At 37.3% G+C, this 144,179-nt stretch overlaps 1 protein-coding gene across 3 annotated transcripts; it reads right to left on the reverse strand.

Annotated features, from left to right (window-relative positions):
- Positions 1-31,701: 31,701 nt before the first annotated feature.
- Positions 31,702-77,761, reverse strand: slco4a1 (solute carrier organic anion transporter family, member 4A1). 3 transcript variants are annotated; one of them, XM_053483219.1, is made up of 13 exons: positions 77,688-77,761; positions 50,431-51,041; positions 49,962-50,337; positions 48,302-48,392; positions 47,252-47,373; positions 46,436-46,547; positions 42,750-42,904; positions 40,697-40,934; positions 36,053-36,215; positions 35,681-35,856; positions 35,505-35,569; positions 34,843-34,991; positions 31,702-34,414 (listed from the first exon to the last, which is right to left on the reverse strand). In XM_053483219.1, exons 2-13 carry the CDS (start codon positions 50,842-50,844, stop codon positions 34,235-34,237), a joined length of 2,241 nt encoding a protein of 746 aa, XP_053339194.1. In that variant the 5' UTR covers positions 50,845-51,041; positions 77,688-77,761; the 3' UTR covers positions 31,702-34,234. The 3 variants fall into 3 exon arrangements, with proteins under 3 accessions (XP_053339194.1, XP_053339195.1, XP_053339196.1); XM_053483220.1 differs by lacking the exon at positions 77,688-77,761 and adding an exon at positions 73,717-73,792; XM_053483221.1 differs by lacking the exon at positions 77,688-77,761 and adding an exon at positions 68,095-68,159.
- Positions 77,762-144,179: the final 66,418 nt, after the last annotated feature.

Consider the following 144,179-nt stretch of genomic DNA (forward strand, 5'->3'; position numbering starts at 1 on the left):
CTTAGTTCTTGCTTTGTGATCAATTTTATTTAAATCAGCTTCCAAAAGCTACCAATCACATGCTTAATTTAGGCCGTATCCAAACTGTAAAGAAGCAGCACTCATGCAGCAAATATGGTCATATTTAGGAGCTATTTTTTTTTTTTTACTTCAGGTAATACTTTTTTGCATGAAATCGTATTGCTTCCTTTGTCATCAAATTAATCTAATTTATAAAATAAAGCTGCAGCGCAACAATAAGAAGCACTGTTTTATGGACCACTGTTTCTACTGAAGGTGGCATGGAGGCTTAGTAGTTAGCAATGTTGCCTTGCACCTCCAGGGTCCAGGTTCAGTTCCCACAATGGGTTGGCACCAGCAGTGCACCCTAAGTCTCCTAGGATAGGCTCCAGGCCATCCGTGACCCTGTATACAAGATATATAAGGTAATCTATATATCTATCAGATATAAATATATCTATTAGATTCAGACCAAAATTGGTCAAAGAATTATAACCAAAAAAAAAAAAAAAAACCCAAAAATGGTTATTCTCATTTAAGCAAGGATTATGCAATCCTGACGTAGGGTTGAAGGTGCTGGATTTTGTTATTAAGTTTTTGACTACCGGATTTTGTCTCACAGACTTAATTGCTTTTATCACACCACCAGTATAATGTGCAACAGCTCTTCATTTCCATTTCCCTACAAGTTAAAACAAATCACTGTAAATCCTTATGTAATAATGACAGAAATAAGTTATACCATTTAGATCATTAATATTATATCGCCTTAAGATAAACATTAACCAAGTGTCCAAGAATTTAAGTTTTATTTATAAATAATCAAGATATTGGTTAAACAGTGATGACTTTGTATTTGATAAGGACTAAAATAAGTATTTAAAATGTGTATATTAAAAATGACCTGTAACTGGATATAGATTTGAACAAAAAAAAAAACCCTAAATAGTAAAGCATTCATTTCGCATTTTACATGATGCAAACCTTTCATATGTAACTGCAGTTAGTTTTCCCCTTATGAGAGTGTACTGTATATTTAAAACATCTTTAATGTACATTATCCATTTATATTGCCTAGTCAATTTTTTGACAGAATTTAGCTGCTGTTGTCAGGCTGTGACAGATTAGAGGTTGTTTATTAAAACAGTTATATGTAAACAAAACATGTCACCTGTGTTGTTTTGTCTTATAAATACCTTAATGTATTTCTTGGTACATATACTATGCATGTCTGCTGGATGTGATTATGATCAAGAACTGTTAGAGGTTTTGTAACTACGGTGAATGTAATATGTAATATTAAAACAGTTATTATTTAACTATATTATATGGTGTATTAGTGAATTAATTTACTCATATGCATAGGTATATTTATGACATTATGTGAAAATAACATTTTTAGACATGTTAAGAAAAGTGCATGATGTAAATTCTTTTTGGGCTGGTTTTATTCACCCTTTTAGCCGATTTTAATATACAAACATGGCATTTTTCTTCTCTAATCTCCTGTGAAATAGTTTATACATGTTTTTAAATTCAGCAAGGCTACTCTCTGAAATTTAAGTTCCGTCAACCTGAAACACAAAGAGATCAGTTTCTATTTTTCCAAAAGGATAACAGATAAAATGGAGCAATTGTGACTTCCATATTTAAGCATTAAAAGAGAAAGTGCCACTACAGCCACATGCTTATAAGACATCATTTTATCATGCGTTTCCCACTAAACAGTACCTTTCAAGGTCCCATCCCACAGTGTTTGCTTTTTCTCATTAAATGCAAATTCAAATATGACTGCTACTGTAACTATGAAGTTAAAGCATGGGAATAAGAAAGTTTAATAGTTAGTGGAAGAAATGCTATTATATGTTGAATATAGCTGAATCATTTCTGTTAGATATTGGATTTTGTATTTGCATTTTAATATGGGCAGGTTTATATGCAATACAAAATATGCAAATACACATTTTTCAGTTGAAATTGAATTATCTCCCAACTCAATCATAATGGAAACTGCAAAGTGATCTTCATACATTTTCAAATTTTACGCCTTTCAATTATGAAGACTGGAAAATGTTTTTTGCTTTAATGATATTGAGCTGACATGGACTCCACAAGTTTGCGGAATATGTGATGATCCATGTTAGAATAAATCCATTAGCATGTCATCTAAACGCATGCTTCAGTGGAAAGGGTATGACACAAGTAGGAGTTGTCAATATCACAAATTAGTTTAAATATTGACAGACACTGTTTGAAATTGGAATAATAGTGAAAATTAACATTACCCCTTTTATTGTACAGTTTTGTATGGCTAGGTTGTGAGCACTGTTGAAACACACCTCATGTGCTAGAGGTTTAAATCTCACCTCCAGTCGGTGTGCATGTGTGCATGCTCTACCCATGCTTTCTGGGTTTCCTCCTGGTACTCCGGTTTCCTCTAACAACCCAAAGACAGTCTGATTGGTGTTTCCAGATTGCCCACTGTAAATGGTCTGAGTGTGTGCTCGTGCCCCCCACCATTCTTGGTGTTTCCCTGCCTTTTGGACCTAGTTCCCTGGGATAGGTTTTAGGTTGTCCCTCCAGAGTAACATCAAGGCTTACCTACTGTAAGAATGATCTTTTAAGAGAGTGGTCAATTTAATACTATACCACTGAGAGAAAGACCATGTTTGAATGGTTTAATCTCAATCTATTCAATAGAAGTAGGGAAAAGTATGTGGGGAAAATGGAAAAGGTTATGTGGTCTGATGTGTCCAGATTTACTCTGTGCAAGATCTATGAGCATGTCAAGATGAGCAGAGAGTATCCTAAAGTGATGCACCCATCATGCATAGTGCAATATTGTACAAGCATTTGTACAAGTGTTATGATTTTGGGTTGCTTCTATTGGTCAGGGTTAGGCTTAGTGAAGTTGGAGAAAAGTCATTACTGAAATCAGGAATTCTTATATTTAAAATTATTTGAGTGCACTACAAATGAGTCTTTTGTAGTTTATTTTCTTCTTGGTCTAATTCATTCAATACAATTTCACAAAAGGACAAAAATGCCAAGCTTCGTAAGGTAGAATGTTCAGAAACCTTAAATTGAATAAGATAAAAAAAACCTTTGCAAAATGGGGAAACAGGACAGCAAAAAGTATAAATAAAGTAAAATAAAATAAACACAGTGGCAAGAAAAATTATGAAAACCTTTTGGAAAGTCCGGGTTTTCTGCAATAATTTGTTATAAAATGTGAAAAGTCGGTATTGACAAACATAATGTTCCTAAAATAATAACACAAAAAAATCTGATATTTTATGTCTTTATACAACACCAGTACAGTAAGTGAACCCTTTGAATTAATATCTGGTTAAGCCCCCCTTGGGAGCAATAACCTCAACCAGGTGCTTCCTGTAGCTGTGGAAGCACCTGGTTCACTCTTGGGACTTTAAATGTTCGTTATTGGACCTGTTACATACCGCATGTGATAAAAAAAAAAACAAGGTTTCCATTTTTTCCAAATGTATTTTTTATGAGCTTCATTCATTCAAGAGGAATTGTAGTCCATTTTCCTGGCAGAACTGCTTTAGCTTTGTCATATTTGGATGTTTCATGTGTATGACTCTGTTCAAGTTATTTGATAGCATTTCTATTAGGTTGAGGTCTGGGCTCTGCTATTTTAAAAGGTGGATTTTATTTTTCTGAAGCCAGAAAAATGAAATCCACTTGCTCTGGTGTTTTGGGTCATTGTCATGTTTTATCACCAAACTTCTACAGAGTTTCAGCTGATGTACAAACATTTGAATATAATTTTTGATATGCTTGGTAATTCATCTTCCCCTCTATGACTGCATGATGTTTCCTCCACCATACTTTATGGTTGGGATGATGTTTTCATGATGATATGCAAATGTGCATGTTCTGTGCATGATATGCATTTTCTTTCCAAATAGTTCATTCTTAGTTTTATCGGTGCACAAAACATTTAGCAAATACCGCTGTGCAGTGTCAACTCAGGATTGTTTCTTTACCTCATTGATGAGACTTCGTTGTGCTGGGCGTCCACTTTTTGCTATAGTAGCAACAGTCCCAATGTGCCTTTAGTTGTCCAACTGTAGACGTGTGAATTTATAAAGTCTTTGAAAGCAATTTGTAACCCTTTCCAGCTTTATGTAAATCAACAGTTCTTGACCATAGATCCTCTAAATGCTCTTTTTGGTGAGGCATGGCTCACAGTAGTGTGCTCTTCTTGTGAGAAGCAAACTCATACCATTTAAATGTTTGTTTTTTTATCAGTCAAAATAGCTGTAGTCCACACCTCCAAACTAATTTTCTTAACAAGACTCCAGGCATGCTAACACCTGACTCCAATTAGGAATCAATTATTTTGAGGTCATTAACTCAAGGATTCCCATACTTTTCACATAGGATTGTTTTCAATAAAGACATGAAATATCATATTTTTTAATGTAATCATCTAAGACACATTATATTTGTCAATATATATTTGTCAAATACAATTTAAATGTTAATAACAAATTAATGCAGGAAACCATGAAATTGCAAAAGGTCCACATACTTTTTCTTGTCACTGTATATGCAAGACTTAACAAACACTTCTTTGGCTGAGTTTTTTTTACACTTCTACTTTCACATTGTCAAATTGGACATAGTAAAATAATTATTTGGTTATAAGTCACTGTCGGCTGATTCAGGGTCATTGAGACCATTGAGGTTTTTTTTTATGTATTTTTTTCTTTTATGTGCTGCAAAACTACTGGATAGTTGATAAAAAACCTCATGTAATCCAAGCTCCAAATAGGATACTCATACAGTACCATCCTGGCTGCTTACAGTAACAATACAGAAATAAAAAACATGCATACTGCACCTTTGTGCCACAACAGCAAGTGGGTTCTCTCCCAATAAGGCTACCATTCAAGGACCATAACACTAAGATGTTTCCAAATGAGCCAGCATGTGACACATTCTAAGAACTGGTAAAAACTATTTGAGAGCTAAATAGACTACTCTCAGTTCTGGCTGGTTGATGTCTTCTACTATAATGTGGCATCACGGGACTGCTTTGTTTTTATGGCATACCTGCAAATGAGGTAGGCATTCATTTCTTTTGGATCTTCATTTCTAACAGAGGTCATCTAAAGGGGACTACTGTCACATAGATAAAGGCACTGCTGTCAATCCTAGGTAATCCTAGGTGTCAATCAGTTTAGGCAGGTAGTACACATACAGTACTATATATCTGCTTGTATCTGATCAGTGTGTGTATGTTATAAAGTGTAATGCATTTTGGAAAGAGAGAGAGAGAGAGAGAGATAGAGACTATAGCATTCTAAACTAACCAAGCTTTATAACCCTTAATTGTGTTACCCAACAGTTATTTGTCAGCCAGATGTTGAAGTGTGGGGAAATGTGGGAGGCATAACGAGCCCTTCGCAATTTGGAATGTACAGTGATAAGCTAAATAGTGGAAAATGGCCATATAAATCTTTTTAACTTTGCAAGCTTATTGCGATTGTCTGGAAAACCCCTCATACAAGGAGACAGACACTTTGTGAAACCAGCAAATATGAAAAATAGAGCCAAGATGTGCAGGAACAGTCCAAGCATACAATTGTAATTATATTAAAAACTTCATCATACAGACACTTTGAGGCTTATTAAAAGTCTTGGCGTGCATTTTTACTGGTTATTGAATTTGAGGGTAACAATGAGCTTTTAAAGTAGGAAAAATAACAGCCAGAAAATGTAGCAAGTACTAGTACGCTGAGTGTTACACCCTATAGGTAGTAATGTGTGTAAGGAGTTCATCAGTAACCTTGTTACCAACCATAAGTTTCGAGAAACATTCTAAGCAAGCTCTAACACTGACTAACATTATTTAAGTGCACTTAACACCCTAACAAAGGCTTCAAAGAAGCAATTGTCTTGTGCTCGGTACTGCATTTGCATTTTCATTTGCATCCTTCAAATCTCAGTGAAGTGGAGAAAAATTGTGTGGAGAAAAAAAAGAGATGAAGTTGTGTAGGAGAAGTAAGTCAGGGAAAGCATGTAGGTATGGTTTCTCATAATCAGCTCCATGTATCCACTTCAGTGTACAAGAGCCCTTCTCATGCAGTCTGCCACAGTCACTGCGACTCTATGATTTTGTATTGATTATACACAGCTGCTCTCTTCAGCTTCTCTGAGCATCTCTTTAATGATCCAACACACTGACCTACTACAAAGCTTAAATCCAATGTGAAAGGAGTAAATCTCACTTGCCTTTTCCTATTCATTAATATGCAATATTGTGTGCGATGACCAGAAGAAATAATAAATGTATTTCATTAGCATGTCTGTTTAGCATGATCTTGATATTACTAGATATTACTAGATAAAAACATATTCAAACTCATGGATGCTGAACAATATATATATGCAATCTGCAACAAAATTCTGAAAGTTATTGCTATTTTGGATTATATACTATTACTGAAAACTATTACAGAAATCACTAAATACAATAACAACCTGCAAAATATAATATGTTACAATTTATCTGGTGCGGTTTAAATAATATATTATTAATAATAATATTATTATTATTATTACTATTATTATTGTTTTATTACTCCATACAATTTATTACTGTATACAATGTATCTGCATTTTGTTTAAATGAATGAAATCTGCATTGCATCTGCTTTGCCTCATTAATGACAGTGTATGTTTTTTTTTTTTTTTTTGGTTTTGTTTAACCTAAAAAAAAAAAAAAAAAAATCACAAAGTTCATGTAATTTTAACTTGGGAAAATGGATAGAAAAATACTTTTAATGTCATGCTAAAACACAACACAAATGTATGTTATGTAAGGTTCCATTAATGAGGTCATTTAATTCTTGTCATGTTTCCACTATGTCTTATTATGCCTGCCATCTGTGACCACACATATATTTGTCTTAGTATCCTTGTGAGGTCCTTCCTGCTTCCTGCTATGCCTAAATCTTAACCCCACCCTAACTCAAACAAAAGAAGAATGTATCACAACATTAATGATATCAACACATACACAGAAAGCATTGTGCTTATTTGGCCTTATAATTTCTGAAATATCAGTAAATTCCATAATCATACAGTTGTTGTATTAGGACTGCATTTATGTGCAGCATTTAAACTAATCCATGTTCAAAGGCAATAATAAAGCGGAAGAAAGATTTCACATTTTTGCCAATTTTTAATGATCCACAATGTAAAGTGTTTAGCAGGTGCAGGCCAGAACACATACACAGGAAACATGAGGTTAAGGGAAATGTTTTTTTTTATTATTATTATTTATAAAACACAGGAAATTTGCAGCGGTTAGGGGAAGTCCCTCATTGAACAGCAAGACTGAAGGCCTCCATGAACAGCAGCAGCTGGTTTTGGGCTGTCAGCAGGGTGGGCAGGAGGTGGTAACAAGGCTGAAGTACAATCCTCTTCTTGACCAGTTGTCCCTGGTGGAAGACTTCCTTAAGCCTGAAAGGAGGGGGAGAAAAGAAGGCACCTGTATGGTGACGGAGCTTTCATTTTGTGACACAGGGATGGTAGGAGCTGTACTGTCTTAGGCCACAGTGAGTTGAGATACTTTCTGTGCATAAGGTGGAGCTGACCTTGAGCTGATTTAATTTTGCACATAGAAAAACATTTATAAAAGAAATACAATAAACCCATTCATTAACCTTCTGTATATGTCTACATTTTATATAAAAGAGGTGAGTTTTCATTTTAATCGTATCCATTTTAATGTATAATGTGTACATTCCTAGATTAATCAACATAATTTTCTTATTTAAAACTGCATTTATGATTCCCACATTTCACAACAGAAAAGAATTTCACTCTATCCTCAGAAGATTATGTGTTCAAACAGCGACAGTGGCATAGCTTTCCATAACTGGAAGTCAAGTGTGCAAAAATTGACTGCACTCTTCAGGGGAAGAGGATGGCTGTGTCTCCCTCTATGAATAAGAACATCACTAGCTAATTACAGAGCCTGTAGATAGCCATTTTACACTGCCCTGTGACACAGCATGACAAGTAGTTTAAAAAGTCCAGTGGTTTTATGGATCTTGACAGAAGCACATGTTAACCTTCATCTTTCCTGGTTGATTGTTGTGTAAGACAGCATTGCTAATCTTTTGTTTCTCACATCTGTTTTTCATTTAATTTTAATTCCTCCCATTGCACTGTTCTGCATGATCTCCTTTTCAGTAGTGGTAGAAGATAAGATGTGGGGAGGTGAGAGAGGTCTTGAAAGATGAGGACCTCAAACAAATTATTAAGAGATACAAATTATGAGGGGGATGGGCAAAGAAATGTTCAAGAGGCACAACAGTAAATGAATACAAGGCAATACTTTTCGCCTTTGATTAATACGGTGCCGTAGTAGTCATTATGGCCTTGTAAACAAGATGGATGAAAAAAGGAAAATGAATGGATGAACAGGAACACAAAGGATATAATATGGTAATGAACCAAATGAAAAGACAGACAGTATTGAAATTGTAGGCACATATATAGGCAATTTAATAACAAGAAACATATTCATGCATATGAAACCAAGCCTCAAGGGCAGGTGTAATCTATAGAGGTCAGATAGTGTGCAGAGCTTTAGTAGAAGTGGACTAATCTGGAAAATTACAGGTTAAGCTTAGTTAAGTCTGCCCATGGGTATAGTATGGATTAGAGGATCAAAGACTTCAATTATTATCAAAGATTTTGTGGCACCTTCCTATTTTTAACATATCTATCTATCTATCTATCTATCTATCTATCTATCTATCTATCTATCTATCTATCTATCTATCTATCTATCCATCCATCCATCCATCCATCCATCCATCCATCCATCCATCCATCTATCTATCTATCTATCTATCTTAATTTTAGGAAAGTCTGTCTGTCTTAGAAGGTTATTCTTTTGCTAATTTCTTCCAAAACCTGTCTGTCAGTGATATGGTCCCTATAGTGGTTTCAAGCATGACAATATGAAATGCCAAAATACAGAAACATACAGCCTACAACCTCTGGCTTATATGGTATAAGTGCAGGCACATCTGTCATAAATAAAAATGAAAAAATGTGAATTTTATTCTAAGGCATTGTGAACTTCATGCAAACTGAACAGGAGGGAAGACTAACAGAAAATAACATATGTCAGATATTAAATAAACAAAATTGACTAACAAACTAGACTGGTTTATGTCTTGGCCTCCAGCTTTTTTTCTCCACAATTTTTCCCCGCGCTATTGAGCGCATTTTATTGTTTTATTGTTTCAAGGTGTAATTGCTAGTGCACACCCAATCCTCCTCCTTTTTTATTTACAGATGCTGAAATGATTTTGTATGGGTATAGGGTTAAGTGCAACCTAGTAGCAATGGGCTTGAAACCCCATTTCCTGCCATCCACCACCTGAGCCATCACCTCTATTCTCCACTATTACCCCTTATTCAGGTGCTTTCTCTTTCTCTCTCTCTCTCTCTCTCTCTCTCTCTCTCTCTCTGAGCAGGTGAGCTTCACCATGCAGCAACAAGGGGAAAACAGCATTACTGTGCTAATAGACTGATTTAAGATGCAGTAATTAAAAGTCCAAATGCACATGTTCATCCTAATTTCATGTCATACCTAGACAGAAATTATACTTAATTATTATTATTATTATTATTATTATTATTATTATTATTATCATTATTGTTGTTGTTTTTGTTGAAGATGGAGTCACTGAAGGCATTTATTTACTCTGACCTGTGAGCTCACGCAAGACATCGTACTGTAATCTGAAAATAATTGAGAATAAAGCTGTTTCTAACTGTAGACAAATTTCCATATATGAGCCATTAAACATTAAACATTAGATACCAAACCTGTAATTTAGCAAGATGTGTGATATAGTGATAATTTTAAAGTCTGAGAGATGCTTTTTATTATTTGCCTAAATATTCTTTATATTTAGAATTATGAGTGTAATGATGGTATAAAAAGGACACACTATAAGGAATCACTAGTTCAATTTGTGGCCACAGAACAGGGTTTGACTCTCGGCAGTCAAAAGTATCTTTGCTTAATTATTCATGCAGCTTTTGAGGTATGAGGAAATATGGTGCCATTTTGAAGGTAACAGGACGAAGGGAATCAAAGAGCAGAGGTTTACTGTGCATGTGTTTGGAAGGAAGAGTTAGCTTTCAGATAGAGGCAAATAAAGCAGTAACACAGTTGAATGAGTTTATTTATAGCCTTGTATGACATAGTATTTGATTAATAATACAGTTCTCCGAGTTAATAAAGAAATATTAGGGTACTTGTTTTTAATATTAGCAGCAGCTGTGTTGCCCTGTATCTTATGGTGAAGACTTAAATCAATAAGTATACAAAATTACTAAGTAATTTGACGTCCACTGCTGTATGCAGTGAATAAATGAATCACACTAATCCAATGCTGTATAATAATAATATAACATAAAATAATAAAAATAAGAATAAGAATAATACCTTTACATTTTTACTTCATTTTTTACACTAAATTTCAATATTTTTTTTACAAATTTCCTTATTTGTTCGATAGGGAAATCTTCCGTAATCCGGAAGAGCAGGGGTTCTGAATTAAAATTTAAGAAGTTCTGATTAATAAAATGTTTTTCGAGCTGGGGTCTGGATTTTATGTTTGTGTTGTGTGGATTCAGATCTCTATATACAGTATGCAGTGATTATAAATTTATAAAAAAAAAAGAAGCAAATTTTCATAGCAGTTCAGTAATATTTGTTGACCATTTTCAGTCGCAGCATTAAATATGTAGACAATTTAAACTTTGATGGTCTTGTATATATTACCATGTATTTGTATGGAATATAAACAACAATCTTCGGTGCATCTTCTTTTACACGCTTTTGGGCTATAAATGAATATGAAAGCACTTTTCTCCATCGTATTGGGCTCTTCGTTCGGGTAATTTATATGCCCCCACCTTGAGATGCTGTGGATATGTTTGTTCAAACACCCAGTGTTTTATCCCATAGTGACACTTTACATTACTGCTTTTTATTTATTTTACAATATATGAGACAAATTGGTTTTAAACCTCCTGTAGAAAGGCTAAACATATAAAAAATACTTTAATTGGTCCATTCATCTTTGAATTTTCAGTTTTCATAGTCTACTTCCCTTTTATTTGAATAAGACATGCTGTGTTGTGCTTGTGTTTCTGTTTCTTCTGCACATTCTGTCCATACACGGTAAACTATCATGTTGTGATACACTATCATGTATCACTGTTGAGTGATGCATGTAGTATGGTTGCGTTGTCCATAAAACAAAAATAAACACTGAAGCCAAGGTCTCTCAGCTTCCTGTTAGTGACCGTGACTGGCTTTAGCTGGTTGCTTCTCTGTGCCAACATTAAAAAGGTTTGTTTGATTATAAGATCAGACAGTTGTTTTTTATTAAAGTTATTTGGGGGTTAAGCCACTCTGCCAAGGTCTAGAAAAAAAACCAACCTGTCACCTTCACAGAAGCTGAGAGGAAATTGGTTCGGATGGTCAGGGACCACACAGGAGCTATAAAGGCTCAGGATTACCATGAACTGAAAGCTGCTGGAACACCAATGTCACTGTCTACATTTAATCATTTTTTACAGTGCCCTAGATTAAAAGGCTGCTGTAGATGAAAGAAGCTTTTTGCTCTAAAATCAATATGTTCAGGCCTGACTACTTTGCAGCAAATGTCTTCTGGAGTAAGGTTTTAGCTAGCAATATGTTTGGACGTGTAAAGGTAAGGCATTCATCCCCATAAGCACTGTACCAACTGTAAAGCATTGTGGTGGTAGCATCATGCTTTGGAAAAGTTTTCCTGTAAAAGGAACAGGTACATTACACAAAGTGGATGAAATAATGAACAATGAGAACTACCTTAGAATTCTTTCGTATAATCTTAAACCATCAGCTAGATGGTTAAAAACTATTACCTGCTTGTTCCCAAACACACATCTACTGTAAACTGATTGTAAAATGAATAATTTAGAACATTAAACTTTCGGAACCTCGGCAATATCAAAGTCTGCCCTGAGCTACTGGAAAACCAATTATTTTAATTAATATCTAGCAATAACCAAGAATAGGGATCAAATATCCAATAAAAATTCTGCCATAAGCATGTTCATGATAACCAAATTCTCCTGCTAAAATTGAAAACTTGTTAGGGGACATTTAAACAAACATTAGGTGTGCTTTTTATATGTATTATCTTATGTGTTAATTTTAATTATCTTAATTATATTAGCTAAAGTACAGTATAATTATTGTTATTATTATTATGTTTAATTGACTTGACCAAATATTTGGGGTTCTTCTATTTAAGTTTTTTGTTCATAAAGCTTTTCAATACTGTTCATCAACTCATAGAAGGAAATAAGTAGAAATGAATGAGTTTTTTTATTCTATTAACACTTACACTATTATTAACCACTAAAAAGACATGTTAATTACTCAGTTTGTTTGCAGGAGTTGTTTGGGTTGAGTTACACTACAACTGAAGCTGTACAGTACTTACTGACTTTTCTCCTGCAGGATCGCTAGAAAACTCTTCATTATTACTTGCTGGTGCACCTTTTATTCCCACCTGTATATACAATGCACATGTACATAAAAGCAATATTTTCATATTGATTTATTATTTAATAGCATTTTCCTACCTCTTTAATGCACCTTAAATTGTTAACAGTGTTCTTGTTTGCTGCTTAGGTACTTGTCGTATGTGAATTGGATGCTGTAACAATCCAATAAAATACTCTCTCTCTCTCTCTATATATATATATATATATATATATATACATACATACACATGTACATGAGTAGTCACATCACTATTATTTTTTATTAACAAGCCTTAATTTTCTCCCTTCTAATGAAACCCATTCTTATAACACTGTGTCTAAAGTATAAATGTCTGTTGTGAGTTATTATAGGTCTCCTCTGAGATGCAACTATACTCATTAACATATTTTTAAAAGTGTCAGTAATAAATAGAAAATTAATTAGTTTATTTGCTTTTAAATAACAAAACAAAGATTTCACAAAGTGATTTTTTTCATATATAGCTTTTTATTATGTAATTTTATTTTCAGATCTATTAAGGCATGTTAAACATTTCTCAAGATTCATACAGTATGTTAATGAAAACTCTGTTGTAGACAGAAATATTTGTCAAGGACTAGAACACATGTGACCTTGTGTCAGCAGCTTAAGTAAGATGTTTTTTGAGGAAAAAATATTTTTATTATGGACAGTTGAAAAACGAACCTTGAACAGAATAACAAATGTCTATAAACCTTTAATAAAAATAATATTTTTTTTCTAAGTTTGTGCCTGCTTGCATCTTTATTTAGAAGAAAAAAAAATAATATTGATAAAAAGCTTCACAATCTATCAATAATTGTGTTCCTTTAAGGTCTCGGTCATGATGTTTTGTGTCTAGTGATGAAGGCATTCAGGCAGATATTTAATTGCCAAAGGCTGATTCTGACTGTGAATAAAATTTCCTTATCCTTAGATCCATTATCTGTAATCTTTTCTAACCTCATTTTCAACATACCCACATAGTCAGAGCTCATTAGTTTTCTTTTTTTTTCGCACCTCATCACCTTGCACTTGTTACATTTCCATCCATGCCTTTTTTCTTTTTTGCAAAATAAAACCTTTGACCTCCCTCAAGATGACAGTCCAAGTTGACTGTCAGACACTTCAGCACAAGCACAGACCTTTAAAATAGTTAATCAAATCTCATCACATCTTTGTCCCCAAACTGTGATTGGTTGAGAAGCTTCTAGACTCCAGAAGTGGCATGTTAAGCTGATGAACAGATAGCCACTGTGGTAAAGGCTGATAGACACAACATTATAACAGGAACGCTGATTAAACACTGATGGGAAAAAGTATGCCTTTTCATGATTGACAAGATTTACTCATTAAGGTGCATTTAAAAAAGGATGCTTTTCCTGTAATGTAGTGAATTGATACTGATTGTTTGTCTCAACTGGACAGATAAAGCTCAAATATGTGCCTAATTTCTAAAGATATCTCTGCACTGAAATTGCACTTGATAAAAATAACTGTCATATTATGTGCTCTTTATTTTTTTTCCCATTAATTTATTTTCAGTAACCGATTCAGACTGTTAACTGTCATGGCGAATCCAGGAATACTGCGTGTGTGGTGGGAGAATTTCTTTGGATGAGTAAATTATTTACACACAGGTAATTTATTATAGCCAATTGTTTTTGGAGACTAAGAGAAAACCAGACAACCCAAAGGAAACCCACACAAATAAGGAGAGAACGTTTAAAACTCTTTAGCAACAGTAACTTGAGCTTAGGATCATTACTGAGGGTAACAGTGCCATGTCATTTGGAGTTTTATATATGAACTCCTATAATTCATTTGATTTCCAGAAGTCACTGCCGCAAGGCAGAGGCAACTCTGTTTCCTTTGCCTGTTTGCCTGAAGTATATCCTCTTGCACCTTAAAGTTTGTAAGCCTTGAACCTAATATTAATCTTGAATCTCACTGAAATACTTCTACATTTGGGAATGTCAGTTTCAATTTTTTCTGTATCTGAGAATTTAGGGTTAAGAATGTAACATACATTCAATACTCTGATCTTTACCCATAATTACATACTTCAGATGTAAAACTGTTGGCATTTACCAGATTCTTTAAAATAATGTGATATATAAAAATTCAAAGGAATTAATGTTTTTTTTTCTCCCCTTGGAATTATACAGTAAGGTTCTAGCTATTATTTTTTTTAAAATTTTTTTATTCACATTTTCGTATTCAACATATTAATAAAATGTGAGGTGTTTTTAAGTGATATGCATTGGTGATTTTTTTTTTTCTATTTGTAAAATGAAAAGGCACAGGATGATTTTGCTCTATGGAGTGAAAAATTTTGAAGCTCAATAATTCCAAGGGAACAATTTGGTGCAAATTGTGAAGAGAAGTTCTCTTTTTGCATTTTTCATAAAGCTTTGTTCATCTTTTAATCCGGTAGCTGGGCTAGGTCTTAGAAAAAAGGATAAGGCAAAAGGCAAGGGGATACCACATCAGAGTTAGGTTGAATTTCAACTTATTTAAATTTGTAATCTTAGCTGTAAAAAATGCATTACCTGCATTGTTTTTGATTAATACAGTATACTTGCTTGTTATCATTGTCCAAGTTTGCCAGGAATATATGAATATACATCTGCTGTTTCTGTGGCAGTTATTTACAGGGTTGGGTTGCCAGCTAATTGTATCTGAACACTTGGGGTAAAGGACCGTGCTCAACTGTCTAACAGTGGCAACCCAGTGGTGTCAAAATATATAAAACAGAAATTCAGAAATCTAAAACTAACAGAAATAGACAAAATATAAAACAAAAATATTGAAGCACAGGTTAAAATGGTCTTAATTAAGTCCCTTTATGTAAATCACCACAACCCATCATGTCCCGCATTTTTTTCAGCAGGACGTATTTTTAGAGCTGTAAATTGCTTAAACAAATAAACAGAAATTCTTAAAGCTATTCTCAAAAGACCACTAAATTAATTTTACTGCATCTCTATAATAAACAGACATATTATGACGAGATAGGAAGCATGTAAGGACCAGTAAAACATGCGTCAGGATTTGTTTGTGTGCTATTGTTTTAATTGCGCACATCATTTACCAGCTCATGTCATCATCCATGAAAAAAATAGAACCAAATATTCACACCCAGCTGACTGGTCCAACTTAACACAGCAGTAGACATCATAATACTTTTCGCTTCAGTTGTCTTTGAGCTAGTTTGCTAATGGTAATGTGCCTTAAAGGCAGAGGCATTGATGTCTCATTGGTATGCTTCTCTTCTGCCATGCGAAACACCTGGGTTTGCATCCTAGCCAATGCCCCATACCCAACTCCTGGGATTGCAGTGCACCCTTAATGCCAGCCCGAAGCTTGAATAAAAATACTGTAGAGGCGTGTTCAAAGTGTATTAGGCATATAACCTGTTCTAAAAGCAATAGAAATATACAGATCGGATCATCTGCCGTGGCGTTTAATGAGAAAAACTAAAACAACACTGACAGCAACAAATAGGCCGCAAAGACACATGGACTGAAATTTTATTCTGTAGATCTGCATCTGCAGCATGCTCATAGGATCATAACGAAAAAGCTTTCATAGATTTTGCAAGGCCCTGTGTTTTAGCTGGTGTTTGTTTTAACTACTGTTTTACTGTGCTTAAACTTGCCAAGCTGTGATCTAGTGGAATGCAGCACCAGATTGGCAATTTAGAAGTAAAGTACCGTGGAATTGCAATAAAGTACAAAGCAGTTCATGTTAACAAGCTACCAGATAACATTTGTGACCTAGCTAAAAGACAACCTCTCGTTAAAAGGCAGAGGCTTTGCTTCTTCACCTGATATTTTGTAACTGTGAAAATTCACATTGATGTGTACGATGAAGGTTTCATCTCCTTAATAATTTTGTTTTACATGAAAGACTCTGCTTCTCCATGGAAGATCCAATTATATAGTATGGTTGGGGAAAATTAGCATCCTGTTGTGTTTAAAGTTGGGCAAATATGAGACATGAGCTCCAAATCACTGTCTTTTAAATCATTATATTAACATTTTTTTCTTCACTGTAAATCTAAATTCATGGCATAGGTAATAATAATAATAATAATAATAATAATAATAATAATAATTGTTGGTTAATATTTTTATATTTTGTTAGTATTGTATATTTTGTTATGCACACAAACTTCCGGGCTCCAAAATCATGCCAAGCCAAGAGATCTTTTTCTTGGGAGGAACTGCTACACATGACTGCCATCTCTCTGTCTGCTGCTCTCAATCCTGCTAAGTATATCACGTCATATTCTTGCACGACCAAAATTTTCCTATACTTACTTGTTGGACTGAGGACACTACTCCTAACATGCTTGTGCTGATACTTTATGTTGTTTTAAACCATTCATTTTTAGGAACTCATTTATACTTGTATTTACTGTCCTTTTGCATCTATTGTTCCATATTACTTATTTAACAATTATAAAATGTATTTAATTACTAAAAAATAAATGTTATCAATATCGTGATGCTGCCTAGGGCACTATATTGATAACATACTGTACCAAGCATTACTATATTGATTGACAGATGAAAAAATCTAAAAAGTAGATTAAATAAAGATTAAGTTTTGCAAAAAAAATTCCAGTAAAAATATTCAGTTTATCTTTTTTAATTAATATCTGTTGGTATTCGTTTACATTGAGCAAGTATCTTATTAGTAGCTTATTTTAAAGTAGATTATTAAATCTGTCACATAACATAAACGCATAACATTGCTTTTACACAAAAGTTTGTTTTCACTTATGGTGCTTGTGAAACTCAATCAAGCTACTTGATTGAAAAATCAAGCTCAATGCACTTTTTTTTCTTAATACAATTTTCTGTCCGTGGAAATATTTTTAACACTACTTATTATAAAATATTTTACTTGGTCGTTTAAATGAGAAATGGAGAAAAGTGAATATAGCCTTTTTAAATGAATAATATCCTTGTTCCACTCCCTGTCCCCTTTTCTCTGTTTATCTGTTACTCTTTGTGACACATAGACGAGATGAGATTAAGCTCTTTGTTATATGATACTGTAAACAGAAATTAATCCAAAGTAGTAAATGGATTAAAAAGAAATTATTATAAAGAACGTCTCGGGTTACTTTGCTGTAACCCTGTTTCCTGACAAAGCAGGAACGAAATGCTGCGTGGAAACGCTATGGGAACATCTTTTTGTGTTGCCGGTTGTGAAGCATGTGTGTATCAAACACGCCAAATTTTGGCTTATATAACCTCGGTCAGGTGGTGTCATCTGATGAAGTGCACCTGCAGGTAATAAACCAGAACATTCCTTAGATCAATTTTGTCTGAAAGGACGTGAACATCCAAACTATAGAATCAAACAAATGTGTGCGGAGAGGACCAACCTGCTGCATCACACTTGCTGCAAGGAGACTCTTGCCAGCGCGATAGATGAGGCAATCCCTCTGGTTGAATGAGCCCTGATTCCTAGAGGCGAGGTGTGACCATGCGCCCTGTAGGCTAGGGGGATAGAATCTCTCACCCATTGTGACAGCGTTTGTCTAGTGGTGGCCACCCCCTGGTTGCAGCCCCCGTTGCATATGAAAAGCTGCTCTGACGTACTGGACACAATAAGTGAAGTCTTTTCTACTCTGGAGCTGTAAAAGGTGGAGGACAGAATGCCTCGAGAACAACTGGGTGCATGGTCAAGAATGGAACTTTCGGAAGGTAGTTCGGGTAAGGATGCAGAATAGCTTTGACTAGCCCAGGGTCAAAATCTAGACAGGATGGGGAGACTGACAAAGCCTGCAGATCTCCAATTCTCGTCAAAGAAGTAATAGTCATAAGAAAAACCATCTTGAGAGTCAGAAGCCTGGTGTGTCAATCAGACCTTCGGGCACAATAGCTAAGTCCCAGGAAGGGATCGTCGCTCTACTGGGCGGCCTCAACCGTTTAGCTCCACGAATAAAACGGGCAACTAACGGGTGCTTTCCCACAGAAACCCCGTCGGTCAGAACATGACAAGCCGAAATAGCGGCTACTTACGTTCTGAGAGTACTAGGGCATAAGCACGAGGACAACTTTTCTTGCAGGAACTCCAGCACTGAAAAAATTTGGCAGTGGACTGGGTCTACATGTTTTGCCATGCACCAAATTTCAAATACACTAGATTCTTCTAGCAGAGGGAGCCCTAGCACTTAAAATAGTTTCGATTACGCTGGCTGGAAGACCAGCATCTCTTAGTTGGTCCCCCTCAGGGGCCAGACAGGAAGGTTCCAGAGCCCGGGCCGAGGATGAAATATTGTCCCCTGCGCCTGAGACAGAAGATCCCTCCTCACCGGGAACCACACTCTGGTCGGCCAATGGAGCTCTATCAATAAGAGACACAAACCCTGAATCGCCAGGATTCGCGGGAGCAGAGCTATCGGGGGAAACGCATAAAGGCGTAATCTGCACATATGGGCCATGGCGTCCAGACCCAGGGTTGCTGGAGGAGTCAGAGAGTAGTAAAGGGGACATTGTGCTGTCTCTTGGGAGGCAAAGAGCTCCACCTCTGCTACATAAAATCTTTCACAGATTTGACTGACTACTTTGGGGTGGAGGTTCCATTCCCCGTGTGTCACAGCTGGTCTGAACAGCAAATCTGCTCCCACATTCATATGCCCTGGAATGTAAATCGCCCTAAGGGACAGGAACTTGTCTTGTGCCCAAAGCAGAACCTGGTGCGCTAGCTTGTTCAAGCGGCACGGCTCGCGGCTTCTCTTTAAAGAAAGCACTTTAATCGGGAGGAGGTCACAGTGCTCACACTCTCCTTGAAGCCTAAGGAGAGCGTGATTTTCCCCCAAACACTCAAAACAGAAAGTGTGGAGATCGCCCTCCGAAAGAGGTTTATCACACAGAGGCACACATCTCGCTTGAAACGCCGCCATATTGGTGAGTTAAACACTTTCTTAATTTTGCTTGTTCACACACACACGCAAACACAACAAAGCAGTCCTGAAGACAAAAAGATCTAAAGGAATGTTCCGGTTCACTCCTATTTATAACCTGCAGGTGCACTGCATTAGATGACGTCACCTGACCGAGGTTATACAAGCCAAAATTTGGAGTGTTTCATACACACATGCTTCACAACTGGCAACACAAAAAGATGTTTCCATAGCATTTCCACGCAGAATCGAGTGTAGCTTTTAAAAAGGAACATTAATGTTCCTCATGATTTCCAATTATCTCAATTTAAATGTTTTTTTTTTTTTATCACAACGATTTTTTTTGTTCCAATTTGTTGCTAGTTTGACTTAATTGAATAACAACACTGCTTTTTTTGCCATTGCCACAAGCACAACTGCAGACTGACAAAAAAAAAGTGGATTATGGAAAATTATTTATTTTGGAAACTGGATTTATGGAACTGATAAAAAATAATTATGACAATATTTCAACAAGTTATTTTTTAAACTTTTGTTAACCTACGAAAAATGCACAAAAATATTCTCAATATTTAAATAATAGCAGTTGCATTTTTATTTTTATTTTATAAAAACAAAAGACCATATACAGTTTGCATTTGATTATCAGGTAAACCTGTTTTGATACCTGATATGGATCATATTTATATTCCATACAAAATAAAAAATAAAGAAACAATGTGCTTATTGTATATCTATATGGCTTCATAATTATATCTCTATAAGTTAAATATTATCTCTATTATCTCTATTAACTTCTTGTTCCAATTCATGAATTTAAATTTAGTTAATTAAAGTCTCATCTTCAATGTGTGTTTTATATCTTGATAAAATTCAGTATCTTGACAGATGTTGTGTTTGCTTTTGGAGAATGGCACTTGATATTTATATTTTGTTGATATTTAAAAAGAAAACAGGCAATTTCTGGGAAAATGGGGATGCCAGATGTTGGCTAGTGACTGGAATCAGCTGACCCCCAAGTATGCTTTGTGTGTTTGGCCCTAGGGAATTAAAGGTATTGTTAATTATCTTTAACCTTAAACACACAGAATCATGAAATCTGTCTCCTTTCAGACATGACCTTTAGAGACAGCTTTACAACTACCATAGAGGTCTAACATTGCTAACAAAGCATTGACTATGAGAAGAGCGTATGCATGTATATGCACGTACTGTACAGTATGTATTGGTGTATACTGTATGATATATTGGTGTAAATCTCTGCTTAATGATAGGATTTTCTGACAAGTTTAACCTTTCAGGGACATTTCACAAAATCACGTTTTAAACGTAAAAGAACTAAAGTGTCAATAACTGAGGTTAAAGGTAGAGTTATTTAGTGGCATACAATTATTCAACTACAGTAATAGACACATGAGTTGAAATACCCTGCAAAGAGAAAATTACAAAATTGTGTGTGTGTGTGTGTGTGTGTGTGCGTGTTCAAGTACTGTAGGTGGTACATTGTTCATCTGTATGATGAATAACAGCATGGTTTTCCATTAATCCTTTTATTGTTCTCCATATTTTTTGTAAGCCTTGTGCTTAAGGTTATATAGAATATGAAGAACAATAAGCTCATACACAATACTTTTTAGAGCTGGCATTTGTCAGGGATCTTGGTGCTATGCACCATGGAACATCTGTATTGCGGAAGACTATTCTGTCTTCCACTGTTCTGACAGTTTCCATGGTTCCCAGCATACTGTCTTTGATATGGTTATTAAGATCTCACATTTTGTTTGGTCACTTTGCCAAGCCTGGTTGATAAAGCTAACTTTATTAAGTTTATAAATATGTATGACTAATGTTAGCACCTGCCATTAATATGGTAAAGATTTGGAAAAATAGTTAAAAGTTTAAAGCTGACATGAGTTAATGTAATCAATTATATTATTATATCAGGTTGATGCCAAATACCTCCCTGTTCGGTAATTAGAGAGTGAATCACAGATGAGAAATCTAAAAGGTAGATTGAATAAAGATTCTGTTTTATCCTAAAAAGATTTTAGTATGTTAGAATTCACTTATGTGGTATCAAATTCTTCTTCTTCTTCGATACAAAAGAAATTAAGTAATTAGAATAAAAATATTAAATTTAATTAATATTTATTGATGCTGGTGTTGGGTTACATTAGGCAAGTATCTTATTAGTAGCTTATTAAACTAGATTAATAAATCTGCCATATAACTGCTTTTACTTAACACACTAGCACACACTAGCAAGTTCGGGTATTTCACATGCCCTTTACCTTGAACTGTTTTTCGGAAAATATGAGACAAATTGGTTTTCAATTTCACAGGAAGAAAAAACATACATTGACTTGTCCATTCATCTTTGAAGGTTCAGTTTTTATAGTCTACTTGTCTAGCCATGCTGTATCACATGTTGCATTCCATTTCGAAGTGTACTTTACAGGGTGCTCCCTACTCCCTGCTCCGTTTGCAGTGAATGTCGGTGAAGGGAACTTCCCTCGACAAAACTCCACCATTCGGGACACCCTGCAAAGTCACCAGCGCAGCAATTCCTTCATGCGTTACCATGGTGACATATGCATTAAACATACGGGCATTAAATATTTTATATTTATTGAAACAAAAACTGATACCATTATTAAACCTAGTATTGAAACATGTATAACTTGTAATTCAATTATTGATTAATAATAAAAATGTATTAAAGATATACAGTAATTTATTTATTTAATTTTTTACAGATTACTATATAACAAGTGATAAAGAAGCCTTGATTAAATAAAATTTTTAATAGTTGTTTCCTTTTAATGTGATATCATCCTCAATAATAATGATGATAAATATATAAATGCTTTTTTGAGATCCATTTTTTTTCACGCTCCAGTGAAATGCAATGACTTATGGGACATTTTTCATTTCCTTTTCCGGTGAAGTGAAGACCTCATGTTCACTCGTTCCCTAAACTGTTCGCAGTTCCCTTTGAACTGAACATTTTTGGGATCACATTTATTATGCAGATTGGAACACACCGTTAATTTGTGTTTTGTGAGGATGTTTTCTACTCAACATCTTGATTTAATTTAAGGGACAGATTTAACTTCAGTCAAGTAATGAAGGACTAGAAAAGTTTCATTAAATTCAGTTTCATTAAATGTCCAGCCAGTTTTGTTTGATGCTGTGACAAAATTGACTGGCAGACATACAGACAGACTGGTTTTAGGTCATGCAATGTATAAAATGTAAAGATATATTTAAAAGAGCGAGTTATGCCCAATTTGCGGACAAATTATTATTTTTTTATTTATATAGATAATAAATATGTGTACCATTTATACACATATTTTGTTTTATGACCAAATGCACGACCATCATTTTGGGTCAGTAGCAGAAGTGGGTTGTCCTCACAGACTGGGTAAAGTCAACAGGGTGACCACCCACACAGAGCTCCAGCATAAGCCCACCAGTGCAGAGCTTCAGTGACAGGCTGAAAGCACTGTTTTATTGCTAGTCACGCGTTCTGTTTATCACACTGTAGGGCTCATTCTAGTAGCTTCTACTTTATAGCCACTATTACATTTCCAACATGTTAAGCTCCAGCGCTCAGCACCGTGCAGAAGTGGACACAATGGCTTCCCACACAAAGTATAAATCAAGCCGTGTCCTGTCCATCCTGCTTTGCACTATACCAGTCAGGCTCAACTGCATCCTTTGTTGCCAATGACCTTTAGCTCGCCCTGCCCCTGGATATGAAGATGTTGTGTGGGCTCTTCCATCTAGCTTTGGGAATGCCATAGCTGCTGCACACCTCAGCTTCAGAGTTCGTGCTTGCAACACACTTTAACCTTGTTAAAAATGACACAGTCTCTCAGCATCTCAGCTTCAAAACCATTGTGCTTGCTCCACAACTCAGCTTTAAACATGTCATGATTGTTCTGTACCCTAGGTTCAATGACACCATGCTTGTTCACCTTGCTTTCTGCTTGGATGTTTTGTGTTTCATGTTAACTATTTTCTGTATTTAAGAAACTTAACCATGTAGAAATGTAATACATGTGCATATATGAATTTGAAATATATATATATATATATATACTGTATATATATACATGGTCCACATTTTTGCTCATTTATACCGATTCACGTTAAACAATTGTGAAACTTATGTTATTGCTCTGTTTGCTGACTCTACTTATTTTAGACCAAGTTTGAGAGCCATCAGAAAATTTATTGATTGCCAATCGTTCCTATTCTGAGAACATGCAGTTCAATTGTGGCATGAATGTGCTAATTTCATCTACTGTACAAAATAATTAAACATAAACATTCAACTTTGTAAGACATGAGGTTTGTGCCGTGTACTTTCTTTATATTTTAGTGGCATGGCTCATGACTAGTGGCAAAATCAGTTAAAATTGTGATTTGTTCTCACAGCACACCAACGCTACATCTCCCTTCAACTAGTTTATAAAAACTAAATTGTTCATGACGAAGCCAGAAACATACTGTAATGAGTGTAAATATTGTGTCTGGATGAATAAGTTCAAATTAAATACAGCTTCACTCTCGTCAGAATTAATTGCCTATTGTAACACAACCGGCTTATGCAGTGGGTAGAATCGCTGCCTTACAGTAGCTTGTCTACCTTGTTATAGTACTAGGTGTAGATTCTGATTATTTCATTTGTTGCACAGCCTTTCTGCTTATTTTCAATTCCTTCTCTAAAAAGTGTGTTTAGCTTTTTACCTCTTTCCCAAATCACCTATAAAAATAGTAACGAAACAAAATACTGTGTGTAAAATGATAAGATGTCTAATTCGAACCAATTTAACTCACAATAAGCCACAAACGAGAAACTTTTTTGCTTCTTCATCAGTACAAAATACAGCTTATCCTCATTCGAATTGTATAAATTGCTAAAAATACAAAAAAAAGGTCATACCACATCTTGCTGGGATAAAGAAAAAAAAAAAAACTTGTTCCATCTCTTTTGTCAAAGAAGCTAATTGTGAGAATTAGCTCACACAGACACTAAAGCTGCTCAAATAACACTTAATTAGATTTCTCAGCTGGTGCCTATTAAAGCTAATTATTGTTGAAGTATTTCCTTAAGTAGGTTAGCTAAAGTGGCAGCTGTAACAGCAGCCTCTCTTTTTATAAGGAAAGGTGTTCAAGATTTATTCACATTACAGACAATGCATAATGAGAATAAGTCTAGCACACATTTCTTTAAGCACAGTCATCTCTTATTCTACTTCAGATTTTTTTTTTTTATACCTGCTCCTATTTTGTTCCCATTAAACACATTACCTGTATTGTATGGTTCCATTACTGACGAACTGCACTACTTTGCCTGAGGTATATGGAAAGTTGAGAGCATACATAAAAATAATATAGTGATATTGCATGAAAATGTATGCACAGTAAATTTTGTAAAGTCTATACATGGCTTTTATTGTCTTGAATTGTCATTTTTCTTCCTTTAAGTAATGTGATTTCTTTATTGCCCCAGTTGCACTGCAAATTTACTGAATAGCCACTCATAAAATAAGTGCACTCTATAATTACAGCAAAAAAACATTTTAGTATATCTTCTCAAAGGCCAATACTATAGAAATGAAACTTGGATATATTTCAGAGTAATCAATATGCAGCTTGTATAACATTTGGTATAGATTTACTGTCATCTAAAAATAACACAACATACAGCCTTTATTGTCAAAATATCTGGCAACAAAAGTAAGTACAGTACACCCTTAGTGATAAAAGCTATTTACCGTTATCCCAAATCACCTATAAAAATAGTAAAGAAATAAAATACTGTGTATAAAATGATACATCTTTAACCATGTACATCTTTAACCATGTGAAGTCACATGTCCAATTCATCATGGTCATGTGTTTGTCAGAGGCCAAGTTTATCTCCAGACCTGAACCCTTATGAGCACTGAAAGTTGATGAAGCGCAATGTGTCTAACATCCAGCAGTGATCACTCCATGATATCATTATGGAGGAGTGGAAGAGGATCCCAGCAACAACACGTGCAGCTCCATGCCCAGGAGGATAAAGGCCGTGCTACTGTAGATAACAATGGTGCTCACACAAAATATTGACACTTTGGACATGTTCACTTAAGTTACTGTACATCTATATATGAATACAGTATCTGTAGCAATGCTGAAGATTTCAAAACTATGAAACACATTGATACTTTAGGGCATAAATGTCAGCTGCTCTACCATTTTTTGGGTAAATTAAGCATATGCGCAGGCTGCAATTATGCCGTTTTTTTTATCCTTCTCCGTTTTAAAACCATGGTGAACTTTGCATATATCGCAGAGCGTCAAGCATACTTCACCTTCGTCTATCTTGGCCAGTGTGTAGCGCAAGAACCTCTCTTTAAGTATACGCGAAGTTTCAGATGGTATGGCAAGTGTAAACACGTGTATTGGATACTGTATGAGTCATAGTTGAAAGAACATGTAAACAGACGGTCAAAAATAATCAGATATAGGCAACATATCAGAATTGGGCATCGAGACCTGCAGTGTAAATGTAGCCTAAGACTAGTAACCCATATTTTAATGCTGAATTGAATAATTAATTACATCAACTGTATATACTGTATATACAGTAGTACTGTATAAAATGTGATCATTTTGCAATGTCTGTAACAGGGACAAAGTTTGGGTAAAATCTTGTCCAACACCACATTCAAGGATGTCACTGTACATAAAGCTAATTAATAAATTCAATTGTTGATTTAAGTGACAGATGAGTTTAGAAGTGGAATTAGCTACTAGAATTAATTGTTTTAGGCTCACTTTTATTGCATACTAAGGTGCCTTAAGTACCAAGGTTGGAGATACAGCTACTTTACTTTACAACTACTACAGTATATTAAAGCTAGGTTTATGTAACTAATTTAATTTAATTCAATTATGTTATATCAATGGCTGATATAAATAATGTAGTCTTATATGTTTTTTTAATTTTTTTGTTTTTTTCATACAGCAATTTCAACAAGCATGTTTAACAATGTTTAATTGTAGCAAATGTTTAACATTATAGTTATAACAAAACATATGGTTATAACTTTTTGAGTGTTACGTTTTTGAACATTGTTTAACAAATGTTCTCGAACTGTAGACCTCTACTCTAGAAAAAAAAGGTTTAGTCCAGTTGTGCATGAGCATGAACTAATCAAGCACACAAAATCCAAATCTCCTTAAACAATAGTTTTCTTGTATGCTTATTGGTCATATTCACAGATGTATTATGAAATAATTCCCCCATAGTCATACTGTATGTGCCTAATTATTTAGCCAAGCCTTCTGTAAATAAAATAGTTTTCAATAAAGGTGCAGATTTGTGGGACTCATGGATATAGAGTATTATGGTGAAATGGTTCAGTATGTTTACTGCTGTCTTCTCCACTCTTGTTGTTCCCCTTAGGTTTGTCACCCAAAAGCAGGATGGGTTCCCAGTTGAGTCTGGTTCCATTTAGAATTTTCCAATTTATACATATTTCCTTAAATTTTTAAACTTAATACCATAATTTTTTATTTTGTTTTTGATTATTACTAATCAAGACAATTTTTTTTCAATACTGTCTTTGTCTTCTGGTGATTTGCAGTGATACTCGCAGATTACCTCTCCTGGCCTAGTTGTCAACAGTACTGTATGTCACATGACTAAACCATAAATCGATGTCTAATCAACACCTGGTTTTTGAACCATCAATTCTTGGTTGCTTCTAATGTGACTGAAGTGTTGCTTTGTGCTTCCACCTTTTGTGAGAAGTGCTGTCTGTAACTATGTGATAAATTATGCTTTCCTCTTCAAACCTTTGAGAAGAACATAATTGTATTAATCTACTGTAAAACATGATGGCTGTTGTAATCTCCACCATAGAAACATCATGCAACAAAAAACTGCGGAGGAAACGCGGAGTGCAAGAAAAGGCAGAAAATTTGAAATAATGCATTGAGCTGACATTCAGAGAAATGAGAGAATAAAAGAGGAGATAAGGAACACATTGATTATGTGAATTTGGAAAATTGAATTCATTAGTGTTGCTTCAATAAAAGCAGTTAATTACAAAACATTATACACTGATTACATAGTCATACTTTATCAAATGAGAATTAAATGTTTTAATGTTCCTCTTTTAAGGATGAGCACAGATTTTTATCTCAGTGAATTGCATGTTTTACTGTATGTGTCATAGGCTCATGGAGCTTGTTAATGTTAATTCAGAGTTTATGGTGATATTTCATCTTCACTTTACTCAGAATACCGTGATGTAACAGTCAAAAGGATCTCTTGATCTGGAGAGCCTCTTGAGTTTTCATGTCTTGGTGGGGATACAGTGTCTCCACAAAAAAAAAAAAAAAGATAAGACATTTGAAATGAAAAGGCCGCAGCTTTTATTCAAAAATGTTTTCTTTTGGTTTCCCAGCAGGGAGTTTTGGTTGTCAAATGTTGTAGCAATGCTGCGGGGACCTGGAGCCTATTCCAGGAGGCTTAGGGCACGAGGCGAGGTACACCCTGGACAGGGTGACAAGCCATTGCAGGGCACACACACATACACTCACACACTCAATTACACACACTATGGGCAATTTGGAAATAGCAATTAAACTAACCTACATGTCTTTGGACTGTAGGAAACTCACTAAGCACGGAGAGAACATACACACAGAGCCGGGAATCAGGTCTGTCAAGGAATCAAACCCAGACCCTGAAGGTGCAAGGCGACAGTGCTAACCACTACACCACCGTGCTGCATTAATTTTTCAACAATATGAAAATTGGTTTTATGTTGTTAAAATTTAATAAAATGATATTGGGTCAATGTTGACCACATGCCAAACATTAAACGAATTGTTTAGCACTATGCTGCAAACACCACTTTAAATGTAGATTTTTTTTTTTTTTTTACATTTTTCAATTGAAATGAACCCTTGAAATAATAGGGTTTTTGTCATCCATTAAATCTGACAGGGAGTTGAACTCAGGGCACAGGGATGAGAGCACTGAATGCTAACTACTGGTTCACCGTAGAACCTACTACTGAGGCTAGTGAATAAAATAATTCTTTGTAAAATGTTAAATAAGTCCTCCAACTCAAGCAATTCATTTGGAATCAAAGGAAAGAAAAAAAAAATCAAGGTTGTGTGCAGTGATTAACATCCAATATTCTTTTAGTGAACCTGGATGTTATGAAAATTTGCACATTGTGTAAACATCATATTTCAACACTGTACTGTACTGGTTGTTTCTGACACTGTTCTAAACTTAAGGGCGTATGGATGTATGTACAGTATATGCGGTTGGATGTTGTATGACTTCAAATTAACTCCTACAAAAGTGTCACTAAGGTCGTATTTGCAACATTTTGTTCCGGTTCATTAATCCAAAGTTTTTTTTTATATATATATTTTATTTTAACTTTCAAAACCCCTGTACTGCTGTTAATAGTAAACAATTCTGTTTTAAGCAGTTCAGTTGCAACCTAAGTATGACATCATAGATTGTTGGGGTTGCTTTACTAATGTGATACTATAATATTGTTTTAATACATCCCAGGTATTAAGGATCAGAGATATTTTTGGCTTCTCCTGTTTTAGTCTGAATGGTAAGAGCATAAATTTAACAGGGACAAGAAAGTAGCTCATAGTGACATCTGGTGGGAAAATGTTGCATGTAGAAAATGATCAATTTTTCAGAAAATCCACTTTTTCCAATTTTCCAAGAAAATAATTCATGGATTCTTTATTAAAAAATACAGTGGAACAATATAATGTCTGCCTTGTTTATAAAGACTGCTTTGTTTTAGCCAGTAAATATGTAATATAGTAAACCAGTGTAATTCCTGCAAACAGGTGAAATTGAATCATGTTTAACGTCTTTTAGCTCATTACACTCCTTCCAGAGGCTTATACAGGGGCAGTAAGTGGTTCATGTGCTTCCCTTCCTACGCTAATACACCCAGTCCTTAATTGTTTGCTAGTTGCAGGTACTTCCGAAATTGCAAGTGTTATTTGCTAGGCAGTGTAAACACACAGGCATTTAAAATTAATAATACAGTGTACTGAAAGATGTTAAACTGATCAGCCATAACATTAAAATCCACTGAAAGGTGAAGTAAACAATATTGATTATCTTGTTCCACTGAGACCTGTCAAAGGGTGGGATACTGTATGTTAGGCAGCAAGTGGATAGAAAGTATAAAAAGTGGGAAAGTGTATTTTTGACCACGTATATTAAATTAGTGTTTTCTCATATTTATTTTTGGAAGTTAAACCTAAAGTCTTTGTCATTGTATGCCGAAATGTAATAACTGACCTTGCCATTACAATATCACAGAGGCGACTATGTGTGTGTATGTATATTTATACTGTACATCTGTTCCCTGGCGAAGTCTTTCCTGTGCTGGCAGTGTGTTAGCTCAGTCATTGTGTTGCTCTATGATAAAGTACCTCCCATTTAGGCTGGATGCATTTTGTCCTGCTAATTGCGTGTGTGTATATTGTGTATAGGTCGCGCGCCGCTCCGGACACCACTCCAGGTTTTCCAACTGCCACTACACCGGCAGCTGCCTGACCTTCCACACGGTCGCTTCCGCCTCTAAATGACGTCATCAGCGGGCCATTCATAAACCAGACAGAGACGCGGGAACGAGAAGGCGTGTAGGCGAGGTGTTGGTTTTGTTTAGGGGAGTGAGAGATTGATTGATTGATTGATTGTTAATTGATTGATTTTTGTGGTTTTGCCGTTTTTGATATTGGATTGTGTATTCTCGTTTTGACCTTTTGCCACCCCATGACTTTGATTATTGCGTTGGTTGCTTGGTTCTTTGGACATATTTTGTAAATAATTTCACTGTATGTGCACTCGCCAGTAATAGGGGCGTGGCTGCCATTTATTTTTGGAAAAAAGGGAATTTGTTTGTGGTTTAGGGAGATGGGTAAGGTATCTGTATTTTTGTTTTGTGTATGGTAAACTAGCTTATAAAATACAGATACCCTTTTCTGTTCATTTTTTGGCTTTCTGATTTATACTGCTAAAGACTGCTTTGCATATTATGCTCTCAATAATTTTTTTTCTTAAAACAGTGGGCTGTGAAAACCTGAATGTTGCATTTGGTGCTTTCATCAAAGATCTTACAATACATTTCTGTCATGAGCTACTGTTGTTTTCTTTGCCCCCCAGTAGACTGCTGTCTTTGTCCATCAGGCAGAAGGCTTGCTGCACTTCCTTGTTTTTTTTATACAGACTTTTGTCTTGACTCTTCTGGAATACTGTTTACAGCGGTCACAACCCGTCATAGGTCTCAGGGATATGTGCCTTGGTGGCTTAGTGGTTACCTCGGTCACCTTGCACCTTCAAGTTCTGCCTTGGGTCTGTGTGCATGAAGTTTGCATGTTCTTCGTGTTTATGGGTACTCTGGTTTCCTTCCTCAGTCCAAAGACTTGCAGATTAGGATAATTGGCGTTCTCAAATTGCCCGTAGTGTGTGAATGAGTATGTTTGTTTTGCCATATTTGAAATCTTAAAGTATTTAAAACCATTTTCCCTTGTAAAAACAGGTGTTTGGACCATTTTATTAATTACAATTTATAAATAAACACCTAAATAAGACATTTACATAAATATTTAGGCCCATTACTTAGTACTTGCTTCAAGTCATTGTTACATTTGGCAACAATGATAGCCTCTATATATCTTTTAAATGATATTTAAAGCTTGCACACCTTTCATAACAAAGGGTTTAAATACTTATGTAAATAGGTTTTTCATTATTTTTTAAAATAAATTAATCTTTTGTAAATTGTGCATGTTGTTATCTAAAGTTCTTAGCTCTGGTTGTTCTGATGTTTTTCCTGGAGTTTAATAAAGGAAAACCTGCACTTCCATCATTGACATCCTCAATCCCTGATTACTACTAGTAGTAGAAATTGTAAAGTAAAATTTAAAATAATTATAGGTAAATTAATTCATCACAGTAAATATATATTTCAAAAGTCTTATGTTCATATTTCTTAACAGGTTTTAACTGTTAAATGATTTTGGTGACTTAATATTTTTCATATTTACTTTTGAATAAATTCTGGAACACACATACTGTATACATTCCCAGTTAAAGTGACATTAAGCATGACACAGACACAGGTTTGTGGATTTACCTGTTGATTCTTAAAAAAACATTTACTGAAATGTTTGCATCAAAAAGAGATCTTGAACATAAGTATCAAACCAGAACAGGAAAGCCCCTTCTTACCCCATCCCCCGTTTTTATTGGAATGCAATGAGATGACACTATTTATATCTACAGCTAACAGTAAGAGAATTACACTACTAATCACAAATGTTTACTGGAAATATCATAAAGGCATATGAGGAATAGTTGCTTGCAGTCATTAGGGCAAAAACAATCAAAAAAAAAAAAAACCCACATTATAAACAATACGAAGAAAAAAAGTATCACTCACAATTTCAATTCCTTTGTGCAATTCCTCAAAACGTTTCTTAAGTGCATTTTATAGGAAATAAACTTAGTGAGGGTGTTAGGGCTGCAATACATTTGTCCCTTTTAAAAAGTTTCAAATGTTTGTTTGATATATAAACAGTCTTTCAACATATGAGTACAAAAAGTATATATGCTGGTAAAAATGATCATAAAATGTATTAAAGGTGCCAATGGCTAGATGCATTTGGTAGTTTGTGAATTTATAAGGAACACATTTGTGAAACAGAGCAGCATGATAGCACTCATGCACAAGAATACATATTACCACATTGTGGTTATGTGACATTTACTGTACTGTATGAGTTAACCATTCAGCTTGGCACAAGTTTGATGTAAAAGTATAATAATTAAAAAAGGCTATTATGACATACTGAAAATATGCTGAACTCCTGTTGAAAATATATATCACCATTATAATGTTTACACTTTCAAGCAGGTACAGTAAGTTAACAAACTTACAACTAACATATATATATTTTGCCCCACCTTCATTTTTTGTAAGGTCCGACATAAACCAGATCCATAAATCCACTCTGATCTGCATAGTCTTAAAGAATGAAATTTTGGCACTAGACATCTCTTTCAAAAGCATAAAGCTGTAGGTCATATTTGTATTTTAGCTAGCCATAAAAAAGGCATAAATATGTAAGTATGTGAGCCATAGTAAGAACATTGATAATAGCTTATACATTTGTATTAAAATTGTCATCTAAATACTCATACTGTATATGCTGTTCAGTGAATCTGTGAATTAGTTTTAGAAAATTAAAGTGCAAACAGAGTTGCAGATTATAAGTAAAGGCTCAGCAGGAGCATCAATTACTCAATCATCTGAAATGTTTGTTTCCTGTAGAGTTGTCTAGCAGAACACCTATAATACTCAGATTATCCTTACTATCTGCAAAGAAGGTCCTTGAAATAAATTGTTAATTTGTCTGGAAATACTTTATACTGTATTAGTACCTACAGTTTATTTACTAAGTGCTCAAAAATAGGCCTCTACAGCAGAAGGTACTGTATACATTAGTCATCATACTGTATATTTAAATAGGGGCTCATTTGCCAAAACAGATACATGCCACACTCTGCTGTGTAAAATCTTTTATGTGTGCCACAGTCTGAATTACCATCAGATGACTTTTACTAAACTATTTTTTACTATTATTGTTTACTTAATCAGAAAAACTTAAGACCAATCTGATTGATATTTCCTGGAGTGCATAATAAAAACGTGCCATTTGTGTCAATTAATAAAAACTGGGGCATTTGTTTTTGCAAATTAATTCTTTTTTTTTACTTAATATATATTCATGATACTGTAGCATAACAGAAATCATTGTCACAAACAGCTCCAGGATAGATCCTAAGTTTGTTTTACTGTCTAAATTTCTTCATGTTGTCTGAATTCCCCCTACCTGGTTTTAGGTGAATTAGCTTCTAGTATTAATGAGCATGGGAATATGTGTGCATGGTGTCCTGTGATGGACTCATCCAGGGTGTATGCCCACTTTGCACACACTTCTATTACAACCTAAATCAGTTAATTAAGAAAAAGAACAGCTAATATTGTAACATTTTGTGTCTTTAAAATTATATAATGCATTACACTACAATTTGGTATTTTTCTGCAGGAAAAATAATAAAACTGTTGGCACATGGTCCAAACTCACATTGCATACACTGTTTAAAAAATTAAAAATAAAAAAATCATTACTTACAGTCCTCCAAACACCTAATCCAACCAATGTGCAATTTATCAATCCTTTTAAAAGTTGGACCTGCTCTATTATATGGTGGGCCTCTCCAACTGAGCTTATAATATCTAATCTATCTATGATAATGTAAAGAATTAGATGAATTTAAATAATTAAATATAATAATCAACACTTAATGGCCCATATCCCTTTTTTAATTTTTAACATTTATTAACAGTTCATTAAAAAGAGTGATCCTGCTGCAAGATGTTTGCTGTATTGGATGATCTTCATGTATCTTCATGTATAATTTTTTATGTAAAGCATGTCTGGCCCAATTTGTGTGCAACTGAAAAAAAGACCTAGGGTTTAGATAAAGCTCATAACATGTACAGAATGATATCACACACACACTCATGCACGTGTGTGTTTGTAGCTGGAGGTCACAACTTGGCATGAACATTGGCTATGATCTCAGGGGGGAGGTCTTTGACTGGCAGGTGTCTGTCCTCCACACCTTTGTCTGCTGCACTGTTGTCTGTGTTCTCACAGCTGTCCTGGGGTGATTCTGGAGGAGGCTTGTACAGCACACTTGCCAGCATGAAAAATGAAGTGCCCAAAAACTAGAAGAGAAATGGAGAGAGAGAGAAAGAGAGAGAGAGAGAGAGAGAGAGAGAGAATGTGAGTGAGAGTAAAATAATTGCTTAAATAGGAGGTCTAATTGTCCAAACAGTATTATCCATTGTACTTAACTAATACACTAATCAGTCACAACATTTTGACCATCCACCTAATATTGAGTAGGCCCTCCCTTTTGCCACCAAAAAAGTGTGCTGTGTGTGTCCTGACACCTTCCTTTCAATATGAAAATGTTAGCATTTTTCAGCAATTTGGGCTACTTCTATTGGCTCAACTATTTAGCTGTGATTTCTGCTGTTTTCTTTTCATGATGGTTGTTTAATAAAAATAAAAAATTGCGCTTGGCCTATATTAGGGTTAACTGCATTAATTTATCCAATCAAAGTTTTTAATGTCAGTGTGTATTTGATACCTTGTAGATGATGCCAGCAACAAGTGTGTATTGGCTCATGTCAGAATTCTGGTAAAGGTAACAAGACCCACGTTCGCCACACTGCTCTTGCCACAGCAAACATGAAATGTCAATCACTGATCCAAATGCTATTGGACCTGGGATGCCACCTAAACAGAGAAAGCAATGGTTACAAACCAAAACCCTTAACCAAACACACAACACTAAAAGAAGATCATAATAACCCGAGCAGTAGATTTAATTAAGATTGGATATACATTTCTTATGTTGCTGCTCTTTTTTTCTGATAATTTATGTAATTTATCAAGCTGATACTTTACTTTGAATTCAATTGAGTTTAGAGACACCTATGTAAATTCTTGCCAAATAAAAATAACCGGACAACATGACTGTAGGCTAGCACAGACAAACAAATCTACAACTTTGGGGGTTATGATAAAACCATGCTATTTTTTCCCTTAAAGTCACCTTGTAAATGGCCTTTTTGTTTCCTTATTTTTTTATATTGTACAATATTAAAATCCATTGTGCTGAATTAAAAACAAAATTGAGTTGTCCCCTAACCTTCCATTAAAGTGCAATGTGTCTCTAGGTCTTCCAGCGTCACCATAAAGAAACAGATATTGCCAATATAATACATATGTTATCCGATTTAAACTTACCCAGAGTTCGCACCACAATCCACTGAATGCCGAGTCCAAAAGACCTCTGACTATCAGGGACACACCTACAACAGGGATGAGAGAACTTAATTTAGTTATGACTGCACTTAAGTGTGCAAGACTGAGCTTTTATAAAACATAAACTTTCTTTGTGTCTTTGTGACAATGGGCTTTACCTTAGCGTAGCTGTGAGAGCAGGTATACTGCACAGAAAGGTGAAGGAAATGATGATGAAGAAGAAGGTGAGGAAGGCAGGCATGTGGTTACAGGTGGAGCTACACTTTCCTGCTATGGCCCAGCCTTCACTGTCACTTGACATATTACCCAAAATACATCTACAGTCTGTAAACAACTAAAAACATATGCACACACTTAATGCATGAAACTGTGGCAGTGATTGTGCAGAGCTAAAGGTAACTTAAAAGAATAAAAAATCATACTATATGAATAATTCCTATGTTCATTGTTAGATTATATAGTTTGACTTACACTATCAGTTGGATTAATCAATCACGATAAGAAATGATAGTGTGGATTGTATACAGTACCTGTCTTTCTGAGGGCCTGTGTGTGCTGTTGACATCACTGCAGCCAGCATGGCAGGGAGAGTAGTACATCACACCATCAGCACCACACACTGGGTTATACAGTGTCTTTGCACAGTGACATTCTGCATTGCAGCCTACGGTCAAATTCTTGCCAGCTACAAAACTGAAACAGAAAAAGGATGAGAGAGCAAAAGGAAGAGAAAACGAGGGATGGGATAGAGAAAATGGCATTAAGCTCGGCATATTTAGTGGTTGTGTGATTATTATGCAGTCTTGTTCAAAAAGAGAGTCATGATGGCCAAGCTGAGCATGTGAAACAGCATTAGTGAGTATGTCAGGCGTTTTGATTAGCAGATTAGAGTCTTTTGGAATTTACGGGTGTTGACAGGAAAAGAGTTTGTATAAATAGTTAAAATGTTAAAACTAAAAATAAGCTTTTATGTAATCGGTACTATTATTATTATTATAGGTTGAAGCCCGCATACATGTCTGCCTGTCTTTTTGTATGACTGAACTCTATGCCAAACTTATTAATACATAGAAATAAAATTTTGTAAGGCTTAAGCTGAGTATTGTTTACTAATTTGAACTTCTTTCGTCGTCCACCAAATACACTCCCTGTTCGGCAGGGCTGATCCTGCGTTCTGACCCCATTTACGCTTGGATACTTAAAGAAAGAATTTTACTGTACAATAATGTATATGTGACAAATAAGGGCTTAACCTTAAGCTGGGGCTTAAACCGCCAACCTTCTGATCAGTAACTCAGTGCCTTTGCACTCTGAGCCACCCCTAGATTAAGTTTTGTCTTAAAATGACTCCAGCGGTTTAAAATTTACTTATACTACTTTAGAGCTGTTATTTCAGTGCTCAAAATATTAAGTAATTCCAGTAAAAATATTAAGTTTGGCTTTTCCAATCAAGATCTATTGGTTCAGGTGTTTGTTTACATTGAGCAAGTATCTTAATAGTGGCTTATTTTAAGGTACATAAGTGTTTATAACGTTCCTTTTACTCAACATTTTGATTTGAGCGCATACCCTGCTAATACCTTCTCAATTTGGGTATTATACATGCCTTCACCTTGGATTGCTGCGGGTATGTATGCTCTAACGACACGTTTTATCTCAAAATGGTGCCCCACATTACTGCTTGTTATTACCACCAAGGTTTTGGAACATACTGTATGCGACAAACCGGTTTTAAACTTCCCGCAGGAAGAATTAACATACACTTAAACTTCGATTGCGAGCTTGTATATTAAAACAATTCCTATATCACAGCGAATTTCCTCATAAAAAAATAATGGAAACTCTGATGATTCGTTTCACAATCCAAAAATAATCATATAAAAATAACTAACCCACACTTTACCTTTGAATGAATCGTGGCTGTAGTAAATGAAACCAGAGAGAGTTGAGGAGGAAAGGGGCTACTGTGTAGGACGACTTTTACATACACACACACACACACACACACACACACACCAGTTTACCGAATAGAGACTCTCACTTGCACAAGAGTGTATATGCACACACACACACACAAAATAAAAAATGCTTTACTTGGACACCAAGGTCAAAAGTTGGCGTGTGAACCCCATGAGCATGTGCTCATGGGGTTCAAAAAGCATGTGCTGCCGTGGCACCCTCATCTATATCATGCACCAGCTATCGTGATGCAGCCGATGACGGGGAAAAGGCCCTAGGTTCACTAACAAGGCCCCGTGACCAGTCAGGGTAAGCCGTATGGATGTCGAAAGTCACAAGGGCTCACACAGACGCCGCACCAACGGATAGCTGGGCGGGGCCAACTGGGTGCTTCAGCAAATGGAGGAGTTAAGCCTCATTAAAGCCTCCATGGGCAAACACCAGGAGAAGCCCGTCTAAAGCCGCCTGAAAAGGACCTATCTGTACACATGAGTGGCATGTACAGTAAGAGGGGCAATACCCCATGTCCCAGGTATGGTACAAAGGTGAACTCAGAATGCTGATGATGCACCAGTTTAAGCCCGTTATGCACACTATGCTGTTGGTGCACCAGCTCATACACATGCCACTGCCCTTCTTCCTGTCTCAGACCCTTTTATCAGTGCTGCTGCCATATCTGGCTAAGCTGTCTAAAATTGCAAGAACAAAGTGCTGCCCTGTCACCTGCTTGAGGTCTGCGTCTGGGACTTGTGTGCCACGTGAGCACTGCCAACCCATCTGATAGAGGCCACGGCGTAAAGGTGTCCAGACTAAACACTCACTGCACCTGTTTAAGCTCGGGGTGCCAAGCTAGTGCTAGAGCTCACGGCTGTCATGGATAAACACCAGAGGGTGCCATGCTTCCAGACTCCTTTTTGACTTTGACTTTTGACTTTTTTGTGTTCTTTTGTGTTTCTTTGTGATTTGGACTCCATTTCCCAGAGTGCACCTCGGTCAGGTGATGGGAGCACTCACCTGAACCGAGGTAACTAATTAGTTTAGTTATAAATAACGTTTTGTTTAGTTGCTCTTGGTCTGGCACCTGTTTATTTAGGTTGTTGTGTCTTGTCTATGTTTCTGTGTCATAATGTCATGTTCAGTCAGGTTCTGTCGTGTTAAAACTCCTGGTTGATAAAGTTGTATTTAAAGTATGATTATGACGTCGGGGCAAGCTGACCTTGTGGGTAGTCGGCTTGCCATCGGGCGGAACAACTTAGAGTGATTGGAGCTACGCCCTGCAGTGCTCATCAGAGAGAGACTGGAGAGGGCGAGCGAGCAACGCAGCTGGACTGGAGAGAATCATGGCTGGCTATTCGACGCATGCCCCCAAGGACACAGAACGATGGAGCCAAGGGTAAGAAGGAACCTTCTTACTTACGAGCTTATCCAGCAGATTAACGCGTGCCGGGCAACCAGGGATGATAAGCGCATGCAAACCCTGCTGGAATTGGGTGCACTGCTCTAGGACCAGCTCGTCCAGCTTAACAAAGAAGGCCCAGAATCTCCAGTCTGCCTCAGAGAAGAAACAGAAAAGCCAGAGAGCCCAGTGGAGGGCTCAGCCCAGCCAGAAAGCCGAGTAAAGGGCACAGCCCAGCCAGAGAGCCCAGTGGAGGGCTCAGCCCAGCCAGAGAGCCCAGTGGAGGGCTCAGCTTAGCCAGAGAGCCCAGTGGAGGGCGCAGCCCAGCCAGAGAGCCCAGAGGAGTGCGCAGCCCAGCTAGAGAGCCCAGTGGAGGGCTCAGCCCAGCCAGAGAGCCCAGTGAAGGGCGCAGCCCAGCCAGAGAGCCCAGTGGAGGGCGCAGCCCAGCCAGAAAGCCGAGTAAAGGGCACAGCCCAGCCGGAGAGCCCAGTGGAGGGCTCAGCTTAGCCAGAGAGCCCAGTGGAGGGCGCAGCCCAGCCAGAGAGCCCAGTGGAGGGCCAGAGAGCCCAACCAGAGAGCCCAGTGGAGGGCGCAGCCCAGCCAGAAAGCCGAGTAAAGGGCACAGCCCAGCCAGAGAGCCCAGTGGAGGGCTCAGCCCAGCCAAAGAGCCCAGTGGAGGGCTCAGCCCAGCTAGAGAGCCCAGTGGAGGGCGCAGCCCAGCCAGAGAGCCCAGTGGAGGGCGCAGCCCAGCCAGAAAGCCCAGTGGAGGGCTCAGCCCAGCTAGAGAGCCCAGTGGAGGGCGCAGCCCAGCCAGAGAGCTCAGTGGAGGGCGCAGCCCAGCCAGAAAGCCGAGTAAAGGGCGCAGCCCAGCCAGAGAGCCCAGTGGAGGGCGCAGCCCAGCCAGAAAACCCAGTGGAGGGCTCAGCCCAGCCAAAGAGCCCCAAAAGGCATGAGCCAGCTCCTTCGCTGCCCTACTTCTTTGACAACATCGTGGTTTTGCCTCTGACCTGCTTCATCGGCCTCGACGACGTCGTGCTTCCGACTCTGCCCTGCTTCAACCACGGCGACAACGATGTCAAACTATCGCCTCTGCCCTGCTTCCTCGACGAGTGGTCCTGCTGCTTTCTCTGCTGTTAAGTACAGTAACTCTGTTACTGTACTTACGTATTTTTCGTCTATCTGTACTTTACTTATGAATACTCACTATTTTTTGCTGAAAAAACAGTACTTTTATTTCCTATGTTTTAGAGAACTTTTACTTTTACTTGAGTATCGAGCTTGTCTACTGGTGCCATCTCTGGTAAATGCCATGACCTTGCCATGATCTTGGGCTAATGTATATTTAAAAAGGCTGTTCCATATTAATCACTTATTCATTTTTCATGCCATTTAATATTAATAACCAAACATTCATTTTGTATAAAAATTTATATCGTGCTAGGATAACAACATCAAAACTATTTCTCTTTTTGATTTCAGATATGCTGATATGATTTGTTGGAAAATACAGAATATAAGTTATAACCACCTGTATAGAGATATTTTGTCAGGTATTAACCTGCTGTACTGTATATCAAACACACATACATATGTATATATGTAACTATTATAAATTATTGTAGATGTAACTAATGTAAATTTTAATTTTATTTTTTAGATATCATTTATATTCCCTGGTCAATTAAAAGATTTAAAAATACTGGGGTGGTGAAGTGTATGTTAAAAATAAAATAAAAAAAATTAAGAAAAAAAAAATTGTAGTACTGTATACAGTCTATTAGGCTGTACTATCTCACATGGCCTGTAGAGGGTAGTGTACCTGCTCTGAAGCTGTGCGTTGAAGGAAGTGATGATTTCAGAGTTGCCCCGATATGGGGTGGTCACTCCGGCCATAGGCACATTGGGGCAGTGCAGGAGAAACACGAAGACAGCTACAAGGCTCACAAGGGCACAAAGCATGCAGAAGCGAATGATGCCACGGCAACGCAGGTTCATCTTCTTTACAATGTAACCACCCAGGAAGGTGCCACCCCCTCCAGCAGGTACCACCATGTAGCCTTGAGGAAAAAAATCATTTGATTAAGTGTGTTTTGTATCTTTGTTTTGAACGTGTGTAAAAGACAATTGCAAAATGTAATTAAAATGAGCCAATGAACTGTTAAATAATGTGTCCATATTATTTATTATTCTTGATAAAATTAATATTTAACAAAACATAGTAAATATTTCACAGCAGTATCTTCCTTTTCATACATTACCAAACTTTTCTCTCAGTAAACGCTACAGCCTGCATGAAAACATTCTCAAGTGAAGCATGACTTTTTTAATTGGACCAAATATTTACTGCAAAACAGGCTACAGTCCTACAGACAAACTATTTTTTTATTGGACTTTTGCATCGATTACCACCGCGGCATCGCTATGGTGAGCTTATGCTATGTCACAACATTTATTTTTGCCTAGAGTTGCATTAATTTCTCTTCTGGGATAGGTCTTGTATTGATGATGATTGAACTGCTGCATAAAGCCTTCTCCAGCACATCCCAAAGATTCTCAATGGGGTTAGGATCTGGACCCTGGTGGCCAGTCCATGTAATGTCTCATGCCCTCTGAAGCACTCTTTCTCAATTCCTGGCATCGTCATCTAGGGATATGCCCATGCCATCAGGGAGGAAATAATCCATTGTGGAAAAACACGATCATTCAATATATTCAGGAAGTCAGCTGACATCTGGACTCACCAGACGTCATGACCTTTTTCCAACGCCCAACAGTTCTTTCTTTATGTTCCCTAGCAAACTGAAGCTGTTTTTTTCCTTTTTGTTTGTTTGTTTTTATGATTTCATTTTACTGCATGTTTAAGTGATTTCCCATCATGCTCATTTAGGATGTTTTTTTGGGAACCATTTCTTGCTTGAAAATGGTGGCTCACCACTTCCAGGATTTAATAACTGCATTTTCAGTTCTTAACCAAATTTTAGTAGTTTCAGCAATAATTTGACCCTTTTGAAACATGTTTGCCATGACCACATAATATGTCTTCTGACATGTTTGTTAAGAAAATAAGAAGCTACTCACGGCATCAGGTAAGGTTAAATAACTTTCTTTTATATTATTCACTACAGTAATTATCCAGAAAAAGGTTCCTAAATACTTGTTTAGTTAAACTTAGGTGGTTTTTTTTTTTTATTTGGCTGGGCAGTGTATTTCACAATTTAATGGACAGTGTATTCTTTGTTGCTCTTTGACTAGGCTGATCACAGACGACAGACTGTGTGGCCACTGAAAGAACGACGAGGTTAAGGCAGAGATTCACTCTCACTCAAGTGTTAAGAAATTTCAGGACAGCTACCTATTATAGCTCCCACTGAAACAATTAGGGAATACCTGACCCTATGTGTGGAAAATGGTGTGTGGAATTCCATTGAGCTACCCCTGGTCAAATCGACACCTCAAACTGATGTTATGCAAGCACAGGGTGCAGCTGACTGTTGAACTGACTCAATGGTTAAATGCTAGTCATTATTGTCTTAACAACAAAATAAATGAATAAATCACAGCGATCAATTTCTGTGGTGTGGGAACATATATCTTTGATGATCTATCCTGGTCAGCCAGACCCTTTTGTGGTCATAAAGAAGACATTACACATTCAGGAGGAACTTCTATCTCTCTCAAAAAAAGGAACTTGTCTTTCTATCTCCTCCGTTATGAATTGACATCTGATTTACAAGTGACAGGACCTCTTCAGTGTCATAAATGCCACAGAAAACTAAACTAAACTTACCTTAAATAATGTATCAGATCTGTCAATCAAGTACACATGGCTCAAATACTTAAAATCATTTATGTGAGAGGCATGACTGTCTTACCAAACCAGGTGGCTGCTTCGGAGGCACTAAGACTGAACTGAGACTCCAAGAACTTAGGCCCAAAAGTGGACATGCCAGCAATTAGAGTGGCCTCTGTAGCACCAGCCAGACATAGAAAAATAAATGTAGGGTTCTTTAGCAGAAGCAAAACTGACCTGAATTTAGAGAGAGAGAGAGAGAGAGAGAGAAAGAGAAAGAAAGAAACAGATGTAGAGAACCACTATAAAGGGATGACTATTTTGTGGTCACTAGTATATTGTTCAATGTTTAGGGTGTTATAGTTATAGTGTTATAGCTCATATTCTGTACCCAATAAATCAAGCAATGAATACAAATCAGATACAAGTCAAGCACTTGAGTTGGTGTTCAATTACAATGTCAGAATGATGGTTGGCATCAGTTGAGCTCGTTTAAGTATTTCAGAACCTGTCATCTTATGTGAGTTTAAACAGAATAACAAAAGACACTTACAGAGCAGAAGTTTTATAGGACCTTGTTGATGAGAAAGGCCAAAGAAATGTCAGACTGATGTTAGCTAACAGGAAGTCTACAGAAAATTGAATCTCTTTTACAAATGTAGCAAGTAGAAAAGCATTTCAGAAAAAGCAGAACCTTGAGACAGATGATCAACAGCAGAAGACCACAGTGCTTTATTCTTGCTAGCCAAGACCAGGCATTGAGGTAACAGTGGGCTTCTGTTATCAGCTAGGATCCTTTTTTCACATCCTGTTGTGTATACACTAGAGTAGAGTGAGTGAAATCTCAGGAGATCAGCACTGTCTCAAATACACATTCCTGCCTGTCTTGCATCAAAAACCATGTTGTGGTCAATGTCACTGTGCCCTATTTTCATGTACTGCATCAACATTACCTGAAGACTGTATTTGCATTTGTATATAATGCAGATTACTGCTGCCATATGATTGACTGATTGCATAATTACACGAATAAGCATGTGTAGGTAGTGACTATTCTAATCTAATCTAATCTAATCTAATATTATCTGGTATAATGTGTTTTTATATGTTTTCTTTTGGCTAATTAACCTATTCGGGCCAATAATGTTAAAATGAGGAATATGAGGAATAAAACATTAAACATGAAATCATCACTTTTTGTACAACTCTTTTTTCATCTACACCACTTCATCTATACCACTTTATCCTGTATACAGGGTTGATGGGGCCTGGAGCCCATCCCAGGAGATGTAGGGCATGAGGCTAGGTATACCCTGGAAGGCTGCCAATCCACTGCAAAGCACACACATACACACACTCATTCATAACCTACAGGCGATTTACACAGGAAATCCAATTAGCCTAATCTGCATGTCTTTAGACTGTGGGAAGAAACCAGGGTACCCAGAGGAAACCCACCAAGCATGGGGAGAACATGCAGACAGTCAAAAGGCAGGAATTGAACACAAACCCAGAGGCGCAAGGTAACAGTACTAACCACAATGCACAAAACATGAAATCAATGCACTTAAACAATTAAGTATAATCACATTTTAACATACTGTATATTTTTCTCTTATTTGTAACAGACTATACTTTAAGATTTGTAGCAGCATTTGTAATATTTAACTAGAGACAATTCCTAGAGAAATTATGAAGTACAGTTGCACTCAAAATTATTCAATCGCAATTGAAATTAAGTTTTTTGGCCTTACAGCTTACAGCTGTTTGTAAGAAATCAGTGAAAAAGAGTTTATAGCGCAAAACAAATAAAATAACAAGCATCAAAGTAAACACAACCTTTCAATGATTACTGCGATCTCAGAATTACCAAACCCCCTAAATAAAATCCATCGTTAGAGCACTAAGTTGTAAATCAGACGTTGTCTCAAGCACAGATTAGTATGCCTGAGGTGTACTTGATTTAGAACACATCAAATACCTGGACTTTTTAGCAATTTGTTAATAAAGATGTTTGACTTCCATGACAGAAATGGCCAAGTCCAGAGAGTTGTCCATGAAGTTAAAAGAAGAGATCATTGCCTCGCACAAACAAGGATATAAAAAATATACTGTAGTGTTTTTCCGCCGAGAAGAATGTTGGAGAGACGAGTGAGCTTAACTACTGCCCAATGCAATGGCTGGGAGTACTTTATTAGACACACAGCATGGATAGCATGAGCAGTACATTCACACAGCTACCTACATCCAATTCAGCTAAGGCAAGAACCGGAGCACATTCCACACGTCACCCCCCCCACACACACAAACAGGGCCGAAGCCACTAACCCAAACACCCTTCCCCATCATGGTGAACACACCGACATCCCCGCAAGGCATGCTGGTCGTCAGCCGCTGCCCCGCCCACGCCACAATACTAAAGGTATTAATGTTCCTAGGTAATAATGTTCCTAAATATATTAAGTAGCTGACTTTGGCAGTTCAAATTTAAAGAAACAGTGGCTACACTACTTCGATGTTACATGTTCTCCCAGTGCTTGGTGGGTTTCCTCCGGGTACTCCAGTTTCCAATAGGGGTTGAATAATTGCGAGTGCAACAGTACATGGTACATGCAATAGTGAAAATTGCTACTTTTTAGGCCATAGGGTTCCTGAGATATTTATTCACCTATTCTGTGTGTGTGTGTGTGTGTGTGTGTGTGTGTGTGTGTGAGAGAGAGAAAGGGGGGGAGAGAGAGAGTGTGTGCGAGTGCATGGCGCGTGGTTTGTCCCAGTTTCCCTAGCAACTGATGCGTGTCTAACCTGATATCTTGCATATTCTGCAGTAGAAAATGACTGTGCTGCTTCTCTCCTGGATATCTTAGGAAACATTAGTGCTAGATTGTTATTTTTTGGAGCAGATAGGAATCCTGGGAGAAGGTTTTGACATGTTTTGTGAGGAGGAGTGCAAAATTAAGGAAGAATCAGGGAGAGAGATAGAGAGGTAGTTTTATGCTGATTCACTGTATCTACAGAACCCCAATTATTTTTAATGTAAAGAATTTGGAGTGAGAATTAGAAGGGGTTTAAAAGGGGTTTACTTGTTTTTGATTAATGTGATTCCAAAGCCCTTCCACGTGATGTGTTACGTGTCACACAGCAAAAGAGTTGAGCACAGGTCGCTGATAAATACTGATAACTGATGGCGTATTTTGAGCTGAGGCTCGGGAAACCTGACGAAACGTTTTGACACAAGTTCTGATTCCTTCAAAATTTAATACCCCGCCATTCTTCACCAGTATAACCCAGATTCCATCCATCCATCTATGAACCCCCTAGTTTAACTGGGGACCAATAATAGTACTACAAATACTCCTGATTAAAATTACTGCTTTGCTTCTATATAGGCTGTGAATATAACAATAAAAACTTCTATGTGCTAATCATGCTATGATGAATCACTGTACCATGGCAAAAAAGCCCACTCCATTACAACACTTACTGTAGCCTTACTGACCAAAGCAGAAGTTCAGAGAGGAAGTGCATCCCACACAATTGGCCCAAAACTTTATTTAGTTGTGACCACATCAGTTTGTTTCTTAATCCCCTTATTGTGTTCCACCATCTGCTCACTGTGTGTGGTACCGCCTACCGCTGTCGTCTTAGTTTTAGGCTTCTAAATATTCTTGTTCCTAATTTTCTTGGATTTTCTCTCTCATTAACTTTCTTGATCACAATAATGGTACTACTGTACTGTATATGCTTTCACTGTTGAGAAGGTGCGTTTACCTAGGCATGTCTTTTACTGTCTTGCCAAACTGGGGATCAGAGGCAGTCGCTTGGCTTCCATCCTTCAGCTGATGAGCCTCAGACACACGCATGGCTATAAAGTTCTGAGATCCTGTGTGTGTTCGTAATTTTAAGAATGAGAGGGGGAGAGAAAGTACAGTAATAGTAAGGTACAGGGAGGCTTATGCAGTCATATGGATTTTATTTTCTTGTAGATTTTTTTCTATATTGCACCTTGGGCATGTTTTCATGTGACTGCAATATATACTGTATGCATATATTGCAGTGATGATTTGCGACAGTATAATATAGCAACCAACAAAATTCAAGTTAAAAAAACCTAAAATTTTAAAAAGAAAAAAAAAAAACACACTTACCTGTATAATCCCTAACCAATACTTTGTTCTTGGTAATATCATTTCAGTGCCCTACACATATTCCATGGTACATCTATTTTTTTCTAATAATATTCCAACCCTTTTTTGATGCCTTTTAACACTGATATTCCATATTCATAATACATGCTTTATAAACTATTGGTAGGCCAGGACTTTAAGGCATTAGCAGTCAGTTAAAACAAGACAATAAAAATGAAATAATCAGAAACAAATATTATATTTATTTTTCTCTTGATTTTTTGAGGGTGCTATGTCTTATTAAAAATAGAAATATATTATATATTTATTTTTGGTAATTTCTATATCACAAAAAAACAGCAACTGTAATTGAGGTACAGTATGTACACTTTTTCATCCAGTGCTTAAGACATTGATTATTGGATCTGAATGACCTGGGGCAGTTTGTGATGAATTGTACCTGGAAGTTGGCGAGGATAGCCCAAAATGGGTAGAGCGGTGATGAGGGCAGCGCCACCTCCAGCCAGGAACCCAACCCACCATGCCCCCACCCACAGTGGGCTTTCTGGTGTCAGAAGAGTTCTGTAGAAATAAAAGGAGTGCAACATGTAGTTTAACTGATCAAACAAAAAAAGAAAAAAAGAAAAAGTCTTTTCATCACACATGAACCAAAAATCCAAACCTTTTGAAACAGATCTGATCTGGTATAGATGCTGAAGCATGCTTGAATGTGCGAATGTACTGTACAAATTCTTTTAATAATGTAAGTACAGATTGAATGATTTAACTGTATCTGCCTGATTTTATACGGCAACAATATCCTGCGTAATTATGTTAACGGATCAGCCAATGATTATGCAGTTTTTAAATAGAAGCAACATACTTTTAGCATTAGAGTATGCAAGTCTGTATCACTCAAAAAAAGTCTTTGTTTTCTCTAAAAATTTCAAAGGAAAGCCCATCCAGCATATCAATCTCAAATGAGTGACAATAGCATCTGTCTTAAATATTAATTGGCATTGCCTGTAAGCCTGTCCCTTTCCACCAAACCTGGTTTTCAGTGAACACATGCGACACTCTGTCCAGGGAAAAGGAGAATGTTTTTTGGGCATTGTCAGAATATTAAAATCACAATCTTCAGATGATAGGGTGACCTTTTCTGTTCTGTTTAATTAACACAAAAGAAAATGTAGCACTGTGCAGTATGATTGACTTAGCTATATCAAATGAGTTTATAATAAACAGGTTTTCTTGTTATTTTTTAAGCACAGCACATTTTTTCAATGGTACATAAAGAGAGAAAAAAACAATATCACGCAAGCCTATATCACAGGCAAAATAAGAAAAGACTTAGTTATAGATGAGTGAAAGTTTCTCAGAGGTGTGTGGTCATCATCAAGGCACCTATTATTTCCTAAAATTCTCATACCACTTTTGTTACCCCACAATAACCTCAAAGACCTCATGACCCTATTCAACCCAAATCCCTAGGTAGGTATAAAAGACTTACATTTTGCCAATTTCTGTGTATATGTTGAGGAAAAAGCCACCCAGCAGGTATCCAGCTGCTGGGCCTATAATAGCTGCGGTGTAGAATATACCTAGGAAAAATAAGCCATGTTAGTTGAATCTAGCATATTAGTACTAGATCTTTTATGGCTCACCCCATGAGTCTTATAAAAGTCCATTGTTCCATTTCACGGAATCCATGTTGAGAGTTTTGATCTCTACTTAGACTAGACCATGTTTATAAATAAATACTTGAGTCCAGAGATGCAATTGTCTGTGAATGCCTTTGAAATGCGGATGCCGGGGACTGGGAAGTAGCACAATTGTAGGGCGCTTTATTGATGGCGAAATGGAACTTATGAATAAAGGTCAATAATTATGGTGTTGGCCACAGGGCTGTCTGATGGGGATAAAAATTGAAAAAAGCAAATGCTAATTCATGTAGATGTGAGTTTTATATGCAGCAATTTAAATTGAATTACTCAGTCTTAAAATTTTGTGGACTAAAGTAATTGAGTGGTTTGGAAGCCCATTTCGAATACACATACATACACAAAGCCCTGAATGACGACAGGAAGTCAGCATGCTCTACAGTATGTTTGCAGTTCAATAAAATCACTAGATTTGGACTTGGTTTTTTCATGGCCTTTAAAACACCATTTACAGGAAATTTACTTTTGAAGGACTGAGGTATATAAGTGCTTTTAGAGCCCAGTTTTAACACACAAATAAACACGGCCCATATTTGCTTTTCAATTAAATTATTTTTATAAACACTCTTTTCATAACCCTTGTGAGGCCTTAAATCCATTTACAAGAAATAGACTTCACATGTTACTACTGAGACCAGACATTGGACAAGGAAGCCTTTTATACAAGCTCCAACAAACAAAGACACAATTCACAAGACAGTTTACTTTTTTCTCTACATCAACCACACTTACCTTAAAAAAGCTAAAACATAACTGAGAAATTCAGAGCCTAAAACAGTATAAGCTCACTCTGATACTGATGCCTGTGGATTGTATTTCCAATTATAGATGTATGTCTAATTTTCAAGCCTGATATATATGCAAGATCTACTTAACTCTATACAGTATATACAGCACAGATTTCATTCATTAACCAGTACTGTTTTAGTAAACGGGCTGATGGATGTGATCGGCCTCGGCTGACCCTACTGGCTGTTTGCTGACCATAGTGTATTAATTGTGGTTTTACCTACAACACTACAATAGCCACAACATCTGCAGTTATGTGATTCTACATTTAGTGACCACCTGCAAAACACAGTAATACCTATTTCAAATACATTTATCTAAAAATCTTTTTGCTCTTATTTGTCCACATTTAGATTTCTTTTAGATTGCTTTTATTCAAGTCATTAATATCAAAACAAAGAGTTAAATTTTTTTATTATTAAACTTGTGTACAGTTGAAATAAATAAACAATTTAACTTGCTATCACGATCTGTATATATAAGTATATATATATTTATGTATATGTATATATATATTTTTTTACAAATGTCAAACTTCTTTAAGATAAAATTCTGTTTATCTTAGAACCACCCAGTGCAATTAAAATTATGGACAAGTTTCCTTTAGTGTAATGTTTTTACATTTTTTAATTCTTTTATTTTTTACATCTGAGCACTTACCTATGTAGACAGGTGCATAATTAGACTTGACGTTCTCATCCAGGTAAGTAACGCCTAGTGTATAGAGCGGTGTAGCACCAACCCCATGCAAAAATTGGCCCAGCATGAAGATGTAGCGATACAATGAGAGTCCACTCCCTCTGCTGCCCTCACACTCCTCCGTCTGGTTAGCCGAGCATAGCCCCCTGTGCTCCAGTATTCTCGGCTCATAAGGTGGTGTGGTGAAGTGTGGCAGCGCAAACACGAGTGAGCCAAGAGCCATTATGAAAACTCCCCAGCCCAGCCAGCGGGGCTTGTGCCCTGTGCCACCGAAATAACTCACGAATGTCAGGCACACGCAGGCAGCAATGTCATAGGAGCTAGCGATTAATCCAGCCTGTAATGACAATAATTACACAAACAGTACACATCATTTAATTCTTAGCTGAGTCACTAAAAGTTAGCTGTAATATATTTCTTTTAAACAAACCTGATAGCTCCGCAGGTCAAAGCGTCTCTCGATAGACGTGATGACTGTGTTGATGAAACCATTAATTATCATGCCCTGAAGGAATGAGGCCACACATAAGAAGAAGAGCACCCATCGTGCAGTGTTAAAGCTCTGAATAAAACGGGGGGTCAGGGCTCCCCATCCACACAAGTTTTCTGTGTCTGAGGACAGAAAATTAACCCCCACTGTAGTCCCAGAGAGATTAACAGTGTTTTTGGTCGTCTTGATTGGGGCATCTATGGATGGACGGTAAGGGGTGGATCCAGTAGGTGTGCCGACCTGTGATGCCAGTGGGCTTGGCAAATCCACACTGGGGCCCATGGGTCCATCCTGCAGGTCCAAAAGCTCTTGCCTAGAGCTGAAGGAACTGTCATTGTTGCGCAGATGGGGCATGGCCCCTTTTGGGGAAAAAAAGCTTTACTTTGACCGTAAATTCAATAAATATCAAGTCCAGCTTCTTCAGATCAGATCTTGATATTTTTTTTATTATTATTGTCTTTTCCTGATTGAGCTGCGTCCTGAAGTTCTGATACTGATGCTATACTAAAGCATGAGGAGGGACAGAAGTTCTTTGGAGGTAGAAAGATATCCTGAAATTAAATGATAGTGACTTACAAATGTGCCAAAAAACATTATAAACATAATCAATAAAACAAAAGATGTCCTATAATTATTCACAAAAAGCCCAGTAACAATAGACCCAAAAATATTTAGAAGTGATCATGAAAAATATTGTAACACTGAAGCAGCACCTGATATTTTTTCCGTAAATCTCTTAAATTGATCCACTTTGAAACTAACGTGAATAGAATTCTAGGTAAACCGAACAGCTTGCCATTATGTCTTAATGTAACAGTGTCCCCTATTCAACTCCGGACAATAATAATTTGAATACAGAGAGAGACTTACCGTATGTCACAAATATGGAGTTGAACAAAAACACAGGTGCATTGAGATATTTCAATATACTGTACACTACTCACAATAAGTTAGGGATATTGTGAGAGACTTAGTGGATGTCATACATACAGTGTTTGTTTCACTTCAGACTTTTTTGGAATAGGGAGGCAATTGTATTGGGGTGATAGACACACCTCAATTTGTGTTTTCCATGTAATGGTCTCATTGTGTACAGATGTGCCTTATATTAGGGCCAATCCCAAAAGACAACCTTTTTCATTGTAGCATTAATTTCAATACTTTGTGGGCATAAAAAGCTGGTATTGTCAGTAAGTCATTCCAAGTTCATCATTCAAACAGTCATGAACACACGACGTCACTTTATGGACAAGCAGCGCCACCTGGCCATGGTGTGCCTTCAGGTCCGTGGAAGGCAGTCAGATGTTGCTCGTGAACTTGGTGTGTCTCAAAGTGTCATTAGCAGACTTGCATCAAAACACAGAACTACTGGCAGAGTTCATGACAGATCCAGGCGTGGAGCCCCACGAGTGACAGACCACAACGATGACCAGTACCTAAAGACCTACTGTATGCATTTAGACATCGTTATGCAACTGCCACACAGCTGCAGGCCCATTTACGAGATACAAGGGGAACTAGGGTTTCCAGACAAACCATTCGCAACCGACTTCACCGCTTTGGCTTAAATGCCAGACGACCATTGCAGGTGACTCCATTGACACCAAGACACCGCTGTGAGCGTTTGCATTGGGCACAAGACCATGTGACCTGGACAATGCAGCAGTGGTCTACCGTCCTGTGCACAGAAATGATTGTCGACAGTATTGCTGGAGAAGGCGAGGTGAGCAATACGCTGAGGTCAACATGGTCCCCAGGATTTGCTTTGGTGGAGGAGGTACAACAGTCTGAGCAGGCATTACCAGTCAGCGCAAAATAGATTTGGTTATTGTACTCATGGCTAGGGCTGGGCGATATGGCTGAAAACTGTATCACGATATCAGTGTTTCATATCGGTCGATATCAATAATTATTGATATTTTTATGACCCATTTAAAATATGGACCAGGAGAAAAACATATTACATTTAAACATTTTTATTTTAAACTTAACCTTCCTCTGATCATAGTCCCCCAGTTATTAAGACAGAAATGTCAATAACCATGGAAAACTCAAATAATTAAAATATAAACTTAGGTCTAAAGACACAATGAAGACTTAACAATTATCTCTTAACATTTAGGGTGCAAAATGAAAGAAAATGTAAGAAATGCTTAATAAAGTGTAATAAAATAAGTGCATTTTCTGCTTTTGGAGGAATCCAGCAGACCAGCATGAGACAACAACATGGCGCAACCAAACGTAAAACTGTTACATGATCGACGTTAGTGTATCACTCCCTACGTTGCTAGGTTACCAGAGAGCGAGTGCCTTTGTTAATGCAACTGTCACGGGCAACCGGAAGCGGACCAGAAGACTAGCAGTTAGCCCTTGTAGCGTGGACGGTAAATCCAAACGCGGAAATAGCGCGAACAGGCAGGATAACCACGCGAGTCATTGTAAGAACATTTACATTTACATTTAGGCATTTGGCAGACGCTCTTATCCAGAGTGACTTACAATTTTATCTCATTACACATCTGAGCAGTTGAGGGTTAAGGGCCTTGCTCAAGGGCCCAACAGTGGCAACTTGGTGGTTGTGGGGTTTGAACTTGGGATCTTCCGAACCATAGTCCAATGCCTTAACCACTGAGCTACCCCTGGCCCCAAGAACTCTCTCACACAAGAGTTTACACAATTATACCCACTGTTGTGGGAGAGAGGTTGATTTTACGGCAGCTGTTTACGGGCGTGTAATCCAGTGCAGGCAATGCTTTGTGGGTAATGCAGTCCAATGTGCGTGAACGCGGAAATGTGAGATGAGCTGGAATATAGAGCCTGAACCTGTTTTCTTTTAGTAGTTTAGCCATCTTGTCTCCTTTTATACTTCCTGAATCGCAACCACCGTACTACTTGAGGGTCCTAGTGCCGGTCGCGAGTGCGCATGACAGCAACCAAACTAGCTTCGCGACCTCTTTTCTTCCGACAAAGAATAAAAATTATCGAACGTTTTATCGAACACATTTTTTATTAATATCGATCACGTGCCTATCGTGATAAATATCGTTATCGTTTTATTGCCCAGCCCTACTCATGGCTCATTTTGTTATGGCTCAGTCACTGCACGTTCTTACCTCAGAGACATCATCGAACCTATCATCATCCCCCAATTTCGCCAGCACACCCCTAACTTTCTGTACATAGATGATAATGCTCCACCACATCGTGGCAGAATTGTCACAGCTCGACTTCAGAAAGTTGGAGTGCCTCAATATGGTATGGCTATCAATGTCCCCTGACCTGAACCCCATAGAGCATGTCTGGGACCAGTTGAAGCAGAGACTGGACGATCGTACCCCACCCCCATGTGACCTAGCAGAACTGCGTGTAGCACCTGTAAAAGAGCACCTGCTAGTGAGGAGCATGAGACGTCGCTGTCAAGCTGTCATTGCAGCAAATGGTGGAAACACCCGCTACTGGCATTGTCAATTTTTGTTTTTTGGGGCTATCCCTGTTATTGTCTAAATTTTGGGGGTAATACATTTTAAACTAATGAAAATTATGTTTCTCTCATACATTAATAGTAATATCAAAGGGAACTTTCACTTATTTCATTTAAATTCAGAGCAAATAGAAAAAGCACTCATGTAAATAACAATATCCCTAACTTATTGTGAGTAGTGTATATTGGCTCATTAAAAAAAAAAAAAGTTTGTGAGATAAATACCTGTTGAAATAGGAAGCAATGTGCTGTAACAAAACTCTTGCCAATCAATTAAATAAATTAAACTAAACAAATGGATGCTTTTGGCTCAATGGACTTTGTCATTTTTGAACATTGTAATGTTTTAAAAAGTTGCATCATTACATTTTCTTGGAAATTGTATATTTAGAAAAATAAAGGGTAAATTACTTCATGAAAAGCTAACAAGTTACAATACATTTCATCACACATAACGGTAAAAGTCAGAAACAAAAAGAGTGAAAGAATCAGGGAGAGGAACTGAGACACACGGGTATATTTCAGAAAAGTGGTTACGAGATCCAGGTCTGATGAAATAGGAAGCTGTGAAAGAAATGTCCTCTTAAAAACAAACAAAAAAAAAACGATTGTACATAAAGATAAGACATGCAATGATGTACTGAACTAACTTTCAGATTAGTCAGTGGGACTAAATGATAAATGCGTAACATACTAATCATAGTTCTTATATCATGTCCATGTCTGGAACGTATGGCATACTTATGATCTTTAACCCACAAGCTTATTACATAACCTCTAGTTATGCACTCTAGTTTACAGTTTTTTACACTGGTTTAAAAACAGAAAACCTGCACATCCATTTGTATGTCTATTTCATTGTAGAAAATTTCACCAAAAATAATAGAGAGACAGTAAACTTCAGTGAAATCTGCCAAGCTCACTTCTGTAAAGGCCATGTTAATTATTAAACAGTTAATTGTTTAAAATGCATTCACCAGACAGAAAACATTTTCTAATTAGTTCTATTAGTTGCAAACATGTAAAAATTAATTTGCAAAGCAAATAGTGTTTTTCTCCAGATAACCTATTTAATCTTACATAAAATCTTTCTTAAAAAATCCATTCAGCTAAATTAGGCTAAACTTAGCAGTTTTGCACTCAATTTTATTTGATTAAGTCAGCTATAAAGAATTATTTTATAAACAAATGTAATTTTGTTAGACAAAGGATTAAACTGTCAGCTAAATTTGTTGCACAATTTTAGAGAATTTTTACATTCCTTTTCCAAATACATTTTAAAATGCTAGAAAAATATTATATATTTTAAGCACATTGTACACTGGTTAGTGGTGCCACAGAGAGTTGTTGCCTTCTGTCCCATGGCATGTGTTACCTTGATAGGTTTTTGATTAACTGTGACCCTGATCTTGAGTGCATATTTTCAGATCTTTGGTGCAATAAGCTCTAATTTGATACCAAGCTTTACTAATGTACAGCTTGGGTAGTAGGGATGAGAATCATCAGGAACCACCTAATAAAATGTTATAATGATACCTAGGTACCGATTCTATTAGTATTATGATGTTGTAAGTATCGCAATTTTATAAATATTGCAATTTAATATAAAAAACATTTGTTGCAATTCTAAACAAAGGGAGCAAATAATTCGCTCCTACCACATAGGATGCTGTGCTGTGGAAATGGTTTAGAGCAGGCTTATAGAGAGACAGAGAGATTTTTCTTTGTACTGCAAACATATATAAAAATAAAATAAATTGTAAAAAATATATATATATATGTGACGATACATGAATTGCCACATAAAAGTATCGCAATACATAATTAAATAGATTTTTTGCCCATATCTATTGGATAGTCTTTATTAAAGAGTTTAATGATTAAATGTTTATGATTAAATCTGTCTCTTTTTCTGCTCAAGTATCAGGGTAACAGGGTCTTTATTAACTGATTTTTGCTGAATTAGAAAATGTTATACATTTTACCTACTGCAGAATACTGGCAATAGTGCATACTGTAGGTTCAACCTGTGCGAGTTAATACCTGCCTTGATAGGACGGCCACATATCACTTCAGAGGTATTAAATTTGTGCAGTTTCAATACTAGGATATTAATTTTATTAAAAATTTAATTTGGCATTTTAAGCGATAATTTGCTGGTCAAAATTATGTCATTTCCATCCTTTACAGTATGTTTTTGACAGATAAAGTAGGAATGTGGACTAAATCAATAAATAAATGATTTTTGATTAATCTAAAGCTAATACTTATATGTACTGTAGCATAACTAATTTAAAGGTACGAAGTTTTACCTTGTATATTTTTAATGCTGTATATTAAAAAAGTATGTGCATTCCTTATGTATTAAGGAAATTACAGTATGGCATGTTTGCCACTGTAAATAAGTTATTATTACATATACATATATTACTTACCTGTCTGTACTTACAGGACATACCCTTGTAAACTAAGTATTAACAAATAAGTATTTGATTACGTGCTTATCAGCCAGATTTCTGACCCTCAAAGACCTGTTATTTTGCTTTTAAATAGTCCATATGCTTCTTAGGGAGCCACTTCTTGGCTTTCCTGGCTGTGTGCTTTGGGTCATTGTCATGTCGGAAGACCCAGCCACGACCCATATTTAATGCTCTGACTGAGGGAAGGAGGTTTTTGCCGAATATGTCACAATACATGGCCCAGTTCATCTTCTCCTTAATACATGCAGAAATGCTTCCAGCCCCATGCTTTACTGTGAGTATGATATTATTGGGGTGATACTCATCGTTCTTCTTCCTCCAAACTCAACGAATGTAGTTAAGACCAAAAAGTTTTACTTTGTTCCCATCTGACCACAGGATTTTCTCCCATGACTCCTTTGGATCATCCAGATGGTCCCTGGCAAACTTCAGACGGGCCTGGATATGGGCTGACTTAAGCAGGGGAACCTTCCGTGCGATGCAAGATTTTAAACCATGATGTCTTAGTGTATTACTGATGGTAGCCTTGGAAACGATGGTCCCAGCTCTCTTCACGGCATTGACCAGCTCCTCCCATGTAGTTCTGGGCTGATTCTACACCATTCTTAGCATCAGTGATGCCCCATGTATCTACTTAGACTTTGGCTGATTGTGAGGTGCACTGGTGTTTTTATGACAGCTAACGACCTCAAACAGGTGCTACTAATTTAGAATCATGAGCAAAGTGTAGCTAGACTATTTAAAGCAAAACAACAGGTCTTTGTGGGTCAGAAATCTGGCTAATAAGCAAGTGATCAAATACTTATTTGACACAGTTAATCACAAATAAATTGTATAAAAAATTATACAATGTGATTTCTGGATTTTCCGGAAAATCTTAGCAATAGTTTTTAGATTCGGTCTCTCACAGTGGAAATGCACCTATGCTGAAAATTGTAGACCCCTCCATGATTTCGAAGTAAGTGAACTTGCAAAATCACAGAGTGATTAAATACTTATTGACCTCACTGTATATATATATTATATATATATATATATATAAAACTTTTTTTTATTATTTAACTTTGACTTGATGTGCTTGTAGTAACTGCTTTAGAATGGGATTTTTGTGGTAAGGGGTAAATCAGGATTCAGAATATGAATTAGGTGGTGTGACCATTGCGTCAGAAGTGGTACTCTGAATTGCTGCTCTGTGATTGGACAAATCTCATTTGTTGCTCAGGAACTAGGGGTCACAAAATAAATAAATAAATGTTCTCCCTATTTTTAGTTGTCAACGCTCTGTATCATTTGTTTTATGTTCCACAAGCCATTCTTTTCTGCATTCAAAGTTCAAACAGAGGGAAGGCGAGCAGTAAGCGTTGTATATGGAATTGAGAATAGGTTTAGTATTTGCTTTGGAATCCTGGCTGTGTAAGTCTCTTTGAAGCATAGCAGGGTACTAACAAGCCAAGGGCATAAAAAAAAAAAACCACGGAGAGACGAAAGCCAAGCAGGCCATAGACTTTCACTGACAACATCTAGGAAGGAAGTTTAGCAGTAACAGTAGCTTTTTGCTTCAGCTTAGCAAGAGGGTGCTGGAGTGTAAGCATTTTTTGTTGCAATACCACTTTTTTTGTTGCAGCCACTTCTGAAACTGCCCTTAAAATAAACCAAGTGTGAAAAAGTACAAAAATTACAAATGGGTTCAGATGACATACAAAAACTAATGTAATATCACCCAAAATCTTAAAACCTGATAGTAATTTGGTCTTCCAGTCCAACAAAGACCCTAGGTACTGTATACATCCAAAGCTGTAACCAAATTTCTTCAAGACAACAAAGTGACAGTATTGCAGTGGCCATCACAAAAGCTTGACCTGAAACCCACCGAGAGTTTGTGAACTGAACTGAAAAGGCATGTCTTAACAATGAAGCCCATCTAACTGATCTAGTTACACAAGTTCTGTGAGAATGAGGACAAGCGTTCGTCGAGAACGGGGTTTGTTGAGTTTTAGTTTGAAATCATTAGTGTAAATTAATTCACAATACATAGTGTAACAATACATACAATTCACATACTTAACAAGAGGTAAGATAACATGCAATACTTAATTTTTTTCATTTTGAAGTTCACAAAGACAAAAAATAATCTAGTTTAATTAATTTCTTCCAATTTAATTAAGCGATGCAATGTGTTTTTTGTCACCAGGGGATTCCATTCCTTACATGTTTTGGTCTCTGACTAACATGACTAAAGAGAAAAGAGGAACTTGTTTCTTTGGCTTGGAGAATATTAGTAATAATTATATAAATGGAATGAATGCATGGTAACACTGCTCACATTGTTGGTTTTTGTTGCTTACTGAAACATTGCATTTACTGAAACAATTTGTGTGGTTAATTAATGGTGCTGTTCTTAGCACATTCAGGCACAATGCAGTTAGTTAATATCAATAAATAAAAATTTATTAAAGTCAACTAGACTTGGAACTAAAATTGGAAAAGTTCATATTACAAAATGACTGCTGTAGCCATAATTAAATCAGCTCTTGATTCAGCTCAACATTTGGATAACTCTTTGTGGCCATAATCTAAAACAACATTTACATGATATATAAAATGAAATGAGGGTCCCAGTTTGTCGCCAGCAGCACACCTAATACATTAATGTAAATGTACGCCTAATACATGTAATGTAAATCATATGCAAGTAAATGACAAATGTTTGTTTGCTAAATGTTAGTTTTTATTTATCTATTTATCTAGTCATTGTGCTGTCATCATTGATATCAGATGGGAGTGAATCCAGCTATGGAGATTTTAAATAAAGCTTTGTAATGTAAGGTGACCTTAAATGATACGAGTAAGATGGCTGTGGTTTGTTTCTCTTGCAGTCGAACACGGAGCAACTTTTTGCTTTTAAAGTTTTTCCACACAAATCAGGTGTTTCAGTAATTTTGTTGTGTTGTCAATATGGACAATGAATTGCTATTAGTATGTACTGCACCATGTCATACAATGGAGCAAAAAAGTATTTAGTCAGCCACCAATCGGCAAGTTCTCCCACTTAAAAAATGAGAGAGGCCTGTAATTTTTATCATATACCTATGAGAGACAAAATAAGAAAAAAAAAGAGATTTTCTATGGGGTAAGGATCTGGAGAATGGCTAGGCTACTCTGGGACCTTGAAATGCTGTGGCACTGCCACATAAGGGGCAATTTTATATAGGGCGAGAGTAAGCTGGCCTAATGATAATAGAAGCCTAAGCGCAATATTAATTGTGGTTTTAAAAGAAGGTTTCATTTGCACGTATGTATGTAGGTGTATTGGTTCCCGCCCACACTCTGGCGAGACTGCGTTGCCGGTCAGCTCGGAAAGACAGTGACGCACTTGGTCACATGACCCAGGTATAAAAGCCAGCCCGGGAAAGCTCCCGAGAAGGGAGTAAGGAGTAACAGCGTGCTGTTTTCATGTTTGCATTTACAGACTGTAAACAGAGACTGGCAGAGACTTTTCCTTGCAGGATTTCTTGGTTATCCGGATTATCACTGACTGGACTGCTTTATCATGGTTTTAGCTGAGCATAACAATGCTTTTAACGAAGCCACTCCTTCGTTGCCTGGGTGGTGTGTTCGGGATCATTGTCATGCTGAAAGACCCAGGCATGTTTCATCTTTGATGCCCTTGCTGATGGAAGTAGGTTTTCACTTAAAATCCCACTCTTCATTCCCTTCTTTACACAGATCAGTCGTCCTGTTCCCTTTGCAGAAAAACAGCCCCAAAGCATGATGTTTCCACCCCCATGCTTCACAGTAAGTATGGTGTTCTTTGCATGCAACTTAGCATCCTTCCTCCTCCAAACTATTTTGGTTTCATCTGACCATATGACATTCTCCCAATCGCAGTGTTTTACTGAAGGTAGCCATTGTTACTTTGGTCCCAGCTCTCTGCAGGTCATTCAATAGGTCCCCCCCCCCGTGGTTCTGGGATTTTTGCTTACAGTTCTTGTGATCTTTCTACCCCATGGGGTGAGATCTTGCGTGGAGCCCCAGATCGAGGGAGATTATCAGTGGTCTTGCTCCCACAGTTGATTTCTTTACACCAAGCTGCTTACCTCTTCCCAGCCTGGTGCAGATCTACAATTTTGGTTCTGGTGGCCTTTGACAGCTCTTTGGTCTTGGCCATAGTGCAGTTTGGAGAGTGACTGTTTGAGGTTGTGGGCAGGTGTCTTTTATACTGATAACGAGTTCAAACAGATGCCATTAATACAGGTAACGAGTGGAGGACAGAGGAATCTCTTTAAAAAGAAGTTACAGGTCTGTGAGCCAAAAATCTTGTTTGTTTGTAGGTGAACAAAAACTTATTTTTACAGGGAATTTACCAATTAATTCATAAGAATTTTTTTTTTTTAATTTGTCTATCATGGTGAAAATTACAGGCCTCTCTTATCTAAGTGGCAGAACTTGCACAATTGCTGGCTGACTATATAAATTTTTGCCTGTATATAAAATTATCACAGATGACCAACTGGACTTATGCTGTTAATCACATAGACATTTTTGCACCTACAATGTGCTACACATAAAGCCTCTCAAAAAACAACAGAGCCCTGTCTCTGGGCTTTGTACTCAGCAGGCTGCATGCTTACTCGCTTACTGACTCAATTTGGCAATAATGTCAAAGTTTGGTACCTAGCCTTAGTAAGGGTAAGGTTTATGTAACGTATATGTCAGCACATGTAATCCACATTCACAAAACTAGCAGTTGTGAATGTGAGTATTGAGGGAGGGGGGGGGAGTGCTTTTCCTTTTCCATGTCACCTGCGATGTTATAATTCCACATGCGCTTCCACCGGAGAATAACATTTACGTCATTAAACCGCGAAGAAGTCGCAATTTTAATGGCGTACAGAACGCAATGCCTCATAAAAATCCGATCTGTCCTTTTACACGACAATCACATTAGCACATATCTGATTTATATCTGATTTATTTCCACATATGAAGAAGACCTGAAACCGATCTCGAAATATCGGAATGCATGCGTTTTTTTCCTGTTTACGCGAACATAGAACATATCCGATATGTGTCACATATGAGCAAAAAAACGGAATTGGGTCACATTTACCCGACAGTGTAAACGTAGCCAAATAGTCAACATCGGTGTGCACGTGTACTGCTTACTATAACATTGTGACCATGTGTGTGTGCGCACATAAAATATTTATTTTATTTTGTGTCCAAGTGTAGTGACTGTTCTTTAGTAACTGTACTGCAACACTGGCCATAATAAAAAAAGGTTAATTAATCTGTTTAAGGACAATGCAATGTCACATTTCTACGAAATCCTCAAAAGGAGGCAAAAGAAAGTGTCATTAGAGAAGTTTCTTGTCACACTCTATAAGAGAGCAGTGATTCCGTTTGTTGTGTTTGTGAGAGAGAGAGAAAGAGAGGGAGAGAGAGAAAGTCATCCAAAACAGTACCCTCTCCTCTCTCATCTCACACCAGCCATGATTCTTTTTAAAGGTAAAGTGTAGGTTAATTTGTTTATTTTTTTTTACTTTATATTTTGTATTAATTATCTTTATATGAATATATTTGGGTTGTGGAACAAATTAACAGAGTTTCCAATATTTCTTATGGGAAAATTTTGATATACTTTGATATATGAGTGCTTTGAATTACAAGCATGCTTCTGGAACGAATTATGCTCGCAATCCATGGTTTAACTGTATTCATCTATGGGGATCTGGCAAACTTGGAGCCCCAGTCAGTAGCCATGAGCTTGCTGGGCCCCTTATGCATGGTTGGCCGTGGTGCACTGGGTGTGCTGGTGCCTTTATATCATGGCCATCATTAACTTTTTTCTTTATTCATATTCATATTCATATTGTTTTTCTCTGTGGGGTCATAACAGATGAACAAGCATGAAAGGGATGGCCATGATCTGTCACCAGTTTACTAATGGCCATGATCTGTCACCAGTTTACTAAAATGTAACTGACATTCAATGTTAGGTATTAAAGTTATGGCTGACCAATGTAAATGTATAATTATGTTTACAGAGATAAAGATTTTATCAGCAAAAAAGGTAGAGAATGAAAGATATGTTCATACTTCTTAAGCTATAAAACTGCTACGAAGTCCAGGGTTAGATACATGAAACGAGGCAGTATTTCCCCTGTTGCTGAACAGGCATAACAATGAATATGATATGAATGAGGTAATATGGCCAAACCCAACCAGAAAGCAGATCCATGAAACACCCACCCATCCCTTGTAACCCCTTACAATAGTATCAATGTTGTTTTTTGTGTTTTTGTAAGTTTACAGTAACGTATTGTACTGATTACTGTAATTCTACTTTACATCATGTTTTTGTTGTTGATTAAACCTGCTATGGCAAAAGTAAGCTGTTCATTGTGTTCATTAAAATGTTAATAGATTTACTGATCTTTCACAAAAAAATTTATGTTTTTTTTAATGCATACAACTCATTAAAGACAGCAGTGTTTTGTATGAAGTACATTAGTGTGTTTTTGCAGTTTTGAAAGTGTAACTGGTGAATCTTTTTTTGCAGAAATACCATTTTAAAAAAGATTGTTGGATTTAGATTGCAGAGTTTTATTTTGACAAAGAAGTGAGATGATTATCTCCGAAGTATTGTGTTTCGGCTTGCGTGTAGAGTTTAGAAACAATGAACCAAATTCTGTATCAACTGTGCACGCAGTTGGTAAAGAGTGGGTAAACTCAATGTTCAGGTGCATTTGTGGCTGTGCAAATTTGCATCACTGTCGTGAAAGCATACAGTATGCAAGAAGAAAAGGTTGATTAGAAATACAATCAAGAAGAGATCTATAACTGTACTATTAACTGTTTAAGAGTCTACTGTTTAAATTATAATAGTAGAGGGGCACATATCATGGCTTTCAAAATGTCACACCCCTGGTTTTTGATTTCAGCTCTCCCTTTTACAAAGGGGACAGTGGGGTGTGGGGGGGTTCAGTTTCAGGGAAAAATAAAAGCCAAAGTCCAACAAGCTTACTAATGTATGTTTTTCGGTTACTGTAACCAATGGATCTTTTTTGTCATTAATTTTCAAAGTGAAACTTAAACTGGTAAAGGAGGAAGCTGATGATTCATAAATTCATAAATTCAACATTTGGTATGGTTTTCAATTTTTTTCCATGTTAAAATTAGCTGCTAGCAAGACTTACACAATATATTTTTGATACGTAACTGCATTTTTATATGTTCACAAAAACTGCAGGCTAACTTATCAATTACAAAACTATAGTATCAGTGACAAACCTGCAGGAGGTGGATTTATAGCATTTTGTAAAATCATACTTAAATAAATTCACAGCTACATTTAATATGAACCCCCCCCCAAAAAAAAAAAAACACATACATACACCAATCAGCAATAACATTAAAACCACAGGTGAAGTGTACAATATTGATTATTTTGTTACAATGGCACCAGTTAAGGCATGGGGTATACTGGGCTGCAATTAGTTAGTTTTTGAAGTTTACATGCAGAACTAATGGGCAAAGCCTAAAAACCTAAAAAGAGTCTCTTTTGAAAAATTAAGAATTGTGATGGCTATGGGACAACTGGATGAAAGCATATTCAAAACAACAGGTCTTGGCACCTAAAAAAGTGGTCTAAGGAAGGATAATCAGTATGTACTTATCAAGTTACCAACTGGTCATCATGGAAATAAGCTAAGTATTTTTAAAAAGTGACAATAATGATCACTAAAATTAATTAATATTACTTTATTACATTTTATTTTTATTCAAAGAAAAAAGTAGATTTTTTATATCAAAGTTCTGGAACAATCATTGAGATGCCTGATCCTGCTTTGCAATAACTTTAGTGATGTGATGTTAAATCAAGTTACATATATACATTATAAAATGTAATTTTGTAAACCTAAGATTTTACATGTTTTTTTTTATATTTTTCTGTTACATATTTCATTTGTATTTTAAATTCTATAAATAATAATGCAACAATAATGTTTTGTGGGGAAATTGTTTGCAAGTGTATATATGATACAAATTGTGTATTAAAATAAATGCCTTTAGGAATTGTGTTGATATTACTGTCATATCTCCCACCTCTAAGAGCAACCCTGAGAGAGATCAGACCGACCAAGTGTTTCAAGTTCAGGACGTCAATCAAGAGAAGCTGCAGAAACGCTATCACTCTGTAACCCTACTTCCATAATTCATTTCACATGGTACTCTCATCAGAAACGCTTCTACAGTTGTTATCTATAACACACACACATAAACATGTTGCAACAATATACAAAAAACTATTTTAGGAACTTTGCCAAATCAATAGACGTAACATGAACAGAACAAAAGGGCTGACACACTGCACTAAGTAGTCGAGTTTGCATGCTCTCCCTGTGCTTGCTGGGTTTTCTTTGGTACTCTGGGCGTACAATGTATGTAGGCTTAAGGCAGGTTGGTACCTCGTGACCCTACAGAGCATAAACAGATAATATAGATAATTGATGGACAAAATATGAGATACAAATACCCAAAATTGTAGTGGCATACAGCCAGCGTATGTGACATGACATCATGCATTTTAAAATACTTTTACCAATCAATATCAGTCAGGTCAGGCTTTAACATCATTTTAACATTTGCTTTTATAAACTACACTGCCTGGCCAAAAGTGAACATTTGGATTTAATTAAGCAAATACTTGACAGACGTAGATTTGGCAATTGCTGCAGTGATTAATAAGTTTTAACTGGCAACAACTCTTTAAACCTGTCGGGGATAACCCCTGGAGAGTGCCTTGCTCCCAGAACACCATCAATCGTCGGACCGCATTTTCCGTAGTGCACCTCTGTACAGTATCTTGTTTTTGAGTGTAGCTTGTTTAGTCTGATATATATATATATATATATATATATATATACTGTAGCCCCTGAGTTTGGTCAAACTTTGTCTAGTATCTGTTCTAATCCTGTTTGTATACGGTTGTCTGAACCGACCTGATCAGACCTACTAAGTTTATTCTGGGTTCCTGTTTCATTGCATAGTTTCTCGTCTCATTGTTTAAATTTGGTTAGTTTATGTTTGATTTGTTAATTTAAAGTATTTACTTCTGCAATTAAACCAGGTCTGCATCCTTCCACCAATCTTCTGTGACAAAATATTAACTGTAACTAACAATCATGGTGAACGACATATCCCATGGTCATAGTAAAAATACATTACTGTGGGATCAGATCAGACCTGCATCAAGACAATAAATCAACTAAGAACATTGCTGAAAGTATTGAAACTGGGCTGAGACCTGTAAAATGCATTATTAAAATATGGAAGGATAGTCAAGATTCAACTTCCTCTTAGAAAAGTGGTTGTAAAAAAATAAATAATAATAATAATAATAATAATAATAATAAATGACCGTGACTAGTGGTCACTTATGTGCTTGATGAAGTTTCTTTGCAAAAAAAAAATATTTACATAAAAGAAAAATCATTTCATTATACTGTAGGCCCGTACCTTTAATTTTTCGCTGCAAAAGATTTGTGTCTGCATCTTTAGGGTCTTAGATTAGAGGAACATATGGGTGTCTTGTTTGTTGCTGCTTTAAAAATGTTGTCAATTTTACAAAGCTGTTTGGTTAGGTGTAAACAACATTCACACATTAATGAGACACAGTAAAATCAATCATCGGCTGCGTCAATGTTATGTCTGTATCCGAAATAAAAGAGAAGGTTGTTTAATTAACAGCATCACATTATATTGTCACAATTTGCCATGCAGCCAGCTTCCTTCCAGTGCAAAAAAAAAAAAAACTTTGTCACGGTTGTCATTAAAAACTAAATATTGCTGCTGCTGTTTTCTTTACCAAAGCAATGTAGTTAGGTTTGAACAGGAGCACAATTACAGTATGCACAACACAGGAGATATGAATCTGGTTGATGTCAGTCATGTCTTGGTCTACGTCAAACTGTTGCAAGCACACAAGCCAATGCTTACGGGTAATTTGGAGTGGCAAAAAGCTCAACACTGTGTAATAGTCGGTTAATTCTCAATGATAATAATAGCCAAAAGTCAGTTATTTTTTAATAAGTATTCATTATCGCTTTGCTTCTTTCTTTTTGTGATTGCAGTCTTTATATTGGATGCACAAATTTAATCTTTTGTTAGAATGCGCTAATTGTTAATGAATTGTAGTATATCAAAATTAGGCAGACACATCAAGCTGATGTGTTTGATTATGGATACTAGGCTTGTTTAAATTAATTATTTCGGTATATATCAAAAATATTTAGAAAGAACTACTGTAATTTTCACAAGTTTCAACTAGGAATACCCACCACACCTTGCTCCTGAGAAACGCTCAGGAAATGGACCTCATATTAAGTCCATGTCCTTGATCCAAGGTGGGGAATTACACATTTATCAAAAACAATATTGCAATTTAGCACCAGGCATTCGGAAAAACAAACCTGTTCCTTTTTCCTGATAACAGTCTCATTTAAATAGATCCTTTGGTCTACATACAGTACCACTATACCAAGGTCACGAATACATGCCACTCCTGCGAAAATGGGTGTTTAAACCTATGTACATCTAAACCAAGGATGTGTGGTTCACACACTTATCAAACCCAAATTATGGAAATTGATAATGCATTTGTGTAACTTATATCTGCCTTGTTCCTAAGAACACTGTTAAAAAATGGACCAAAGCTGTCCATGCATTTCTGCCCATGCATTTCTATGCCAAGGAAAGGATAAACATGTAACAGTGTTCCTTTTTCCTAAGATTACTTTTAGGAAGATTAATTTTTTTTTGTTTAATCCACATATTACTATACCAAAGCCAGTTTATACAACAAGTGTACACCTCCAATGCCTCCCAAAGGGGAAGGGGGGTGTCAATCCATCACAAGGCAAACACACAAACACACTTACACGCTCATTTACACATTATGCGAAATATGGGAATGCCAATTACCCTAATATGCATGTCTTCGGACTGTGGAAGGAAACTAAGGCACCCAATGTGAGGAACATGCAAACTCTGTGCACAAAGAACTCAGATGTGAATCAAACCCGGACCCTGGAAGTGCTTCATTTTAATTTTTATCTACTACAAGCTTCTACAACTACCAGACTGTTTGATTATACACAGGTGGAAAGATGTTTTCAGAGACCCATTAAATTTTACACAATTTTCAATATTATCATAAAATAATAGATTTTTTTGTGTGTGCTGCATCAGACAAACACAAACAAATGCAAACCATAGTTTTTTGTTAACAAGAAAAAAACAAAACAAAACTAACTATAATATTTTTGATCAGTTCTCAACATTGTTGGTATCAAGGTCAATAAATAACAATGTGTTTAAAACTAAACAAAAAACATAAAAAACATTAAAAAAAAAGCTTTCCACAGGTATTTCATGATAATGATTTTATTTTATTGAGGATGTGTAAAAATTTTAAGGGTGCAAAAAACTTTTCTCCACTACTGTATATCACAATAAAAATAATTATGTAGATAAGAAATAATGATGTTCCTGGCGTCTGCTTAAGGAAATTTTTCTCTAAATGGACCTTGTTAAATCTTAGAATAATACCCCTGGTCTAGACATACAGTGGGATCTTACCTTAAGTTGCAGAACAAACTGTCAGGTCCAACATAAACATTCTGATAATAAGGAAGAAAAAAAAAGCAGAACATCTGATTGCAACTTTTCCCACCTCGGCATGTTGACCAGTCATAGTACTTGAATCCATAAGTGCCGTTACAGAGAACAGCACAATGACAGCGGGTCAGAGCATGCGTCTAGTTACTAATAGCAACAGTGGACACGGGTTGATGACGTGTTTAGTTGGCGACAGAAGCGTTGTCTAAATGTTTTTAGCTTGTTGCTAAGTAAAGCGTTGCTGTAATTGAAAACGTAGTATGCGTGTACAAATTAACGAGTTATTTAAAGCGAGACACGAAACGAATTATAAATGTCCTTCAAAACACGACGAGAATGACGCGTTTTATTTTAAAGAACGACGGGTGTTTCTTTAGACGTGACATAACGAAAGATATTTAAAATACGCGACGGTAAAAGTCATTTGAAAACGAGACTGGAATTAATTCATGTTAACGAGCCTTAACATTAATATAAAGTTTACTTTACGCTAAGTAAAATATTTCTAACAAAACTTAACCAAAAAAAATCTGGGAATGGCAAAAGAAAGCGAGCCTCTGGACTGGAGCTGAATCATATAAGGGTAGCATGCATGAATTGCAACCAGAACATTTCAGTGAATCCATAAAATTAGGAAAGGAAGGAATTAACTGCACATTTGCCACTGTATCACAATATGGACTCAAAAACACTGGGTGTTGCATGAAAATAACAAGAATAACTAATGCCAGTAGAAATGACTTCTCAAATATCTGTAATATTTGTTGGGTCTCTTTCTGACTTTGCTTAGGTCATCAGTGAGAAATCACAAAGCCTACACACATGGCACATGGTTGAGTTTTGCAGAAAGGTGCCTTTTTTTAATCCACGTACATGAATACAGTACATAATCTGTAATATTAATATGTAATAAATATATGATTTGATATATATGATATATTAATATATATGATATGATAATAACATGTAATAAATATATGATTATCAGCTGGTTAGCTTGGAAGTTAAATAATTATATATTCTTTAGAAGGATAAAATATGAAGAATTACTCAATCATTCTCTATATCACTTATACTGTTCAGGGTCATGAGTGGCCTGGCCCAGGGCACTAGATGGGTTACACCCAGCCAGGGTGCCAATCAAAAGACACAATATAGCGGTATAGATGATAAGTGAGTGATAAATCTTCCAAATGAGAATTTTTATATTCACACACAAAACTACAGCCAACTACAGCCTAAAGTTGACCTTCTGTTAACAGGAACTGCGATATACTGTATATACTATGATATTGAATCATCTGAGCACAGTGCATGAGTTACAGGGGGAAATGGCTCCTAACTACTTTGCCCCATGACTATGAACCATGCAAAAAAGTTTATAACCATTTCTACGCGACTTTACTTCTTAAAATGCTTATTCCTACTAAATAGAGCTGGGCAGTGTAAGAAATTTTAACAAGGCCATGGTGTATCCCTAGCTACAAGAAAGGCCCTAGTGTCCTCTTAGTTGACACTAAGAGAGACATTCAGATCAGAGACATTCTACAGTATACAATTGTGTACTTCCAACTTTGACAACAAAGCCCTAGATATGGTTGTGATGCTCAGGTGTCCACAAACTTTTGGCCTAACATTCCACCATGCAAAGTCATTTCAGGCAAATCCCCCTAGCCACCAGTACCCACTTCCTAACCATCAGAAAACCAGAGGACCCTGAAGGTGCAAGGTGACAGTACTAACCGCTAAGTGCAGCCTCTATTCTATTCTATTCTATTATTTGCAAAATTCAACTTATGTAAACCTAACTTTAATAAGGTATACATGGAGTTTGACTACATTATCACATATGCTAACCAGTTAGTTTTAATAATGTTAGCTATCAAATGAGTAATAAATGAGACTGGTAAACCCATCGTAACATGTCTTTTGCAATCATTAAACCCACCAGGGGTAATAGAAACATCGCTGCTGCAAACAGTACAGTAAGTCTCAGAAAGACCATTATTTTCACTGCTATTGTAGGCAGGAGTAAACTGTTCTGCATTTTGGGGTGACGTACGTTTGAACTGTGAAGTTGACGTTTTGACGCCATTATGCTGCAAGACATTTAGCCGGACTGATGGAGAGAGAGAGAGAGAGAAGCCCCACCCACTAAAAAAAAGTGATAGGTTTAAGTAACACAAAGTTAGAGAGCTGCTACCAATGCAACAATCCCATAACTTATGCGACATATATCAGAATATCTGATATATAGTATGTTACGTCCCGTAGTATTTTCGGGCATTTCGCACGTATTTTAGTGCCTATGTCTTTCAGGTCTTGGGATTGGACATCTCACCTGCCAATCATGGTTTCCAGCGCGACCGCGATTCCCGTGGGAACCAATGAGGCTGCCCCAGCCGAGTATAAGAACCCGGAAGTGACGCAGCCAGCGGCGCGGCTTTTTGGTTCATTCATATTGATTGTTGTTATGGTGACGCTATACTTCCGGTATTTTTGAACGTTGTCGTAGTGATTTGTGAATGGTGTGTGTACGTTACGCTAAGCTTTCTACGTGTGTTGTTTTGTCCTGACTACGCCCAGTACGAGTTCTTGGACGTTTCCCCATTCGCGGTGTCGAGTCCAGGTTAGTATGCCCTAGGGCGTACATAAACAGCACGTAGAGTTAGACTTTGTTTAGACACACTAGATAGGAGTGAGAGCTAATTGTTGTACTTATGTTTGGCTAGTTAGTGTAGTTAGCGGGCATCCCACGCCCTGTTTTTGTTTTCACTTTGTTTATTAGTTTAGATTGACTGCCGCGCATAAGTTAGAAGGTGTTTTGTTTTATTTATTTCTTTGATTTAAGCTCTGCTCGTGGCTCCCACCGTTGAATGCGTATTTGATATTCTGTATATATTTTCTGTAAATATTATTTCTTTCTCTACTTGTACTTTTGGTTTCCACTGTGTGTTTTGGTGCTTTAAAATTACTAAAGTTTGCTAAAACTCAGCGCTACTCTCGAGTTGGTTTCATTCTTGTTCATGAGTGACTTCTCAAATAGTAATCAGTGACGGTCTACAAGATATTATCCTTTCTTTCTTTTTTATTTATTTTTCTTATGTCGGCTTCCAATCTCCCTTAGCCAAGAGCAAAATAACAACCAAATAGGAAACCGTAACATAATTGGGGGCTCGTCGTAGAGCATTTACGAAGGCACTACTGCACCTTAATTAAGCCTTGCATTTATTAGCTGAGCTAAGCACCAAGAGCTAATCACCAAGCGATACAAAAGGCACCATGCCTGCCCATTCGCATAGTTAAAAGCAAGTATATTCACGCTTTATGTTTTAATGCATTTTATTTTATTCTATTTAAGTATTCATTTTTATTTTGTGTACTCTTTGTGGATTTTAGTTTCGACTTTTATTCTTGTTTTATGTATTATCTTTTATTGTTTTAATTGGTGCTTTATAAATAAAATGCATTATTATTATTACTACTTTCAACAGCATAGGGATATGGGCACAGCACCCTTGAAGTTCTTGGATAACCTTTAGGAAAAAGAGAATACACCGTCAATTTCATAACAGTAAAAGAACTGTCCTAAATTTTGCTCCGTTCCCTGACAACACATGTCCAGCAAATGGAATTTGTTCACCAGAATTTTCTAGTCACTGTTGGGCTGTTGAGCATGGCTGACCTGCTGCTCTGACCTCAGCTTCCTAACTGGCTGAGATATGCAAAGACAAAAAATTCATTGTGCTATAATGTATATGTGAAAAATAAAAGCTTCTTCTTAAGAAGATTAGCATAGCCGCCTTATCTGGCCTGAACAATGATCTTATTGGGTTAGCAACACTGTCCAACATAACACAAACACACAATTGTCAAAAAAACCTTGAGAAACTCCTTAGTGGCACAACAGAAAAGCGTTTATCTTATCATCCGGAGATTGCAAGTTATTATTGCTACTTCACTTATTTAAAATGTATTATTATTAATATGTGCAAACAAAATGAAGGTGAAAAAATGAAAAAATAAAGGCCTTTATTACAGTTGATGTCTTATTCAAATCATTTTTCATATCTCCTGTACATGCCTAACCGGCATGTGAATAAGGGATTTTAGTGACTGTAAAACAGGAAGTCATAGATGACACAAAGTTTGTTTTTTGTTTTTTTAAAATACTAAGTTCAGGTCAAGAGCTAAATGTAATTTAGAGTTCTATAATAAAATAGACAGAGAGCTACAAATGCAGGCAACTTCCAGGTCTAGCAAATAGGCATAAACTATTATTTTTTGTCCTTGCATATAAAATTTTCAGACAAAGCTAAAGTGAGAAGATTAGTGAGAAATTGTGAAATGTTTCACAGTATCTCAGACACAATGCCCGAGTGGAACTTTACATACAGTATTGTTTGTTTGTCAGTTGGGTTATTTAAGGACAGTAGGCTGGTTTTAAATTGACAAGTGACTTTAAATGGGGATGATTAACCTGAGGTAGTTATGTTTGGAGGATCATGAGTTTAACCTGTAACTTCACTTCAGCAGTAGTAGTCTACTGAGTGACATAAGGTGTAATTATTGATCAAAGTACAGGAATTCCTGCCCTGCAAACCCACTTTGTGTACTTTCTAAGGAACAGAGAAAATGTATAAGAATAAACTAATTTACTGTAAAAATAAATCACATTAGAAACAATTATATAATGTAGGATATTATTGTGTACACCTTTAGGCAACTTCTTCGAGCTCACACAACCTCTGGGCATGAGGCTTAAGAAAACAGTTGTCCTATATGTAGTTATCTAATTGCATTAGCGATCCAGTCTTAACACAATACGATATAGAATAGCGAATAGCTATACGAATAGCTCAGTAGCAAACCAGGGACCCTGAAGATGTGAGACATGAACATGACCTTCTGCATGGGTTCTTGTTCTTAATATTATTGGTATTATTACTGTTGTACAATAGTTTGCATTATGAATAAGCTGCATCTCATATCTCTATCCTCCCTACATCTCTCCAGTGTGTAACACTGTATGTTGAGTAGAGAGAGAGAGAGTCATTGGGCAGCACTGTATGCTGTAGTGTACCCGGCATGGGCAGGGCTCCAGTCTGATCCACTGCCCTGCTCTTATTTAAGCATTATATATTATATATATTATTAGTATTATTTTATTCTGCATATTTTTTTTTCATCTTTCACTACTGTCTCCATTATTTCTTGCATTGTTCGCAATCAGCCTTACAAATGGACACTGTTAGACTGGGCTTGTCCACCTCTCCGCATCTGCTGTACTTGTACAGAACACGCACGCTGACTACAGCACGATTTGACTATTCGTTTGTTCCGTTTTATCCTTACACAATTACACAGCCCTATTTAACAAACATGACTAAAACAAAAAAAAAGACAATCTCATTGTTTAGCAAGCACAATATAAGCTAGCTAGCTAAGCATCCAGACCTGTCATCCATACCGCCGGATTTAAGTTGATGCTGATCTGGCTTTCTCGACACAACGCTACTGTTCAATGTTGTTGGGTTTTATTATTTCTTTTGTTGTCAAGGTGAACAGAAATAATGTACTCACATTTTCACAGGACGACGTCTCTCAGAAGAACTCCCCAAGCTACAGTGTATCTGCACATCCACGCGTGTTGTGTGCGCCTCTCGTCCTGTAGCGCGCTGATCCGAGCGCTTAAGACGCCTGGCTTTAGCTCGCGAGTCCCGCCTCCCTGTGGTGCCACCGCGCCAACCAACCAACCGCATGTCCCTACAGCTGTGCGCTCAAATAATCATAACAATAATAATAATTTTTAAAAAGCCTGACACTTGACTTGAACTAAACGTGACGTGCTGTGATAGTAAATTGCCGACGTGCTGCAAAGCCGATTATTATCCAAAAGCAGCATGCCACAATGTGCTTTTTTTTTCTTTTATACCTTCTTAATAAAAAGTAGAATATGTCAGTCATCCTGTTTATCAGCCTCTCTCTCTTTCTTTCTCTCTCTCTCTCTCTCTTGGCTAATAAGGTGATTCAATCTGACATCAACCTCAGGCTGAGGAGGATGCCACCACTTTATCTTTTTTCCCCCCCACAACAAAACCCACCAAATCCTTTGAGACAGCTCATTATGAAATGGTGGCCATAAAAAAAAATTCCACCAACACATACATATTCCTTCATAACTCAAAAATTAGCCAATGCGATGAAAATGATCCTTATCATACCTAAGGTACATTTATGAAAAATCTGATATTGAGTATTACACCTTTGCATTCCTTTCTCTATAGGTTTAATTCATGGTATGAATAGTGGAGGGGGGCTGGAGCCTATCCCAGGAGATGTAAAGTGGAGTACATCTTGGATGGGGTGCCAATCCAGCGCAGGGTACACACACATACACATACTCATGCATTTATTCACACATACACATACTATGGGCAAGTAGCTTACTCAGCATGTCTTGAACACATGGCGAACATGCAAACTCCACGCACACAGACCCAGAGACAGGAATTGAACCCAGACCCTAAGAATTAAGCCACCGTGTCGCTCCACCGCTGATTATCTAAAACCTTTCATGTTTCCACATGATTGAAAAGTCACATTCCAGAATTAAATAAAAATGTACAGGTAAATATTCACCCTATATAGGATTGCAGATTATGACAAATTTGGCAAATATTTAAAGCCACAGGAATTTTGTTTAAGTATAGGCCTATTTTTAGAGCTTTTTTTCTAATGAACTATTAAGAGGAACAAGTGGGACTAATTAAAATAAATAAATAAATAAATAAATACAGTCATGTTCAAAGATAGTACCCCCTATTTTAATTCTGTGTTTTTTTTAAACCAATAAAAATCATCTGATCATAGCAGGTCCTTGTAAGAGGCAAATACTGTACAACATCAGACAAACAACATATATATATATTTTTTTACCATGCACTATTTATAAAAAAAAAAAAAAAAAAAAGAAAATTACATGTAGGCAATACTAAGTACCCCTTAATGTTTCTACAATCATTGCTACAATAAGCAGCCAATTGCTACTAACAATCAGGCCTTGATTAATTGATTATCAGCACGTGTACACACCTCAATAATAAAAAAAAAAACTTTATATAGTTTGCATTTTGCTTCTCTATATCAAGGATTGTCAGGTGTTAACATAATAACAAGAGGAAAAGACCTAAGCAGCTGTCTTAGAGAAAAAGCAACTGGTATAAAACCATTTCCAAACAATTTGGAGTTCAACGTTCTAAAGTGAGAGTCGCCAAACTTACCAGGAGCAGACGTCCCAGAACATTCACCACATGGTCAGAATGTGTAATGCTCAGAGAAACACAAAAAAACCCAAGAGTTAAATCTCAGACCCTCCACGCCTTACTGAGCACGTTAAAAGTTAATGTCCATGACAGCAGAATTAGATAAGGACTGAACTGTTTGTTTGAAAGGGTTGCCAGGAGAAAGATTAATCTGTTTAACAAGAACATGGAAGCATGACTACGGTTCACAAAACTGCATCTCAACAAACCACAAGTCTTCTAGAACAATGTCCTATAGACAAAAAAGAAAATTATATCAAACGACATTTCAGCAGAAACACCTCATAACCACACCTCATAACCAGCTTGTCGGTGGAGAGGTGGTAATTTTACCTTTTTTTTTTTTTTTTGGAGATTATTATTATCATTTATTACCTTTACCTTTATACCTAAGTTATACAGGAAACAGTGACTTTGATTTTTTGCTGGTAAAGGTTCTACAATACAAGCTATTGAATCATGGGGGGTACTAAGTATTGCCTACATGTTTTTTTCCACATGAAATTAGAGGAGGTTGAACTAACTTTTATGCATGACTGTAAATAAAAATTTTAAAAGACCACAAACTGGATAAGATCAAATATTTAACAGACAGAAATAATCATATTTTAGTGGGATGTTTAATAGAAATAAAAAAAATCAATCAAATTACTTATTAAAAATAATAAAATCAATATTAAAAACAGAACTAAATAATATGGTCTGAAAATGAACAGTTTTAGGCTGCAAAATATTTTTTTATATTATTATTATATTAAATATGATTATGGAGGAAAAGGTGTTAGAAACTAAGGGAAAATACTGTGTGCATGATTTGTCACAAGGGAGTTAAAAGACATTGTTTTGGTTATATCAGAACTTCATGTAATTTTGCAAAACGTTATAACTTCTCATGGTTTTATTACAATGGATTATTCGGCCTGCCGTTGTGTAAATATGAAATTAGTAATATTAATCAGGGCTGAAGCACTATGACATTAGCATGATGATGACATGACTATGAAGTCATCGTCACAGGGCTGATAATGCAGTTTTAATAGTGCTGATGTTATAATATCCAAAGGCCACTTGTTTTTATAAGGATTTTTTTTCAACTGTCCATGCCCTTTTGGGAGACTTAATAGGCTCAAAAATGAATGAAAATCACACACAGGTCGGAATCTGCTGCCATTAGGACACCTACGAGTCTAAGATTTCTCTGCATAGATGAAGCCCACTTGTACTGTACATAGGCCTATACATGACAATTTCTGTACACTTCTAGATCTCACTGAGCTAAGCAATTATCACTATGCATCTTATGGGCTCAACTCAACAAAAAGTCAGATATTTTGGGTCATTAGCAAAATGCACATTTATGACATGAGCACTAATACACACAAACTGCACACAAACATACTACACAAGCACACATACTACACACACACACACACACACACACACACACACAAACTACACATCCTAAACACACAAAACAAACACACTTTCTGTATACTACGCATCCTAAACACACATACTACACACACACAACAAACACTTACACTACACATCCAACACACATATTCTACACACACACTATGCATCATACACACACACTACATATCCTACACACACTAAATATCCTACACACACACACACACACACACAGACACAAACACACACACACACACACACACACACACACACACACACTACACATCCTGACCGGCCAAGGTCTTAACATGCTCAAAAGTCACACAGGTTGTATGTTGTGCCATCGCCACCCGGGTGCACCATCGCAATGTGACGATGCCTTAAACTTATGCCATGTTCAGTGACATCAGCATCCGTCCCATTTTAGTTTTTAGTGTGCTCAAAAGGGACACAGGTTATGTGGTCCATCCGGGTGGCATTGTCTTCTTGGAGGTCTTAACATGGCCAAAAGGCACACAGGTTGTGTTGTGTGTCTGGGGGCGATGGCAAACAGGTCCTTGGGCTCACTCATCATTGCTTACAACTATGTTTGTTTTATTTATTTTTCCCAATAATTCAAGACCTTTTGAAGGTCTTTACTTGCTTAAACAACTCATGAAAATTGGCACACAGATTGGAATCTGCTGCCATTAGGAGATCTGCTGGGAGCACCTCCTTCACATGAGATTTTGCTTCATAGCTCATACACACTTGCACGTTTACATGTCAAACTTGGTACACTTCTAGATCTCATTGAGCTAAACAATTCAATCTTACCTCCAAGATCCAGGTATCAAGTATTGCTCCAGGTCTGTGTTCTCCCACAGTCCAAAAGCATGCAGATTAGCCTAATTGACATTTCCAAATTGCCCATAGTGTGTGTCTGTGTGTGTACAGGATGTGTGTGCCCTGTGATGGATTGGCACCCTGTCCGTGCTGCCTTGTGCAAAGTACGGTATCTTGGGATAGGCTCCTGGCTCTCTGCCAGCAACTAAATTTGACCGTAGTTGTAAGATATGAATAAGCTATAGTATTAAATCCACCACCATCCACATCATCAAAGGGTTTCTATGCTATGGTAAGAATAAATAAGCATAAGTCTGTACATTATAGTTTAGGTTTACATTAGTAATAATTAGTAATTGTGTAATGCAACTTTTTTAAGACAAAAATTTAAAATGATAGAATTAAAAGTACAGTAATAAAACTGAATGACAATCTTCAAGTTCTGTTAAGAGTTGAAAGAAATATTTATTTTATTTTCACTCAATGCAAATATGTAAGACTTGTACCTTGCGTGTTGCACGTTTATAGTTGACATATTCGACACAAATAAACTTTGTTCCATAATCATTGGGTTACTGTATACTTAGCTTTTAATTTTAGGAATTCCGTAATTGATTAACAAACTATATAATGTAATTGACTGTATCATGTGCTACTGCAAGTCTGGGAAAATACTGGGAAAAAAAAAGAATAAAATGCCAAAATAATATTAAAGTAATCTTATTGTTGCTTGGGAAAAGTCACATGATAATTTAAGTTAGATATTTTCCTTTTCTCATATTTTATTGATCTTTTATTAAACACAATTAATTTTAAACAAAGTATGATTCATGTTGTAAATTTGGGTAACCATGGGTTATCCGGAATTTGCTGGGTGGGCTGTGGCCTGAACATCTAAAGTAAAAGAGGGTGTAAAATATTACATTTTATGAAAGGTGAGCGTGCCCATGGTGTATATTTTAGAACTTACTTTAGCAAGGTGTCTTATCAGAAAGTATATGTGGAAACAACAATGTTACAACACCACCAGTCAAAATCATAAAGTCATTGCACATAAGATTTCACTGTCATCTTACTCACTTTAAAAAATTTCATGCAGACAAATTGCTTAAACTGGTTTAATTGTAAATTTAACTAGTAGAGTTTCACACACATACAGTATGCATGCACAGACACACGCACACAAGCACATACCTACATTTTCTTGTTTTCTGGTGTGTCACTAGGTGACTAGTAACTTTTAAAATATGCTAACAAAAAATCCCAAATGATAACTCAAGCTTCTACTGTAAGTCTACTTGTAGTCAGGGGTAACTCAGTCGGTAAGGCTTTAAGGCGACTATTATTTGTAAGGTTCCAGGAACAAACACCAGCCATATCACAATACCCTTGAGAAAGGCCCTTAACCCTCAACTGCTCAGATGTGTAATGAGTTAAAAATGCAAGCTGCTCTGCAATAAGAAAGTCAGCCAAATGCTTTAAATATAAAAATTTAAGATTTAAAAAATAAAAAATATTATTTGGAAAAACATTGTTTTCAAAAATACCTATTTATGTATGGACTTGTCCATGATCATCCGAAACATTTATTCAATGTACCCATTAAAACCCAGTGCATATTGTTTACACACATTACACAGTTTTTAAAAGAACTCTGCAGTTGTTCCAAACATCTTGAACCACAGATCTTTTGTGGGTGTAGGCACAAACAGAAAAATGGTTATTGGCCAATACCACTTCCCTACCATGTGAGTTTTAAGGTTTAAAGGGACTGGAACTCAATAACTTGGTGTTTTAAAAAAGTAAAAGCTATAGTCCTGTGCTCTGTAAGATCAATATAAAAATTTTACTAACACTTTTATGTAAAATGTACTTTGTCAGTATGCTTGATATCCTTTGTACGTATTGTAAAATACCATAGTCTTTGATTTAATTAGATTTTTTTTTAAACATGCTTATGATTGATTATCTGGGAGATAAAGTGGCCAACCATTCTATCAGCATTTAGTATTTAGTCAGTATACCTGACAAAATGTGTGAGAGTGGGAGGGTGGGTGTGATGGGAGGGTGTTAATTGAAGGGCATGGTCTAGGCTCTACTAGGGCAAAGGACCCTCATTACTAATATCTCATTATTATGTCTTGTATAATATCTTATGAATGTCTCCTGCATGTATAAAACATTCTAAAATCCACAAAGAGGACATCTTTTCTGGAGTCTGCAGGCTGTTCAAGATTGCCCAGAAACAATGGAATTTCACATCACTGATAGTGAGCACTGTGGCAAACAATTATGATGGCCTCCTGCAGACATTTGAGAACATCATTGCAGATACAACAATGGATGATGACACACTGGATTGTGCCAAAGGCTTTGTAAGGAAACTGGAGGATTTTGAGTTTGTGTTCATGTTGTACACATATAAACAAATCTTCTCTGAGACTGATGTGGTCTTTGATATTGTCCAGCAGAGGACAATGGATGTTCTTTACTGCAAGAAAAGAATTTAATCTTTTTTTGCATTTGTCAAAGAGAAGAGGTCAGAGGGGGCTTTCCAAGCCGTTTATGCCAAAACAGCAGATCTCACATCAGACCCACGAGATGAGCCCATGGATCCCCAAGAGCGATACAGAAATCTGTACATGGCCATCCTTAATAACATCTTGGAGCAGATTCCTCGACGTTTTCAAATTTGGAAAGCATGCTCTTCTTAGAATTAGCCAATCCAGAGAAATTTGATGGCATGAGACAAGTATTTCCAGAGGAGGCCTTCAAAAGTGTCCTGAAAAGTTATGGCCATCACTTTGATTCAGGGAGACTGAGGTCAGAACTTCAAGTCCTGTATTCAGATCAGGACTTGCAGGGTATCAGGGGAAAGCTGTGTGATTACTTGGTGTTTTCTTAATGACATGGAGTTGGACAGTGCAATACCTCAGCTTTACAAACTGTTCTCATTAGTGGCAACAATTGGGGCTACATCTGCAGGTGTAGAAAAGAGCTTCTCCTGTTTAAAGCGGCTCAAGTCCTACACCCGAAACACAATGGGCCAAGGCCGTTTAAGCAGCCTAGCTCTGCTGGCCATTAAGAGGACACTGGTCAAGACGCCTAGTTGGTACGACAGGGTCACAGACCATTTTCTTGAAAAGGAACGTAGGGCAGAATTTACTTCTAAATAAATAGACAATTTTATGATGTAGGCTGAAAATGAGCTTCCCCTATTTGACAGACCAGTAGCCGCCACTGATATATATATATATATTGGCAAAGCAGTCTGTCATGCACACTTGGTCCGCGACCGGCACTTGGACCCGCAAGTAATACGGTCGCGAACCAGGAAGTATAAAAGGAGACAAGATGGTGCGGCACAGCGCTCAGTCAATGAGTTCGCCCATGTCGTTATGTTTACTTCTAGATTGAGTGTGTGTCAATAGGACATGAGTTTAATTGTGTTTTTTTAATTGAGTTTAATTGAGTCCTTAGAACAATCGCATGGTTATCCCCCATGGTTATCCCCCTCCACCTTCTGATGTTTTCCTCTCCTTACCTGATAAATGGGATGGCACGGACGGGAGGTGTAGTGTTTTTCTTACTAAGTCCTCCAGATACCACCCCCAGACTAATGGTTAGACAGAACGGACCAACCAACAGCTGTAGCGCTACCTGAGGTGTTTTGTGGCTGATCGCCAGCGCTCCTGGGCCCACTACCTCACATGGGCAGAACTGTCCCACAACCTCCACGTTTCCTCTGCCACTAACCTCAGCCTATTTGAGGTATGCCATGGTTTCCAGCCTCCGATGTTTGACCATCAAGAACCGAAGGTTGATGTACCATCGGCCCAACAGTTGGTCCATAAGTGTCGGTGGCTGTGGAACCAGGCCAACCTTGCCATCCAACGTGCCAACATCAGCTACGTTGCCCAGCATTGCCGTCAACACTCACCGGGACGGTTATACAAAGTAGGTGACAAGATATGGCTATCAACAAAAAAACTGCGTCTGCACACCGAATCCCAAAAACTTCTACCCAGGTTCATCGGCCTAAACCGCATCACCCTACTGATCAACCCTGTCACCTACCGGCTCCAGCTGCCTGCGGCGCTCCAGATTAATCTGATACTTCATACATTCTAATTAAAACCCTTCACTACATCACCTATGGTTCCATCCAACCCCCCTGCTCCTTCCTTCCCGAATCATCCACGGCAGTCCCGCATACACCGTGTGACGGATCCTCGACTCGCGCCCTCAGGGCAGAGGCACTTGGTACCTGGTTGATTGGGAAGGTGAGGAATGATTTTGGATCCCGGCACGCTTTATCCTCGACCCCAAGCTTATTCGGGACTACGTCACCGGGTATCCTTCACCCCAGGACAGGCAGGAGCCGCACCGGTACAGGGGGGTACTGTTATATACTGCCGTTAAGATTTGTAGCATATAATTATGAATTATAGAGGAGTCGTGAGTAGTGGACAATCTGACCTTTTTATTTTCCTTAACAGTATAACAATACATCCGGGTTTTCTTTTTAACCCACAATTCACCAAAGATCATTTAAAGGAACACAGAGAGGAATTAATTCTCGTTTCACGAATACATAACATATTCCTCCCCTCATATTTTTTTTTCTATATTCTAGACAAAATATATATATATATATATATATATATATAATTTTTTTTTTTTTTTTTTCAACAACTTTTATAAATTTTACAGTAACCTTTGCTTACCAATTTGTAACACATAACTTAACTAGGGATAGAGGGTGGACTACCTCTGTTCCCGAACATAACCCTGGGAATTATTCTGTCCCTGTGTTGAGGGTTAGTCACTAGACTAAAATGTCAGTCTGTTCGGAGGTCGACGCTCTCTCTTAGGATATGACCATCCCACAGGCACTTTTATGGGAGTCTGAGGTTGCAAAAGCACAGGTTGATTGGTGGTAGAGATCACCTCTTCCTCCTGACTTGTCGCAGTTTCCGTTAATTGAGTTTCAAGCAAAAAAGGTGTCAATAAAGACTCAGGCACAGGATCAATGTCCGGCACATGATAGTTCGGTGCAACCTCTGGGTGCAGATCTCTCAAAGGTTGTTTCTTTAAGTCGTCACAGCAATCTGCAGCTAACAACTGATCTACATGTCTTCTCCAACAGAGATGTTCATCAGCAAGCTTAACTGGGTAAGACACTGAACCAGTCTGGGCGATCACTGTGGCAGGTAACCACTTGTAGCCCTTCCCATAGTTACGTGCCAGAACTTTCTCTCCGGGCCTGAAACTACGGTGTTTTGCCTTTACCCGCCGTTCCACTTGCCTATGTTGTTGGGCTTGAACAGTCTGTTTAGTTTTCAAAGGTTTCAACAAATCCAGACGGGTGCGCAGCTGTCTCTTAAACATAGCCATGGCTGGAGACACTTTAGTGGTGGCATGAGGAGTGTTTCGGTAGGTGAGCAAAAAAGTGTTGAGACGTTGATTTAGAGATCCTCTATCCTGCATTGACTTTAAAGCTTGCTTCATTGTCTGTACAAATCGCTCAGCAAGACCGTTAGCCTTCATAAAAACCTCAAACTCCTCAGAGACCAGTTGAGGTCCATTGTCACTGACAAGTTGCTGGGGCAAACCAAAACGACCGAAAATTGACCGAAGAGCTTCTATTGTTTTCCCTGACGTGATGCTTTTCATTATTTCAACTTCAGGCCATTTGCTGTGAGCATCGAGAAGAACCAAAAACATGTGGTCTTCCAACGGTCCAGCGAAATCGATGTGCACTCTTACCCAAGGTTCCTCAGGCCATTGCCATGGGTGTAGGGGAGCTGGATGAGGAGTGTTTCTCAATTTTTGACATGAGCAACATGATTTGGCTTTTTCCCTAAATTTCAGAATCTACACCTGGCCACCAAAGGTAGCTACGAGCAATTTTCTTCATCCGAACCACACCACAATGTCCAGAATGAAGTTCTTCTAAGACTTGCTGTCTCAGTTGTGCTGGAATGATGACCCTTGTACCCCAAAGTAAACATCCAGATTCTACTGTTAGCTCATTTCTCCTGCTCATGTAAGGCTTTAGGGACGGTGACATTTCTCCTATTCCCCCTTTTTGCACTATGTCTAAAACTTTTGACATCACAGGGTCAGTGCGCGTGTGCAATTTCACTTGAGATGCCGTGATAGGAGGATTATCTACCTCCTTGAAGTAAAAAAATTCCACTGTGGCTGGCTCTGAATGGGTGATGGCCAACTGAAGTCGAGAGAGCCCATCAGCATTAGCATGGTGCTCTGACCTTCTGTACTTAATGTCATATTGATGTGCAGACAGAAGTAGGGCCCAACGCTGCATTCTCATAGCTGCCAGCGAAGGAATACCGGAGTGCGGGCCAAGAATGGAGGTGAGAGGTCTGTGGTCAGTTAACAGAGTGAACCGCCTTCCAAATTAGAATTGGTGAAATTTCTTTACCCCGAACACAATAGCCAGTGCCTCCCGCTCTATTTAAGCATAATTATATTCTGCCTTGTTTAAAGTTCGCGATGCTAAAGCGATGGGTTTTTCTTCACCCGATGACATGATATGTGACACCACTGCCCCCACCCCATACGGTGATGCATCACAGGCCAGCTGTATTGGGAGAGCTGGGTTGAAATGAGTGAGAGCTTCCGATTGGGCCAAGGCTATCTTTACCCCATTGAACGCCTCCTCACATTGCCTAGTCCACTTCCATGGGGTGGATTTATTTAGTAGTTCATGCAATGGTTTTAATCTATTGGCAAGGTTCGGCACAAATTTTGCATAATAAGTCAATAATCCCAGAAATGACCGAAGCTGACTCACATTTTGTGGAGACGGTGCTTCAACTATCGCCCTTACTTTAGAAGGAGCTTTGTGAAGTCCAGCACTATCAATCACATGACCTAAGTAATCTACCGAGGGCCGTAAAAACTCACACTTGTCCCTCCTGACCTTCAGTCCAAAACTCTTTAGCCTTTGCAAAGCAGCTTCCAGGTTTCTCAAATGACTTTGTTCGTCTTCCCCGGTAATTAATAAATCATCAAGATAACACTGTACCCCACTTAGTCCACTGAGAATTTGATCCATTGCTCTTTGGAACAATGCTGGGGCTGATGTAATCCCAAAGGGCAGTCTCTGATACTGGTACATTCCCTTATGGGTTACAATGGTCAAGAGTTTCTGAGAGTTTGGGTCTACATGCATCTGTAAATATGCCTGACAAAGGTCTATTTTACTGAACCTTTTTCCTCCAGCTAGACCTGAAAAAAGATCCTCAATGAGAGGTGCTGTAACGGGTATTGTTCGGTAGTCAGGACTGGATTTATGGTTACCTTAAAATCTCCACAAATTCTGAGGGACCCGTCCTTTTTTAAGACAGGCACTATTGGTGTGGCCCACTCACTCACACGTACTGGTCGCAGTACTCCAGACTTTACCAATCGCTCTAACTCAGCTTCGACCTTGGGTTTTATGGCGTATGCTACCGGTCTTGCTTTCAAACACTTGGGTGTACTTCCTGGTTTAACCGTCAGTTTAACCGTAATGTCCTTCATGCTTCCCAGTTCATCCCCAAACAGATCTGAGTACTTGTTTAAAATGCCTTGGAGTTCCAAGTTTTCACTGACCTGACGGATCTCTTGCCAATTGAGCTTTATCTTTTCTAGCTATGTAACAAAGCTGGATGGTTTCCTTCAATGATGTACAGTGGAAGTCTCTTTTTCTGTCTATTTAATTCAACTGCGACCTCAATTACACCCTTAACAGGAACCGTCTCACCTGTATAAGTCTTCAGTAATATGTTGGATGGCTGAGGTATGAGATGCGGTAGTGTTTCTTTGTAGGTTGCCTCTGACACCAGTGATACTGCGGCTCCAGTGTCCACCTGCATTCGCACTGGTTTCCCCTCTAAAAGTGGAGTCACCCAATAGCCCCGTTCATCTCCTGACACAGATAAAACACATAGGGCACTGTCTTCCTCAGACTCCGAATCTTCCTGTGGGTGCTGAGTATTTTCCATTTGGTTCACATGTTTTTAATTAAATTTCTGGTAATTCTTCTTTTTAAATTTAATCTGTTTGTTTGTTTGTGTCTTTTTGTTTTTGCAAGCACATTCAATGTGACCTTTCTTGCCACAATTTCTACAATCCATGTCCTTACACCAACAGTCCACTGGCTGATGACCCACTTTTTCACAGCGATAACATGGTTTATTTGAATTTAATTTAGTCTTTGCATCTGAATATACCTTATGTACTTGGGTTGAAGCACTTAGTTGTTGTGCTGCCTTCGCGGCCATCTCCATTGACGTACTGATTTCTATGGCCTTCCGTAATGTTAAGTTGCCTTCAGTTAGCAGCCGCTTTTGTATAGCTTCACTACGGAGGCCACAAACGAGTCTGTCACGTATGGTGTCGCTCAGTGACTGACCAAACTCACAATGTTCAGCCGTTTCAACACAGCCACGAATTAAGAGATTGATTCACCATCTTGCTGATTTCTTTTATGGAACCGAAATCTCTCAGCGATTATCAGTGGTTTTGGGGAATAATGTTCCTTAAGTAAACACACTATTTCCTCATATGATTTATTGCCTGGTTTGTCTGGTTGTGTTAAACTCGGCAACAAATTAAATGTTTTTACTCCCATTACACTCAGGAATGTTGGCACAATTGCTTCAGCTTTAATCTCGTTTGCCAGTACAAAATAGTCAAAACGTTCAGTGTAAGCACTCCATTGCTCCACTGATTCATCATATGCTCCAATGCAGCCTACCAAAGGAGCCATTTCTTTTAACTCACTCCCTCTTTCGTTTCCGTTCGTCTGCTCATACGCGCTTCTTTCCGCGTCCTGACGTCGCCACGTTTTCACCCCTGTCACTCTCTTCCCAGGTAGAGGAAAAAAAAAAAAGGCCGCTGTTTTCCAACCGTTTACAGAGCCACCGCGCATCCGCGTGAGGTCTCTTTCTCGGAGACAGCGTGGCAAAAAAAAAAACAACAACGGAGGATTCGTGTAGCGAACTAAAGTTTAATACTGACTATTAAAACAAAACCTTAACGTGAGAACGAAGAATCCTCGTCGCCAATTTTGTTATATACTTCCGTTAAGATTTGTAGCATATAATTATGAATTATAGAGGAGTCGTAAGTAGTGGACAATCCGACCTTTTTATTTTCCTTAACAGTATAACAATACATCCGGGTTTTCTTTTTAACCCACAATGCACCAAAGATCATTTAAAGGAACACAGAGAGGAATTAATTCTCGTTTCACGAATACATAACATATTCCTCCCCTCATATTTTTTTTCTATTTTCTAGACAAAATATATATATATATATATATATATATATATATATATATATAATTTTTTTTATTTTTTTTCAACAACTTTTATTACTTCAACAGTAACCTTTGCTTACCAATTTGTAACACATAACTTAACTAGGGATAGAGGGTGGACTACCTCTGTTCCCGAACATAACCCTGGGAATTATTCTGTCCATGTGTTGAGGGTTAGTCACTAGACTAAAATGTCAGTCTGTTCGGAGGTCGATGCTCTCTCTTAGGATATGACCGTCCCACAGGCACTTTTATGGGGGTCTGAGGTTGCAAAAGCACAGGTTGATCGGTGGTAGAGATCACCTCTTCCTCCTGACTTGTCGCAGTTTCCGTTAATTGAGTTTCAAGCAAAAAAGGTGTCAATGAAGACTCAGGCACAGGATCAATGTCCGGCACATGATAGTTCGGTGCAACCTCTGGGTGCAGATCTCTCAAAGGTTGTTTCTTTAAGTCGTCACAGCAATCTGCAGCTAACAACTGATCTACATGTCTTCTCCAACAGAGATGTTCATCAGCAAGCTTAACTGGGTAAGACACTGGACCAGTCTGGGCGATCACTGTGGCAGGTAACCACTTGTAGCCCTTCCCATAGTTACGTGCCAGAACTCTCTTTCCGGGCCTGAAACTATGGTGTTTTGCCTTTACCCGCCGTTCCACTTGCCTATGTTGTTGGGCTTGAACAGTCTGTTTAGTTTTCAAAGGTTTCAACAAATCCAGACGGGTGCGCAGCTGTCTCTTAAACATAGCCATGGCTGGAAACACTTTAGTGGTGGCATGAGGAGTGTTTCGGTAGGTGAGCAAAAAAGTGTTGAGACGTTGATTTAGAGATCCTCTATCCTGCATTGACTTTAAAGCTTGCTTCATTGTCTGTACAAATCGCTCAGCAAGACCATTGGTGGATGGATGGTATGGTGCTGATCAAATGTGTTGTATTCCGTTAGCCTTCATAAAAACCTCAAACTTCTCAGAGACCAGTTGAGGTCCATTGTCACTGACAAGCTGCTGGGGCAAACCAAAACAACCGAAAATTGACCGAAGAGCTTCTATTGTTTTCCCTGACGTGATGCTTTTCCTTATTTCAACTTCAGGCCATTTGCTGTGAGCATCGAGAAGAACCAAAAACATGTGGTCTTCCAACGGTCCAGCGAAATCGATGTGCACTCTTACCCAAGGTTCCTCAGGCCATTGCCATGGGTGTAGGGGAGCTGGTTGAGGAGTGTTTCTCAATTTTTGACATGAGCAACATGATTTGGCTTTTTCCTCAATTTCAGAATCTACACCTGGCCACCAAAGGTAGCTACGAGCAATTTCCTTCATCCGAACCACACCACAATGACCAGGAAGGAGTTTCCCAAAGACTTGCTGTCTCAGTTGTGCTGGAATGATGACCCTTGTACCCCAAAGTAAACATCCAGATTCTACTGTTAGCTCATTTCTCCTGCTCATGTAAGGCTTTAGGGACGGTGACATTTCTCCTATTCCCCCTTTTTGCACTATGTCTAAAACTTTTGACATCACAGGATCAGTGCGCGTGTGCAATTTCACTTGAGATGCCGTGATAGGAGGATTATCTACCTCCTTGAAGTAAAAAATTTCCACTGTGGCTGGCTCTGAATGGGTGATGGCCAACGGAAGTCGAGAGAGCCCATCAGCATTAGCATGGTGCTCTGACCTTCTGTACTTAATGTCATATTGATGTGCAGACAGAAGTAGGGCCCAACGCTGCATTCTCATAGCTGCCAGCGAAGGAATACCGGAGTGCGGGCCAAGAATGGAGGTGAGAGGTCTGTGGTCAGTTAACAGAGTGAACCGCCTTCCAAACAAGAATTGGTGAAATTTCTTTACCCCGAACACAATAGCCAGTGCCTCCCGCTCTATTTGAGCATAATTACATTCTGCCTTGTTCAAAGTTCGCGATGCGAAAGCGATGGGTTTTTCTTCACCCGATGGCATGATATGTGACACCACTGCCCCCACCCCATACGGTGATGCATCACAGGCCAGCTGTATTGGGAGAGCTGGGTTGAAATGAGTGAGAGCTTCTGATTGGGCCAAGGCTATCTTTACCCCATTGAACGCCTCCTCACATTGCCTAGTCCACTTCCATGGGGTGGATTTATTTTGTAGTTCATGCAATGGTTTTAATCTATTGGCAAGGTTCGGCACAAATTTTGCAACATAAGTCAATAATCCCAGAAATGACCGAAGCTGACTCACATTTTGTAGAGACGGTGCTTTAACTATCGCCCTTACTTTAGAAGGAGCTTTGTGAAGTCCAGCACTATCAATCACATGACCTAAGTACTCTACCGAGGGCCGGAAAAACTCACACTTGTCCCTCCTGACCTTCAGTCCAAAACTCTTTAGCCTTTGCAAAGCAGCTTCCAGGTTTCTCAAATGACTTTGTTCGTCTTTCCCGGTAATTAATAAATCATCAAGATAACACTGTACCCCACTTAGTCCACTGAGAATTTGATCCATTGCTCTTTGGAACAATGCTGGGGCTGATGTAATCCCAAAGGGCAGTCTCTGATACTGGTACATTCCCTTATGGGTTACAATGGTCAAGAGTTTCTGAGAGCTCGGGTCTACATGCATCTATAAATATGCCTGACAAATGTCTATTTTACTGAACCTTTTTCCTCCAGCTAGACCTGAAAAAAGATCCTCAATGAGAGGTACTGTAACGGGTATTGTTCGGTAGTCAGGACTGGATTTATGGTTACCTTAAAATCTCCACAAATTCTGAGGGACCCATCCTTTTTTAAGACAGGCACTATTGGTGTGGCCCACTCACTCACACGTACTGGTCGCAGTACTCCAGACTTTACCAATCACTCTTACTCAGCTTCGACCTTGGGTTTTATGGCGTATGCTACCGGTCTTGCTTTCAAACACTTGGGTGTACTTCCTGGTTTAACCGTCAGTTTAACCGTAATGTCCTTCATGCTTTCCAGTTCATCCCCAAACAGATCTGAGTACTTGTTTAAAATGCCTTGGCGTTCCAAGTTTTCACTGACCTGACGGATCTCTTGCCAATTGAGCTTTATCTTTTCTAGCTATGTCCTCCCTAACAAAGCTGGATGGTTTCCTTCAATGATGTACAGTGGAAGTCTCTTTTTCTGTCTATTTAATTCAACTGCGACCTCAATTACACCCTTAACAGGAACCGTCTCACCTGTATAAGTCTTCAGTAATATGTTGGATGGCTGAGGTATGAGATGCGGTAGTGTTTCTTTGTAGGTTGCCTCTGACACCAGTGATACTGCGGCTCCAGTGTCCACCTGCATTCGCACTGGTTTCCCCTCTAAAAGTGGAGTCACCCAATAGCCCCGTTCATCTCCTGACACAGATAAAACACATAGGGCACTGTCTTCCTCAGACTCAGAATCTTCCTGTGGGTGCTGAGTATTTTCCATTTGGTTCACATGTTTTTGATTAAATTTCTGGTAATTCTTCTTTTTAAATTCAATCTGTTTGTTTGTTTGTGTCTTTTTGTTTTTGCAAGCACGTTCAATGTGACCTTTCTTGCCACAATTTCTACAATCCATGTCTTTACACCAACAGTCCACTGGCTGATGACCCACTTTTCCACAGCGATAACATGGTTTATTTGAATTTGATTTAGTCTTTGCATCAGAATATACCTTATGTACTTGGGTTGAAGCACTTAGTTGTTGTGCTTCCTTCGCGGCCATCTCCATTGACGTACTGATTTCTATGGCCTTCCGTAATGTTAAGTTGCCTTCAGTTAGCAGCCGCTTTTGTATAGCTTCACTACGGAGGCCACAAACGAGTCTGTCACGTATGGTGTCACTCAGTGACTGACCAAACTCACAATGTTCGGACAGCCGTTTCAACACAGCCACGAATTGAGAGATTGATTCACCATCTTGCTTATTTTTTTTTATGGAACCGAAATCTCTCAGCAATTATCAGTGGTTTTGGGGAATAATGTTCCTTAAGTAAACACACTATTTCCTCATATGATTTATTGCCTGGTTTGTCTGGTTGTGTTAAACTCGGCAACAAATTAAATGTTTTTACTCCCATTACACTCAGGAATGTTGGCACAATTGCTTCAGCTTTAATCTCGTTTGCCAGTACAAAATAGTCAAAACGTTCAGTGTAAGCACTCCATTGCTCCACTGATTCATCATATGCTCCAATGCAGCCTACCAAAGCAGCCATTTCTTTTCACTCACTCCCTCTTTCGTTTCCGTTCGTCTGCTCATACGGCTTCTTTCCGCGTCCTGACGTCGGCACGTTTTCACCCCTGTCACTCTCTTCCCAGGTAGAGGGGAAAAAAAATAATAAAAGACCGCTGTTTTCCGACCGTTTACAGAGCCACCGCGCATCCGCGTGAGGTCTCTTCCTCGGAGACAGCGTGGCAAAAAAAAACAACAACAACTAAAGTTTAATACTGACTATTAAAACAAAACCTTAACGTGAGAACGAAGAATCCTCGTCGCCAATTTTGTTATATACTTCCGTTAAGATTTGTAGCATATAATTATGAATTATAGAGGAGTCGTGAGTAGTGGACAATCCGACCTTTTTATTTTCCTTAACAGTATAACAATAAATCCGGGTTTTTTTTTTTAACCCACAATGCACCAAAGATCATTTAAAGGAACACAGAGAGGAATTAATTCTCATTTCACGAATACATAACAGGTACTGTCTAGGACCGGCTCCTAAGAGTCCTTAGAACAATCGCGTGGTTATCCTGCCTACTCGTGTTGTTTCCGTGTTTGGATTTATCCTCCACGATACAAAGAGCTAACCGCTAATGCTACATCTTCTGGTCTACTCGGGTTAGTTCTTGACACAGTCAGTCATTTTACTGTGATTAATCTTAGCCTTTGCAAATTCAGGCTTTTGCTAGACCTTTGTTTTATTTCTTTCACTCCCTGTAGCCTCACCGATCCTCCTGGGTCCCTCTCATTTACACACATGTATTCTGTCTTGCTGCAGCTAACCTTCATTCCTCTGCTTTCCAGAGCATACCTTCACCTCTCCAAATTTTTCTCCACCTGTTCCCTGCTCTCGCTACAGAGCACAATGTCATCTGCAAACATCATAGTCCATGGGGACTCCTGTCTTACCTCATCTGTCATCCTGTCCATCACCAGAGCAAACAAAAAGGGGCTTAGAGACGATCCTTGATGCAGACCCACCTCCACCTTGAACTCTTCTGTCACACCTACAGCACATCTAACCACTGTCTTACAGCTTTCATACATGTCCTGCACCACTCTAACATACTTCTCTGCCACTCCAGACCTTCTCATACCATACCACAGCTCCTCTCTTGGCACCCTGTCATACGCTTTCTCTAAATCTAAAAAGACACAATGCAACTCCCTGTTACCTTCTCTGTACTTCTCTGCCAGCATTCTCAAAGCAAATACTGCATCTGATGTACTCTTTCTAGGCATAAAACCATATTGCTGCTCACAAATGCTCACCTCTGCCCTTAACCTAGCTTCCACTACTCTTTCCCACAGCTTCATTGTCTGGCTCATTAGCTTTATACTCTATAATTGCCACAGCTTTGCACATCTCCCTTGTTCTTAAAAATTGGCACCAATACACTTCTCCTCCATTCCTCTGGAATCCTCTCACTCTCCAAGATCTTGTTAAACAAACCTGTCAGAAACTCTACTGCCACCTCTCCTAAGCACTTCCATACCTCCACCGGTATGTCATCAGGACCAACAGACTTTCCACTCTTCCTTACTCTGCATCTCCCTGTACTCCTGTCTACTCCCTTCAGTCCTCTCAGTGCCCCACTTCTTCTTAGCTAGCCTCTTTCCCTGTATACACTCCTGGACTTCCTCATTCCACCACCAAGTCTCCTTGTCCACTTTCCCCTTACCTGATGATACACCAAGTACCCTCCTACCTGTCTCCCTGATCACATTGGCTGTAGTTGTCCAGTCAACTGAAAGCACCTCCCGACCACCCATAGCCTGTCTCAACTCCTCCCTAAAGACTTCACAACATTCTTCCTTTCTCAGCTTCCACCACTTTGTCCTCTGCTCTGCCTTTGTCCTCTTCGCCTTCCTCACCACCAGGGTTATTTTACACACCACCATTCTGTGTTGTCTGGCTACACTCTCCCCTACCAACACTTTGCAGTCACTGATCTCTTTCAGGTTACAACGTCGACACAAGATGTAGTCGACCTGAGTGCTTCTGCCTCCACTCTTATATGTCACCCTATGTTCCTGCCTCTTCTGGAAGAAAGTATTTACTACTGCCATTTCCATTCTCTTTCTCTTTCTCACCACCATCTGTCCTAGGGCTGGGTAAAAAATCGATTTAATCTATTTATCGATTTTGTAGTTTACAACGATTTTTATTTTGCAAACTCGAGTTTTTTGACACAATAGTTTTTTCGTACACTTCCGCGTTTCGTCCTTGTTGGTTGCCGTAGCGCGATATGAGCCAGCCGCCGCCCCGCATACACAGTCAAAACAACATGGCAGCGTGTAGCAGAGAACTACTTCCAAAGAAAGGCACAAGTAATTCCGTAATTTGGAACTGGTTTGGTTTTGATGCAGCAGACGAAACACAGACGAAGCCTTGCTGCAAATGCAATGAACGGCCATGCACAATTTTTCAGAGATCTAAAAAGCACGTGTTTTGTTGTTATAGGTAAAAGTTTACATTTGTTCATTCTTTAAGTAGGCTATATGTCTGCCACAGGCTTGTTTTATTTTTATATTCACACTAAACTGAGAAAAGTTTATTTTTTTAGTTGTAATTTTATGTTACAAAATTTGTAATTATCTGATTTCTTGAACAGAATATTCAAGCTACTGTGAAGCTGTTGCACTTTTGCTTAAACCTGGGTTAAAGCTTGAAATTGTTGAATGACAGAGCCTTATTTACTTTTTGTTTTGGGATTTTGTCTTGAGGACAATCATAGCAATAAAGTTGCACTTTTTACACTATATCTGATGTCTGCAGCCATTTTTTAAGTGCATTGGAAAAAAAATCGAAAATCGAATCGAAACTCGAATTTTTCTTTAAAAATCGAAGATTTTTTTTTTAGGCAAAATCGCCCAGCCCTAATCTGTCCTTCTACATTCCTGTCCTGAAGACCAAACCTGCCCATTACATTTTCATTACCTCTGTTCCCTTCCCCAACATGTCCATTGAAGTCTGCACCAATCACCACTCTTTCACCTCTGGGGATGCTCTGCATCACTTCATCTAACTCACTCCAGAATTTCTCCTTCTCTTTTAACTCACATCCTACCTGTGGGGCATAACCACTAACAACATTGAACATTATCCCTTCAATTTCCAGCTTCAGACTCATCACCCTATCTGATACTCCCTTCACCTCTAGAACATTCCTTACAAACTTCTTTTTCAGAATAACTCCTACTCCATTTCTTTTCCTATCCACACCATGGTAAAACAATTTGAACCCTGATCCTAAGCTTTTAGCCTTGCTACCTTTCCATCTGGTCTCCTGGACACACAGTATATCCACCTTCCTTCTCTGCATCATATTAACTAACTCTCTTCCCTTCCCTGTCATGGTCCCAACATTCAAAGTCCCTACTATCACTCCTAAACTCTTGCCTTTCCTCTTCTCTCTTTGCTTTCAAACATGCCTTCCTCCTCTCCTTCTTCGACCAACAGTAGCCTAATTTCCACCAGCACCCTGTAGGTCAACAACACCAGTGGTCGTTGTTAACCCGGGCCACGACCGATCCGGTATGGGATTTATGTTCGTGATTCGCATCATTGATTTGGCAAATGTTTTATGTCGGATGCCTTTCCTGACACAACCCTCTGCATTTATCCAGACTTGGGACTGGCACAAGAAGACACTGGATTGCGCCCCCCCGTGGTTGCATTAAAAGGCTGTTTCATAACTACACTGAAAAAAATAACTTGTAAGATTTACTTAATAAAATCCTCGTAACAATTTGCACACATAGATTTTAAGTAAATTTTATTGCTCCAATATTAAGTAAAACTCACCCGTAATTGTCAGGTAAAATCTACTTAACAATTGAATTAACAATTAAATTAACAATCAAAAAAATTAAGTAAAAGTTACATAATTATATTTAATGCACAAGTTAGATTTATTTAAAATAATCTAGTAAAGTTAATTTATTGTTGTATCAGCAGGAACCTTGATTTTATGAAATTATTAAGTAAATCTTACTATCATTTTGTTTTATGAGATTTTCCCTTACTTGGTTTTATTAATTTATATTACTCCCCATAATAATGTACACATTGCTAATTTATGTTTTGCAAAGAAACTTAAGTAATTATTTCATCTATATCTTTCATAGATCACACAACTAAAATATAATTAAACAGTTTATTCACCAACATTACCAAATATTTTTGACATTCACAGTCTAGATACAGGTTGTCTTTTTAATAAATGTGCATTCAGATAAATTTTGCATCCATAGGAACATCTGCACAGCACCAGGGCCTGAAATACTTGTTTTAAACAAAATTGTGTAAAATAATAATAATAAATTAATTAATTAATAAAATACAGCATTCATTTAGAAATAAAATACAGCAGAAAATACATTAAACAAACTGTAGAATAAACTTTAAAACTTAATAGCCCTCTGTAGCAGTGAAGTTGCAACATTCAAATCAGCACTCTGGACTAGTGCACTTAATAGTATGCCATTGAAACTTAACGCATTAAAACATTTTAAGCTGAACATGTAAACACTGAACATGTAAAGACAAGTGGTCAAGCCATATCAAATGTTTTAAGATGATAACTTTATCTTTAAAGCTTGCACTTTTGGTGATAGCTTAATCCCACCAAGTTCTAAAAGAACTTTCTGAAATAGCTCAAATGTGTAGCGCAGTGCTCGGGGGTCTGCAAGGTTTATGGCATAAATTATTCCCATAAGCAGTGCACATGCATTTGCAGTATTGCCACATTCTTGCAAAATTTCCTTTCCTTCAAGGATTATGGATACACCAACTGGTTCCTCCCCTTCAACAGCACGGACAACAAGGATTTTAAGAATGTGCAAACTGGCATCACTTCATCTGTCCTCCTGCATAAAGAAACGCATTTTGATGCATTTTGAGAAACCAAAAAATCTGAATTGCTTCAATCACCTGTGATGACTTCATTATCACAGAGAAAAAATAATAATAAAAATGATTAATTATAAAAAATGACCATCACTTCATATTCTTCAGATTGTTAAACTTGGGTTAAATTCCTTTAGCAATAATCTTGCATCAGTAAAACATTCTAAAACATGACATGAGATGGCTACACTCCATAGATTACTCTGCACCTTTACAGTGTCAGGAAATCCTATGATGAATGCTGAGTTTGTATTTAAAGGGTTAGTCCAAACATGAAAATTCTTTCAATCATTACTCAGATTTATGTATTCATTTGCATTTGGTATATGCTTCTGTCCAATGCAACAAACACTATATTCAAGGTACAAGTTTTTATTCATAACTTGTAATTTACAATTACTTGCTTTTCCTGGGAATCAAACCCATGACCTTGGTAGCACCATGCTCTACTGTTTGAGCTAGATAAACTGTAGATGGTCATCACTAAGCAGGAAATGTCCACCCCTTCATCTAACTTTATCTTGTAGTGAATTTAACATTTTAAATTGTATAATTAATAAGAAAACAATGCTTTACCAGGCAATCATCAGAGATCCTCTTCAGATTCACGTCTTATCTCTACGCTTTGTTTCTGTGAAAATATTTACATTGTATCATTACATAATCTTTTATTAGTGAAACTACATTTAGCCATTTCTTCATCTTTTGTAAGTTTGCCTTTATCCAAAGAAAATTACAAAAGAGAAAGGCATCAAGCATGTCAAGCAGTGCTACTAACACAACGTTTCTGACATTGTTAGAAAAATACAAGATACAGTGAGGGATTAAGGAAAAAGTGAGAAGCAAGAATCATGTGTGGAAAGATGAAGCAAGAATCATGTGTGGAAAGATGAAGCATGCAAGGTCACAGGACGACTCTACTTGTCTTTTCTTGTCTGCAATGCGATTCGGACAAATTAGAGCTTCTGTCAATACTGTATGAACATATGTACAGGTTCTTTACAGTTGAAATTTAACTTGTAACTTATTAATAAAATTCGGATTCAAAAAAAAAAAAAAAAAACGTTTATTGCTAGTGCTCTTTTACCATTTAATGCTTTAACACACCTGACTCAGTTTGTTCAGAAAGGACATCTCACTGGCGAGCCTTTCTCTGAACACGCCGTTTTCACGAGAGGTGGGGGTAAGAAACACGCATCTCGTTCTATTAAACCACGCGCTCGGTTCGTTATTATTTTATTTATTTATTTATTTACCACAATCCTTCTGGTCCTGGTCACATGATCCTTTAGAAATTATTCTTATATGATAATTTATTATCAATGTTAGTATAAATTTTAGGAGCTTAAGTTTTTGGAACCTGTGATGCTTTTTTTAGGATTATTGATTAATAAAAGTTTAAAAGGAGAGCATTTATTTAAAAAACAAATTGTAAACGCATCCTTGCTGAATAAAAGTATTAATTTCTTTCCCAAAAATAAAAAGAAAGAAAAAAATCCCAAAACTTTTAAAACGTAGTGTATTTTGCATCAAAAGATTATTATTTACATAAATGCTGCTATTTCCTTTACCTTTCAATCATTAAAGAGTCCTGAAAAAAAGTGTCAAAAAAACAAACAAACAAACAGCACAACTATTTCCAACAATAATAAATCAGCGTTCAAGAAGGATCATGTGACATAATGACAGGAGTAATGATGAGAAAATTCAGCTTTCATATATTTTTACATAGTAAACAAATTTTACATTGTAATACTATTTCACTATTTTACTATTTTTACTTTAGTTTTGATTAAATAAACATAAAAAACTTCTTTATAGAACATTAAAAATCATTCTGATCCAAAACTAGAAAACATTTTCGAATATCTGTGAAAATTTTAAAGTTTTCTGTGGTTTATAGGATTACAGAGAGTGTGGTGAAGCGCCATAAAGTAAATAGATAAATTATTTAGTCTAAAATAAAAGATGTTGTCTTGTCAACACTTCCTCATTTAACTGTCATTGTGCAGATATTTAGTCCTCATAAAGTTGTAAAAAAAAGAAAAAAAAGCAGCACAACTGTTTCCAACAATAATAAATCATTATTCCTGAAGGATCATGTGACACTGATGACTGGATTAATGATGATGAAAATTCAGCTTTCATATATTGTTTATATACAAATTTAATTAAAATATGAGAGATTGTCTTAATAAACTCCTCCTGAATAATAAACTTTATTTTATAGTTTTAAAAATGACTGATATTGTTGCCTTTGTAAATTTTAAAATAACAACTTTTAATACCATATAAACACAGAGAATATAAAAAAAAAATCATAAACAGTTAAATAGGATCTAAAACAGGATATACTTTTGCATTTTAACACTGCTGTAACAACATCTGTGCATTTTATGACACATTATATAGATGTGCAAGATACTGCACAATAACTCAAATTGTATATCACAAGAAACGAATGTGAGATGGAATCACATACTGCTGCTGAGGCACATACTGTCTGACCACTTTAGACAAACGCAATATAGAATATAATATTAGACGAGGATAACTGATGAATATAACTGACATTGGCCATTTTCTGTATCCTTATCCTTATGCAATAGCCATCACGCATATGTTTGTGTCGATGACATTTGCAAACTCTTCTGCAAGGTACAGTATGAAGTATAATTATTTGGAACTTCCAACTCACATCCACAGGTGTGGGACTGGGGGCTTCTTGTAAAGAAACTCTTTGGCTGAATGAACCGTACATGAATAAACTTTACAACAAGGAGATCAGTTACTACCAAGAAGCAAATATTTCAGTTAACAACAACAAATGTACACATATAAATACAATACTGTATAAAATAATACACAATTAAATATACACAAATATACACAATGTCATAAAATACCACAAATAATACACAATGTCAATAAATGAAAAAATGTATACCAATTTATATATATAAATAATATTATTTATATTTTAATTAATATAATGATAAAATATTTGACCTAATATAGCTTTTACCTGTGCAAAAATGCAGAAGTTCCTGAGCCAAACATCACTAAAGTTCTTGATAAACCGTTATCTTAGATAATCCATGATCTGGCTTCCTCTGTTGTTCAGTGTTTTATGTTTTAGTATGGCTTCAACTTTCCTACCTGTTGGAATAAGGCATCCATTTATTTAATCTTCTTGGTGGCAATTTCAGTCCTTTTAAAACTGGATGACAACACTCTGCTATGTAAGCTGGATCTTGCACTATTTATTTTTGTGCCACATCAAGATCTGCTTGGCATTTTTTTTCAGTGATAAGTTTCACATCGTGATCTTCCAAGAATTTGACCCATTCTTCTCTTTCAAAGATAAATGTAAAGTCTTTCTTTGGTTTTTACAACAAACTGCTTTTCCTCTTGAGAAAATCTCCAAAAATGCTGGAAACAGCACATCCAAGTTTAAAGGTCCAAGTTTTGGCCAACACGATAGGAAAGTATTGACAGTATTATAACCAAGAACCATCACTTCAGCTACATTTTCCCACTCATCTTTCATGTTGTGTCCTTTAATGTGCTTCCTACTGGACATTTCATCTCCAGTACTCACTCAAAGCATCTCTGAAAATACCATTGGATACGACCATCTCAAGTCATTGACAGATATTAAGCCATCTGTAAAAGCTTCCTTGAGATCTTGGAAAATGTTTTCCCTATGAAGCCTTAACGTGGTGGCCTGTGGCTTATCTTGCACTATTTTAGCAGGATCTACTGGTAGTAGGAGTGTCATCCAGTATTGTACTTGCAAGACTGTATATCCCAACTGTAAATTCATCAACTGAAATTGAGCTGTGCATTACATTCATTATACCTGGTGATAGAGCCATCTGTATATTCTGACAAAAATGATAAATCAACGAAGGAACCATTGTCCAGTAGTCATGGCAACATATTTTTCATCACATTTGAGATGTAGAAATAGGGGTAGAAGAATCTTCAGTCACAAATTATAAATTTGTGTGCACGGATTACAAAATCCATGGGCAAGGCTTATAAAACTGAGGGAACAGATTGAGAATTTTTGGGTATGGTTTATAAACTGAGGGCATGAATTACCAATCAACAGGAATTGTTTTTCTTTCTCCTATAGGTGACTTCCTGGGCTCTGTAGATCTGGAAAAGGTACTGAAAAATGTTATACTGTATGCTTAGAATAATTCTTAAGGCTGATTAATATGTCTTTTAGCATGTCAGGAAGTCATGAGCTAATGCTTGCATAGAGTAAGGTCGTGCACATGCACATAATGTGAATATGTGCCTAATGAACCACCAGCATTGATTAGAAAAATAAATGCAGCAAAAAGCAACAGCTAAGCAAAATTGATTGTTGCACTGTAAAAATAATACATTGAAGCCAGTAAAAGTTTACTTTTCACAAACTGTTAATGCTCACCAAAAGCATGTCTGATCTATTTCCTTCACTAGTCTGTATACAGCAATATTAAGTGGCTCAGATGAAAAAGAACAACCATCTGTCTTGTGTTTAAATCCAAAAGTATACTGTATCAGTCATGATGGAAGCATTTTCTTAGTGAGTTGCTCGGCGTTGCATCACTGATATTTCTTATCCAGTTCTGTGGAAAGTGCAAATTGTATAAAGCCTGTGAAAAGACAAATGGTATAAAACCTCACACTTTACATTCACACATAACAAAATGCCACAATTGTATTTTTTCCCTTAATAAATACTGTACACAAGAAAGTGATCATATTGTCGAAGCAAACATGAAAAGATGGAGGAAAATCTGATCTATTATCTAATGTTGTTCATTCATAGTTGTTCATGATGATGTTTTATAATAGAGGAGACATTTTATTCCAAATTTGAGAAACCATTATTTTTAGAAAAAATAACATGACAGTATTTGTCAAACACTGTCATGTATGGAATTAATTTACTTCCAAAAAAGAGATTGTGGAGCACAAGCATGTTACCTGATATAAATAAATATATTATATCCAGTGTATATAAAATATTATTAAACTTTCATTAGACTTGAAATTTATTTGGAATAAAATTATTATTGTAAATTCTGAAATCCAAGAAATGTAATGTTTATTAACAAGACAGGCCCTCCCACTAACCAAATCAGCATTCATTTGAATACTAGTGAACAAACAGCACAAAAGAGAGAGGCACAATGCACAGTTAGATGCTCATAAAAAAATAAAACAAGTTAAGTTATGGGATACATTATAATCCTTGACAGTCAACGACCAAATGAAGTCTGGAACCCATGGACATGACCATATGATGAGTTTCCTCCCTTGAGTTGCTTTGCCAGGATTTAACTGCTGCTGCCTTCGGGAAGGTTGTTTATGGGTTTCTCTGACTTCAGTCTTGTCTTCAATGCATGCTCTATTTGGTTAAGGTCAGGTGACTGACTTGGCCAGTAAAGGATATACATTTTCCTGCCTTGGGTAACTTTCCTACTGTGGCAAGTTTGCTGAGGACACTGTTGTGGTAGGACTGATTACTGATACCTGGAGAAGAATAAATGTCTAGAAAACTAATGGCAGGAAAAAAATAGACAAATAAAAAAACCTATTCTTTGGAATCTAGAAGGTGGACATTTTCTGATAGGTAATGTAAAACATGTCAGGGTCCCGTCACATTAACACTGTGGTATAATGCTTAAGGAACTTTAAGGTGCTAAGGAAAATTTGTACCTGCAACCTCATAAACATTTTTATGGGGTGCATCATAGCCTGGTTTAAAAACAGCACCAAACAGAATCGATGGGCCTTCCAGAGGGTAGTGCAATCAGCTGAGTGCACAAATTTTTATTTTTTTTGAAGCAATCTTGGGTGCTGCAGCAGGACAATGACCCAAAACACACCAGCAAATCCACCTCTGAATGGCTAAAGAAAAACAAAATGAAGACTTTGGAGTGGCCTAGTCAAAGTCCTGACATGAATCCTATTGAGATGTTGTGGGATGACCTTAAAAAGGCGGTTCATGCTAGAAAACCCTTAAATAAAGCTGAATTACAACAATTCTGCAAAGATGAGTGGGCCAAAATTCCTCCAGAGCGCTGTAAAAGACTCGTTGCAAGTCATCGCAAACGCTTGATTGCAGTTATTGCTGCTAAGGGTGGCCTGACCTGCACGGACCTTCCTGCCCTGGTGGGTACGTAAGCATCACAAATGGACCATGGAGCAAATGAAAAAAATTAGCTCAGAGTTTAAGCACAAACTCTGGGTTAATTAGCACTGAACCGTGATGTTCACAGTTTTTGGTTTCAGAACTGGTGATAAATAGCTCAAACAACTCAGAGTCAAGTTAAACCTTTTCAGTGGAACTCAAAAACATGAGGCACCATGGCAACTGGTGAAAAATGTTTTGAGCCTCTCCTCATGGTGTTGACAATTTTATTGACTGCATGTTCAGATTACAATATAAAAAAAGACAAGAAAATAAATGTCATAAATTACCTCTGGCACAAATGTGGAAAACATTACAAATGACTTTTCACAATCTATAATATAAAACATATTCTGGGTTGTTAAACACTTTTTTTGTTGAAAATAATAAAAGTAAAGAAAAACGATTGAAGGAAAAGGTGCACCGTGTGCATGTTTCATGCCTGATTGTATTTGGTCTTTTCCCCCTTACAGCCTTAATTTTTGCCTACAAATCTCCAGTGCTTACAGTAGATCCTCTATTATCCTCAAAATAAAACCGAAACCTGCTATAACTTTTTCCACTGCTATTGTGGTTATTGTTAGACTTTTTACATTGTTACTGGTTTTGGCGTGTAAGGATCTATCCAACGGCACAATGACAAAAACTATAAAATTTATTGCACCAATAAAACAGCAAATATATTCACACAGATGTGAAAGTGTAAAGTAAAATATGTGTAAAACAGCCAACATTCTGTATATTTACAAACATATAAAAATGTGTCACAATGTGTATATACTTTGTTAAATTGCTGAATCTGTTTTGCATTTCTGACAACCAATATTTGATTAATACGCAGGGTTAAATTATCTTTCCTTAGTGGTAATTTGTACACAGTAGGGAAACACTTGTGCTCATAGCTAATGATAATGCTACCCATATGCTAATATAATACCTACCAAATAAGATTAATGAAATCTTGACAATAAAGTAAATAAAGCATGTACCTGTACTGTAAGTTTTTATAGGACTCAAGTTTGCTCTGGTCAGCCAGAAATCAGCATGCAATATCAGTATATTACCAGTAGATGGTAATATTTACCCATTTGTAAAAACTTTTTTTTTTTTTTGTAGAATCTTTAAATATTATCATCAGTAATGTCTTTCTTTTCATTATTTTTAAACTGCCACTCACTTTGTGCACTGGAATGTATTTTTTGAAGTGCAATGACTGAATAAAATCTATGAAACCGTATGCACTATTAAGCCTATATACTGTAATTATACTAAACTTTGTAAAACTGTTTGAACAGGGTTATAAAGTATGTTTTATGTCAAAACTAGTACATAATGTTAAGAAACACATTTAAGAATAACCTTTATGTTAAAAACATGGATTAAGAACCTATGTACTGTATAATGGGAATCAAGTAAACCACATGATTTACTTTTTCATTATTTAGTCAACCTACAGTAGGTTATAAAGGCCACTCAACATGATTTATGACATGATTTGTGTTTTACAGGATTTGATGTGGGCAGCATGGTGGTTTAGTGGTTAGCACTGTCGCCTTCCACCTCCAGGGTCGGGGTTGATTTCCAATTCCCGTCTCTGTGAACATGAAGTTTGCATGTTCTCTCCGTGTTTGGTGGGATTCATCCGGGTACTCCAGTTTCCTCCCACAATCCAAAGACCTGCAGATTGGGGTACTTGGCATTCCCAAATTGCCCAGGGTGTGTGTATGAGTGCGTGACTTGTGATGGACTGGCACTCTGTCCTGGGTGTCCCCTGCCTCGTGCCCTAGTTTCCTGGGATAGGCTCCAGACCCCCATGACCCTAAATACAGGATAAAGCAGTATAGATGATCGATAAGGGGGAGTGATGATTTGATGTGACATCATATTAGGGTGAGCATCAAATCACTCATTCACTCTTACTCATCTTCTATACCTGTCTCAGGAGGCTTAGGGCACGAGGCAGGGTAAACCCAGGACAGGGTGCCAATTCATCGCAGGGCACACACACATACACACACTCACACACCCATTCACACACTACAGGCAATTTGGACTGTGGGAGGAAACTGGAGTACCTGGAGGAAACCCACCAAGCATGGGGAGAACATGCAAACTCCATGCACACAGAGACGGGAATCGAGCCTGGCCGGGAATCGAACACGGACCCTGGAGGTGCAAGGCGACAGTGCTAACCAATACACCACCGTGCCGCCCAGCACCAAATCAGAAGATGACAATAAAAAAAAAAAAAGCTTGAGCTCTGTAGTTTTTACTTTATTAACTTACTTTTTATTTTTTCCCCATATCATAATGCTTTTGGTGATGCTGATTGGTGGGTGTCTGGGTCACTGTTCTCTAAATCTTGCAGAAGAATGAACAGTCATCCACTTACATTTAATTAAACCAAAGACTAGACGTTAACCTAAGACTACATGCATCATGTATTATCCTACTTTTCATGCTTTTGAAATATGTCCATGTTGTTTTTTAGACTGCCTGACTCATGCCTCTACAGTATCTTGACCTTGATTTATGTTAGATTTGCTGTATTAATAAAGCCTTTTACAACTGCACTTATGTCCAGACCTGTGTATCTGATGAATATTTTGGTTTCTAATTGATGCAGCAGGCAAGTTCAACCAGCTTCAAGTGTTAGCAGCAGGAGGCGCCTCATCCATGACCACCACATCAGCTACACCTGATGAGGTCGATGATGTTGTTGAGCTGCTTCCCCAGCAAATGACTCAAACTACTGCTGAATTTGCTCTCAGATTTCATGCACTGGTAGCAGATAATGGATGGCATAGGCCAGCCAGTAAAGTTGCTTTCTGCCAGCAGTTTTTAGCTAGGGTTGCTCACAGAGATGGTGTGCCAACAAAACCTTTATCTCTTGACTGGGTAATTGGCATGTACATCACAAGAGGTGTCTCAGAGGTGAGAAACTCCCATCTGTCGCAGCAACTTCCTGTAACACCCACTAAAAGATTGAGCCCTGGACCCATTAGAGAGAAATCTGTTACACTCTACAGTAGGCTCATGTGATGGAAATACACCGCTCTGAATTAAAACTAAATGTGCTCAATGATTTTTTTTCTGGCAAATACAAAATCCTGAGTGCTCAAGTAGCATTTCAGTTTTACTTTACTATTCATCGGGGCATTAAGCTCTTTGGGAAATCTGACACTATAAACTGTAGTATAAAGGAACATGCTATAGCACCACTGTCCCACTACTAATCATTTATTGCACTGATAGCAAAAAAAAAGATCAAATTATGACCACAGATGTTGCCAAAAATGTAAAACAGTGTGTGATGAGTGCTATACTGTATATAGTTCTGGTCTTTGTGCTGGTGCCTCTAAGACACTGTTCTGCCCCTGGCAGGGATTAGGTCTAGCGTGATGGACAATCCCACAACAATTGTCTGCAGTCCTACCTCAACAGTTAATGCCTGACCGGGAAGTGATGTAGAAGCAGTACTAAACATGATATGCTAATAAGGTTAAATGGTATATAAACTGTTATACAGCAGAAATATGATTTAAAACACACATTTTTACATTTTTAAATATCACATTTGTTTATTTTGGCAAATTATTTTATTTTGGCACATAAGGTTGAAACCCATTACATATTTTTCCTATAGAAGCTTTGAACTTCCATCTTTTAGGCAAATCACAACATAGAACTGCATTTTAGAGCAAATGTCAACATTTCCTGAAAAGCTAATTGATTACTGCTTTCTGTCACATGATCCATGAAGTGGAACAACTGGCGTTGCAGATTAGTGGCTGCTGTGAGTGAATTAAAAAAGCATTTGGTGATTTAAACCTATAAGGACATTTACTCTCTGTTACTGTCATTGCAGTTACTTCAGCATTAATAAATTAAAGGTATGAGTCACTTATCATCCTCAATACATTCTCTGAAATAGGACATTATGTGATTTGGATGTTGTGCGAACAGCCTATTATATAATTAACAAAACTATGTGGGTCATAGCATAACCTTCTGTTTCACTTCCCAATCGTTATAATTACTCCGTAGTCAGGGCTGGAATTTCCTACCCTGAGCCTCCAATAACAAACTGGAATCCATATTAACTTTTGAGACTTTATCTGTTATATTGGACTTTCAGCTCCCTAACACACAGTATGATTGCAAAACAAAATTTCTTTTACCCGCTACTACTCAAATGAGGATGGGTTCGGTTCCTCTGAAGGTTTCTTCCTATTGCCGTCTCAGGGAGTTTTTCCTTGCCACCGTCACCCTCGGCTTGCTCATCAGGGACAACATAATGATTTTGATTCATACACATTTTTCACATTTTATACGCAGTTCCATAATTTCCTTTTGGTTCTGTGAAGCTGCTTTGCGACAACGACAACTGTTAAAAGCTCTGTATGAATAAAATTGAACTGAATTTACTCTTGCTCCTGCTGTAATAAACACTTTTAATTTTAATACGCCACAAAACTCGACACTTTTCTCTTTGTTTCCTTTTGCAGATTGTCACTTGCAGATTGTGTTTGCAATATTTATTTAAATAAATATATAAAAATTTATTTTAAAAGTCAATCCACATATTATGCAACTATGCAGGCTGATTCATCCATTGTGAAACTTCTTGGTTATAATCCACACAAATATAACCAAAACAATCTTTACATAATCTTTTTGCACGTGTTCTTTTTAACATTATTGCAACTCAAAGAAAACATGCAAAATAATTTGTTTGCAATCCTTTTTGCTTTATTTGAAAGAAAAGTTTTTTTTTTTCAAAACTGCAAGAATGGAGATTTTTGTCATTTTGTCATTTTTCTGTAAATGTGTTCATATGAAATAAGAAAATACAATACACAAGTTATATGAGCTTTGCTATTCATACAGATTTTCTTACAGAGCCTTATGCAATCTTTTGTCAAAAAAAAATGTAGGTACTGTATAACCTTGGGCCAATCATCAGTGTTCTGAAAGCAGGTGCAAGAGATGTGGGAGTCTGCATGTATATACTGGCAGTGTTTTACCAAATGATTATAATAATCCAAGTATTGTGGGAAATGGGTGTGGCATAGGGGTGAGAAATCTGTGTTTATAAAAAATGCTTGTGTTAGGAAAAGTTTTAAAACAAAGTTGCCTTTAAAAATGCAGTCAAGAATAACCATTTAGCCAACAAAACAAAGAACAACAACAACAAAAAAAAACAAAAAACAGATGTATTAGATGTATCAGAAATTGTAGGTCCTGCATGTGTTACAGGAAAATGTGACAAATTTGACATTGATATTGTTTTTCTTACTTTGCAAATTTTGATTTTAATTAAAACCCTGCTTAGCTTTAGGAAGAGTGAATATTGGGGCTTGTAGGGGTGATCGGGCCTCTGAGTGGCGCAGTGGTAAACTGCTCACCCAATCATCTGGAGATCGCTGGTTCAGTTCCCAGGTAAGGCTGTAACTTCTCGCAGCCAGAGGTCTAGAGCTCCGCCGTTGCCGGTTACCAAGTGCCAGATGAGAAAGGAGAAGGGTTGGGCGTAGGGCTAGGAACCCGCCCCGGAAAAAAAGAACTGCTACGGAAACAGCGAAAAGTCCTCTACAATGGAGAACTCTCGTTACCCTTAGCACCGATCGGTGTTGGTGGCCTTAAGGATTAAGGATAGGGGTGATAATCAGATTACCACTCACAAGGGTTTAGCATTTTGATGCTACCAAATTCTGGTAACATGTTCAAAAATGACAAAAAAATGACAAAAAAAAAGAGGAAATGTATTTCTGGTCAACAATCTGTTTAAAATCAATGAAAGCTGATGACAGAAAGCAGTAACTGATAATAATAATGAGCATGGAGACAGAAAAGTGTGAAAAATGTGTGAAGAAAGTTGAAATAATTTGGGTGTTTATTGATTTCTTGTCATCAAATCTAATGCACACAGTTTCAGCTGACACTTATGATGTTCAATGGCCTATTTAACATTTTTAAATGTGTGGTGACTGTGAGAATAATGTATCGGTATCATTAGCACTGGGTTAATGCAAGGCCAATGTCACTGTGCTCTCAAATACTGTGCAAGTTCTGAGGTGTCACACTGCTGATTTTTCTAAATTAAAATGAATATGTTCTGGTTATGTTGTTTTGCAGCAGCGAACATTGTTCTGATGCTTAATACACATCAAGTAAAAGTTACAGTTAAGGGTTATGCAGTGTTATGGCAGACCGTAGTTTTTTTTTAATTATCTAAAATGTTGTAATGACATGGCAGGATTTCAGTGTGCGAGAGAGAGAGAGATGTATGTGTGTGTGTGTGTGGTCAGTGCATTACTGTATAAAATACTTTGTTGCAGATGCGGAAACATGTTCAGTAAGCAGGATACTCTGCCTTTACTTTATTGGAATTCAGATTAGAGAAGTTGGCAGTGCGTTAAAGTGAGCAAAAAACTCAAGAGCAGTGCATTGATGATACAGATACAGATATTGATGATACAGAGCTTAAGATACTAAAGTACAGTACAGATACTGTAGTACAGATTACAAGACACCACAGTTACACAGCTATGAGTTACAAAACTAAGGATGTACAGTACAATCACTGCAGGGATTTGTTTCATGCAATTAAATTCTATCATGTATTTATTGTACTGTATTGTTTTTGAAGTTTATCTCTGTTGCAGTCCTCTTTCTCTTTCTGACCCCATTGGACTAAATCAAACAGAATAAAAATTAATTATCCAGGTTGTTAAACATGTTAATGCATTTCACCCCCACTTCAATTTAGAAAACACTCTTGAACAGGGATGATTGGCAAATGTTTGAGCTTGGTTACTCCCTCTGGGTGCTGCTGACCAGAGTCAGAGATTGAAAACCAGAATCACTGCTGATGCTTGTCATTGATACATTAACATATGATTCTGATGTTTAAGGAGGCTGACTTAAAAAAGGTCAAAAATGGGTTGGAATTAACAAAATATTGCTGACATTCTACATATACAATAAATATGCATTCTTCTTTCACCCTCCTTCTCAGACGAACATGTACAGTACTGCATGCAGTGCAGTGTTTATTCCAATGGTTGTCAGTATCAATGATAAAGCTTCACAAAATGGGTTTAAATAACATTTTTATGAAATCATGCATATGGTATCATTAATTTACCTATTTAATGCAGCTTGAAGCATAATGAATATGCATAAGTTAATCTTCTCTAATGTGTGCTGTAATCCTGGAGTATCATATTAATTTATGTCATACTTAGGGGACCAATATTATCAGTTTACCTGGGATATTAATGGGGTTCATGCAGACCATTAAAATAGTCTGCATAAAAAGCACAGAAACATGCTACTGTATGCTTCGCTTAAATCCTATTTTTACCTAGCCTATGCACTTTATCACAAATGTCTCTTATTAATGCTACAATCTACTGTATTTCCCAGATGTCACATCAAATTAATGTCAAATGAAATAAAATAAATAAACAAAATGTGTTTTCCATGGATATTAAAATAAATATTTTTGCTCTTCAGCTACCATCATCCCGTCATGTTATTTTTAAACACCCTATTTCTTGATTGGCCTATAGGCTAGCTCCACTACACTATATTGTCACAAACGGGGTGTGGTGGCAGGTGTTGATTGCCGTGGGCAGTGAGAGCAGGCACAGAGGTGTGTAATCCAAAAAAAAAAAAAAAAAAAAAAAAAAAAAACCTTTAATGAACATTAAACACAAAATATAAATAAAGACACAAACAAAGGAACAAAAACTCAAACACTAACTCTGTGCTAACAGGGGCTCTCTGGCAAGACAGACTGGAGGACGAACACATCCTGTGGCGAGACACAGGACAAACACAACAGGACAAACTATGCGTGGAGCTGAAACTGGACACTAGCGGGAGACACGTAGAGACTAGGGCTAAAGACATGGCAGTCAGCTAGGCATGGCTTTTAGCTAAACATGGTTAAGATTGCTCTTAACCATGGCAGTCAGCTACACATACACCTAGCTAAACATGTCTTCAGCCCCAACATGCACCAAGCTACACTTACCTAATAGCTCTACACACAATAGGGAATTGGGGCACAGAAACAGACAAGGGATACCCAGTGGCTAGGCTAGAAGACATTCCAAGACACTAGGGGGATAGGAAACAGAACAGCTGGAGGCACAAAGGGGCTATGACTAGAAGCATGCTAGTTAACTTAACATAGATTTTAGCTTAACACACTCCTAGCCAAACACACACCTAGCTACTTACCTGGCTCTAGACACAAGAACACAGGAGGACAAACACAGTACTTACATACATTTAAGACAGGACTGAATCAGCTCAACTAACACAGACACACAGAACATACACAGAAACATTGCCAATAAGAGAGCCCAAGTCAACACAACTAAAATCAAAATACAAACTAAACAAAGAACAAACCAGACCAAAATGCCCACACAACTGACAGTCGTAAAACCAAAAATGCTCGACCCAGTTTCCCAGTCTAAACAGCTATTTATAGATGGATTGATGGCTACCTCGGTTTAGGTGTGCACTCGCATCACCTGACCAAGGTGCCTGCTGGGAAACTGAGTCAGCCAACAAAAACTACAAAATAAAAAACAGTGGCCTCTGGTGGTGGACCCTTACATATATGGCCAAAAATATGTTGACATCATACTACAACAACCAAATGATGGTCTTTCCCCATTTGTATCTGCGGGAACTTGAATTTCTAATAACTCGGGGACTACCTTTACTTTGCTAATGTACTTAAACAGACTTTTCACATATCTGTAATTTACTTATGCAGTATGTAAAGATGTACTTATATGCATATTTATTATATATTGTTGCCAAATTTCTCTTTTAGTCCACTACATTTACATTTAATTTTACTTTACTACAAACAGACTAACTAAATGAAAAGATGCCCCCTATTGTTTTTTGAAAACAGCCTTGAAGTTTGCATCGAAAAGCATCTCTCTACTGCGAACGTTACAACTCCAGTGACAGACGACCACCCTGACTACAGTGGTGAACACTGTGATGGTGATGAGGATACGATCACACATTATTTCCAACAAATGTTTTTGTTTTACATTTCTACAAGATAAGGTGTTTCTGTATTGTTAGCATCCAAAACCTTCCTTCCAACCTGAAAAGGCACATTGAGGTGAGGTAATGTAGTATTGACTTATTGGAGTCACATTGTCAATGTTATTTAATGTTAGGTAATTATTATCATAAGCCTGTTTTGACATCTGGCAAACGTGATGGCCAGGGTACAATTTGCTATATTACATACGTCCTTAGGCTGATTAGCCTACATAGAAAAGAGAAGTAACTCATAATTTAATATTTAAGAAGGTGAAGTAACCCTTATATTTTAGATGTTGCTGAAAGGAATCCACAATATAGTTCATAAACAAAATTCAAACTGCTTAATTTCCAATATTAGAGTACACTTAATATCAGACTTTTTTTTTATTCTTAAGTACAGTATACTGTACATATCAGATACTGTATAAGACATCACATATGACTTTTAATTAAATAATATTCCAAAAGGTGACTTTTATTTTTACCAAAGTCATTTTAAGTTAAGATCATTTTTAAACTTTTACTCAAGAATTATTTTTAAATATTTTGTACAGGACCAAAGCTGAGCTGCAAGCTCAGTTATGTCTTGTCACTTGAAAATGAGTAGCATGAGCATTTTGAGGAATAAAAAATAAAAAATAAAAACAACAGCCTACAATCATCAAGTTGATTAAGAAAAACTGGATTTGTAAAGAGATAATAATTTTCCCAGTTTAATCAAAAATATTGTTTCTGGTTGTTAATCTACAGTTACAGTATTCATTTCACCCACATTTACTGTTAATTTACATATATGTGCGGGATTTAGCAGTATTTTACAATCATTATGAAATACAATATGATACTATTGTAAATCCACAACATTCATTACAGTGTATTTTAACTGGTTGTTGACAGATACAGCAAAACTGGGCAAAACGCATAAAGCTGGAAAATTATCTGAAATAGATAAAAAGGTGATTGTGGACAGAAATTTTACCTCATAGATCACTGCAAAAGCATGTCAGACTATGAAAATACATAGACCAATTATACCATGGCAAAGACAAGCATTTTAATAACCTTGATATAACAGTTAGTTTGACATAAATGCTGCATCAGCTCTGTTAATTTTCACTCTAAGCCAGAGCCAAATTAATTCATATGGACTCCAATTAACATTTAGTTATTATGGAACACAAAAAAGCTTAATAAATTACCCACACAACTATGCAGATCACATTCCCCTGCTAAGTAAGGTTAATTACAGTCATATAACCCGCAAGTTTATGGAAAAGTTGACAACACTGATTGAGGATGAAGTAGGATAGGGTGGCTAACAGTTTACTCCAGCGTGTGTGTGCTTTATCGCAGTTTAACAGCAGTCTCCACAGAATTTTGCAGTTACTGTAGGCTCAAGCTTTTAAATATTTCCTGTTTAAAGGATAATTTTTCAAATCCATTATTTCATTTGCATTATTATGTAATTAGAATTAATGTTATAAATTTAATTCACATACAACTGATTGTAACAATGCTGTCATGGCTAATCATGACTAATCACAATGCACAAAAACATGAAAAAATCAGGCTTAAAAAAAACTACTTTGTTAGTTAATGCAAATGTGCTGACACAACATTTCAATATAGAATTGTTGTCTGCTATTATTGATTGTTACTTGGGCTGAGTTATGAAGTTGCCATGGAAAATCTCTGTGTAAAAAAAAAAAAAAAAAAAGAAGAAGATTTTAATCCTACTGTATAAACACTTCTGCTATGATTGTAGAGGAAAAAGCAATTTCACAGAAAGCTCATTCAGCATATTCTTTATGGCAGGCATTCTCAAACTTTGCAACCAGGGACCTATTACCTGTAAAATAAATTCCATGGACTCCCCCAGTACAGACTCATTTTATGAACATAATCCAACTATTTAAATATTGTGCATTATTAAATTGTGTACAATTATATTGTGATTATTTATTGAAGCTGTACATCTTTTATTAGTGAAGTTTATATTAACATGACACAAAGATCCCAGGTCCTGAGGTTATAATCAAAGTAGGCTGATTCTATATCCTGAATGTTTCTAATGATCCTGATACTTGTTCTAGATTTGCTAATAGAGAAAATGTAAAAGTGTATGTCCTGATGTTTTTTATTTATATATTTGTATTTATGCTGCTGCCAAGGGATAAGCTTATTAGATAATTACCTGGATGTTGCTAATAAAGTTGCCTTCGAGTGCATATTGTCATTATAAAATACTGAGTACAAATTAATTCATATTTGAATAACATAAATGGCATTTTTTAAATATCTGTAAACATCTTGCATGGTGTTCTTTGCTACATTACAGTGTGTTCTTTTTTTTTTTTGTACTGGTAACCTAGTGCTGTTAATCTATTAAACAAGTGTTGATAAAGAAAACCAGATTGGAAAGCAAATGTTTATAAAGAATAATTCTAAATAATTATCAAGTTATAACGCATAATTACTCTCAAAATATAGACCTTTCGTAATCCACAGTCACTGAAAGTACTGCTGAAATGGTGTGACAAATATCTATGTTCCATTTATAGAATAATTGTATTTCCTTTGGGAGATTGCTTTTATCAGTGTTATTTGATGAGACTTAAGCTTAAATCAATACATTTTACAGCAGACTACAGCAACTATCAGCCACCACAAGTTGTACACCTTATTTGGCTATTTGGTTTTCAGTTTGTCTTTCTTTTGCATTTATTGTGTTTCTTGAGCTGTTACGGTGCACCCGGAAAGTATTCACAACACATCACTTTTTCCACATTTTGTTATGCCTTATTCTAAAATGCATTAAATTCATTTTTTTCCTCAGAATTCTACATACAACACCCCATAATGACAACATGAAGGAGTAAAAGGCACATGGCAGCTGGTCTGGAGTTTGCCAAAAGACACCTGAAGGACTCTCAGACCATGAGAAATAAAATTCTTAGGTCTGATGAGACTCTCTGGCCACTCTACCACTCTACACTACCATATAGACCTGATTGATGAATTGCTGCAGAGATGGTTGTCCTTCTCAAAGGTTCTCCTCTCTCCACAGAGGACCTCTGGAGTCACCTCCCTGACTAAGGCCCCTTCTCCCCCGATCACTCAGTTTAGCTCTAGGAAGAGTCCTGGTGGTTTCAAACTTCTTCCACTTACAGATGATGGAGGCCACTGTGCTCATTGGGACCTTTAAACCAGCAGAACTGTAACCTTCCTCAGTTTTGTGCCTCGAGACAATCTTGTCTCTGAGGTCCATACAATTCCTTTGACTTCATGCTTGGTTTGTGCTCTGACATGAACTGTCACAACAGGTGTGTGCCTTTCCAAATCATGTCCAATCAACTGAATTTACCATTAAGCTGCAGAAACATCTTAAGGATGATCAGGGGAAACAGGATGCGCCTGAGGTCAATTTTGCAAAGGCTTATATACTGTACACTTATGTGCATGTGCTTTCTTATTTTTTCTATTTTTAATACATTTTAAAAAATCTTAAGTAAACTTTTTCCATGTTGTCATTAAGGGGTGTTGTGTTTAGAATTCTGAGGAAAAAAATTAATTTAATTCATTTTAGAATAAGGCCGTGACATAACAAAATGTGGAAAAAGTGATGCGCAGTGAATAATTTCCGGATGCAATGTATGTTTACCTAGTGTTAGCAATTAGCTTAATTTTTGTCTATAGTTGTGTTTCCACTTCTTTTTGCAAGTTGCAATGGTAATTAACCCTTTAAATTAAAGTGACATATGGGTCTGTGCCAGCACTGCTGCATTGGTCAATGACTACATTAAGGGAATTAAGGCCTGCATCTTTCTCATCACCTTCCCTGTAATGCAAGATGTAAAAATGTACACAGCCATCTCCTCCTGTTTAAGCAGTTCTAAGATTTAGAGGAGTTCCTGTAGGAGAACAGAGAGTTGAGGCTGGACAAGCGGCGGCAGACAGAGCAGCTCCAGACTCACCACAAAACACTGATGGCAAACTTTTAATACATAAACAGGAAATTTATTAGTACACCTTACACACATCATTATGTCCCTCAAAATGTATTTTAGGTGAACAAATAATTGTATGCACGCAATTAAATAAACTGTGTTTTAAGCACACAAAAAAATGTGTACATGACAAAAAAATTGTCAAATAAAGATGGGTTTTTTGACGAGTGTTTTGTGAGACTTTTATGTTGAAGCTTGTTGAAGCGTGCCTTCTGTTCAGTCTATTGTTGAGTTCCCTGTTCATAGCTGCTTGTGTTGGTGGTCATTAGTAATAGCCCAGTTTCCTAGCCATACTCATAGTTTTCATGTTTATATTTGTACCTTGTGTCAGTGATGATGATTCATTAAAGTGTCCAGCCATCAGTCCCAACCATCAGTTTCACCCAAACGTTCGGTGCATGAAGCTTCATTTATGAGCTCACTGTTCTGACATCTAGTTATTTTATTTTTTTTGCTTCTTAAGCTGCACAATAAATAATATGGACATGTAGCTAAAAAAATAATTTCGCATTTATCACTGACAGTTGTCAGTTTTGCATGTTTATATGTTGCTATTGAAAAATGCACTGTGCAAAGAAAATGTTTATGAACTTAACTACCATCTTTGAGTCTTTCAAAATTAAAGGAAGAACAAAATAACCCTCGAAATACACTCTAGCAATTTATTTCATATAAGAATCTTTGGGAAAATGTTACTTTAAAATGTAAATGTTACTTTAGCATCCACATCCATGTGGAATAAGCCTTTATTTATGGCCAGTTAAAGCACCGAACAAATCAATCATGTGATTCCGGCAAATGCAAGGCCTTGTTTGTCATCCGTCGCATACTCAACGAACTGACACACTATACACCTTGAGCTGAGACTTTACTTGGAACCGACCCTTCTGCTCAACGTAAGATGCAGAGCTCCAGTCCCATATGTCACATCACTACTTTGTGTTTGTTTTTGTTTCATTGTTTACGCTCTACTCTAATAAACAGCCATCTGCATTCAGATCCTGCCTTTCCTCCATACATGACAAAATTCAAGACCTATTACCCAAGAGTGCAGCAGACCACGAGGAGGGCCATGACGCTATGCTGGTCATTGCTAGAGTTTGGATCTCTTTCTCCCAGATGGAGCTTCTGAGATTAATGGACTTACCAAGTGCCTATGACAGGGTAGAGTCTGACCCACTGCAGTGCTGGTTTTACAGGGTTAGCTTGGCAGTGGCAATAGATTCGGTTCATGCTCTCCAGGCTCACTGGACCAGCAGGTTAATGGGCACAACTCATGACCTCTCAGCAGCATTTCAGTCTGGATGATTAAGTGGCATTCATACAACACTGAGAAGGGTCTTTGCTGTAAAAAGGTATGAGTTTCCCCAAATAATTTTTTGGGAAAAAGACTATACCCAGAGCAACAGTCAGAGAGGGGCTGACAGGGAGGCTCCAAAGAGGGCCCAAGAGCACAGAGCCCTGGGAGGAGCCTAAGAACACAGAGCCCCAGGGGGAAGTCAAATCCGCAGCTCTGCTCCAAGCCATGCTGCCTGCTCAGCAACCTGTGGAGGTTGATGAAATGACTGATAGGAATCATGTCCTGTACCGAGTTACGAGATGGCTAAATCATACCCTGTTTCATGCCATGTTGTGCATAAACAATCCTCTAGTCTGTTCGAGGTATATCCTGTCCTGCCTGAGCCACACTCTGTTTAAGAACAGTGTGTTTTCAACCACCACAATGTTTGTGTAACTTCGGAGACACCTCAGTGCTGCCAACACCCAGCTTTGGGGACGCCATGCTGCTACCACTGTCTGACTTTGGCACCACGACTTGGTGTTGCTGTTACAATCACTGACTCACTACCAAGTACCAGGCTGACCCAGTGCCAGTGCAAAGATCCAATTGTGAGGCAAACTTCAGCCCCATGCCTGTGCTTCATTCTTTTATGCCTCAACTTCAGACGACCTGGCATGAGCTGGTGAAGTGCCTGTCCTGGACCTCCTGTTAGGCGTATCAGAAGTTGCGCCTTAAGGATAATCTGTATCTGTACCTACAGATATCTGTAATGATCTGTTCCTGTGCTTTGTAAGACTTTTTTGTTGAAGCTTGTTTCCCCTCCATTTTCCTGCATAAACTACAATAGTCAATAGTGTTGATTTTACTGTTTTGTTCACTGTTTCTAACTTGTGCAGTTATCATTAGCATTAGTTCCAAGCCATAGTCATAGTTTTCATGCTCGGTGGCTATACTTAAATAATATATTATAATAGTGTCTTAGCGGTTAGTACTGTTGCCTTGAGCATTGGGAGTTTAAACTGGTCTGTTTCTGTGGGGTTTGCATGTTTGTTCTGTAGCTTGTGTGTGTTTGGATAAGTTTTATGGAAAATAAAAGTATGAATAAGTGTTCTTATTTTCATTTGATAATTTCATGTCATGTAAACCTTTTTTTTATTATTTAAGATATAAACAAGAATTATTTAATAAGATAAATAATAAGAATATTGTTGACCTAACATTCAATTCAATTCAATTCAATTTTATTTGTATAGCGCTTTTAGCAATTTTCATTGCCGCAAAGCAGCTTTACACAATCAAAAGAATTATTTAAGTTTGTATGAAATGTGAATTTGTATGAATCAAAATGGTCAGTTTGTCCCTGGTGAGCAAGCCATTTTGAGGGTAATAGGGCACAATAACTTTGAGTCAGGTGTACTAATAAATGTCATGTTAATATATAAAAAAAAAGCGATTTAAATTCAAGTTGTCCCCCACCCAAAAAAATTAAGTACGATAAACAAATTTGGATATACTGAACATTGCTATTCAACTTTGTCCCACTGAGAACATCTCTCTGCCGCAGTGCCCTGCTAAGAACATCGGTCTGACTCTTCGTTTCACTGAGGCATTGCTTCACCCTCCTGTGTAGCAGTGCACTTCTCCTGCTGCTCACAGAATTGAGAATTTTCTCTTTTCCCATGCTTGAGGGACATTGCTCCTCCTGACTTCATGGGAACCAGGTTCCTGTTTTCTATGACTGTCTTGGACAGACAGAAGCCCTGCATTAAAGATCATATCATGGCAGCATTGGATAGGCTCAGCAACTGCGAGTCACATTCTCACACACTGTGAGTTTTGTTTATATTGCGTTATACTGTATATTTAAATAAAAGTAAGGTTTTGTCTGTTCATTGGTCAGAACTCTATGAAATCTTTACGTTTCATACATTTAGCGCTTTTTCCCTCAAAGTGGGCGTGGCTATATGCCCTCTTTCAACAGAGCCAGTTAACACGATAGTTTACAGTGTATACAGGAAGACACATAAATGACGGTAATGCACCTACAAGCCGGCACAATACTCAACAAAAAGACACAACAGGGCGACTCATCATGGCATACTCCAAAGCATTCTCAGAAAATGGTGTGTAGACTATAAAAATGGAACCTTCTGCCATAAATTCAATCAAAAAGTTGAGTAGAGGTGATGTTATGAGCAACTATGTGTGACATTATGTGAGATCTAGTGTTTTTTTTAACACATTTTGAGTTGAGAAGTGATAACCACTTTTGAAATTTAGTGTAAACAAGGCATAAGATACTCAACCTTACAAAATGTTGTTGTATTTACCCAGTGTTACCCAATTCTTGTCCTTAATAACTATGGTTCTTGCTCCTGTTTTGCGTTTAATGTTTCACCATGTTTCACGATTGTAATTAAAAAGATTCCGCACTTGCATATAACTGCAATTAAACTTTGACTCACACTAAACCATGTTAAATATGTTAAACATGGTACACCTATAAATGCAGGTGCAGGCTTGTTATTAATTAACATTGTGCAATCAAAAAAAAAAAGTCAGGCCTCTAAAAAAATAAACTCTTACAAAAAATAAACATTGAACTTGCATAACCTCAGCATGCATGTTAACATTAGAACATATGCAAGACCAAGACTACTGAACTAGACCACACTACTAAACTAAAACTTAAACACACAGTAAGAACCTCAGGAAAAATTGCTAAATGATTTGGCATGTGAATTACTGTGACAACTCTTTGATATCGTCCAACATCTCCAAGGCACTTCCCCAACAGTCGCAAGATATAAAATTAATATACTGTATATGTAAAATATATTTTGTTTTTTTATTGTTATTTTTGCTAAACCAGTGAACCAAGCACTGAGATTGTGTGTGTGTGTGTGTGTGTGTGTGTGTGTGTCATCACTTTCTTGATGCTGTAGCGGCTTCTCATGCAGCTGCTGCATTAAACTGCAGCATGGGTGCAGAAGCAATGTGATTGGTGAACATCCACCTTGCAGCATGTCTGCAAGCAAGCAAGACCTTGCCCATCCTCCTTTCTCACTTACCCCCTCCCATCACCCAGACCCGTGCTATAATGTACTTTCCTGATGCTTAGCTTCCTCACTATTATTTTCCCCTACCTTAATGATGTTTTTACTAACCTTCTCTTTCTCTTCGCAGGTGGAACCTTCCTAGCCTTTGGGGACTGAGGTAAAGCCCAGGCAGAATTGCCAGTGTAGCTAGAAAGCCAGGAATTTCCAGGATCAGCATGTCCACAGGGAAGTGCCAACACTATTCCAAATTGCATTGTCGCAATTCTTCAAACAAGGAGGAATGTATCTGGTGATAGTGAGTATGCAAGGGAGGTACACTGATGATCTGATTTAGTGTGAGGCTTTGGTAGACAGGTTGGTAAAGGTGAGGAATGCTCCGGGTAACAAACTCCTTTCACCATTCAATGTGGAGGTTAGTCCTCCTAGTCCTTGCTTCACCCATCCGTTAATCCTGAAGACAGATTGCACCCCTTCCTCCCCTCATGGGAATAGCTTTCTCTTTCTTTGTCTGGTCAAACTGTTTAATCATAATTTATATTCATGTATATACATATTTACACCCTCATATTTATACTACCATGCTATCTCTGTGGCTTAAACGGGACCTGGGTCCTAATTTCGTACCAGAACATGGAAGTTTGCTGGTATGACAATAAAGCTCCTTGAATCTTTAAAAAACATGATTTGTAGGTTTGTTTAGAAGGATTTTCAGAACTGGGATAATTTGTTAGGCCCCTGTTACTTGCAATACGCGAGGTTCTGCAAGTACACTACTATTGAATTTTTGTAAGGATGTAAGCCAAGTAACATTGTTGACATCATCCACAAAAAAATTGGATAGAGGACCCTTCGTTGAGGAGAAATGAAATTCAATACATTCATGATGTGAGAGCAAAACTGGGTGAATTAACACAGAAGAATTTGCTACAGGCTCAATAACAGAAATCTCTGTTGTATAAAAGGTGCGCGCTGCTAAGGGAGTTTAAACTGGGAGAAAAAGTGTTTGCGTTACTGCCCAGTTGAGTTCTAAATTACTTGTTAAATAGTAAGGACTCTTTAAGGTCACACAGCAAGTCAGAGAAGTTGACAAGCAAACAGACAGAGGCATCGACTACAGATTTACCACGTTAATCTCCAGAAACCATGGAGAAGAAGGTTTCTGTCTCTCTGGTAATGGTGGTTCACTACAGGGTGGAACTGGGCCTGAGGTAGCACTAATTTCAGACAACACCACATAGAGATTCCTTAAGGTGCGTTTATGCGCAGCCAACCGTTAAGATGGCCTAAACATAACAAATGTGGTACTGGATGAATTTAAGGTGCAACACACTTGGTTAGATGCAGCACACTTTTATTCAACAACTAACTAAGGGATATTGACAGATTCCCTTCACCCAATTATCCAGTGAGAAAATAGCATTTCATGCACACTGTTTGGATTACACTAGTTTCTTTAGCACTGTCATTCACTTTGTTCTGGGCTCCTGCAACATTTCAGTATCTTATCAACCAAAACCACCATATACGGTATGAAACCAAAGATTTAGATGACATATCATATATGTCCTGAGATTGCTGAGGTGGACAAAGCTTATGGCAAACCCAAGGAAGTTTGGTCTCGGGTCATGGGCAGCTATGTTTCTAAACTGCCCTCGACCTACAGTAAGACCAAAATGTGGATAAAGCTGTACCTAGGACTGGCTATTATACAGTAGAAGTTTCGATTTCACCAGCGGCCGGGTTTACATGTGGCTGTGGCGGATTTCTTTTCCCATAAAGGAGGAGTTAGCTGTCTCACACACTCATTCACGCTTTATGGGCAATTTGGAAACGCCTAATCTGCATCTCCTTGTGCTATGATAGGAAACCAGAATACCAGGAGGAATTGGGGAGAACATGCAAACTCCATGCACACATACTCAGGGCAGTAATCGAACCCTCAACCTTGGAGGAGCGAACAAAAAATTTAGTTTCAACTGATAATAGCCTTATGTGAAGTATAGTAAAGTGTTTTTCATTGATCTATTTATTAATAAATGCGTCTTTAACTTGTTGTCTTTTTCTCCGGGAAGAACGAAAAGGGTGGATGTTGCATGAATATCCATCCGGACACAAGCTTAAGAAAGTATTACCATATAAGGAATGAGGAAGTCAAATGACGTGCTGTTTTATGGACATCTGAGATAAAACAAAGATAGGTGTAAAAGATGGAGGCATGGGAAAGTTCACACAATGTCAGAAAACCCTAACACTGACCACTTACAATCTCTCTCTCTCTCTCACACACACACGCACACACACACACGCACACACACATGCGCACACACACACACACACACACACACACACACACACACACACACATGCACATTGTATTGCAACTTAACCATAATATAATATAATATAATATAATATAATATAATATAATATAATATAATATAATATAATATAATAAGTCTGTCCTTTCCTTTGCTGGACATGGATTTATGCTGCAGATGACATTGGGGAAAGGAAGTAGTCTTGCCAAGCCACATAAAACAATGGCAGACATTTTAATATTGAGATTGACAAGAATGCCGGCTGCTCTGGTGTTTGGGTCAAATAGGAAACCAGATGGACGGAACATATTTTACTCAACCTGCATTGAGGTTAGAACATATTTACCACCTTCTGCATGACACAATTATAGACTGCTAAGATACATAAAAGTTGAAATTATTTATTTGGACCACACCCCACAAGAAGTAACGGTTATATATTTTTTTCAACATATATTTAGTAGTAATATTTTTATCACTGTCTATGTTTGTATTTTTCTCTATTTATTCTTCTCTTTGAGAAGTGTGATTGAAATGAGAGGTAGTAATTACAAACTGATTTTGTCAATCTTTTGATTAATGATTGTTCTTACAAAAATGTGTTTAGTATACATACACTGCCTGGCCCCCCCCCAAAAAAAGCCATTACCTGGATTTACCTAGGCAAATATGTAAGATCCTTTCAATGGATAATTACTGCAGTAGTTAATATGGCTCAGCTGGCAAAAAGTAACAAACCCTTACTGATGTAATGTGTAGCTTCTAATTTATTAAACAACCATATAGAAGACCTACTGTATATGGTTTGGCTGTGGCAAATATTTGACTCTTTTTATAAAAATTTAAAAATAATTTCTTTTTTATAAAAATACAAAATTTTGACCAGCATTAGGCTAAGAAAACAACTGTGTGTGTGTGCGTGTGTATGTGTGGTTTAACCTTCATTGAAGAAAGAGAAAATTATTGTGGTGAGGTCACTTATTACATCGGCCAGTATTTCAGAGTGGAAGTTACCCATCAATTTTTAATCTAAGTACAAGTGTACTAGACTATACTATACAGTATAGTAAGGCTTCACAGACACATTAATTCCCATTTATACCATTCAGCAAAGCAATTTACATTTTTATGTAAACATAAAACATTTATAAACATAATTTTTTGAAATTAATTATTTAATGTATTTATTATTATAAATATGTTTTATTATAGTTAGCATGTTGGAAATGTTGTGCACTCTGCTGTAGATAAATTAATGGTTGTTATATGAAAATTAATAAATATGAAAAGAAAGAAATATATATATACATACACAGTGAATAACCAGGTAAATAATTAAATTGGGGATTGAAAGAATAGGGAAATTAAATGACAAAATGAAAAACAAATAAAAAAAACATACATTCAGACAAAAAAAGTAATTTGCTTATTTCTTTTACCTATTTCTTTTTTAAATTAAATTGCACTTTAATTTGGAAAATGATTGTCAGTAATTTCTTTAAATTTGCCTTTTTCTGGGGAAGAATAATACAATACCTCAGTGTGTTAAGGCTCCGAGTTATTGATCAGAAGGTCATCGATTCGAGCCCCAGCTCCACCAGGGTGCTGCTGTTGGGCCCTTGAGCTAGGCCCTTAACACTGTCTACTCCAGGGGTGCTGTACAATACTGTAGCTGACCCTACGTTCTGATCCTAGCCTACTAACAAGAAGCTGAAATGTGCGAAGAATAAAGAATGTCACTGTGTAGTAATGTATATGTGATAAATAAGGATAAACTTATAAAAGAACACCTATAAAAAAATGCAGCATAATCTTTAGTTTATTTTCTGATATCAGACTTAAAATTATACATACTTAGATGACCAATGCAGTGGTGCTGAATGTCTCAGAATGTGTAATTTGTAATTTGTCAAGTCTAGGACTGCTCAAAGTTAATGTTAAAGCTAGGAAAGCAACTTGTTGCGTCGCACTACAATGAGAAGCTGACATCAGAGACAGTGCAGGTGTCCATGGTGAAGAGAATGTCCCATACCACCCATAAACAAATTGCAGACATCACTGAGCAACAGCATGCATGCCATCCACAGCAAGCTTTGTTCAGCATCCAGTTGGCCAAACTTCAAACAGAGGTTGACAAAGAGACCCCGTGCTCTGTTAACCCAAAGCTAAGTCCTATTACCCCAGAGTTGTCTCCTGTTAGCTCCAGAGGACTTAGCTCTGGGCTTTCTGTTAGTCCTGTTAGCCAGTTTTTTTTTTAATGCTTTGCTGCTGCCTAGCCCTCCACAGTTATGTCCTGCACCTTCTCAGTCAGGCAGTGTGATGTCTCGGCCTAGGCCAGCAGTGCCCTCTGGCACTTAAGATGTATTGTTTGCCCCACCAGCTGGGTTTGATGACGGTGTGCTTTTCCTGCTGCCTGGCTTTAAAAATGTGGTCTCTGCAGCAGGTTCTCAGCTTTGCTGCAATCAAAGTTGATTGAAGTTGCTTAGTAACATCATGAACAGTATGTTTCAAGAACCAGATTGCAGCCACAAAACAAAAAAAAAAGTAGTACTGTAGACTTGAAAATCCCACTTTGCTACCAGATTTTAACTGTCATGCCCCCTGTTTCAAAACTAAGTCTTTACAAACACATTCATTGCCATTTATAGCATTTGGCAGAGCAATTTATATTTTTATCACATTATACATTCGAGCAATTGAGGGATAAGGAGTTTAAGAGCTCAACTGTGACAACTTGGTGGAAGCATGGTTTGACCCTTGGACCTTCCAAACCTTAGTCTACAGTAATGCCTTAACCACTGAGCTACACCTGATCCAGAGTAGTTCTGGCCAACATGATAGCTAACATGATATCTTGACCTTAGAATCCTAACTGTTACAGTAAGAATATTTATTATTTCAGTAAAGAGAAGGACTTGCAGTTGAATTTTGATATTTAGTTGGTGTTACCTGAATTAGAATTTTAGAACGTCATCTAATATTTCATTTCTGTAAAGCACCCATGCTAGAATCTAGGACAGTGTGTGGTAGCATCATGTTACCCATTCTCTTTTTCACTTTTCTTCTGCACTGTCATGTCAATCTGAAAGCTTCCAGTTATGTATATCTATCCATCCATCTTTTTTTTCTTTTCTTCCACTCCATTTCCCTTCACTTTGACCTTCCTCTCTCCATCAAAAAGCTGGCATTAAAAAAAATGAAATAAAACACACACTTCAGCATTTATGGACCTCAGGATGAGCTTTTATTGATCAGAAATGTGCATTAAGGATCATGACAAGTGTGAGGAGTGAAAAGGAGCAGAAAAGGAACGATTGCTTTACTTATTCAACAGCTCGACGTGCAGCCCTCTTCCCTGTCTTGTCCCTCCACATCTCTCTCTCTTTCAGCAGCAAGACAAGAAATCGATGGGCAGGCGGCATAAAGCTCAGCAAGCACATATCCCAGTGACTACAATCGAGGCTGGATTCATAATCAGATACTGTCAGTCATAAAGAGTTGAACAGCATGACATGGCTAATATTCACCTGGATTTTAATAACTTCACAGTGTCTAATCATGTTAATAGAGATCATGTGGGGTGAAATGCATCAGACTCATGTTTTAGCTAGATCAGCAAATCCATATGACTGCTCCTTGGATGCTCAGCTTGTGTCAGACTGTGTTTGTGTGCTCCCAGGTATCCTCTCACTGCACTCTGGGGTGATCAATGCACAGCTACAGCTGGTTGAAGGGGACCAAATCCATAGAACAGTTGATTTGGTTCCATTTTACCAGCTTTAGCAAAGCATTCTGGAATTTGGAATGATGGGACAGTAGTGCTGGAGCTCAGGGCCATAGCCCAAATCTGCAAAGAACATCAGAGAAGACAATCTGTTCATATAATCACTATGGCATGTAATGAGCCTAAAGCTTTTTTTTTTACATGACAATACATCTTACAAACTTTTGACAAACAAACAATACTAGGTTTTCATTAGACAAGACAGAACAAGATCAGTCATAACCATAACCCATAGCAAAATTTAAAGTACAAAAATAAGACAAATCACATTAAATGCATAATATTGTCATGAAACAGATGTACTGCCACTGTTTCCTTATGTGATGTGTCTTTACATGGCCCTTTTCAACCTACTTTATGTCCTTATTTATGTTCTGTGTCAGTTTGTTTTAGCCTGTTTGCATTAATAAAGCTTGAACTACATAAAAATTCATAGTGTTCATGTTCTGCGAATGTTGTTTAAAATCATAATATATACAGTAATCCCTTTATGATTTCATGGCCTGTTGTTATAAAGGACCGTGTTTATATAAGAAAGATGGGGAACCAGAATAAACATAGTAATGGTGTTTGTTTACAGCTCCAATGGCTCTTGTTTTTGTATAAACTGTGTTTAATTATATTGCCTTTGTTTACTGAATGGATAATTTCTAATTCTAAACATCATAAGTCTTTGCATTTAAAAGCACTTTTAACATGAATCACACAGCTGATTGATTAGTTGGAATTTTAATAACATTTCCCCCAATTGTACATAATGTAAACAAAAAAAGATGCAAACTATTATGTATATTCAACTTCAAAGTTCGGGTATCCCGAATTCTGCGTAATCACACTGAAATAAGTGCTTCCAGTTAAGATCCTTGGAGATCAATAATTCTAAAGATCTGCTTAAAAGGTCCAAAGAATATTAAACAAAAAAAGAAGATGAGATGAATAAAAAATGTGCACGCAGTTAAGGATAATGATGCTCATCCAAACCCAGGCCAACAAGTTGATGCCAGCAGGTTGAGTGCCTAGTGACTGGGTCATTCACCTATTCTAGTAGAACTCAATTGTGCCCTTGCACTATGGAGCCATCTTGGAAGTTCATCACCTGCAAGATTAAGGGTGGAGGTCGGGGCAATGGCAATCAGATGGCAGGAATGTAATAGAGAGGTCTAGACAGACTTGCATGCAGAGGAACCTGGCTTTGAGAATGTGGACTGTCTATTACCAGGAGGTGAAAGTGCCAGAGTTAATGTATGAGTTGGGAAGAGACATGGCCAGATTTACCTCCATATACTGTAGTACAGAGAATGTCTTCTAATTATAGGGAAAACACCCTTCCCAGCTAATGGATGTACAGTGCCTAGGATGTGAGAGGTTTTGTTAAGCCATGAAAAGGACAGCTTTGTGCACGGCTGTGGGTCATGGATCCATGCTAATCCTGTCTACATGTGTTTTTTATGGATTTGGAAAAGGTCTATGATTGTGTGCCTCCACATTTGTTGTGGGAGTTGTTGCAGGACTATGTGGTATCTAGGTCACTACATCAAGCGTACATGTTTTCTCCATTTCTTTTAGAGAGGTGTCCAGTAATGGGGGTTGGGTGGGGGTTAGAGGAAATATCACTGTTATTTGCTTCTTTTAGCACCTTCAGAAGTAGACTGCTGACATGAACTTGAACAAATTGCTGCTAAGTATAAAGCTGTTGAGATGAGCAAGGTGTAGCAAGCTGTAGGTAGTGACAGAAGGAATAAGCTTATAAGTCTAGGCACTAGTAATAAGATTCCTTAGCAGGGTTGCTGGGGACAGCCTTTGAGCAGAGTTCCTGCTCCTTCCAGCTTCCATACCTCAGGTTCCAGCTGAGGTATCTGAGAAATCTGGGCACTTTATAATGATATAAAGTCTCTCTGTCGAGATATATTTAACAAACATAAACCCTGGGGCAGACACGGGTACCCATGTACATGTAACAGTTAGCTTGGGAACATTTGTGGATACTAACTGTCTTGGCTTACCTGCTCAGCCTAATGCCACCAAAACAGAAAAAATATGCATATAGCGGAACCATGGATTATGAGCATAATTTGTTCAGGAAGCGGGATCGTATTTTAAAACACTCTGAAAAACTAAATAATATAATAAAAGAAATAATGGAAACTCAAATGATTTGTTCCACAGCCCAACATGCAAGTAAAGGCGTAAAAATAATTAATGCAAAGGTGGGCAATGGTGGCTCAGTTGGTTAGGGCTGTGGGTTACTGCGTTACTGATCAAAAGGTCGGAGATTCGCACCCCAGCATCGCCAAGTTGGCACTGTTGAGCCCTTGAGCAAGGCCCTTATCCCTATATGTTCCATGTCCCAGTTTCCTAATTGGGATACGTGAAGAACATATTTCACTGTGCTGTAAAGTACATGTGACAAATAATTGAATATTCTTCTTCTTCTATTCTAATTAACACAAAATATTAGTAAAAATAAAACAAATTAACCTGCACTTTACCTTTGAAAAGAATCGGGACAGAGCAGTGTTTCTGTGTAGATCAGAAAGAAAGAGTGTTTGTGTGTGTCTCTGTCTGTGAAAGCAAAAGTAGGAGGGGTCTGTGTGTGTGTGTGTGGGGCAGTGTTAAGGTGTCCAATTACGCGAAGATAGACGCCTTGAGCAGAGACAGAAAATGGATTGTTAATCTCTCTAATGAGACATGCTTTTGCTTTACACGCGTGCTGTACACACATGCATACAGACACAAAATAAAGTATGTTTTACATGCACACAAATGGTTACAGTGTTGTAGTAAACAGTACACGTGTGCATGGATGGGATGTTAATTATACCAGTTAGAGACGCGCACTAAGATTCAGTAGGAAAGACGATTGCCCACAATTCCACAGCACAAGAGAAAGAAAAACCGTTGGCTCAGTTGTGATCTCGTGATGCTCAGCGTCAAAACAAGCAGCACATGATACTTGGTACTCGTAAACCAAGACTTATTAAAAATATTAAAAATCTTTGCTCATCTTGCGGAACGCTCGCAAACCGCGTTATTTACAATCTAAGGTTTTACTGAACTGATATATATATACTGAATGAAAGTATATACGGGTAAGTATAGAACAGGACCTGGTAGACTTCTCACTTCTAAAATCACATCTATAAATTATAGATAAATCAAATTTAAAAGTGTCTATCTGAAAAACAAAACTTTTGGGAGGTTTAGGTAAGGTTAGATTTGGTTTTCCATCCTCACAATCCTAAAGCATGAAGGTGGGACGTCTAAAGACCTGTTCAGCACACAGTTTAGCTTATGTGATATGAATATTTAGTTTATTATCAAATGAGAGTGTCTTGTATTTGATCATTATTGATGATAATCATGCAAATGTAATGTCTTTCAACAAATTCTGTTTTTCGTCTCTTATGATCTGTGATTAGTTATTTTTTCACTGTGCTCTCAAAGGAGTGACTTGAAACAGTGTTTTTAGCACAGTTTAGCACATTTAAGCTAATGCAGCACTATAAATATTGATCAATAATTAAATCACAGTGTTAGTTTAAACCATGTTTATACATCATGCTTATTTAATTTTAATTATTTATAAATTTTTGTATTTTTTTTTTACATATTTGTTTCTTCCCATGTCCCATATATATATATATATATATATATATATATATATATATATATATATATAAAGCTGTTTTTTTTTTTTTTGTAATGCTTCAGTGTCCATGTGTAATGCGTTGGCATCATAAGTCAATGAGAAAATCCAAGGTGCTGAGTTACTGTGGTGTGCGCGTGTGTGCCTGTATGCGTGCATGCGCGTGTGTGTGTGTGTGTGTGTAAGCCTAAGTACAGTAGATTGGGAGAAGCCTGAGAATTAAAAGGACTACACATTAACAAAGGCAAAGGCTAGACAAATGTGAGAAAACAATAAATTTATCACAGACTGGTCAATACCACTAATGAAATGCTTGCTGAATTAACAGATTCTGACCTGCCTCTGTCTCCACTTTAATCTGCAATAAGTTAATTTTCCTCGATCTTTTTTCTTCCCATGTGAGCCCTTTTACATGCATTCCTTTATTTTCATAAGCAAGGCACTAGCAATCCATTCTATTTATCTGAACATGTTAGCTTTACCCTTGAGCGTCCCACTTTTAAATTAGCCTTAGTTAATCATTTTGCCATTAGCAAAGTTGATCACTGTGTGTGTGTGTGTGTGTGTGTGTGTGTGTGTGTGTGTGTGTGTGTGTGTGTGTGTGTGTGAAGATGAGAGAAAGATGCAGTAACTGCATTTGAAGCTGCAATGGGTGTCTGCATTAGGTATGTGGGTTGGGCTTAATAGTATAGATGGGGGAAGGGTCTAATAAATAGAACACAGCACAGCCATAATGCATCTACGGGTTCTTCACAGACACACACATAGACACACAACCTCACAGTCGGCTCCTAAAATACTTGAGCGGTCAGCGGTCGTGACTTTGTTGTTGACCTCTTCCTGTCCTTTTAAAAATAAACCTTGTGACAGAGAGAGAATGAATGACAGCGGACATTGCTGACACCTTCAGACAAGTGTGTGTATGTGTGTGTGTGTGACGAGAGAGAGATGACTGCACCAGTATGAGACGTTCAAGAAACTACAAAGGGTCTAACCTAAGGAGTGTCTCATATATATATATATATATATATATATATATATATAGTGTACATGCATTCTGTACGTTTGTACCCTATCCTTTACAAATATGGTAACAAGCCATTTCTTCCTTAGTAATCTGCTTCCCAGTGTAAGGGCAGAATGTGCTGAGAAGGTGTTTAAATTGGAAGAATGCTCACTGCAGGGAACTGAACAACAGATCACTGAATCACAGTTTGCTCCCCAGCAGTCTCTCATTTCCAAGAGTCCTCTCCATGGACACATAGCCTCACCAAAGCGATACAATATAGACCTCTCTGAAATCACAGCCCTGACTCTTCATGTCTTACTTTATGCAGTGAAGCAGGAAAGTCAGTGTTTGATTGGTTTAAATCAATACAAATATATACCTTCAGAAATAATTCCAAACATTATACAATGTCTTAGAAGCTAGAATTAAGAAACCTGAAACACCCAGTTGCAAAGCACCGGACCCTAAAGGAGGTATGGCTGGTTGTATTGTTACAATACATTACATTCATCTGGGTGTGAAGAAATAATAATAGAAGGTTTGAGAACCAGTCTGAAAGTTTTATGTGGGTGCATGTTTTGTATCCTCAGACTGGTATTAAAGAGATAGCATACACTGTTCTATTTTTAGTGTGTGTATCCTGGTCACATTTCATTGCTTATCTCTTCGGTCAGGTTTTAGAACAGCTGAAGTCCTAAAGGGGGTGTGAGGGTACATGAGAATGCGGGTACTAGGTTTGCAAGGTACAAGTGATATATGGGGCAGGACAGCTGAGAATGGCTTCCTGTGAATAACTATAGAGTTTGACATGATACAAGCTCTGTTCAAGGCCAGCATTTAGCTTTCAAAGTCAGGACAGGCAAATGTTCTGATATCTGCTCTCATTATGTCACTCTTCCCTTAATTTATACAACAAAACTTTTTTTGTCCTGTACATGTCTCCTTAATCCTCAATCCTCAGCTTTGCCCATGTACAGCCCCACCTGTCCCTTCTGTATGTCTTTCTGTTCTCTCTCTCTCTCTCTCTCTCTCTCTCCCCCCTTATCTGGACAATTCTTAGTGCATCTCAATCTGGGGTGTGACTGACATGCCCACAACTCCCTACACACACACACACACACACACACACACACACACACACGCTTAGGGTAATGGTCAAAGACTGACACCTGTTCAGCTATATCAGCTACATCCTGTCACTGCTTTTAGCCCCTGGATTCTATCACCATGCCCCCTTTGCCATAAGAGTGCTACAGATTTGACCCCCACACCAAGCACTGGTAGAGATTAAATGCCTTCAAAGCAATATTCACATTTGTTTCCAATGTAAAGATAAATTCATTTATTATTTAGAAAAGAATAAATGTAAATAAAAAATTTAATAATAATCATGGTAATGTACAGTATATACAATAAAACAAGGAGTCTGGTAAAATTTCCAAACATAATAAAGATTCCAGTCCTTATACCACAGAATCAGTAATAAAAAAAAAAGAAAACATTTATGCAAACTGAGAAGATGCTCTATTGTAATTCTGAGTTTTAACCAGTTCCACAACTGCACAAGGTGCTTGAAAATGAGGTTTCTGAATTAATTGCAAGCAAAGTTTAGCTACTGCTAAATATATGTTGATTGGTCCTTGGACTTAAACAGTTCACTAATGGTAGCAGCCATAGGTAAGCTTTCTGATTAGAAAGTTTTGTATGATGAAAAAATGTTTTTAGTGGAAATATATGAAATATAGAAGAACAGTTATGTATGAATTGAGTGTTTTTATGGACACTTTTCATTTATGTTTTTTTTAAATAATTAAAAAAATCACGAAGAATTAACACCATTTAGCTGCCATGTCATTAATGTTTATTCATTATTATATCTTAGTTTGCTTCTCAGTCGAAAACATGTTCACATAACATTGCAAGATATTTGCAAAGAAGTTTTTTGAACTTTTAGGCAGGACATAACTGTTATGCGTTTAGTACAGTTTAGCTAATACCCTGTCATGATTACTTAATAATTAATAATCTTAGTGTCATTCTGAGACACATTTATGTACTTTTTAAAAATGCAAAATCATATATATATATATTTTTTTTAATCAAGTTAAGGCATTACAGAAGAAGGGGAGAAGGTTTTTCTTTTTGTTTTTAGGTAGATTCCATATCATATTTGCATATAGGTGCCTCTATCATTGGATAAATTCTTTTGATTAATAAGCAAGTAATAACATTATTATTATTATTATTAATATTATCTAATGTGTGGTAATGAACTAGTTATAATTGAATAATATGTAGTTTACTAATTAGGCTTACTCCTATATTCTAAAATGTATTTATAAACATGCATTAGTGCAAGTTAAGTCTTTTAAAAAACAAATGTTTGAAATGCTGGCAGAGAACTTCAGAGACACACATTCTTTCACAGAATCAGGTATTCCTCTGCTCCTGACACAACCTGACCCGGCTTATACAGGGCTTTAATACTCATTATTAAGATTTTGAGGAGCTCTGAGAATAGAGACAGTGTAAAACTGTGCAGGTCAGTGACGAGGTTGAGTTTGAGTAACTCAGAGTAGAAGAGCAGATAGCAACGGTATTTGCTATAATCAGCCAGCTTGCTAATTGTACTCATTCACTCCGTGCTATTTATTATACAGACTTCCTGTGCGCTTGTAAACTTTAATGTGCGCCCATGATTAACTCAGCGCTTATTTATTTACTATTGGCTTTTTATTTCAAGATTATATTCCTACAGAGCAAAAAAAAAAGTCATTAGATATTTTAAGGGCCCTATGAGGTAAATCACATGCACTCAAGCCTGGGACTGGCATTGCGTGGTTCAGTCGAGAGGTGTTAACCATGCTGCAGTGCGTTTGCAGATCCTTTCCGCTCTCCCCTGCATTTGGACGTGAGCGTTCAGCCCTTACTCAGCACTCTTTCAACCCCTGATTGGCTGATCCAGGCAACGTGCGCCGGTAACAATAGCCTCAACTCTCATCCATGTGTTCTCCTCTATAGAAACTAAAGAGGCCCAGAATGTCCAGTCTGACAGTGGGGGGAAAAAAAGAAAAACGATTCTTTGTATCTTTTGCTTTTAATGTATGTGTTGTTAAGTTGTGTGCAGTTACATGAACCTATCTTAGATAATTATACTATCCTTCGATAATTATATTTTTATACTATAAAGATTATACTGAAGTGATTACAGGCTTTAATCCTTAATCTTTAATTGGAGTTAATTCCAATACACAGGTTTTTGTTAAAACATTTTAAATCCTATAGTAACATGACTTAAATCACAATCATTTTGTTCCTCTTATTTATTATCATTTCCTTTTAAAACCTCTTTCATGCTTTAGCTCTATCTTTATTTCTCTCTCTCTCTCTCTCTCTCTCTCTCGTTCTCTATCTCTGTGTCAATGAAAAATTCCTGTATAAAACTATTAAACGGTTGAGGATTTAAAATTTGCATATGTTTTGAAAAGGGCTAGGGAAAGAAATATTATAAGTAATATATATAAAAGGAAACAAAAACTGTGAGATCTATAACAAACCAGATCCTTGTTAATCTGTGGAAGAGCATGTAAAGCATTTCTAAACCATTTTTGCGTTGCATGAAAATGAAACACTTTCATTGTAAACAATGTTTAAATTCCCACCAGCTTTTAAATATTACTCACAAATCTATAAACTGAAAACAAATGGATGATTTAAAAATGTTTTTTTTTTTATTAGGTGATGTCACTAGAAGAAAAAAAAAAAAAACCAAAATAAAACCACAGATTCCTAAAGCTAATAGTAAAAACAGCTGCAGCCAAAATATAGATATGTCACAATCTAATTTTATTATAATATAAATATATCATTAATTTTAAAATCAGTTTCTTTTAAAAGCTTGTGTAAAATATTATATTTAATTTTCAAAAGGTAGCGAAAAAACATTAGTTACACCTGTGCATGTGCGTGTGAAGACGCAGCCATATACAGTATGTTTATGAAAATGACTTTGATTATGTTCTTGTAAAACTGGAAAAAGGTTTTTTTTTAGAATCCAGCTAACATCTACTGTTCATACACATGCATAATGTAAATGTATGTACAGTATTGCGGTAATAACTGTATATTCTCTCTTTCACACACACACACAATTCCATATTATTTTATTCTAAATTTTTCCCATTTTTTTTTTTTTTTTTTTTGTGATTGTGGTTCATCCTACTCACCTTCTTTTTTGAGTGTCCACCTAAAATACTGCACATCAGTCTTTCTGTCTCTCTAACTCTACACTGGTCCTAGTCACACCATTAATGTTTCATTCCTTAAGCAGTTCATGTGGAGATCAGCGAGTGCGAATGTTTTACTCACAGTAGTGATCATCCTGGATCTTTACCAAGGATTTCAGCAGCCCTTCAGGCATTATTCAGCCGATTTCACAGTATCTGCTTTGGATTATATTTCACTATCATGTACATCAAATAAAGGGCAGAAGATTTAGCCTTCTTTAATTTACAAGCTTCCGACTAATGCAGTATCTGTAGCCCTCCTCAGCACTAGCACTTGTTCAGTTTTCTCTCTCTCTCTCTCTCTTTCTCTGTTATTTCTACCACTCTAACTCTCTCAAAATTGTTCTGTTCATTTTTCAGACATGTGTGGTGTTTTAACACTTACCCTTTTTTCATTGGGCTGTTTAGTTGAAGTGTATCAAGAATGTTGGTGTTAATTAATCATGTTAACGCTGGGTGTTTAATTCAACCCTGAAATTTTTTTATATATATAACTTCCTAGTTCCTTGTGCAAATAAACTTGGGTTAAATTAATAAATAATAAAAAATATCTTTTCAATAAGCTTATGCAATGTTACAACATTTATTTCTGTCCAGAAATAATCACACTACTTTCTCTTTTGTATTGATGATGGGAGAGTCGAACAGCTGTGTAAAGCCTTTTCCTGTACATCTCTAAGATCTTTAACGTGGTTAAGGTTTTGACCATTGTTCTTATAGCTCTTGTATCACAGTTGGTTCATATTGCTTAACCTGTCACCAGAAATGAGAGTATGTGCTCAGTAAATTAACAAGAAATTAATAAAGTAACTATACTTAATAAAGTATTTATTTTATTTTTCAACTTTTTATGTTTGTTGGGTTCTTTATGGTCTTACTGTACACCCTACACGCTTTGTGCGTTAATTCTCTTTCTTCTTATTTGATGTTCTTACCTAACTCTTAGCTTATTTCTTCAGGTCAATGCTGGATTGCACTGCACCTAACTAACTAATAAAGTGTTTAATTAACTATGTGTGGCTTTTGTGTGTGTGTATGGGGGAGGTATATGAGAGAGAGAGAGAGAGAGAGAGAGAGAGAGAGAGAGAGAGAGATTAGGAATAGGAACACTATTATGTAGACTATAATACTACACTATTCAATCAGTGTTTTCTACAAGAACAACATGTCAGCAAGATGTCAGCACTTAAACCTAATTGCTATTTGCTTTAGATTTTGTAGTAATACTGTATTATCTGTATACTGTATGCTTGTGGGAAATAGCTGAATATGCCATCATAGCCTTGCTTGTGATTGACAAGACATACAGTGCTAAAGCACTGATCAATTTTACTCTTGTTAATCTTTTTACATTATTATTTAATAATGTCAGTATTACTCCTTTTTTAATAAGAAGAAATTGTGCCACTTATTTGCAGTTAAGTATAAATAAGTAATAATGTGGAGGGCAACACCTTAAACTCTACACTCCAGTACCTTTCTTCTAATAACGAATTTCTCTTTGTTGGCTTTTAATTACGTTAAAATGTTAATGTTGAGGACGTGTGTCCATGCAGTCATGTGGAAGGTGGGATCGCTTGCATACTCAATTAATGCGAAGCACTTCCTGCTAGCTCTGGACAGACGTCGTGAACTATAAAATGTGAAACACTAGGTAAAAAAAACTAGTAAAAAGTTATTGTGTCAATAAGCTCTGGCTCACTCACTCAGTGAAATGCCCTAAGCTCAGCTAAAAAAAAAAAATTATAGTCGATAATAATAAGTCCATCTGTGATGGTCCACTAAGCTTTGATTCTGTGTAATTATCTGTACGCCTCTCTCTCTCTCTCTGTCTCTTGCTCTCTCATGTAGATGGTATTAGCTGTTATTGTGGTTAAATGCTAGCAGATGTCTCCTTAATTGATTGAAACAAATTACCGAGGCATTGATCCCGTGTGTGTGTGTGTGGGGCACTTGTTCTAGATCATGGATGCAATTTAAACAAAACTATGCCTTAGTGGACAATTAATTTTTCCAATTTAAACTAAGTTTAAGATATCATTGTCATCATTTGCATCTGTCTTCTGTCATAACTGCAAGTGCCACAACCGTAGGTTGGTTTATTTATGCGTAGCTGCTTCATCTTCTCCACTGCATGAAGGCATTAGCTGTAACATCTAGGATGCTACTCTAACCAGAAACGCTGATTGACTGACAAGCTGTTACAGGGATCATGGGTAATGCAAATTATAGGCCTTCACTACTGGATGACCTCTCTTTTCACTCTACAGGGTTAACTTTAAACTGATTTCTCTGAGGTCTAGAATTAACCTCTGATCAGATTGTTCATGCTAATCACATGCTAATTGATGACAAATAATTTACGACTGCCTGCTTCTCATGCTGGAATTCAAACTCAACCTTCTCAAAACATCAATGTGCTTTTATATCTCGTCACACACAGAACTCAGGAACGCCACTCATGCACTGAACAAGATAGATGGTTGAGGCTCAGCGTTAAGACTCCTTATCATAACTCCCTGAAGCAAAGCAGTTGTCATGTACTGTGCGCTTATTGTGTAATGACTTATAATACAGCTCTCAGCAAGCTGCTGTCATGAACCTGCACTGTGATTTACTGTATTCGATTTATATGCCTACTCAAACAAGCACAGATTTCCCCCTCTACAACCATACAGCACATACAGCATGATGAATTCTATATAAATAGCATCTGTGTGCTGTAATCTAACCAACCATTTTTATTCTTCTTTAAACTAAACTAAGATTTATAAAGTATGGGGAAATTTAAATATGTTTTGGCAGGGGTTGATGGGGGTTAGCTGTTTGAAACAGCAAATATAATCTCTGTCTACAGTATTCCTTCTGGAGGTCATGCTCCCAAAAACGCTTACTAAGAAATCTAAATGCTAGTGTAAGATTCATTAAGAATTAAGCCAATTTAGCTGAATGTTGCAGATTAACCTTTTTTGACAGAAAGAAGAAGATACTTAAAGAGCAACCTTTAACAAATATTATGTGCTAAAATCATTGGTCTTATCTTTAAAATATGTACAACATTTTTTTTAAATGATTATGTCATCAAAAAAATACCCAGTGTACACTTTTAAACACTGTGTATAAAACTGGTCCCTTAAAATACTCAATGCTTAATTTATTTCTTCTCTTAATTCACATGGCTACATTTATATTCTCTTGAAATTATTATTATTATTATTATTATTATTATTATTATTATTATTATTATCATCATCGTCATCATCTTTTTCTTTTTTTCATTATTATTATTACTTATATTTTCTTGGGCATACTTAAATATTTTCATTGAGGTTAAGGTCAGGACTGCTGGGCAATTCATGTGTAAATTTATTTTTTCTCTTGCTCTCTCAGCCACTCTTTCATAATTTAAGTCCTGGGATATGCCCGTGCCATCAGGGGAAAAAAAAAACAATCCATTGGTGTGCTAACCTGGTCATTCAGTACATTAAGGTAATTATAGTAGCTGACTTTATCACCACATACAGTACTGTAACATTGCTGAGCCTAGACTTGACCAACTATAGCAACCCCAGATCATATTGCTGACTCCAGAGGCTTGTACAGTGGGCGGAATGCATGATAAGTGCACTGCTTCATGCACTTGCCTTCTTACGTTGACGTGCACATCGCTCTGGATTAGGGTAAACCTGAACTTATTAGAATTTTTTCACCATCCCAAAGTCCGATCTTTATGTTCTTTTGCAAATTTCAAGTCTTTTTTTCTGATTATTTTCAATTTCAAGTAGTCTTAATATGGACACATTAAGTCTTCCAACATGCTTGTTTATGAATCAAGAACCTATGTGCTGCAAAAGTGAGAGTTAAAAGATTTACAGCTGAAGCATATTAATTACTACAAAGTATTTATCAAATCAAAGGTTTTAATGTATTTGCTTATTCAAATCCGAACAGCAATTTTATTTTTTCTATTTACATTTGACAGTGTATTTTGATATGGATTTCTTTCTAATTATTGTTCATATTGTACTCTATTTAAATAATGAATACTTTTGAATTATATATAGCATTATATCACTTTAAATTACAGAAATCATTAAAACATGGTGTAAGACATAGCCTTTCTATTTTCCTGTAATTCAGGTGAATTGCACAACGATGCTGTTAATCGTTGGGTCATAACACATTTTGGACAGCACTGGATTAGGGTTAAGGCGGGTTAAGGCCTGATCTGGCTGTAGTGGGCCCCTCGACCCCTGGCTTCGACTGCCTCAGCATACTGACTCAGTCAGCATTACTGCATATTTAATGTCCTGATGAGCTCTTCCACCTGCTGACACAGGCAAAGTGACAGAACAATACACCCCTCCCCTCCATACCTCAATCTCTTTATCCAACCATCCACGCTGTCTCGTAGCAAGTCTGCCTGGAACATTTTTCTGTGAACATATGATCTCACATGCTGACCTCACTGACCTGTTTATTAATGCCACCACATTTTTCCTGTCTACACCATGCCCAGTGCGTGCATGTAGCCCACATTACCAGCTACATGCTTTCCTGCAGCCATGCTCTATATGTTACTGCTCTCAACTCGGTCAGGCACACTCTTGCACCTGGTCCCTGGAGTATCCTATCCCACTTTTTCCTCCTTCTTTCTTTGTCTCTTTCACTTATATGCATATGCTCCCTTTTTTTTTGTAGAATGGACAGTATGCCTCCATTTTACAGCAAATGTTTACGAAGCCTATAATCTAAGTGGTGTCTTTTGTAACTTTCATAGCTTTCCCTTTTGGCATTTGGATCTATTTCATTGTATCTAATTTTGGACCATTCCTTCCACACGCATGCACAAATATAGTATGTCAGACTCAGCTCAGCTGTTTAGTGTGTGTAAACTGAGAGCTGTGATTCGATGACTGTTCTCCGTGGACTAGTCAGACAGGCTTTTGATGCTCACAGTGGTCCCTATCTGTACCACACAACACATTTAATGTGCAAATGATCAAGGCTGATTTATTTTACCATAATGAAGAAGGCTAAATGAAATCTTATAGCCTGCAGCCTAGTTTCCCATACACAAAGACACATGCATACACACTCTTTAATCACTGTCTATGCATGGGGCTTTGCCTGGTGTATTAGAGGCCCCTTAAAAATGCTATAATTTCTTTAGTGCTTTTATGATTAAAAAAAAACATATATATATATATATATATATATATATATATATATATATATATATATATATATTGTATTTTTTTATATAATAATGAGAAGAAAATCTTTATGGCGACAAGGTAAAATGTCTCTTTCTACACTTTTGTATAAGCTGCTTAGGAATAATAAGACTTTCTCATGGAAAACAGCCAAATGTGCCAAGAAGGTTAAAAAAGGTTAAAAATCACATACAATCATCTTCATGAAGATGTTTGATATTTGTCCACACATGTACACATATGCAAACACAATGGGTGAGCCATGCTATAGTACACGTTAATGGATTAGCATGACTCAATCGCTAATTATGTACTGATGCTAGTTCTGTCTTCTAAAGCTAAAGAAGAAAACAAGCACAATAAGGTTTTAAAAAGAAAGGTTTCTGCTAAAAAAGAGTTTTTGATTTGGTTTAGTTTTGGTTTGATTTAATGACATGAGTGTGTCATAGTTTGCTGTCTGACCTACTCCAGCTTTTGAATGATATATTTATACAAATCTTTATTTGTCTCTACTTATTGGTCAGTAAATTCAGAGACAACAATAATGAATATTCGCTACAAGCTAAATTATAACAGAGTGTACTCAACACACACACACACACACACACACACACACACACACACAAATTTAGTTCCAGATAGTTCCGCATCAGAAATTAAAGCCATCTCCCATGAAACCTCTAAAATCTCACTGTAAATTCGGTCAGTTTCTGAATCAGCTTTCCACTCAGATTGAAGTGTGTGTGAAGCCCCGCTCTCGCTCCTGCCTAGGATACATACTTCTTTACATTCCATAGATGCTTGTGTTCATATGGGCATATAAAGAAGTATGTCCCCCAAGCAGAGTCCATGGGCTTGGATACACAACACTGTCCCATATCCATCTTTTCTTCTGCACTCAATACACTTAAACACTATTCCAGTGAAAACTTTTTTTTATTATTATTACAGTAGTATACAGTATATATAAATCATATTATTTCTAATTTAAATATTAACCTAGATGTCTATCGTAAAGTGTATCACGACCCTGCTAACTCTGTACTAAATATTACACGACAACAGCGAAATTGATTCTGATTGTATCTCCTGATTACTTTACCAGATAATTCGCTTCTCACATTTGGAATAAATATTCCACAAAAAAAAAGCACAAGCTATTTACAGATAAATTTATATTTGTGTTAATGCGTTTATCTCTTGCTGCCTTTCTTTTCTTAACTTAGATCTCTCTCTCTCTCTCTCTCTCTCTCTCTCTCTCTTTCTGTCTTTCCCCCTCTGGTGTACTTGAAAAAAAAATGCATTGCTGTACACACATGATCCTATAAACAAATATACATTTTTACACAGATGTGATTTTTTTTTCTTATGCAAAGCAGCCCCATATGCGATTCACCTTGACGGTCAGCCCTGGAGGTGTCACTGCAGCAGAGAGAGAGAGAGAGAGAGAGGGAAAGAGAGAGAGAGAGAGAGAGAGAGAGAGAGAGAGAGAGAGAGATTTGGTGCTTACCTAGTGGGTAGTCATCAGATTGAGTCCCCCAGGTTCAGCTTCTAATGGGCCAATGCACCAAACAGGAAGGAAAAGAGTGCCTTGTCTTCCTCTCATCTCTTCTACTCTGTCCCAGGTGCTGTCTCTGCACCTCTTTCCTTCTTCTTTTTTCCCTCTCTTGCTATCTGAGTCTCTCTCTCTCACACACACACACATTCTTTTTTACACTCTCTCACTCTCCCTCCTCCCATCTCCCTGTCTGTCTTTCTGTCCCCCAACACACACACACACACACACATAAGCAGCAAAGTTTGTCCACTGCAGGGCTCTTCTGTTCTCTCATCACTGTCCTGAATAGGCTCAAACACTCTGATGTGTAGCTAATATGGTCCAGAGGAGATAAATGGTTGTCTGATGATCTGTATCACTGACCTAGCCTCGCTGCATTCCCTCTCTCATCCTCTCATTGCCTGGCTTTCTCCCTCTCTAAGTCCATAATGCACAGCCTATAGAGTCTGCACCACATACAGTACACCTCCTCCTCATTCTCTCTTCCTCTCACTCTTTTCCCCCTCCCCTTACTTTCATTGACCCTTGACAGGATATCCCACTCTCTCGTTCACTTTCTCTCTCACTCAACCCCCCCGATTACATACATCCAATAATGATCTGATTATAAACGCATACAAACTTGTCCATAGATGTGAAATGTGTGCAAATGTGTAATTGCTGCATCTGGGATATAAAGTAGTTTCATCTATAAATACACACTATAGATCACAGAGAAGACCACTGTGTATGAGTGTAGTGTGTATTTGTATCTCCTTTGTAGCATCACTTTTTTTTTTACATCCCCACCTCCTGCTTCAGTGATAAACTCAAATTTACAAGTAGACAAGTAGCATACAGCTGAGTTTCCTCTTAAATAATTAGACCATCACTGTGAAGTGTCACTGCTCTCGCTGCAAGCACTGCAGTGTTGGATAGAAGAGACACTATATGAACTCTCCCTCTGTCTGTGTGTGTGTGTGTGTGTGTGTGTGTGTGTGTGTGTGTGTATTACTTCTGAATGTCACTTAGCCTGACCATTAGAGCACAGAGATGTCAGAGGATGGACCAACCAGCCATTGTAGTCTAATGATTCCTAATGCTGTGTCTAATTACTGTAAGTGTAGATGTGTGTGTATGTGTATCGAGTGAGCATATGTTATCTTATATTAAGGATCTCAACCAGTTTTAGTGCATTTAGGTCTTTTTTTCTTTAAATTATCACTAATAAGCTATCTGCATTAGACTGCTTTTTATTTATGTACCTACAAAGACAAACAAAGACAATAATCTGGTAATTAAAATGTCTATCAAGGAGACAGTTTTTGTAGTTCTGCATGTTGTGTAATTACGGCGATATGAAGCAGATGTTCAACTACATTCTTTATTTAACTATCACCAGGTTTCTCACCAGATATACATTATAAATAATATGAAGTCATTGCCATAATATATTTACACATATAATTGTACATTGTTTGACATTTATTTAAGGGGAAGTACACAGAGAAAGAGATTACACTATGGAAGCTCGATTTATTTCTTACATATTAAAGAACACAATATGTTAAGTGAGCTATACATAACTGAGTACCAGACATCACACCATGCACCAAAGAAACTTTATAAGCTAAATACACACAACTATCTAATTACTGTACGCTTCCTCTTATCTGTCATTTACACTTTGAACACCCCAATTAACACAATATTATTTTTTCATTAGATAACACTATGGAAAAATGGACAAATGATGCCATCATTATCAGATCAACATTGTCCAGTAATCTGACTGCGTAGCCTTTTCTAGTCTGCATAATAACAGTGCTTAATTACAAGCATTTCATATAAGTTCTAAATTATCCATATTTTTGTGTAGTTTACTGACACCTGCAGAAGTCTGAATCCAGCCGCTAATGGTTGACTGCATATAGCTGTCTCTCCATATAGCAGCTTCTCTGTAATTAAAGTGAAAGTCGTCATAAATCACCACTCCTTCCCTCTCCCCTCTTCACCCGCCTTTATTTTTCTTCTGCCCTTCTTTGATGCCACTAGACATGTAAAACCAGGTCTCCCTCACCCTCTTTTCTCTCTCTCTTGCATGTGGCCAACTTCTAATATGAGCTTTCCACCCATACACTAGAGATGAAACCAGTACTTGGAAATATAAGCGTGCACACACATGGACACACAGTTTAGAAACAGGTGTGCCATTCCTGTCCTGCACTAGCCAATCCAATGCTCCTACACCACAGTTCTCCACCTTCAGCAGCTGTTCAAAATATGAAAACAATCCAAATGTCACTTGATACTCCAAGCTCTGGTTCAGCCTGCATTTAAACATGGCCTGGGTCACCACCATGCCAACAGGGTAAAATTAGCAGGTAGCGAGCTGACTGGCCTTTATGTCCCATAGAGAGTTCAAGGTCATATCAGTCGGGTCCCTTTCTATTTCATCATTGTTGTCCGTCTTGACTTGCATCTTTCCAAAGGAGCATTTTTAAATTGTGATTGCAGAGACGTGAGTAAAGACGAAGTACTGTACATTCTGTTCCTGCCCAGTTAAAACCCTAATATTCTTAATGCATCTTTTCTCCTCAGAATGAAT

This window comes from Clarias gariepinus, chromosome 22 (genome assembly GCF_024256425.1).
Source record: "Clarias gariepinus isolate MV-2021 ecotype Netherlands chromosome 22, CGAR_prim_01v2, whole genome shotgun sequence".
NCBI lineage: Eukaryota > Metazoa > Chordata > Actinopteri > Siluriformes > Clariidae > Clarias > Clarias gariepinus.

What these genes read in the sequence shown, in the direction of transcription:
- slco4a1 (XM_053483219.1), bottom strand. Translation starts at nt 50,844, where the DNA reads ATGCCCCATCTGCGCAACAATGACAGTTCCTTCAGCTCTAGGCAAGAG. An exon ending in TTATGCACCTGTCTACATAG is followed by an intron (nt 48,393 to 49,961) that starts GTAAGTGCTCAG and finishes TATTTTTCCTAG; the next exon opens with GTATATTCTACACCGCAGCT. An exon ending in GCTCTCACAGCTACGCTAAG is followed by an intron (nt 35,570 to 35,680) that starts GTAAAGCCCATT and finishes TCCCTGTTGTAG; the next exon opens with GTGTGTCCCTGATAGTCAGA.